General features: G+C 40.4%; 2 protein-coding genes and 1 long non-coding RNA gene across 3 annotated transcripts; all 3 read right to left on the bottom strand.

The window, feature by feature from the left end:
* Positions 1 to 14,481: 14,481 nt before the first annotated feature.
* On the bottom strand, positions 14,482 to 24,596 carry LOC105872484 (uncharacterized). Its single transcript, XR_001154612.2, has 2 exons — positions 23,329 to 24,596; positions 14,482 to 15,001 (listed from the first exon to the last, which is right to left on the bottom strand). It is a non-coding gene; the product is annotated as an uncharacterized LOC105872484 (long non-coding RNA).
* Positions 24,597 to 34,609: 10,013 nt separating this feature from the next.
* Positions 34,610 to 68,341, bottom strand: CYP2C76 (cytochrome P450 family 2 subfamily C member 76). Its single transcript, XM_012766501.3, has 9 exons — positions 68,141 to 68,341; positions 62,065 to 62,227; positions 60,562 to 60,711; positions 57,331 to 57,491; positions 55,933 to 56,106; positions 54,840 to 54,981; positions 52,331 to 52,518; positions 37,182 to 37,323; positions 34,610 to 35,019 (listed from the first exon to the last, which is right to left on the bottom strand). The coding sequence occupies exons 1-9, from the start codon at positions 68,306 to 68,308 to the stop codon at positions 34,838 to 34,840; spliced, it is 1,470 nt and encodes a 489-aa protein (XP_012621955.1). The 5' UTR covers positions 68,309 to 68,341; the 3' UTR covers positions 34,610 to 34,837.
* Positions 68,342 to 85,918: 17,577 nt separating this feature from the next.
* On the bottom strand, positions 85,919 to 128,433 carry PDLIM1 (PDZ and LIM domain 1). Its single transcript, XM_012766511.2, has 7 exons — positions 128,196 to 128,433; positions 110,606 to 110,757; positions 109,037 to 109,121; positions 103,645 to 103,844; positions 91,345 to 91,496; positions 86,886 to 87,003; positions 85,919 to 86,446 (listed from the first exon to the last, which is right to left on the bottom strand). Exons 1-7 carry the CDS (start codon positions 128,289 to 128,291, stop codon positions 86,260 to 86,262), a joined length of 990 nt encoding a protein of 329 aa, XP_012621965.1. The 5' UTR covers positions 128,292 to 128,433; the 3' UTR covers positions 85,919 to 86,259.
* Positions 128,434 to 130,409: the final 1,976 nt, after the last annotated feature.

Below are 130,409 nucleotides of genomic sequence, written 5' to 3'. Positions count from 1 at the left end.
GTCTCACTTTATTGCCCAGGCTAGAGTGAGTGCCGTAGCGTCAGTCTAGCTCACAGCAACCTCAAACTCCTGGGCTCAAGCAATCCTCCTGCCTCAGCCTCCCAAGTAGCTGGGACTACAGGCATGCGCCACTATGCCCGGCTAATTTTTTTTTTTTTTTGTATATATATATTAGTTGGCCAATTAATTTCTTTCTATTTATAGTAGAGACGGGGTCTCACTCTTGCTCAGGCTGGTTTCGAACTCCTGACCTCGAGCAATCCGCCCGCCTCGGCCTCCCAGAGAGCTAGGATTACAGGCGTGAGCCACCACGCCCGGCCGACCATATACCTTTTGATTCTCTCAGTTACCTTTGCCTGAAGTAAAATTATTCTTATCTTAGGGAAGGGAAAGCTGGGCCTTGGAGATTCAATACTCTGGCCAAGGACACACAGACTGCAGGCAGAAATGCTTAGTCTGGAATCAATAACCCAACATTTGCACCTTACGTGCAAGCAAAATTTACATGCTGTGTACTAAGATTCAATATTTCATTATTCAACCTAGTCAGTGACTTTCAACTTGAACATTAATTTAGTTAAATATTACAGCACCGATGTCCTAAACTGGGGGTCAAAAGACTTTTGTTCTATAACCTTTAAAACCTCAGTGAGTACATACTTGGCAAACACTTTATCCAGAGCAAAGATAAGAAAGAATTTTCTACCTGACTCACATTGGTCTAAAAGAACCACACCAGCTTCTTTGGATAAAAGAAGCTCAGTTGCTCTCTGAAGTGCAATCATTTCATTCCTTGAGACATAGGTGTCCCTGCTCTGTTCTTCCTCCCTTCTGCTAAGCTAAGGCTCCTGCAGGGACCTTTCTTTTTACAGAATGAAAAACTCATAGACAATTTAAAGGGATCTCTCAGATCAACAGTTCTAAGTTTGGCTTTGGTTTTTAGGAATGAGCAATTGGCAACTCAGTAAAATAAAGTGTCACCAAGGCATCAGCACAAGACATCATATTATTAATAGAATCTCCATGTATTAAGCCCACCACAGTCAAAGAGTAAAGCAAGCCTTTGCTTTGCTAGATTGTGGATTAGAGAGAGTTTTTTAAATTATAGAATTTATTTTTTAGAGGAGTTTCAGGTTTCCAGAAAAGTTAAGTAAGAGGTACACAGGTCCCACAAACTCTCTCCCCACATACAACCATATCCTCTCCCACAATTAACTATCCTAATCAGTGTGGTTTATTAGTTACAATCAATGATCCAACAGTTACACATAATCATCAACCAAACTTTACAGTTTCTAGAGGCTTCACTATTTGTGTTGTATGTTTTATGGGTTTTCACTAATGTATAAATAACACGTAACTATCATTCTAGTATCAAATGCGATAGTTTCGCTACCCTAAAAATTCTTTGCGCTCTCTCTATACAACCCTCCCTTCCCCCAAAGCCTTTGGCAATGAATGATCATGTAATGTTGCCTTATTCCTGCCTTTTCCAGAATGTCATATGTTAGTAGTTGGAAGCACACAGTATGTAATCTTTTCAGATTGATTCCTTTCATCTACTAATATGCATAAGTTTCCTCCATATCTTGACAGTTCATTTCTTTTTAACATTAAATAATATTCCATTGTATAGATATACAATGCATCAAAGCTGGTTTATCCATTCATCTATTGAAAATTTATAGTTTTGCATTTTACATTTAACTCTTTGAACTATTTTGAGTTAACTACTGTGAATAATGTAAAGTGTACATCTAGATTCATTGTTGTGCAAGAGAGTCCAATAGTTCCAGCAACATTTGTTAAGAAGACTATCATTTCTCCATTGAATTGTCTTTGCTTCTTAGTCCAAAATCAGTTAATTATATTATGTGGATCTTTATTTTGTTAACTATATTTTTAATATTGTGTAGTATATATTTCAGGCTTTACATTCTGTTCAATTATTCTATTTAACAATATTTTGCCAATACTACACTGTCTTGATTACTGTAGCTGTATAGTAAGTCTTTGAATTGGATAAGGCAGGGTGAGTCTCCCAACTTTGTTCTTCTTTCTTCTTTAACATTGGCTATTCTGGATTTTTGGCCTTACCATATAACCTTTATAATCAGATTGCTGTTAATTTAAAAAGAAAAAAAGAACTTGTTTGGATTTTAGCTGGCATTACATTTTATTCATAGATCATATTAAGAAGACTGATGACAATAGTGAGTCTTCATCTATGAACATAAAATATCTCTTCATATCTTTAGATATTCTTTGGTTTTTTTAGAGTTTTGTAGTTTTCTCCATATTACCTTGTACATATTTGCTCACATTTATAGCTAACCATTTCATAATTTTTGTACTAATATAAGTAAAATTATGTTTTTAATTTCAAATTTTCTATTGTTCATTACTAGTATGTAATTCACTAGGAAAGTAATTCACTGCTATATCTTAGGCTTGTATCCTGCAAGTTTAATTGCTTATAAATTCCAGGAGATTTTTTGTTGTTCCTGTTTTGTTTTATATTTCCTTTTTTGTGTTTCTGGGGGTTCTTTTATTCTTTGGGATTTTCTACATAGACAATTAAGTGATCTGAAAATGACAGTTTTATTTCTTCCTTCTCAATCAGTATAGCTTTTATTTCCTTTTTTTGTCATTGCATTAGTTAGGATTTCCAGCATATTGTCAAATAGGAGTGGTGACAGGAAGCATCTTGCCTTGTTCCTGTGATTAGCTGGAAAGTTTCAATTTCTTACCATTAATTATGATGTTAACTATAAGGTTGTTGTAGATGCTGTGTATCAAATTGAGAGAATTCTCCTTCAATTCTAGTTTGCTAAGAGTTATTATCATGAAGTTGTGTTGAATTTTGTGAAATACATTTCCACATCAATTAAAATCACCAAGTGACATTGTCTTCTTTAGCAAGTTGTAGTAATAAAATACATTAGTTGATATTCAAATATTGAACCAGTCCTGCATACCAAAAATAAATCCCACTTGGTACTGGAATATATTATAATTCCTTTTATATACTGTTGAATAGAATTTGATAATACTTTGTTGAGGAGTTTTGCATATATTTTCATTAGATATATTGGTCTCTAGTAGTTCTTTTTTTATATAATGATCTTCTCTGGTTTTGGTATTAGGATAATGCCGTTCTCATAGGATCACTTAGGAAGAATTCCTTCTGCTACTACCTTCTTAAAGAGATTGTAGAGAACTGGTATAATTTCTCCCTTAAATGTTTAGTGTAATTCACCAGTGAATCTATACAGGCCTGGTGGATTCTACTTTGGAGGTTATTGATTATTGATTGAATTAATTTAACAGATAAAGTCCTATTCAAATTATGTATTTCTTCATGTGAGAATTTTAGTAGGTTCTGTCTTTAAAAACTAATCAGCTTCATCTAAGTTATTATATTTGAGGGCATAGAGTTGTATATAATATTACTTTATTATGCTATTAATGTTCATGGTATCAGTAGTGAAGTTTCCTCATTTAATGCTGATATTAAAATGTGTCTTCTTTCTTTTTGCTCTTAAACTGAGTATAGGTTCATTGATTTAATTTTCAAAGAACCAGCTTTGATTTCATTGATTTTCTTTACTCATTTCTTATTTTCAATTTCGACCATTTCTACTCTGAATTTTATTGTTTCTTTCTTTAATTTCTTTGATATAATTTGTTCTTCTTTTGCTAGTTTCCTAAGGTGGATTTTTAGATTGTTGATTTTATGTCTTCCTTTTTTTCTAATATATGTAATCAGTGTTATAAAGTTCTCTGTAAGAGAACTGTATTCCACAAATTTTGAAGGTCCTGTTTTTTAATATAAAAAATATTAAGTGGGTACAGATGATTTTGTTACATGGATACCTTATATAATGCTTAAATCAGGACATTTAGTGTGCCCAACACCCATACTGTTCATTATAGCTGATAGGTAGCTTTTTACCCTTTCCCTCTTCCCTCCTCCTTCCTTCTTGATTTCCAAATAACCTTCACATCTCCCTGTGCCCATTGATTAGTTCCCAATTATTATGGAATATATGTGGTGTTTGGTTTTCCATTCCTGAGATACTTCATTTAGGATAATGGTCTCTAGTTTCATCCAAGTTGCTGCAAAAGACATTATTTCATTTCTTTTCATGTCTGAGTAATACTCCATGGTATATATAAAACACATATTGTAAATGCACTCAAATTGATAGGGACTTAGGTTGGTTCCACATCTTCGCTATTATGAATTGTATTGCAATAAACATTCCAGTGTCAGTCTTCTTTTGACAAAATGACTTCTTTTCCTATATGTAGATATCAAGTAGTGGGTTTCCTGGGTGGAATAATAAGTCTACATTTATTTCTTTGAGGAATCTCCATATGTTTTACATAAATGTTTTACTTATTTGCAGTCTCAACAACAGTGTATATGCATTCCTTTCTCTCTGTATTCATACCCGCATCAATTGTTTTTTTACTTTTCAGTAATGGCCATTCTGACAGGGGAAAGGTGATATCTCATTGTGGTTTTAATTTGTATTTCTTTGATGATTAGTGATGTTGAGCATTTCGTCATTTGTTTGTTGGCCATTTGTCTATCTCCTTTTGAAAAACTTCTGTTCATGTATTTTTTTCACTTTTTAATGGTATTGTTTGGTTTTTTCTTGCTAATTTTTTAGAGTTCCTTGTAGATTCTGGATATTAGCTCTTTGTCAGATATACAGTTTGAATATTTTCTACCATTCTATAAGTTGTCTATTTACCCTTTTGATTATTTCCTTTGTTATACAGAAGCTTTTTAATTTAATTATGTCCCATTTGTTCATTTTTATTATTGCTATGCTTGCTTTTGGGATCTTAGTCATAAATACTTTGCCCGTAACAATGTCTAAAAGAGTTTTTCTACATTTTATTCTAGAATTTTTATGGTTCCATGCCTTCGTTTAAAGCTTTTATCCATTTCTAATGAATATTTTGTATAAGCAATGATAGGGGTCCTGTTTCACTCTTCTGCATGTGGCTATCTAGTTTTTCCAGAAGCATTTATTGAACTGGGTTTCCCTTCTCCCATGTCTTTTGTTGCCTCCTTTCTCTAGGATCAGTTGGTTGTAGGTAGATGGTTTTGTATTTGGGTTCTCTATTCCTTTCCATTGTTTTATGTCTCTACCTTTATACCATCACCATGCTGTTTTGGTTAATATAGCCTTATAGTATAATTTAAAGTAAGGTAGGATGGCACAGGAGACCATCGTACTAAGTAAAGTATCTCAAGACTGGAAAACCAAACACATGTACTCATTATTAAACTGAAACCAAGTGATGAGCACAGATGTGCACAGAGGGAAGTAAAATTCAGTGGAAATCAAGCAGAGGGGAGAGGAAAGGAGGGAAGGGCAAAACCTACCTAATAAATAAAATTAACACTATTGGTACTATGACCACACCTATTGCCATGACTCAAGAATTACCAAAGCAATCCATGTAGCCAAAGACATATGAAGGCCCTTAATATTTTGAATTTTAAACATATAAGAAATAATGTTAGTAATGTGATGCTTCCAGATTTATTTTTTTGCTTAATATTTCCTTGTATATTTGAACTCTTTTTTGGATCCAAATGAAGCACCAAATTATTTTTCTAGACCCATGAAATATTATGTTGGTGTTTTGATGGGGATTGTGTTGAATATGTAAATCACTTTGTGTAGTAGGGATATGTTCATTCTACCCATCCATGAACATGATATTTTTTACCATTTGTTTGTGTAATCAATGACACAAGGTTAGGGTTAGGGTTTCATACTTCTCCTTGTTGAGATCTATCACCTACTGGGTTAAGTATATTATTAAGTATTTTATTTTATTTGTAGCTATTGTGAGTGGTATTGAATCTTTGATTTGACCCTCAGCTTACCTATTTTTAGTATATAAAAATGCTACTGATTTGTGTACATTGTATTTGTAACCTGTGACTTTGCTGAGTTTATTTATTTATGCTAGGAGTCTTTTGGTAGAGTCTTTGGGATTTTCAAATAAACATCATATCATTAGAGAAAAGCAATAATTTGACTTTCTCTTTCATGATTTTGATATTCTTCCATTCTTCCTCTTACCTGATTGCTCTCACTAGGACTTCTAGTACTATATTGAACAAGTCTTGTTCCAGTCTTGTTCCAGTTCATAGGGGAATGCTTTCAATTTTTCCCAATTTACTATATTGTTGGCTGTGGGTTTTTCATATATGGCTGCATCATTTTGAGATATGTTCCTTCTATACCTAGTTTGTGGAGGGATTTTGTCATGAAAGGGTACTGGATTTCATCATATGCTTTTCCTACATTTATTGAGATAATCATGTGGTCTTTGCTTTTTTTTTGGTTTGTTTGTTTATGTGATGAATCACATTTATTGATTTGCCTATGTTGAACCATCCCTGCATGTCTGGAATGCAGCCCACTTGATTGTGGTAAATTATCTTTTTCATGTGATGTTGAATTCTGTTTCATAGTATTTTATTGAGGATTTTTACATCTATGCTTATAAGGCATATTGGTCTGTAGTTTTATTTTTTCCTGTGTCTTGTCCTGCCTTTGGCATTAAGTTGATACTAGCTTCCTATTAATAGAATGAATTTGAGAGGATTCTCTCCTTCTCAATGTTATGGAATAATTTCTGTAGGATGGGTACCAGTTCTTTGTATGTCTGATAGAATTTGGCTGTGAGTGCATCTGGCCTGGGGCTTTTTGTTGTTGTTGTTGGAAGATTATTTTATTACTGTTTCAAACTCACTACTCTTTATTGATCTCTTTAGTATTTCTATTTCTTCCTGATTAAGTATTGGGAGGTTGTGTGTTTCTAGGAATGCATCCATTTCCTCTACATTTTGTAGTTTGTGGGCACAGAGATTTTCATAGTATTCACAGATGACACTTTGTATTTCTATTGTATCAGTTGTAATATCTCCTTTTTCAGTTCTGATTGAGTTTATTTGGGTCCTTTCTCTCTATTCCTATTTAATCTAGCCAGAGGTCTATCAATTTCATTTATCTTTTTAAAGACCAACTTTTTGTTTTGCATTATTTGTTTGGTTTCCATTTCATTTAGGTCTGCTCTGAGCTTTGTTATTTCTTTTCTTCTCCTGGCTTTGGATTTGCTTTGCTCTTCCTTTTCTAGTTCTTTGAGATGTGACTTTAGGTTGTTAATTTCTGAACTTCCTATCTTTTTTTTTTTTATTTTTTGCCTCCTTCACCTACCCCTTCCTATCTTTTTGATGCAGACATTTAAGACCATGAATTTTTCCCTTAGGACTGCTGTTGCTCCATACATTTTGATAGCTTGTGTCCTTTTTGTTGTTCAGTTTTAGGAATCTTTTGATTTCTATCTTAATTTTAGCATTGACCCAAAAATAATTCTGCAGGAGGTTTTATAATTTCCTTCACTTTGTGTACATTTCAACGTTTTGCTTGTAATTGATTTATACTTTTATTCCACTGTGGTCTGAGAAGATATATAGTATGATTTCAATGTTTTCTATTTTACTGACACATATGTTGTGGCCTACAATTTGATCAGTCTTGGAGAATGTCCAATGGGCTGATGAGAAGAATGTATTCAGTAGTTTGGGGGTAGAATGTTCTGCGAGGGTCTATTCTGTCCATTTGTTCTAGAGTCCCATTTAAGTCCAGTGTTTCTTTATTAATTTTCTGCTTTGATGACCTGTATATCTCTGTCATGGGTGTTGAAAAGTTCTATTTTCATTTAATTTACTTCAAAATGTTTTATAACTTCTCTTAAGATTCCTTCTTTGCAAGATCATGGAAACAACCCAAGTATCCGTCAATTCATGAGAGGATAATTAAAATTTGGTATATGCTCACAATGGAATACTACTCAATTCTAAGAAATGACAGTGAGGTGGCACCATTTATGCTATCCTAGATTAAGCTTAAGCCCGTTATCCAAAGTGAGGTGACACAAGATCAAGAAAATGGGCTCCACATCTACTCGTCTTTAATTGGTACTGACTGATTAAAACTATGGTGCTCAAATGGTGATAGTGCTCACCAGGGTTTGGGGGAGGGGAAGATACACATCTTAGGGTTGTGGCAAGCATTGTGGGTGGGGGAGGGAATACCTCTAACCCTTCATAGGGAAAGGCAAAGATATACAATGTAACCTGAAGGTCAAAAAAAGAAAAAAAAAATTTTTATCGTGTGGTGGGCAGATGGGAGGGGGGAGGAGGGGAAGGATATATACTTACAAAATAGGTGCAATGCGCACCACCTGGGAGTAGAACACACTTGATGTTTTGGGAAGGCAGGGGGTGGGGGGAGGAATGGCAGGGGCAATATATGTAACCCTAACAATATTTGTACCCCCATAATATGATAAAATAAAATAAAATAAAATAAAAAGATTCCTTCTTTGACCCATATGTTATTTAAAAATGTATTCCTAAAAAAAAAAAAAAAAAGTATGTATTCCTTACCTTATAAGTATTTTGGAATAGTCCAGCTATTTGCTATTGATTTCTATTTTAATCTCATTGTGTTCTAGCATTAGACATCATATGAATCATATGTTTTTTACATTTATTAAGGTGTGTTTTATGGCCCAGCACGTACTCTAACTCAATGAGTGTTCCACATGAGTTTCCAAAGAATGTATGTTCTCCTTTTGTTGATCAAGTACTCCATAAACATGAATCAGATACAGTCAATTGATGGTATTATTCATTTCAACTATGTCATTACATACTTTTTGCCTGCTGCACCTATCTACTTTTGATAGACAAGTATGGGATTTTGAAGCTGTAATAGTGGAGTCATCTATTTCTCCTTATAGTTCTCACTTTTTGCCTCATGTATCTGACATTCTACTATCAGGTGCATACACTTTAAGAATTGTTATGTCTTCTTGGAAAATTCAACTTTTCATTATTATGTAACATTCCTCAATTTCTAACCAATTTTCCTTGCTCTTAAGATAGCTTTGTCTTAAACTAACATAATTATTTCATTTTTATATTTGTTAGTGTTTTTAAAATCATGATATATCTTTATTCCTTTACTTTTAAATTATATGTCTTTATATTTCAAGTGGGTTTGTTGTAGACAGCATAGATATAGTTGAGTAATGTCTTTTGATTTACTCTGATAATTTCTATTAATTTTTGTATACAGTGATGTTTACAGTGATTTTGATATAGTTGGATTAATATCTACCAATATTTGTCACTGTTTTCTATTCATTGTCCTTGTCCTTTATTTTTACATTTGTCTTCACTCTTTTTTTTTTTTGTCTTTTAGGGTTTTAATTGAGCATTTTATATGATACCATTTTCTTTTCTTTTTTTCTTAATACATTAAGTTTCCTTATTGCTTTCTTTAGTAGTTTCCCTAATTTTTGCAATATATGTTTGCCATTAATCCAAGTTCACTTTCAAAACACTGTACTGCTTCATGTGTAATTACATCTACCTCTAATAATGTATTCCAAGTTTCTCCCTCCAATTCCTTATATCATTAACACACTAACTGCCATGTGAGTTGTATTTAACTCATGCTACTTTGAGCCTGAGGCTTTGTGAATCATATGTAACTCACACATCTCTTTAACTTGGCAGCAGTGAGAACTGTTTTTCAAGTTGCATATAATTCATGCACAGAAAACAATAAAAAATAACAAATGTTTTATTAAATTATAAAGGATCATTTTGTTTTCAAAGTTTGTATTCTATTTTCCTAATAAAATACTGTCCCCAAGTAAAAAGTTTTTTCCTGTGTGACAGTCAACATCATTCATTTCACTAATCCAAAGCTTTAGTCACCAAATATTTTGTTGCTGTTATTATTTTGAATAAGCTTTTATCTGTTAGATTGACTAAGAATAAGAAAAATAGAAGTTTTATTCTATCTTCAATTATTCCTCCTCTAACTCCCCTCTTTCCCTTATGTAGATCAGTGTTTCACTTACATCGTTTTCTTCTCTCTGAAATACTCTATTTAAATTATCTGCAAGAAGGAACTAAAGAAAATTGTCTCAATTTTATTTGTGTGTTTATGTCTCATTAGCTTAAAATGAATAATTTTTCTGGAAACAAAATCAATATGGGTGGCCTTGTTTTCAACATTTTAAATATTTTGCTTCATACTCTTCTTGTTTGCATGAATTCTGAAGAAAATTCTGATGTGATTCTTATTCTTTTTCTTTATAGCTGGAGTGTTTTCTTTCCTTAGTTTCTCTCAGTCTTTTTCTTTCTCTTTATTTTCTCATTTGAAAGTGATATGCTTTGGTGTTGACTTTTTGACACTTAATATGCTTGCAGTTCTTTGAAGTTTCTGGATATGAGGTTTGGTGTTTGACATTAATTTAGGGAAATTCTCAGTCATTATTGCTTCAAATATTGCTTTTGTAGACTGTTTTCAAATAAGCTTTTCTATTAAGCATAGTAAACATAGAGGAAAATACACATGTTCTAAATATGTAGTTTAGTGCATTAACATAAAATGAACACATACCTGTGTAACCTAGAAGCAAGTCATGAAAAAGAATTTTGCTAGGATACCAGGAGCCTACTTATGCCTCCTGCTTCCACTACTACCAACTCCTCCCCAACGGGATCCAGTGTCATGCCACAGGAGAGGTTGGTTGGTTTGTGAACTTCATATAAATGAAATCATCCATTAATATGTATACACTGTCTAATTTTTTTCATGGAATATTACCTTAATGACATTCATTCATGCTTTTGCAAATAGCAGCAGTTAAGTTATGCTTTATAGTGTTTTGCTTTATATTATTTTACAATTTATTTTTTCCTTTGTATTGCTATAAACATTGGTGTCGCTTCCAGTATGGTGCTATTTTGAATAGTGCTATTATGCACATACATATATATGATTTGGTGTCCAGATGTATTGCATTTCTGCTCAGTACCCACCTACAAGTGGAATTGCTAGATATACATATGATCACTTTAAGTAAATTCTAAAAGAATTGTCCAAATGGTTGAACCAATTTACAATTTTACTATGAGAGTAACAGTTGCTTCACTTTCTTATCAATACATAGTGTGATATGACTTTTTTAAGTTTTAACCATTCTGGTATATAATATAATAATATCTTACTGAAGTCTTAATTTGAATTTTATAAGGCTTAATGATACTGAGGACTTTAGATGTCCGGTGGCAATATTTATTCATCATGCATGAAAGGTTAGTTTATTTTTTATATATAAATCCACAGTGCCTTCATTTTTCTTTAGCTATCACAGATATATAGGAAAGTTGCTAGTATAAACAAACACTTGCTTTTCTTTGACTTATTTGAAAGTAAATTGGTGGCCTGAGTTCCCCCAAATAAGGTGATTCTCTTATATGGACAGAGTAAAACCATGAAAATCAAGAAATTAATGTTACTAAATTGGGACTTTCTAATTCTCATTTCCATTGGCGTTTCACCAATAAGTGCCAAAAATATGAGCTATGTAACATTCAGAATTGAGATCAGAATCCAGAATCTCATGATGCAACTAGTTGTCATGTCTCTTTAGTCAACTTAAATCTGGAACTGTTCTTCAGTTGACACTTCACCTGTATAACATTGATATGCTTTCAGAGTATAGGCTTAATATTCATAAAATGTTGCTTATTGAAGCTTGTCTGATGTTTCCTAATGATTAAATTCAGTGTATGCATCTTTGGCAGGGATATCATTGAATGACACTTTTTCTTTTCATTTTTGGATGATAATTTAATTGTGTTTCATTATGAATGATGTTCATTTGATTACCAGATTTGAATATTGTCTTCCTGTCTCCTCCACTGTAAAGTAATTCTTTTCATTACATAATTTAGAAGTTTCTTGTGGGGAAAGTCTTTGAAATACTGTAATTATTTATTCCTCATCAATTTTCCAGTTATTCATACATTTATTAATATCAGTAAGTAATCATGAATTCAATTGTTTGTTTTTGAAGGGTTATAATGCACTATTATCCTTTATTTTGAACTCAGGTGTCTCCTAAATGTCGGGATTCTGTGTCCTTTTCCATGACCAATTCAATCCTTAAGACTTTTAAAATTTTTGACAGCAATGTATTCTCAGTTTATCTTGTATTTTCCCTAACTCAGATCTCCAATCTGCCATTTCTCTGAGGACTCCACCATTTCTGTGAAGACCCCTGAAACTTTTTATCTGAAAATGTGGTTTAGAATCAAGATCTGTGTATTAGTCATGCTCATTGCTAGGAGAGTATCACAGGGCCCCATCTCAAAGAATAGAACTAAAGAACATATGCATTGTAGCTATAATATGCATCTTGATGAGAAAGAAAATGAAATGATTGGACTTTAACACCACAAAGAAATGGATTGTCTTTAGTTATTACCTATCAAGGCAAATCATGACTTGCAGCAAAAGGTAAGAATTTCCATAGCAAATGACATGATCAGCTATAAAATTGAAGAACTGGAGACCAGTAGAAAGGGAATCAAAGATCTAGAGGAAATGCTGGAAAAAAACATTTCTTCTTCTCAGAGGCAGATTTTGTTCCTGGAAATAAAAGCCCATGATCATTGGTTGAGAGCCTAAAAGAAACTTCATTGTCTACAGAGAAAAGCTTATTGACATGAGACTAAGAATCTCCCAGTTTACAATTAAAATTCCACTCCCAGATATAAATCCTCAGGCAGGTGATGGTCCCTATGGAGCATTTGGCAGGGAGCCTTTGCCCCCTGATCTCCATGCATGGTGTATTGCTTCCCTTGACACAGGAGAGTTCCCCCCCCCCTCTCCTCAGACAGCCCCCTTGGCAGCCAGGCTGGCCTCCACATTCACTTCCCAATCTCAAGTTTCCCCTAGATCCAAAACAGTTGTTCTTTTAGAAAAAAGGAGGCTCTTCCTTTCCCCACACCCTAAATTTGAGTCCTTGCTTTAACAATTCAGTCCACTCACTCTAAATACGATATTTTCCAAAAGCTGTGCAGCCACACTAATCATTTGAAATATCAGAATTCTTTCCTCTTTTAATGTTTTCTGAACCACTGTGCTAAGAGAAAGAAGATATTTCTGGGACTTGATAAATGTCAGCTAATTTAAAGAATACATTCATGCTGGGTGTTAAGTGGTAAAGAATTTTGTAGAATAAAGATAATGCTCACAGGGAAATTTATAGCATTGAATGCATTTAAAAATGATTCCTTCTCATGAAAAGGATAAAGATATAGAATCAAAAATCTAAGCATCTACATTAGGAATTAGAAAACGAAGAGCTAATTAATTCCAAAGTAGGCAGAAGAAAAAATAATCATAAAAATTAGAAGAAAAATCAATGGAATTAGAAACAGGACATTAGAAAAATATTCAAGACTGTCTGGTTCCTATACTTTTGCTAACACATTAAAAAATTTTTATTTGCTACTCAAGCATGTTTAAAGGAGTGAAATGTAGTTTTAATTTGTACTTTTTCTTTTTAACCCATTTATATGATTAATAGCCATTTCCATTTTCTCTTTTGGAATCTGTTCAGTCAAATCATTTGCCCATGTTTCTATTACCTTGGAAGTTTATCTGACATACAGTTTAATAAAAAACAGCAAGGACATGATAATATATGAAATATGAACCCAATATTTTAAAGAACCACTTTTAATCTCACATGTATATGTGTGTATACAACATATATTATGTGTGAACATATTCCTATGCACACGCATATGTATAGATATATATGCGAATCTATACATGTGTGTTATCTTACAAACGCATGCCAAGTAAAACGGCTTATTCTAGGAAATGAGCTTGGAATAGGTTAATGGGTGATATAACATCTCATTTCATACCTTCAAGACAAAAGGAAGGGAAAATGAAGTCTAGATTTTGTTATATAAGATGTTCAATTGTCTGTGCTTTAGAGATGGCATGAAGCTAATGATTTTGGAGGCATAGCATCAAATTACCATCACATTTATATTAAGTATGAAACAATGTAATGGAAAGCAGAAAAATAACAGAATCTGGTGAGGCTTTCCAGAGATTTTTGTTCTTGTTTGAGGAGAGAAGAATAGCACTCATATGGCATATGTTCAATAACAATATGAATAGCAATATGAAGGCATAGATTCATACTTGACTCTAAGTTGGAAATATGCAGTGAGAAAACTATTCCAGCTCTTTATTTTGTATTTACAGTAACACCCAAGCAGGGACATGAATTCTAACACTTAGTGTCTTTTCCTACCTGTTGCTTATCCTGTTAATATTTCCCTACAGGTTGCAGCTGCTCCTGGACAGTTTCTCTCTTTTGTTTTCAAAACTCCAGTAACTCGAGGTGACACTCAATCATGAGAGCTTCCCTACCTTCTCCCCTTTTGTCTTCCTCTGTGCTTATCATTCTGAGACCAGCATGGCCCCTTAGGACACTATTTTCTTTAATTTCTTACTTGCACTATGCACAAAAGATGAAATGTCTGCAATCTGACCCAGAAACTGATAATGCTTTTTATTTAGAACATGCAGAGGAGAAATGGGTCTGAATTATCATATACACTAATCATGTTGCTCTGTTTTATGGTGATCTCATATTAATGACTCAGCACTACTTAAGTATAAGCATATGTGGTGGTCAATACCAGTTTTACAGAGTGCAGAGAAGTGCTTTGACCTGGGAAACTCTCCTTAATGGAGTTGGAGTGTTCACTGGATCTTGGGGAAATGTGATGGAAGTCAGAGAGTGTCAAAGAAGGCATCCTTAATACTGGGAATGAAGTGATGATGCCCAGATAAGGGAGGGTTGCAGCAGCAGACAGTCTGCCCTTCCTCAGACAGGTATGTAGCCAAGTTGGTATGAGGGCAGAGTATGGCCAAAGCTATTGGCAACTGGGGTGATGTTGATACTTTGGGTCAGCCAGATATTTCAGGGTGAATTTTTGTAAATGGAGATCAGGAATAAAAACAGCTCCAGGTGGCCAGATCCTCTCCAACACAAATCCATTTTCCTGAAGAAAAAAAGAGAGAGAGAGTTTGTACCTGAGAGGAAAACTAATAGCAATTAACGCTCACATCCAAAAAACAGAAAGCTTAGATACTGACAACCTAATGAATAAGCTCAAGGAATTGGAAAAAGAAGAGCAAACAATTTCCAATCCTAATAGAAGAAAAGAAATAACAAATATCAAAGCAGAACTGAATGAAATGGAGAACAAGAGAACTATACTAAAAATCAACAAAACCAGAAGCTGTTTTTTTGAAAAGATAAACAAAATCGATGGCCCTCTCGCTAGATTGACAAGGACCCAAAGGGAAAGGACTGTAATAAACTCAATAAGAAATGAAAAAGGAGAGATCACAAGAGATACCAAAGAAATACAAAACATTATATTTGACTATTATAAAAAACTATATGCCCAAAAACTACAGAACAAAAATGAAATGGACAAATTCTTGGATTCATACAACCTCCCTAAGATCACGTAGGAGGCAACAGAATTCCTAAACAGACCAATCTCAAGCTCAAAAATTGAAGCAGTAATTAAAAACCTGCCCAAAGGGAAAAGTCCTGGGCCAGATGGCTATACTTCAGAGTTCTACCAAACATACAAAGATGAACTCATACCTATACTACAGAAACTATTCCACACCATTGAAAAAGATGGTATCCTTCCTAACTCATTCTATGAAGCCAATATCACCTTGATACCAAAGCCAGGAAAAGACACAACAAAAAAAGAAAATTACAGACCAATATCCCTCATGAATACAGATGCAAAAATCCTAATTAAAATTTTAGTGAATAGAATTCAGCAGCACATCAAAAAAATAATTCACCATGACCAGGTGGGCTTTATTCCAGAGATGCAAGGATGGTTCAACATACGCAAGTCTATAAATGCAATTCACTTCATAAATAAAATCAAGAACAAAGACCATATGATTCTGTCAATAGATGCAGAAAAAGCATTTGACAAGGTCCAACACACATTTATGATAAAAACTCTTAACAAAATAGGCATAGATGGCTCATATCTTAAACTTATCAAATCCATCTATGAGAAACCCACTGCTAATATCATTCTAAATGGAGAAAAATTGAAATCTTTCCCCCTTCGATCTGGAGCTAGACAAGGGTGCCCACTATCTCCTCTCCTATTCAACATATGCTTAAAGTCCTAGTGATAGCAATCAGGCAGGAGAGGTGTATTAAGGGCATTCAAGTGGGGGCAGATGAAATCAAACTCTCACTCTTTGCCAATGATATGATATTATACCTAGAAAACCCCATGGACTCTTCCAAGAGACTCCTAGACTTGATAACCGAATTTGGTAAAGTTTCAGGTTATAAAATCAATATACACAAATTAGAAACTTTCATATATGCCAAGAACCATCAAGCAGAAACTCAAATCAAAAATGCAATACCCTTTATTATAGCCCCAAAGAAAATTAAATATCTAGGAGTATACCTAATGAAAGATACAAAAGATTTATACAAGGAGAACTACAAAACACTAAAAAAATAAATTGCAGAAGATTTAAACAGATGGAAAAATCTACCTTGTTCATGGATTCGTAGAATCAATACAGTTAAAATGTCAATATTACCTAAAGTGATCTACAGAATCAATGCAATCCCCATCAAAATGCTATCAGCATTCTTTACAGATCTAGAAAAAATAATTCTTCACTTCATATGGAACCAGAAAAAAAACTCATATAGCCAAAGCAATCTTAAATAAAAAGAACAAACTGGAAGGCATCAGTCTTCCTGACCTCAAGCTGTACTATAAAGCAATAATAGTTAAATCAGCCTGGTACTGGCACAAGAACAGAAGCATAGATATCTGGAATAGATCTGAGATAGCAGAGATGAAACCATCAGTATACGGTAATCTAATCTTTGATAAAGCTGACAAAAATATACATTGGGGAAAAGAATTTCTCTTCAATAAATGGTGCTGGGAAAACTGGTTAGCTACATGCAGAAGAGCAAATCAGGATCCCTACCTCTCACAAAAATTCACTCAAGATGGATAACAGACTTAAACTTAAGGCATGAAACCTTAAGAATCCTAGAGAAAGATGTTGGTAAAACCCTATCAGACATTGGCCTAGTCAAAGAATTTTTGAGGAAGACCCCCAAGGCAATCACTGCAGCATCAAAAATAAACAAATGGGATCTGATCAAATTAAAAAGTTTCTGCACAGCCAAGGAAACCATCAGTAGAGCAAATAGAGAACCCACAGAGTGGGAGAAAATATTTGCTCTCTACACCTCTGATAAAGGCCTAATAACAAGAATCTATCTAGAACTTAAAAGAATAAACAAGAAAAAAATCAAACAATCCCATCAAGAAATGGGCGATGGAAATGAACAGAAATTTATCCAAAGAAGACAGAATAATGCCATGCAAACATATAAAGAAATGTTCAACTTCTCTAATTATTAGAGAAATGCAAATCAAAGCCACAATGAGATACCACCTAACCCCAGTAAGAATGGCCTATATCAAAAAATCCCAAAACAACAAATGCTGGCAAGGATGTGGAGAGACAGGAACACTCCTACACTGCTGGTGGGACTGCAAATTAGTGCAACCTTTGTGGAAAAGAATTTGGAGATACCTCAAACAGCTAGAAATAGAAATACCATTCGACCCTGCAATAGCATTTTTGGGCATCTACCCAAAAGAGCATAAGACATTCTATTATAAAGACATCTGAGGCCGGGCGCGGTGGCTCACGCCTGTAATCCTAGCACTTTGGGAGGCCGAGGTGGGCGGATTGCTCAAGGTCAGGAGTTCGAAACCAGCCTGAGCGAGACCCCGTCTCTACCAAAAATAGAAAGATATTAATTGACCAACTAAAAATATATATACAAAAAATTGGCCGAGCATGGTGGCACATGCCTGTAGTCCCAGCTACTCGGGAGGCTGAGGCAGGAGGATCGCTTGAGCCCAGGAGATTGAGGTTGCTGTGAGCGAGGCTGACGCCATGGCACTCACTCTAGCCTGGGCAACAAAAGTGAGACTCTGTCTCAAAAAAAAATAAAAATAAAAAAAAATAAAGACATATGCACCCGAATGTTTATAGCAGCACAATTCACTATTGCACGATCATGGAAACAACCCAAGTGCCCATCAATTCATGAGTGGATAATTAAAATGTGGTATATGCTCACAATGGAATATTACTCAATCCTAAGAAATGACTGTGAGCTAGCACTATTTATGCTATCCTGGATTAAGCTTAAGCCCGTTATCCAAAGTGAGGTGACACAAGACATGGAAAATGGGGGGCAGGGGCAATATTTGTAACCCTAACAATATTTGTACTTCCTATAATATGATGAAATAAAAGAAAAATATTTAAGCAAAAAAAAAGAGAGAGAGAGAGTTTGTTCCTAAAATATGAGGTTGTGAACTGTCACAGAAAGTATGCAATAACTATTTGATGAATGAAAGAAGAGATGGATGGATTGAAGATAGGATGACTGGAAGGATGGCAAGACACACCAAAGGACAACATTAACAAACATACTATTCACTTACTGTCTTTTTTACCAGGTGACCCTCATTCAATAAATTTTTATGGAGTAACAGCTCTATGCCCCACACTTCATTAAGTATTATCATTAAGTAGTATCACCATATAAGCAGAAGCAAAGACAAAGATCCTATGATCCTCTAAATAGACTCAGAGAAAGCATTTGACAAAATTCAACACCCTTTTATGATAAGAACGCTCAACACAATAGGCATAGACGGGGCTTACCTAAAAATGATACAAGCTATATATGACAAACCCACAGCCAATATCATACTGAATGGGGAAAAATTGAAAGCACTCCCACTTAGAACTGGAGCAAGACAAGGTTGCCCACTATCTCCACTTCTGTTCAACATAGTGCTGGAAGTCCTCGCTACAGCAATCAGACAAGAGAGCAGAATTAAGGGCGTCCAAATGGGAACAGAAGAGATAAAACTCTCACTCTTTGCTGATGACATGATATTATACCTAGAAAACCCCAAGGATTCAATGAAGAGACTCCTTGATCTGATAAATGAATTTGGTAAAGTCTCAGGATACAAAATCAATACACAGAAATCAGAGGCATTCATATACACTAACAACAGTAAAAGTGAGAACCAAATCAAAGACTCAATTCCCTTCAAAATAGCAACAAAGAAAATAAAGTACCTTGGAATATATTTAACTAAGGAGGTAAAAGACCTCTACAGGGAGAACTATGAAACACTGAAGAAGAAAATAGCAGAGGACGTAAACAGATGGAAGAATATACCATGCTCATGGTCGGCAGAATCAACATTGTTAAAATGTCTATACTACCCAAAGTGACCTACAGAGTCAATGCAATCCTTATCAAAATACCATCATCATTTTTCACAGATATAGAAACCATAATTTTATGCTTCGTATAGAACCAGAGAAGACCTTGTATAGCAAAATCAATCCTAGGCAATGAAAACAAAATAGGAGGTATCAATTTACCAGACTTCAAAGTATAATGCAAGGCTATAGTCATTAAAACAGATTTTCACTGGCACAAGAACAGGGACATTGACCAGTAGAACAGAACAGATATAATACCATCCTCATACAGCCAACTAATCTTTGACAAAGCAGACAAAAACATACACTGGGGAAAAGAATCCTTATTCAATAAATGGTGCTGGGAAAACTGGATAGCCACATGTAGAAGACTGAAACAAGACCCACACTTTTCACCTCTCACAAAAATCAACTCAGGCTGGGTAACAGACTTGAACCTTAGGTGTGAAACTATTAGAATTCTAGAGGAAAATGTTGGAAATACTCTTCTAGACATTGGTTTAGGCAAAGAATTTATGAAGAAGACCCCAAAGGCAATCACAACAGCAACAAAAATAAACAAATGGGACATGATCACAGCCAAAGAAACTGTCAAGATAGCAAACAGACAACCCAGAGAATGGGAGAAAATTTTCGCTAGCTACACATCTGATAAAGGGCTAATAACTAGAATCTATTTAGAACTCAGGAAAATCAGCAAGATAAAATCAAACAACCCTATCAAAAAAATGGGCAAAGAACATGAACAGAAACTTCTCAAAAGAAGACAGAATAATGGCCAACAAACATATGAAAAAATGTTCAACATCTCTAATCATCAGGGAAATGCAAATCAAAACCACAATGAGATATCACTTAACTCCAGTGAGAATGGCCTTTATCCAGAAGTCCCCAAACAACAAATGCTGGCATGGATGCAGAGAGAGAGGAACACTGCTACACTGCTGGTGGGACTGCAAACTAGTTCAACCTCTGTGGAAAGCAATATGGAGATACCTCAAAGCGATACAAGTAAATCTACCATTTGATCCAGCAATTCCACTACTGGGCATCTACCCAAAAGATCAAAAGTCACTTTTTGAAAAAGACACCTGCACTCAAATGTTTATAAGCAGCACAATTCACAATTGCAAAGCTGTGGAAACAACCCAAGTGCCCATCAATTCATGAGTGGATTAATAAAATGTGGTATATGTATACCATGGAATACTACTCAGCTTTAAGAAACAATGGTGATATAGCACCTCTTGTATATTCCTGGATACAGCTGGAACCCATCCTACTAAGTGAAGTATATCAAGAATGGAAAAATCAACACCACATGTACTCACCAGCAAATTGGTATTAACGGATCAACACCTAAGTGGACAAATAGGAGTAACATTTATCAGGTGTCGGGAGGGTGGGAGGGAGGAGGAAGGGATGGGTATATACAACCACAATGAGTAAGATGTGCAACGTTTGGGGGATGGACACGCTTGAAGCTCTTACTCAAAGGGGGAGGTGGGCATGGGCAATGTATGTAACCTTAACACTTGTACCCCCATAATATGCTAAAATAAAAAATAAATAAAAATAAATGTTAAAAAAGAGAAAATCTGTAGAAGGGGAAAAATATTTGCAAAATAGTCACTTGACAAGGTACTAATATTCAGAATATACAAGGAATTCAAACAACTCAACAATAAATAATAATAATAATCCCACCAAAAAAGTGGCCAAAGGGCATGAATAGACATTTTTTCAAAAGAAGACATATGCATAGCTGACAGGTATATAAAACAATACTCAACCTCACTACCTACCAAAGAAATATAAATTAAAACCACAATGATATATTATCTTACCCTAGATAGAATGACTGTTATTAAAAACACAAAAATAACAGATACTGGTCAGGATGCAGAGAAAAAGAACCTCTTATACATTGCTGGTGGGGATGTAAATTACTACAGTGATTATTAAAAACAGTATGGAGATTTCTCAAAAAAAAAAAAAAATAGAACTACCATACAATCCAGTAGTCCTACTGGTGGGTATTTATCCAAAGAAAAAGTAAACAGTATATCCCTAGAATGATATACATTACTAGATCACTAATGCCAATGCTTGTACAAAGGTGAGGCCTGTAAACATATCATCATATTTGTTTTATGTTGGTTAGTATAGTTATTTCTAAGCTGTTTTGTAAGGAAAAGTAAAGTTTTTGTCAAGATCCCCAGGTACATAATGTATAGCCCTCATTTTGGTAGGGATTATAACAATTCATGGAAAATTTTCACAGCCATAATATCTCTTGTGATTCTCTCAATTACCTTTACCTAAGGTAAAATTATCCCAGTTAAAGACAAGAGAGCAAGGCCTCACAGATTGGCCAAAGACATGCTCTCTGCGGGTAGTAAAGCTGACCCTGGAACCCATAACCTCTCCATCTCACATGCTTCTCTCCAAGCAAAACAATCACTTCAAGCAAATTCAGCATTTACTGAGTGTGTACTATGATGCAATAGTCAATGATTTACCCCAATCAATGACTTTCAAAATAAACATTGAGTTAATCATTGCAGCGCCAGTTAACTAAAATAGGGATTAGAAAAGTTTGATTTTGTAACATTTAGAACTCTCATGAGCCCGGGTCTCAGTGAACTCTTTATCTAGAACAAAGAGGAGCATTAATTTAATGTCTGGTTTGTGTAGCTTTAAACTCTAAAAGAACCACATTCCCTTATTTTGGATAAAATAACCTTGATGGCTCTCTTTAGATCATTCACTTTATTCCCTAAGTGATGAGTGTCTCCACTCTCCTCTTTCCTACCAAAAGGTTCCTGTCTGGCCCTTTCTCTTTTTATAGAATGAGAGAATTATAAATAATTGGAGACAGAAAGGATCTCAGAGATCTTATAGCCTAATCTCTTTATTTTTAGGAATAAGGAATTGGTGACTCAGTGAGGTGAAGTGTCACCAATGCATCACAACAAGACCTTGTTTTAGCATTCAGGTTTCCAATTCCCAGTTCAGTTATTCTCACATTGAAGAGTTCCCATCACTACCCAAGCATATGGACAAGAGGCATCATCAGGAAACCCTCCACAGACACAGAGTCATAAACATTGCTTGGCGATAGCTGTTTGTTTATAAATAACCATTTTCTTTGAAGAATAATGTATGTAGAGAAAGTTGCACATGTCTTAAATATGTAGCTCAATGAATTGTCAAAAAGTGAATATCTGTGTAACCAACACAAAAATCAAGAAAAAGAATTTTGGCCAGGTGCAGTGGTTCGTGCCTGGATTCCTAACACTCTGGGAGGCTGAGGTAGGAGGATTGCTTGAGCTCAGGAGTTCTAGACCAGCCTGAGCAAGAGCAAGACCTGTCTCCACTAACAATAGAAAAATCAGCCAGGCATTTGGTCCCCACTTGGTAGTCTCAGCTATTCTGGAGGCTGAGGCAGGGGGATCACTAGAGTCCAGGAGTTTGAGGTTGCAGTGAACTATGATGACGCCACTACACTCTACCCAGGGCCACAGAGTGAGACTGTCTCCAAGAAAAAAAAAGAAAAAAAAAGAATTTTTCCAGGACCCCAAAAGACCCATTATGCTTCCTCCTGCTCACAAACAGGTGATAGATAGATATAGATAGATAGATCTGACAATCACAAATGTACAGAAAAGTTGAATGTACATACAAAGAATTTGTTTTCTTTTAAGCTATTTTAAATTGCTGACCTGATGTTACTAAAACCTAAAATATGTTAGAATGCATTTCCTATAAACAAGGCAATTCTCCTCCATAACTATAACACAACTATCAAAATCAGAAAATGAATATTGATGTATTACAGCCATCTAACCCTCAGCCCCCATTCCTATTTCCCCAATAAATTACAATGATTGCTTTATGTCCAGTTCAGAATCCATTCTGTGACTCCCAAACAAGGCAGCCTCCCTTACCTTCCCCACATGAGTGGCTTCCTCACCTCTCTAAGGCTCTGACTCCCCATGCTAGACCACTCCTCCATGGGGATGCTGTTTGCACACTGCTTGGCTCTGAGTTCCCTCACCAGGCGGCCCCATCTTCTGCATCAATGTCTTCCTTACTTACTCAAGCTCTGATACTCCATCCCCGCCTACCACACTGGATGCCCATTTCTTTGTTTGATACAATCTGTGAAATCCCAAATTAAGTGCCCAACAGCATGGAGGTCCTCATCACCTGCTCAGGATTTGATGCACATGCCTTTCTGTGACACTGCCTGCCTTTCTGTGACACTGCCGTCTCCCTGATCAGCACCTCATACACCATCCCAGGCAGCCTCTCTGCAGGAGTGTCTCTTTTAACCTGATTGGGCTCTGACAGATAACTCAGAGAAAGCAGTTCTATCACGAGTGCCATAAATACCTAACTTATTTGGACCCATAGTGGATTTGGTACTGGATTGTTTTGAGAGGTAATGGGAAAGGAAGGTGAGAAGGAAGGGGAGGATTTGGTTATATATTTAACAAATATCTCCTCCTCAGTTGGATATGTTTTTAGTATTTTAATGAAGACTTTCATCAATTTATTAATCTTTTCTATTATGATTGGTGCTTTTGTGTCCTATTTAACATCTGTTTTCCTTCCTTTAGTGGGCAAATAGTAGTCCCCAAAAAGATGTCTACATCCTGATCACTGGAACATGTAAATATTTTACTTTACATGGGAAAATGGAATTTGCAGAAGTGATTAATTTAAGGATTTTGATAAGATTATCATGGATTATTGTATCTGCCTCCTTGTATGGGTAATGAGCGATTGTGAATTTAGTCCTAGAACCTGGGACCTGGCTTCAAGAGATAGGAGGGTTATTGAGAAGCCATGCTGCACTGCATGTCCTGTGGCTGGCAGGGGCTGGTAACAGTATCAGGTGAAGGTGAGGCATCACCAAAATTACTGGAGAGATCAAGAATTAGGGAAAGGATACAGGACTGGACTTGATACTTGACTCAGCCAAAGCTCAGGTTTGCTTTCCTTCTCTAACACTCAGATCCCTTATTTTGAGAAGACTCTCACTCTCTTATTATGGGAATTCAATAGCATGTTACTTTTTAAATGAGGACTTTCATCAACATGTTCATCTTTTCCATCATGATTGGTGCTTTTTGCATCCTGTTTAGGTGATTTTTTCTTTACTTGCAGTAGGCAGAAAAATAACCACCCCCTCAAAAAATGACCCCTACCTAACCCCCAGAATTTGCAAATATATTTCCTTGCATGACTAAACTAAATTATAAATGTAATTAAAGTAAATATAATTGACATGGACTGATTGTCTTGAATTATCCAGGTAGGCTCCATGTAATGGCATAGGTCCTTATAAGAGAAAAAGGGAGTTAAGAGGGTCAGAGTGAGAGAGAGATTTGAAGATGCTATGTTGTTGGTTTTGAAGATGGAGGAAGAGGCCAAATGCCAATGAATGTAGAAAGCCACTATACAGTGGAGAAGACAAGGAAACCTATTGTCATCTAGACCCTCACCCCCAGAAATGAACACAGCCCTGCAGCACCTTACTTTTAGCCCAGTGGCAATAATTTTGGGCTTTTAACCTCCAGGACTATCAGATAATAAATCTGTGTTATTTTAAGCCACCTAGTTTATAATTTATTATCATAGCAATATGAAAGTAATACACTACCCAAAGTCATGATTATATTCCATGTGATGGAAACACTTGATTGTTTAACTTTTCACATTCACATTTCACTTGAAATTGTTTTCTGTGTATGGTGCAATACAGAGGTCAAATACCATTTTTGTTTTCATGTGGATAGCAAATTCACATAGCACCATTTATTGAAAAGTCTGCCATTTCTTAATAACACTGCATGCCATCTTCATCATAAATAAAGCAATCACATGTACACAAGTCTATTTGTTGAATCTCTGTTAAATTTCATTGATTTATTTCTCCATCATTATAGATACAGCACACTATCTTAACTATAATACTTTTAAAATAGATCTTCATATCTATTAGATAATACCCAATTGTATTTTGATTGATTTTTGTATTTTGAACCATTCTTGCATTTCAGGAATAAATCCCATTTCATCATGGTGCATATTCTTTTTAATAAGCTATTTAATTTGGTTTGCTAGCATTGGGCTAAGGATTTCTAAATCAATATTCATAAGAGATATGTCTGGTTTTATGCCAGTAAAACATATGCTGCTTCAGTTACTATAGCTTTTTAATATATTTTGAAATTTGGTAATGTGATGCCTCCAGCTTTGTTCTTTTTGCTCAAGATAACTTTAGCTATTCAGGGTCTTTTGTCATTCCACACAAATTTTATTGTTGGTTTTTCTATTTTTATGAAGAATCACATAGGAATTTTTATATGGATTGCATTGAATCTATAGGTTGCTTTGGATAGTATGCACATTTTAATTATACTAATTCATGAACACAGGATATCTTTCCATTAATTGTGTCATCTTCAATTTCTTCCATCAATGTTTTATACTTTTCAGTATGCAGTGTTTACTTCTTTGGTTAAATTTGCACCTATGCAAATCAACAATCTAATGAATCCTCTTAAGGAAGTAGAAAAGGAACAGAAAACCAAACTCAAACCCAACATAAGAAAAAAAATAACTAAAGTCAGAGCAGAACTAAATGAAATCAAAAACAACAACAACAAAAATACAAAAGATTAATCAAACAAAAAATTGGCTTTTTGAAACAATAAACAAAATTGATAGACCTCTCCCAATATTAACTGGAATTGGAAAAGAAAGGACCCAAATAAGCTCAATCAGAAATGAAAAAGGAGATATTATAACTGATACCACAGAATTAAAAAACATCATCTTTGAATGCTATGAAAACTTCCATACACATACACTCAAAAACGTTGGGTTTTTGAGGAAATGGACAGATTCCTGGAACCACACAACCTCCCAAATCTCAAATCCCAATAAGGAAGAAATAGAATTCCTACACAGACCAAAACAAGCAACAAAATGGAGCAGTAATAAAAAAAATCTTCCATCAAAAAAAGTCCCAGATCAGATGGTTTCATAGATGAATTTTATCATACCTACAAAGAATTGGTACCCATACTGCAGAAATTGTTTTAGGATATTGAGAAGGAAGAAATCCTATTCAACTCACTCTATGTAGCCATTATCACCTTGATACCACTGCCAGGAAAAAAACATACACACACAAAAAAGGAGAATTATAGACCAATATCCTTTATGAATATAGATGCAAAAATTCTCAACAAAATTCTAGCCAACTGAATTCAGCATACCATCAAAAAATAATCCACTACAACCAAGTGGGCTTCATCCCAGGGATGAACGGATGGTTCAACATTTGCAAATCAACAAATGTTATACACCACATAAACAGACGCAAAAACAAAGATTGTATGATCATCTAAATAGTTGCAGAAAAAGCATTTGAAAAAATTCAACATCGTTTTATGATAAAAACTCTAAACAAAATAGGCATATATGGAACTTAGTCCAAAATTATAAAAGGCATGTATGACAAACCCACAGTGAACATCATGCTGAATGGAGAACAGTTAAAAGGATTCCCACGTAGAACTGGAACAATACAATAATGCTCACTGTCACCACTTCTATTCAACATAGTGCTGGAATTCCTAGTCAGAGCAATCAGGCAAAAGAAGAAAACTAACTGTACTCAAATGGAGAAAGCAGAGTTCAAAATATCACTCTTTGCTGATGATATGATCTTATACTAGAAAATCCCGAAGACTCTGCCAAGAGATTCCTAGAATTGATAAATAAATTCAGCAAGGTGTTAGGAGACAAAATTAATGTACACAGATCAGTAGTATTCCTATACACCAACAACAGTCAGGCTGAGAATCAAATGGAAGACACAATACCTTTCACAATAGCTGCAAAGAAAAGGAAATACCTAGTAATATAGTTAATCAAAGGAGTGAAAGATCTCTACATTGGGTAGTACAGATGTATAGATCTTTCACCTCGTTGTTTAAATATATCCAATAAAGAGATAATAACCAGAATCTACAAGAACTCAAGCAAATCAGAAAGAAAATATCAAAAAAAAACATTAAAAATGGGCAAAAGACATGAACAGAAGCTTTTCAAAAGAAGATAGACTAATGGCCAAAAAGTGTATGAAAAAATGCTCAACATCTCTAATCTTTAGGGAAATACAAATCAAAACCACAATGAGATATCAGCTAACTCCAATGAGATTGGCTTTTAGCAAAAAGTCCCAAAATAGTAGATGCTGCTATGGATGCAGAAAGAAAGGAACATTTATACACTGTTGGTGGGACAAGAAACTAGTACCACGTCTATGGAAAATAGTATGGAGATACCTCAAAAAACTGAAAGTAGGCTGACCATCTGATCCAGCAATTCCACTACTGGGTTTTTGCCCAATGGACAAAAAGATATTTTATAAAAAAGACACTTGCACTTGAATGTTTATAGTAGCACAATTCACAATTGCAAAGATGCAAAACCAATCTAAGAACCCATCCATACATGAGTGGATCAATAAAATGTGGTATATGTATACCACGGAGTGTTACCCCCCCAAAAATGGTGAACTAATACCTTTTGTAGAAACCTGATGGAACTGGAGACTAGCCTTTTAAGTGAAGTATCACAAGAAAGAAAGAACAAAAACCACACGTACTCACTACTAAATAGAAACATACAGATTAACATTCATGCACACATATGGTAGTAAATTTCAAAAGAAATCAAGCAGGGCAGTGGAAGGAGGAGGAGATGGGTAAATTCACACCTAACAGGTACAATACACACTTTATGGGTGATAGACACACTTACAGCATTGACTCAAACTGTACAAAAGCATCTCATGCAATCAAAATGTTTGTATCCTCATAATATTCTAAAATATCAATTAATTATTTAACTAATTAATTTAAAATAGCTCTACAAAGAGAACTATGAATCACTGAGGAAGAAAATTGCAGATGATGTAAACAAATGAAAAACATATCATGGTCATGGATCAGCAGAATCAACATTGTTAAAATGTCCATAGTACCCAAAATGATTTATAGATTCAATGCAATCCCCACAAAATACTAACATCATTTTTCACAGATCTAGAAAAAATAATTCTATACTTCATTTGGAACCTGAAAAGGGCCTGAATAGCCAAAGCAACCTCAAACAAAATAAACAAATCTGGAGGTATCACCTTACCAGACTTTAAGCTATACTAAAAGGCTATAGCAACCAAAGCAGCATGGCATTGGCACAAAAATAGAAACATAGACCTATGAAACAGAACAGAGAACCCAGATATAAAACCATCCACATATTGCCATCGGATATTTGACAGAGCAGACAAGAATATACACTGGGGAAAAGAAGCCCTATTCAATAAATGGTGCTGGGAAAACTAGAGAGCCACATGTAGAAGATCGAAACAGGATCCATACCTCTCACCACTCACTAAAATTAATTCAAGATATATTTTAGACTTAAACTTAAGACATGAAACCATTAGAATTCTAGAAGAAAATGTTGGAAAAACTCTTCTATATGTCAGCCTAAGCAAAGAATTTATGAAGAAGGCCCAATAACACAGCAATAACAAAAATAAAAAATGGGACTTGATTTAATTAAAAGATTTCTGCACAGACAAGGAAACAATTAACAGAGTAAATAGAAAACCTACAGAATAGGAGAAAATATTCACATGCTATACATCAGATAAAGGGCTAATAACCAGAATCTACAAAGAGCTCAAACAAATCAGTAAGAAAACATCAAACAACCCCATTAAAAAGTAGGCAAAAGAAATGAACAGAAGCTTTTCAAAAGAAGATATATTAATGGCCAATAAACATATGAAAAAAATGCTCAATGTCTCTAATCATCAGGGAAATGCAAATCAAAACCACATTGAGATATCACCTAACCACAGTGAGAATGGCCTTTATCAAAAAGTTCCAAAACAATAGATACTGGTGTGGTTGCTGAGATAAAGAAACACTTATACACTGTTGGTGGGACTGGAAACTAGTACAACCTCTATAAAAAATAGTATGGAGACCCCTCAAAGAACTAAAAGTAGATCTAAAATTTGATCCAGTAATCCCAACACTGGGTATTTACCCAAAGGAAAAAAGTCATTTTATCAAAAAGACACTTGCACTAGAATGTTTATTACAGCACAAATCACAATCACAAAGATGTGGAATCAACCCAAATGCCCATCAATTCATAAGTGGTTAACAAAATGTTGTATATGTATGCTCTGGAGTACTACTCAGCCATAAAAAAGAATGAATTAATTCCTTTTGTAACAATCTAAATGGAACTGGAGATTGTACTCCTTAGTGAAGTATCATAAGAATGGAAAAACAAACACCACATATACTCGCTATAAAACTGGAACTAACCAAACAGCACTCATGTGCACAGATGGAAGTAAAACTCAACATACATCAAGTATGTGGGAGAGGGTTGGGAATGGGGATGGTGAAATCATACCTAATGGGTACAGTGTGCACTATCTGGATGATGTACACACTTAGAACTTTTTCTCAAGCAGTACATAAGCAACCGTTATAACCAAAATATTTGTACCCTTGTAATATTCTTAATAATTTTTAAAAATTTACTCCTAAGTATTTTTGTCCCTTTTGTGATTTTCTGAATAAAGAGTAAGAAACTCATAGGTACTTTTATGCTATTATAATTGGTGTTGTTTACTTAATTTCTTTTTCAAATAGCACATTGTTAATATATAGAAACACTGCTGATTTTTCTAATTTTATTGGTTCTAACAGTTTTTTGATAAAGCCTTTATAGTTTTCTATTGACCAATGATATAGGATAAAATGTCAAGAAATAAACCCACATAGATACAGTCAATTGACTTTTGACAAAGGTAGCAAGAATGCACAATGGGGAAAAACTGTCTCTTCAATAAATGGTGTTGAGAAAACTGGGTATCCACATGTAGAAGAATAAAAATGAGCCCTTATCTCATCCCTTACATAAGAAGCAACTCAAAATGGATTAAAGAATTAAACACAGACTAGAAAATATAAAACTACTAGAAGAAAAGATAGGAGGAAATCTCCATAACATTGGTCTGGGCAGTGATTTTTTGGATATGACCACAAAGGCACAAGCAATTAAATAAAAAATAAACAAATGAGATTTTATCAAATAAAAAAGCTCTGAACAACAAATGAAACAATTAATAGAGTTAATGACACTCTACAAAAAAGACACCTGCACTCGAATGTTTATAGCAGCACAATTCATAATTGCAAGGCTATGGAAACAGCCCAAGTGCCCATCAATAGAAGAATGGATCAATAAAATGTGGTATATGTATACCATGGAGTACTATTCAGCTCTAAGAAACAACAGTGATATAGCACATGTTATATTTTCCTGGAACCCATACTACTAAGTGATGTTTACCAAGAATGGAAAAACAAGCACCACATATACTCACCAGCAAACTGGTATTAACTGAGTAGCACCTAAGTGGACACATAGGTACTACAGTAATAGGGTATTGGGCACGTGGGAGGGGGGAGGGGGGCGGGTATATACATACATAATGAGTGAGATGTGCACCATCTGGGGGATGGTCATGCTGGAGACTCAGACTTGTGGGGGGAGGGGGGAAATGGGCATTTATTGAAACCTTAAAATCTGTACCCCCATAATATGCTGAAATTAAAAAAAAAGTAAAAAGAAAAAAAAATAGAGTTAAGAGACAAACCACAGATTGGGAGAAAATATTTGCAAATCCTACTTTGGGTAAGGGGCTAATATCCAAACTATATGAGAAAATCAAACTACCCAATAACAAGAAAATAAATAACTTTATTTTTAAAAAACTGCAAATGACTTGAATAGGCATTTCTCAAAAGAAGACATACAGATTGCCAACAGACACATAAAAACATGCTCAACATCTCCAATCAGAGAAACACAAATTAAAACCACAATAAGCTATCACCTCACACCTGCTAGATTCTTATTATCAAAATGGTGAAAGAGGGCCGGGCGCGGTGGCTCACACCTGTAATCCTAGCTCTCTGGGAGGCCGAGGCGAGCGGATTGCTTGAGGTCGGGAGTTCGAAACCAGCCTGAGCAAGAGCGAGACCCCGTCTCTACTATAAATAGAAAGAAACTAATTGGCCAACTAATATATAGAGAAAAAATTAGCCGGGCATGGTGGCGCATGCCTGTAGTCCCAGCTACTTGGGAGGCTGAGGCAGGAGGATCACTTGAGCCCAGGAGATTGAGGTTGCTGTGAGCGAGGCTGACGCCATGGCACTCACTCTAGCCTAGGCAACAAAGCGAGACTCTGTCTCAAAAAAAAAAAATGGTGAAAGATAAGTATTGGTGAGGATGTGGAGAAGAGGAGAAACTTGTACACTGTTGATGGTATTATAGATTAGTAGACACATTTTGGAAAACAGTGTAACAACCCCTCAAAAAAACTAAAAACAGAATGACCATATGATCCAGCATTTCCACCTCTGAGTATGTACTAAAAGAATTGAAATCATTATGTTGAATAGATATCTGCACTCCCATGTTTACTGTAGTATTATTTACTATAGCCATGATATACAAACAACCTAAGTGTCCATCAAGGGAGGAAAGAACTTTTTAAATGTGGTATATATACTTAATTAAGGAGGTGAAAGATCTCAACAAGGAGAACTACAAGAAACGGAGGAAAGAAATTACAGATGACACAAACAAATGGAAAAAATTCTTGCTGCTGGATCAGTAGAATCAACATTGTTAAAATGTCCATACTACTCAAAGTGATTTACAGATTCAATGCAATCCCCATCAAAATGTCAATGTCATATTTCACAGATCTAGAAAAAAGAATTCTATGCTTCATTTGAAACCAGAAGAGTCTGAATAGCCAAAGCAATCTTAAGTAAAAAGAACAAAACTAGAGCCATCACATTACCAGACTTCAAACTGTACTACAAGGCTATAGTAACCAAAACAGCTTTGTACAGGTACAAAAACAGACATAGAGAACTGGAACAGAATAGAGACCCCAGATACAAAACCATCTACCTAAAGCCAACTGATCTTTGACAAAGCAGACAACAATGCACACTGGAGAAAAGAAGCTCTATTCAATAAATGGTGCTGGGAAAATTGGATAGCCACATGCAGAAGTATAAAACAGGACCACTATCTCTCACTACTCACAAAAATTAATTCAAGATAGATAAAAGACTTAAATGTAAGGCATGAAACCATAAGAATTCTAGAAGAAAATGTAGGAATAACTCTTCTAGACATCAGTCTAGGCAAAGAATTCATGAATTCATAAATATTTTTTTGAGACATGGTCTTACTCTGTTGCCCAGGATGGAATGCAGCAGCAGCATCATAGCTCACTGCAACCTCCAACTCCTGGACTCAAGCAATCCTCCTGTCTCAGCCTCCCAAGTAGCTGGGACAACGGTTGTGCACCGCCACACCTAGCTAGTTTTTTTTTTTTAATTTTTTGCAGAGATTAGGTCTTGCTATGTTGCCCAGATTGGTCTTGAACTCCTGGCCTCAAATGATCCTCCTGCCTTGGCCTCCAAACGTGCTGGGATTGCAGGCATGAGCCACCATGCCCAGCAGTGAAGTTTCCTTGTATATTTCTGTTTGCATGTGTTCAAATATAACCATATATACATATTTCCCTCTTCTTTGCCTTAGTGTGTGTGTGTGTGTGTGTGTGTGTGCGTGTGTGTGTGTGTGTGTGTCTGTCCGTTTATGTGCATTTAACCACTGAGATGGAAAAGAAGAACATCCTTAGAGGGACTGGTTAATTCAAATTTTATTTCATGTTATTCCCTCTGGCTGGAATGATCTTCCTTTGTCTTCCCCCTGCATGTATATGCATATACATACATACATAAATATATGCATCACACACATATACATATGCACACATAATTATATTTTAATATCCATTGAGAAAAGGCAGAAAATATACATGCCAAACTTTCAAGAGACCATTCCCCGCGAGAGTTAAATAGGAATGAGAGATGAGTAAATTTTACTTATTTTATTTAAAAAAAATTTTAATCTCATAGCACAATTTCTGATTTTCAATTTGTAGTAAAGCAAAATATGACACTTATGAAAGGTTGGTCTTGCTATCAGGAAAAAAAACAGAAAATGAGGTCTCCCCCTGCACATGCTGGCATATTCTCTCTCTCTCTCTCTCTCTCTCTCTCTCTCTCTCTCTCTCTCTCTCATTCTTCTTAGCTAATTAGCTCACAGGCACCCTGCAGGGTTCCATTTTCACAACATCTGAAAACAGCCTAACAAACAGAAAGGAAATGTTTTCTCTTTACATTCACCAGAAACTGCTTTTCTTAGAATTTGTTTTACAGCCTTGGAGTTCCTGAATGAATTGCAGGCTACAACCATCAGACTTCAGCCATATCTCAAGGGCAGAGTCACATCCCCATGCGATAATCCCATCTACAGAGAAAGGTGGTAGGCAACTCTCGGATTTTGACATCTTGCCATTTCTGTTATCAGCTCACCACCAGAAAGAAAGAAAGGAGCAGATACAGCAGTTTCTCGGCTGCACCCTGCTAATTTACAACCTCCCCCTAAATAAAAAGGCCAAATACCTGGTTCTCTCTGCCAACATTCTCTACTTCCTTCACTACTGTGTTGGCCATTTTCCAGCTGGGAAAGGTAAATAAATCTCTTATTTCTATCCTAATTTTTATCTGGAGAAATCTTTCTCAAAACCCACATGCAGGCTGGGTGCAGTGGCTCACGCCTGTAATCCTGGCACTCTGGGAGGCGAGGCGGTTGGATCATTTGAGCTCAGGAGTTGGAGACCAGCCTGAGCAAGAGCGAGACCCCATCTCTACTAAAATTAGAAAAAAATTACTTGGACAGCTAAAAATATATAAAAATATTAGCTGGGCATGGTGGCACATTCCTGTAGTCCCAGCTACTCAGGTGGCTGAGGCAGGAGGATTGCTGGAGCCCAGGAGTTGGAGGTTGCTGTGAGCTAGGCTGATGCTATCACTTTAGCCTGGGTAACAAAGTGAGACTCTGTCTCAAAAAAAAAAAAAAAAGACTGCATGCACTAGCTCACACCCTAACCTTATACCCTTACATTTATAGTCTGCTTTCCATTTGGTATACACTGCAAATAGATGTAGCTTATGATCTCCGGGTTGTATTACAAAAAAAGAGTCTTATTGGAGATGAAATGGTAATATTTATTTTATGCAGGAAAATTTGAGGAGTAGTGAATTTTAGGAAATTTGAAGGGTGGGGGAAATTAGAAGAGACAGGGCTCAGAGATGACATTCCTGCTATTAAGATAGAGATGGATAATAGCTGGCACACAGGCCAGACAGCCTCTGGTTTGTTCAGATGAGGCTGGAGGGTCTTGCTCTGAAGTTCGACAGGCTGCCCTTTCTTCAGACTGGAATGAAACAGAGCTCATAGAAGGGTGGTACAGAGCCTAACCCATTGTCAATTGGGGTGGTATCAATGTCTTTCGGATCAACCAGAGGTTTCAAGGTAAAATTCTGCAAAATGCCGGTCAGGATTAAAAACAGCTCCATGCGGGCCAGGCTCTCTCCAACACAAACTCTTTTTCCTAAAAATGACATATAAGTTAATTTTTCATTTAATTCTATTTCAGAGTTAGCACACAGGGAGGCTTAAATAAATATGGGATTAAGAAACATATTAATGAATGACTAATTAACCTATGGCTTCTTCAATTTATACCCAAGCTTGATTTCCTTCATTTCCTCAGCACATATTTCTATGTGCATACTATATGAAAAAATCTTTTTTGTATGTGCTAGAACTGCTATACTGAGGCTTGCCATTGACCTCTCTACACACATACGCGCACGCCTATCCCAACTGGAACAATACACAACACTGTATCTACTTTTCCATCTATGTCTCACCTAGTACTCAATAATAGATTTATTTCTCCTTGTCTGTATTCTAAACAATAATCTTAATCTTTTCACATACCTGCTTTAAAATTTTTCAAGAGCTTAACATTACCAGGTATGAAAAAGAAATGTCACAAACTGGCCACAAACAATTCTCAGAGCCTCATTTCTTTCCATTCCTTCCATCCAGTTCCCCACAACCCAGCCATCACTACCTATACCACTCCCCAAACAAATTGGGAATTTCAAGTTTTATCTCAGACTCCAAGTCTTCTTCTATCTGGAATAATCTTCCCCTCTGCTCTGCCTGCCAATAGCTTATATATCCTTCCAGATTTGGTTCAGACTTCATTTATTCTATGCAAACTTCTTTGAGGTGCTCAGGGCATACAATTCACACTCTTATCTGTTTTCCACACATTCAGTTATGCTTCTACTACAGTACATTTCACATGAAATGTAAATTATTCATCTATCTCACAGACTGGAATATAAAGTCTTAAGGTAAGCACTTAGATCTTGTAATACCCACAGTGTCAAGACAAAAGGCAGGCCTGCAAACCATGGGAAATGATTAGAAATTTTAGTCATGATCATTATGCAATAGGGGACTCCAAAATACAGGAAGGAAGACAAGGAGCAGTGGCTCCTGTTGAGATTATCCCTGGGCATGGTACAAAACCTTGGGATCACAATATCAAGGGTTGCTCAATATTTCTTTTCTTAAATAATCAGGAGCAAATCCCTTATTTCTGTCTCTGTTTCAGTTACTTCTGTGGAAAAGGTCCTTTCACCTCTAATCTTCGTTTTGCTTTTTCCTTGGAATGTGCTGAAAATTCTCCATTTCTTCCTCTTTCCAGATCCATTCTGTATTTGCTTGCGTTTGTGCTTAACTGTTTCCAGGAAACTGACTTCTATGGACTGCATTAACCCAGAAGTTAGTTCCCTTCTGGGTTCTGAGTAAATTCAGAAGATCAGACATTGAGAAAGTCAGAGTGTCTATTTCCTCAATCCCGCCTTGCCAGGCCATAGTTTGGCAGTGGCTGTGTTCCTACCTACATAGATAATTCTCCTTCATCCACTCCCTTCTGGCTAAAGGTTTGTTCAACTTCCAGTAACACCCTCCTCCCCTTGTCCCTTCTGGCCAAGCATGATAACATCTCCCTGCTGATGTTAGTCCTGAGTATTTTACAATGCTTTGTTTCTTCTCTTACCCTGCCCACACCTCTGAAAACAGTCTCTTCATTAAACTCACTTTAATTAAACTTTTTGAATGTGCCCACCTGTTTCTTTCCAGGATCCTTAACAAATCAAGGAAACATACTCAAATGTTACTTCCTGAAAGAAAATTTCCCCTACCCTCCAACTTCTCTGGCCATGCCCCCTGAATAAAGACCGGAGTCAGGAGCTCCTCTCTCTGGGCTCACACAGAAGCCCCGAGCACAGCATTTGTCACGCTGGAGTCTCATTGCCTGGAAACTTGTTTTCCTCTCTCTTAGAGGGGAGATCTGTTTCTTGTTCACACTTGGATCCCTGGATCTGAGCATGGGATCGCTACATGTAAGGTGCTCAGTGAAATTTATTGAGTGAACTGGCCTCTCGGTGTAAATGAGAAAAGCCTTTCTAGAACTGGACCTCTAGGAGGAACTCTTGAGGACCTCAGTGGGGGTCAGGAAGCAGAATCAGTGAGTACAGCTGCCAATCCAATGAGAAACACCCAGGACTTTGGGAGCGGTCCCTCTGGCCTCCTACAAATGACAATTTGTCCATCCCAAAATACAATCCACACAAAAGCCCTTCCTCATCTCACTTAACCCCTGATGAACAAATAAAAAGAAAGCTTGCTTGCCTGCTGAAAAAGGCATGAAGTAGTCACTCTTCTTAAAGTTGCCACTTGCATCCAGAAAGTGGCCAGGATCAAACTTCTCTGGGCTAGGAAACTCTTTGTCATCATACAGCACAGAAGACAGGTGTATTAATACGGTTGTGCCCTGATAGAAAGAGAAACGGATAAACCAGATTATAAAGAAGGTCATGGAGCTTGAAAAAAAATATTAGAAATCCCTTATCTAATCCTTTTGTTTTATAAAAGGAGACTGAGGCACAAAACAGGAGAATTTATTTGCTCCATATCACAGAACAAATTATTGACCAAGGTCAACAGGTATTACATCATATAATGCCCAGTCCAGGGCACTGTTCTTTGCAAGGCCATAGTCACCAGTGTGTAGTCTGACACCAGCCCGTACTTTGCAGAAAAACAAGGAAGCTCCCTGTAGCACATTGCTCTTAGTGAAGAAATTGCAGAATTGTTTTAACAGTGCTGATACCACTGAAAATTCATCTCATTCCCTTTAGAACCAAGGATTTTGCCTTCCTCAGAACTCAGTAGTTGAGTGGTCTTATTCCGAAAAACTTCAATTTCTCATCAAGACGAGAAACTGATAAGTATCTCCTCCTTCTGCTGTGTTCCTTCAACTGAATTTTCACACATTCTTGTGGAAAGTAGAGAGCATTTTCAATTTCTAGTAGGTTTTTCTGAAACTCAGAAATAATAGTGAGTTACAGTTTAGTTTTCAGAATCAGTCAAATCTTTCTCTCCACCAAATTAAGCTCTGTGACCATAGTTAGGTTGTTTAAAATTTCAATGCCTCATTTTCATCACTAGTAAAATGTAAGCAACATATTTGCATAAATTTTATAAATGTAAGATGAGACAATACATGAAAAAACTTTTTTATGCAAAGATTACCACATGTTAAAATGCTCAATAGAAAGAAGTTTCATTACTGTTATGATGATAATGATTGCATTCACAATAGTTTGGGATCTTAACAAAGCCCCTACTTTTACTAGGTAAGAGATAAATTTTAAATCCATATGTGTCTAAATGTGTTCTGGTATACTGCATGGCCTCTCCAAACAGGATGTAGTTTTTTTTTTTGTTTTTTTGTTTTTTTTTTTTTTGAGACAGAGTCTCGCTTTGTTGCCCAGGCTAGAGTGAGTGCCGTGGCGTCAGCCTAGCTCACAGCAACCTCAAACTCCTGGCTCAAGCAATCCTCCTGCCTCAGCCTCCCAAGGAGCTGGGACTACAGGCATTCGCCACTATGCCCGGCTAATTTTTTGTATATATTAGTTGGCCAATTAATTTCTTTCTATTTATAGTGGAGACGGGGTCTCGCTCTTGCTCAGGCTGGTTTCGAACTCCTGACCTCGAGCAATCCGCCTGCCTCGGCCTCCCAGAGAGCTAGGATTACAGGCATGAGCCACCGCGCCCGGCCAGGATGTAGTTTTCATTTCACAAAATCCATAGGTCAAATTAATAAACTCTCATATCCATGTGGACAAATAAAAGAGAAAAAGAAGTATCAGTCCCTCCTGACCTTCTTCCTAGTAACACAGCTATTCCCGTGATTCTTTTCCTGCCTGGGTGAACTTAGAACACACCCTTAGCATGAAGTGCAGGAAACTTGTATGTTCAGCCCCAAAATGGGCTTCCAGATAAAGTTAAGTTGTGGCAAAACCCTTCTTCTGGCTGGTGGGGCCACCTGCCTCTGGCTATGACATAGCAACTGCTTTGGAGTTGCCCTCACAATTAAGCAAATAGAAATCTGAAAAATATATGTAAGGTAGGAATTTTTTGTCATTGCACAAGAGGCAATCCAGGATTGTGACACTTTACTAAAGAGAAATTAGGCCCCATAATCACCCTGGATTTCTGACTGAGAACACTTCCCCCCCATTATGCAGGATAGTGAGGGACAAGCAAAGTGGTGTTATTTTCAAGCTGAGAAAACAGAGATCAAAATTTGGCACCTAGAATTTGTAAAGACAAAGCCAGAAGAATTTATTTTGTAAAGACAAATTCTAGGGTACAGGACAGTAGGAATCCACAAATACTGATGATCTCAAAAGTGTACAGGACTCTTCTCTGTAAGTCCATGGCTGTGGGTTGGGTGGCACATGTGCAGTAGGAAACTCCATGAAGCCTATTGGAGGAAGACAGCTGGAGGGTTGAGAACTGAAGATAAATACCAGATGTTGTAAGGAACAGGTAGAGCTGACGTTCCAACCCAGCCAGGACAGAGTGAACTTTCTTGTAACCTCAGATATTCTGTGCTTACCCCCAAAATTACAAACTGTTGGACTAAGGAACTCCCCAAAGACCACATTTAAAATTGAAATTAATCCACAATGACAAAGAATTATACTAAGTCTAACAAAATGAAAAACATCTGTCAGTAATATAACTACCTGCTAAACTAAAAGTCAATGCCTTCTAAAGGAAGACAGCATGATCCAGACTCCCCACAAGGCATCATTCAAAATGTTCAGCATACAATAAAAAATTATTAGACATGTAAAAGAAATAAATGTCACCCAAAATTAAGGGGAAAAGGTCAATCAATAGAAACATATCCATGAAATCCTAGATCATAGGATTATCGCGTAAGAACTTCAAAGTAGATATTATGAATATATCCAAGTATTTAAAGGAACAATTATAAGGGAATATATGGAAAATATCCATAGTAAAGAAGATACCATGACTATATCCCAAGTATGATAGAGGAATAATAATAAGGAAATAGATGGGAAATATCAGCAGAGAAATGAAAACTATAAACATAGAAATTCTAGAATTGAAAAGGGCAGAAATGAAAAGTTACTGGACGGGAATAATAGCATTGGAGACTATAAAAGAAAGGTTCATGAACTTAGAGACATATCGATAGGGCAATTGCTAAGAAGCTCCCATTGGAAGAATTCTCATATATAAATATATATACACTGGAGGATTACCAAAAACATGAAGGTACTGGATCATAGAAGACACTCAAAAAAAGAAATGGTACTGGGTGAATTTTCATTTTCATGGCTTTATCTTAAAGGCAGGCAAGATACTGGGTGACTAAAATTTGTCTACAAACCATCAGTCTCGCTGGCTTGAAGAATCAAAAAACATTCAGGTACCTCACCCACACAGAAGCTGAAGAGAAAGGGGATAAAGAGAGAGCCAGAGAAGGGAAGCCCTAAATTCTTTATAAGATCACTTTCAAATCTCTGGATAGCTCTTGAATTAGACAAGTGTGGACAAACTCCAAATAACTCACCTAAAGTCAAAATAACTAAACTGAGAATTCAGAGTATTGAATTTGACTCTTTCAGAAAATACAGAGAAGAAAAACACTTCTCAAAAGATATTATTAAAGCCAGCATAATTCTAACCCCAAAACCTGAAAAAGACATTACCAGAACAGAAAAATAATGTAATAGAAGGACATTTCTAGACAGACAGAAGCTAAAACTTTATCTTTAGCAAACCTATAATTCAATAAATGCTACCAAAGTTCTACAGGATAAAGAATATGGAGAATAAATACCCAGAGAGAGATGGAAAACTAGGAGATTATCACCACACTGATGCGGGAATTGAATGTACCCTAATAGAAGATATCCCTAAGAGTATCAAGTAAAATTAGGCCTGGAAAGCATTCATTGGATTTAATAATATGGAAGTCATCTATGGCCTTCAAAACAGTGTCACTAGAATGGAAGATATTTTTCAATGGGTTGAGAAATAAAAGATGCATTAGGAAATGTGTACATAGCTATAACCAAATTCTTCCAGGAGTTTGAATATGAGGGTATGGATAAGATAAGTTTTAGTAAGAGGGGTCAGAGTTTAGGGATAGGTATTTTTAAGATGAAGGAGAATTGAGGAGGGACAGAGCAAGATGGCCAGATAGGACCCTTCATTGATCATCTCCCCATAGAAACACCAATTTGAACAATTCTCCACACTTGAAAGTATTATACCTTCACAAGAGCCAAGGAAACCAGATGTGCGATCATAGTACTTGGCACAGTACCTGGTTTTAGCATAAAAATCAGAAGATACATTGAAAGCTCAGTGGAAGAACACAGTCACACTGCCCACTTCATCCCTTCCCCAACTCCAAGCAGCGCAGCACAGAGACAGACGATGCCCACTGGGCAAGAAAGAGGAAAGTGAGTGCAGGATTTTGATGTGGCCTGCCACAGTAAAACCCAATACCAGGCAGATATCCATGGCTCCTGACCCCAGGCCAGGACCTGCAGGTGGAGACTCTGGACTTGTCCCAGTGCTAGATTGAAACTTGTGGCCACAGCAGATGGTCTCATGCACTGGCCTGCACTACTGCTGGCCATTACAGTGGCCTCAGGCCATGAGTGAAGCTCAGCAGGCCAGCAGGCCACAGTAGCATGGGCTGTGGCATGTCCTTGGCTGCAGTGGTCCCAGAAGTTGTGGGCTTCAGGTATGACCCACCTGAACATCAGCCTTGGTGCCAAAAGACTGCCCTCACCTTACCTCCCCCAACACCAGGTGTGCAACACAGAGAGTGACTCCATGTATTGGGAGGAAGAAGAGGGAAGTAAGGGCAGAATTTTGCCTTGAAACGCAGTGCTGGGTCTCCCAGGGTGAAACCGAGCTCCAGGAAGAACCAAACAAGGTCTGACAGAGTCACTGGACCTGCATCAGCACCAGGTGGACACCTGTGGCTCTGGTGAGGCAGTCTTATGTTCTAGCCTCCATCACGGCCCGCTGTCTCCCACAGCCTTGAGCCTCAGTGACAGGCAAGCCAGGTTAGTGTGAGTGTTAGGTGTACTCCTGTGCTGTGCTGGTCACAGCAGCTTTGGACTTCTGGCCTGAGCCAGCATTATGGCAACTGTAGTGGCCACAGAACTGCCTTCTCCATCCCTTCCCCAAACCCCAGGCAGCACAGCACCGAGAGAGGCATTGTAAGCTTTGGGGAAGGAGAAGGAAGTAGACAGGAGACATTGTCTTGGAACAAGGCCTGCCACAATAAGGCCCCAATCCAGGCAGTGCCCCACAGCACATAACCCCTTGCTGGTGACCGTGGACAGAGTATCTGGAACTGTCCCAGCCCCAGGCAGGGCTTAGAATACCTTCTAGTTCTGAAAAAGCAGCAACACACCAACCACAAACTCATGGCAAACCTGGGCATAGGGCACCATCTAGTGCTGAAATAGAAGCCGTGACCACAGGCTCAGAGAATATAATAAGCAGCCCACTTAGAGGAAGGATGCACATAAGCAAAGCCAGACTGTGAAGACTGGAATAGACACGTAATCCTTCAATGCACAGATATCACTTCCTGCTCATAGCATCAAGAGCATTCAGGGGGCGGGATGCAGTAGCTCATGCTTGTAATCCTAGCACTTTGGGAGGCCGATGTGGAAGAATTGCTTGAGCTCAGGAGTTCAAGACTAGCCTGAGCAAGAGCAAGAACACATCTCTACTATAAATAGAAAGAAATTAGCCATTAGCCAAACAACTAAAAATAGAGCAAATTAGCTGGGCATGGTGGTACATGTCTGTAGTCCCAGCTACTCAGGAAGCTGAGGCAGGAGGATAGCTTGAGCCCAGGAGTTTGAGGTTGCTGTGAGTTAGGCTGGCGCCATGGCATTCTGGCTGAGGGCAAGAGAATGAGACTATGTGTCAAAAAAAAAAAAAAAGAGCATTCAGGGAACCATGACCTCACTGAATGGACAAATAAGGCACCAGAGACCAAGCCTAAAGTGATAGAGAGGTGTGATCTCTTAAGCAGTGGATTAAAAATAGCTGTTTTAAGAAAACCCAACAAAATTCAAGAAAATATAGAGAATTTCTAATTTATCACATAAACTTAAGAGATAGATTGAAACAATGTTTTTAAATCAAACAGAAATCCTGAGCTGAGAACCACAATTCACCAAATGAAATATGCAATAGAAGCCATCAATAGCAGAGTTGATAAAGTAGAAGAAAGAATTAGTGACCTTGAAGACAGGCTATTTGAAAATATACAGTGAGAGAAGAAAAATGGATAAGAATAAAGAAAGCCTATAGGAATTATGGGAAGGCATCAAAAGAGCAAATATTCAAATTATTGAAGTTCAAGAAAGATTTGAGAATGCCAAATGAATAGAAAGCTTATTCAGAGATAATAACAAAAAACTTTCCAAAGCTATAGAAAGATACAAATATCCAGATACAGGAAGGTCAAAGGTCACCAATCAGATTCACCCTAAATAAGTCCACCCCAAGATAGGTCATAATCAAGCATTCCAAGATCAAAGACAAAGAAAAGATTCTGAAAGAAGCCATAGAAATGAAGTAATAAACACATATGGGAGTTTCAATTCATCTGGCAATAGGCTTCTCAGCAGAAATCTAACAGGACAAGAAGGAGTGGGATACTATATTCAAAGTACCAAAGGAAAAAAATGGTTACCGAGAATACTATACTTAGCAATGCTATCCTTCAGAAATGAAGGCAAGATAAAGACTTTCCCAGATAAACAAAAGCTAAGAGAATTTACCACCATCAGATCTGTCTTATAAGAAATACTAAAAAGAGTTCTTCAAACTGAAAGAAAAAGATGCTAATGTGTAGCAAGAAAACACAGGAAGGTGTAAAACTCGCTGAGAAGAGTAGATATCTAGATAAACTCAGAATGTTCCAATAGTGTCAACATTGTGTACACCACATATATCTTTAGTATAAAAACTAAAATACAAAATTATTTAAAAAAAAATAACTAATCTGAGCACAGTGGTTGACACCTATAATTCCAGCAACTTGGGAGACGGAGGTGGGAGGGTCAGTTAAGCCCAGGAGTTTGAGGTCACAGTGAGCTTTGATCCTGCCATGGCACTCCAGCCTGGGCAACAGGGTTAGACTCCATCTCTAAAATAATAATAATAATAACTACAGTAACTTGTCAAGAGATAGGCAATATAAAAAATATAAAATGGGGTGGGACATCAAAAATTCTAAATGTGGGAGCAATGGGGTTATAGAGTCTTCTTAGTTTTTTTTTTATTTTTGTTTCTTGTTCTACCTTCAGCATCATAGTTAAATTATTATCAGCCTAAAATAATTTGTTATAACAAGTAAAAGTGTTTTTGTCAGCCTCATGATAACCGCAAAGCAATAACCTATTAGATACACCAAAAATAAAAATCAAGGAGTCAAAACACACTACTACAGAGGTTGAACTAGTTTGCAGTCCCACCAGAAGTGTAGGAGTGTTCCTCTCTCTCCGCATCCACGCCAGCATTTGTTGTTCGGGGTCTTTTTGATAAAGGCCATTCTCACTGGAGTTAAGTGATATCTCATTGTGGTTTTGAGTGCATTTCTCTGATGATTAGAGATGTTGAGCATTTTTTCATATGTTTGTTGACCATTCTTCTGTATTCTTTAGAAAAGTTTCTGTTCAAGTCCTTTGCCCATTTTTTAATAGGGTTATTTGATTTTTTCTTGCTGATTTTCGTGAGTTCTAAGTATATTCTAGTTATCAACCCCTTATCAGATACGTAGGATGCAAAAATTTTCTCCCACTCTGTAGGTTGTCTGTTTACTCTCATGACTGTTTCTTTGGCTGTGCAGAAGCTTTTTAGTTTGATCATGTCCCATTTATTTATTTTTGTTGCTGCTGTGATTGCCTTTGGGGACTTCTTCATAAATTCTTTGCCTAGGCCGATGTCTAGGAGAGTGTTTCCAACATTTTCCTCTAGAATTCTAATAGTTTCGTACCTTAGGTTTAAGTCTGTTATCCAGCGTGAGTTGATTTTTGTGAGAGGTGAAAGGTGTGGGTCCTGCTTTAGCCTTCTACAAGTGGCTGCAAACTAGTTCAACCTCTGTGGAAAGCAATTTGGAGATACCTTAAAGCGATACAAGTGAATCTACCATTTGATCCAGCAATCCCATTACTGGGCATCTACCCAAAAGATCCAATGACGCTCTACAAAAAAGACACCTGCACTCAAATGTTTATAGCAGCACAATTCATAATTGCAAGGCTGTGGAAGCAGCCCAAGTGCCTATCAATCCAAGAATGGATTAATAAAATGTGGTATATGTATACCATGGAGTACTATTCAGCTCTAAGAAACAACAGTGATATAGCACATCTTATATTTTCCTGGTTAGAGCTGAAACCCATACTACTAAGTGAAGTATCCCAAGAATGGGAAAACAAGCACCACATATACTCACCAGCAAACTGGTATTAAATGAGCAGCACCTAAGTGGACACATAGGTACTACAGTAATAGGGTATTGGGCAGGGGGGCGGGGGGTGGGTATATACATACATAATGAGTGAGATGTGCACTGTCTGGGGGATGGTCATGCTGGAGACTCAGACTTGTGGGGGGAGGGGAGAAAGGGCATTTATTGAAACCTTAAAATTTTTACCCCCATCATATGCTGAAATAAAAAAAAAACTACTAAAAAATATAACAGCTAAAAAAAATAATCATAAGAGCAAGTAGAAGAGGTACACTCAAAATAAAGAGTATTAGCATAATTTAAAAAAAAAAAGCACTACTGGAGAAAATCACCTAAGCACAAAGGAAGATAGCAAGAGAGGGAGTAAGGAAGAAAGAAACTATAGATAAAAAACCTTAGAAAACAAATAACAAAATGACAGCAGTAAGACCTTAATGTATCATTAAATACCTTAAACATAAATGGATTAAATTCTCCAATTAAAAGACATAGAATAACTGAATAAACTTAAAAGAACAAGATATAACTATATGTTGCTTACAACATATAGCAACTATATAACTATAAGCAGCTATATAACTATATGTTGCTTACAAAAAAATTCACTTCACCTATAAGGACATGCATAGACTGAAAGTGAAGGGAAATAAAAAGATAATCTATGAAAATTAAAACCAAAAGAGAGCAGGAGCAGCCATACAGTTGACTCTTGAACAACAAGGCTTTGAACTGCATGGGTCCACTTATATATGATTTTTTTTTCAGTAAATACAGTCATCCCTCTGTATATGCAGGTTCCACATCTGCAATCAACCACAAATTTAAATACAGTATTCACAGATGTGAAACCCACAAATATAAGGGGCCAACTTTTTGTACATGCAAGTTCCACAGGGCTCACTGCGGGACTTGAATATGCATGGACTTTGATATCCACAAAGAGTCCTGGAACCAATCCCACATGGATATCATGGGATGACTATAGTTATATCAGATAAAATAGACTTTAAATCAAAAGCTGTAAAAAGAGACAAAGAAGGTCACTATAGAAGGATGAAGGGGTCAATTTGTCAAGAGGATATAACAATTGTATGCACCCAACATCAGAGCACCTAAATATATAAAGCAAACATTAATAGATCTAAAGAGAGAGAGACTCCAACACAATAATAGTAGGGGACTTTGACACACCACTTTAAACAATGGACAGATCATCCAGACAAGAATTCAACAAATAAACAGTGGAGTTAAACTACACCCTTGAACAAATGGACTTAGCAGACATCCATATAACATTCCACCCAAAAACTGCAGAATACACACTCTTCATGATAGCACATGAGACATTCTCCTGGATAGATTATACAGCAGGCTACAAAACAAGTCCCAACACATTTTTAAAAACTGTAATCAAATCAAGTACTTTTTTCTGACCACCACACAATAAAACTAGAAATCAATAACAAAAAGATCTTAGAAAACTATATAAATACATGGAAATTCAACAATATGCTCCTAAACAACCAATGCGTCAATGAAAAAAATGAAAAAGGAAATTTAAAAATCTCTTGAGTTAAATGATAATAGAAACACAGCATACCAAAACCTAAAAGCAGTACTAAGAAGGAAGGTTATAACAATTAATGCCAAGGTTAAAAAATAGAAATATCTCACATAAACAACCTATTATTGCCACTCAGTGAACCAGAAAAAATAAGAAAAAAAAAATCCAAAAATAGAAGGAAAGAAATAGAAATATCAGAACCAAAATAAATGAAATAGGGACTAGGAAAAAAAAAGACCAATGAAACAGAGTTGGGATTTTGAACAATAAACAAAATTGACAAAGCTTTAACTAAAATAAGAAAAAAGAGAGAAGACTCAAATAAATAAACTCAGAGATGAGAAAGGAGTCATTACCACTGACACCACAGCAAAACAAAAAGTCATTAGAGACTATTATGAAGACCTACAACCCAACAAATTGTAAAATCTAGAAGAAATAAACAAATTCCTAGACACATACAACTTGCCAAAATTGAATCATGAAGAAGTGGAAAATTTGAACAGACTAATTAATAATAAGTAACAGAATCAAATTAGTAATTAAAAATCTCCCATCAGGCCTGGCGCAGCGGCTCACGCCTGTAATCCTAGCACTCTAGGAGGCCCAGGCGGGAGGATCGCTAGAGGTCAGGAGTTCAAAACCAGCCTGAGCGAGAGCGAGACCTCGTCTCTACTATAAATAGAAAGAAATTAATTGGCCAACTAATATATATAGAAAAAATTAGCCGGGCATGGTGGTGCATGCCTGTAGTCCCAGCTACTCGGGAGGCTGATGCAGCAGGATTACTTGAGCCCAGGAGTTTGAGGTTGCTGTGAGCTAGGCTGACACCAAGGCACTTACTCTAGCCTGGGCAACAAAGTGAGACTCTGTCTCTAAATAAATAAAAATCTCCCATCAAAGAAAAGCCAAGACCCAAGAGCTTCATTGCTGAATTCTTCCAAATGTTTCAAAAAGCAATAAATACTAACCCTTCTAAAATTATTCCAAAAAATTGAAAGGGAAGAAATTTTTCCAAACACATTCTATGAGAGCAGCATTACCCTGGCAGCAAAGCTAGAACACAAACAAAAAAAGAAAACTCCAGGACAGTATTCCCAATGAACATAGATGCAAAAATCCTCAACAAAGTCCTACCAAACTGAATCCAACAACACATCAAAAAGATAATTCAACATGATCAAGTGGGGATTCGTTCCAGGGATGCAAAGATGATTCAGCATACACAAATACGTAAATGGGATACATCACAGAATGAAGGACAAAAACTATGCGATCATCTCAATAGACATAGAAAAAGTATTTGATAAAATTCAACATCCATTCATGATAAAAAAAAAACTCTCAACAAATTAGGCATAGAAGAAATGTACCTCAAGATAATAAAGGCCATATATAACAAATCAACAGCCAACATCATACTGGATAAGGAAAAGCTGAAAGCTTTCTCTCTAAGATCTGGAACAAGACAAAGAGGCCCACTTGAACATTTTTATTCAGTATAGTACTAGGAGTCCTAGCCAGAGCAAGAGAAAAGAAATAAAGAGCATTCAGATTGGAAAAGAGGAAGTTAAATTGTCCCTGATTGCAGATAACATGATCTTATCCCAAACACTCTGTCCAAAACTGTTAAAACTAGTAAAAAAAATTCAGTAAAGTTGCAGGACACAAAATCAATATACAAAAATCAGTAGTGTTTCTATAACAATGAGTTATGTCAAAAAGAAATCAAGAAAGCAATCATATCTACAATAAGTCACCCCCCCAAAAAAAATACTTAGAAATAAATTTAACCAAGGAGGTGAAAGATATCTACAATGAAAATTATAAAACATTGAAAACATTGAAGAAGACACAAATAACTGGAAATACAGTCCATGTTTATGGATTAGAAGAATCAATATTGCTAAAATGTTATACTACCCAAAGTGGTCTAGGATTCAATGCAATCCATATCAAAATACCAATTACACTCTTCACAGAAATATAAAAACCAATGCTAAAATTCATATGGAACCACAAAAGACCCCAAGAAGCCAAAGCAATCTTAAACAAAAAGAACAATAGTGGCATCATGCTATCTGACTTTAAAATATACCACAAAGCTATGGTAACCAAAACATCATGGCACTAGCATAAAAATAGACACGAGAAAAATAGACTACCCAGAAACAAACCCATACATCCACAGCCAACTGATTTTTTACAAAAGTTCCAAGTACACACAATGGGGAAAGGACAGTCTCTTCAATAAATGGTGCTGAGAAAACTGAATATCGATATGCAGAAGAATGACACTAGATCCTTAACTCTCACCTTATACAAAAATTAATTCAAAATGGATTAAAACCTTAAATGTAATATTTTAAACTATCAAACAACAAAACGAAAACATAGGAGACACTTCTATGACATTGGTCTAGGCAAAGAGTTTTTGGATAAAACCTCAAAAGCACAGGCAACAAAAGCCAAATATAGACAAATGGAATTATGTCAAACTAAAAGGCTTCTGCACAGCAAAGAAAACAGCCAACAGAGTGAAAAGACAACCTACGGAATTGAAGAATATATTTGTATATGCCTCTGATAAGGGGTTATATATCCAAAATATATAAGAAACTCAAACATCTCAACAACAAAAAATCCAATTAAAAAATGGGCAACAGGCTGGGCGAAGTGGCTCATGCCTGTAATCCTAGCACTCTGGGAGGCCCAGGCGGGCAGATCGTTCCAGTTCAGGAGTTCAAAACCAACCTGAGCAAGAGCGAGACCCCATCTCTACTATAAATAGAAAGAAATTAATTGGCCAACTAATGTATATAGAAAAAATCAGCCATGCATGGTGGCATGTGCCTGTAGTCCCAGCTACTCAGGAGGCTGAGGCAGCAGGATTGCTTGAGCCCAGGAGTTTGAGGTTGCTGTGAGCTAGGCTGACACCACGGCACTCACTCTAGCCTGGGCAACAAAGTGAGACTCTGTCTCAAAAAAAAAAAAAATGGGCAACAACAATACATGAGTGGATTAATAAAATGTGGTATATGTATGCCGTGGAGTACTACTCAGCCCTGAAAAACAATAGTGAATTAGTACCTCTTGTATTATCCAGCTCCATAGCCGGAGCACATTTTTCTAAGTGAAGTATCACAAGAATGGAAAATAAGCACCACATGTGCTCACCGTTAAATTGGTACTAATTGATCAACATTTATGTGCACACATGGAAGTAACATTCATAGGGTGCCAGGCAGGTTGGAGGGGGGTGGAGGGGATGGGCAAGTTCATACCTAATAGGTGCGGTGCACACTGTCTGGGGGATGTCACGCTTGTAGCTCTGATTCGGGTGGTACAAAGGCAATTTATGTAACCTAAGTATTTGTACCCCCACAATATTCTGAAATAATAATAATAATGATAATTTAAAAATAAAACAAAATAATTTTTAAATGGTTAAAGACTTGAGTAAATATTTCTCAAAAGAAGACATAAAAATGGCCAACAGATATACAAAAATAAAGTTAGACATCACTAACCATCAGGGAAATGCAAATCAAATCCACAATGAGATATCACCTCACTCTAAGTCAGAATCAAAAGATTCAAAAAATCAAAAGATAAGTGTTGAACAGGATGTGGACAAATAGAACCTTTAGCAGTATGAAGGTTTCTCAAAAAACTAAAAACAGAACAACCATATCATCCAGCAATCCCACTACTGGGTGTATAGTCAAAGGAAATAAAATCAGTATGTCAAAAAGATATCTGCACTCCTATGCATATTGCAGAACTATTTAGAATATCCAAGATATGAAATCAACCTAAATGTTGATCAACCAATGAATGGAAAGACTATGTGGCACATATACATGATGGGATACTATTCAGGCATAAAAGGTAATGAAATTCTGTCATTTGCAGCAATGTGGATGAACTTGGAAGGCATTATGTTAAGTGAAATAAGCCAGGCATAGAAAGACGAATACCACATGGTCTCACTCCATGTGAAATCTAAAAAGTGTTCTCATAGAAGTAGAGGGTAAAACAGTGGTTACCAGAGGATGAGGACAGGAGAGGAGTGGAAGATGGTGAGAGATGGTCAATGGGTACAAAACACTTAGATACAAGGAATAAGTTCTGGTGTTCTATTGTATAGTAGGTGACTATAATTAATAATAGTGTGTCACGTATTTTAAAATAGCTTGAAGAAAGGCTTTTGAATATTCTCATCTCAAAGAAATAATAAATGCTTAAGGTGATAGCTATGCTAATTACCCTGATCTGATCATTACAGAATTGATACATGTGTTAAAACATCATGTTATGCCACATGAATATATACAACTATCATGTGTCGATAACAAATTTTTAAAAGGAGAGAATTGAGGATGTTCGAATGCTGAGAAAAAGGAGCCAAGAAGGAGGGAAAAGGTGAAGATTGAGAAGAAAGAAGGAACAATTAATTGAGGAGGATGCTTGAAAAAGTGAGAAGGAAGGGATTCTTGCCACAGGCAGAAAGATTTTTATTGGATAAGAGGAGAGCCCTTCCTTAACAAGGATAGACATGAAAGAGAATCCTAAGGCTATGAATATAGCTAAGCGTGTAAATCTAATGGAAGGGAATTGAGGGAGTTTCCTTCCAATGGCTCTGATTTTCTTTGTCAGACAGAAGGGCAGGTCACCTGAGAAAAAGAAGATAAAGGAGAGTTAGAAGTTGGAGGAGAGTTTAAGGCTGAAAGAGTCATTGTGGAGCATGGTAAGGCAAGTTGAGTTAGGTTATAAAGCAGGATTGTTGGGTACAACTGAAAGTATACTTGACATTAGTGAAAATTATACCCACACACTAGGGGTTGATGATATGAATATCAGCCTGCTGGGCTGCATGATCTTTTCCAACAGGGATCAGTAGCCTAAAGGCAGGCAGGAGGAAGGAGACTTTTGTATTAAACTTTTTACAAATAAGTGAAACAGTATGGAGAGAGGTGGGGGGGGTGTGATATTGATTAATTGGTAATAAAATAAAGTAATAAAACATAAAGCAATAAAAAACATAAGTAATAAAAAATAAAAAAACATAAAGTAATAAAATAGAGTAATAAAACATACATTGGAAAGCAGGGAAGTGGACAGCAGATTGGGCTAATGGACAGGCAGAATGTGGAGCTATCAATGTACTAAAAATTATGTGAAAGTCTAAGCACAGTTATATTTAGAAAATCGTATCAACAAACTAGAAGGGAAGATGAATGCAGTTAGAGGGTGAGGTGCCGGAGTTACGCTTGTGCCACACCTGTAGCAATTTAGGCAATCTGGAGTTTTATTACCATAATAATGATGGCTTTAGATTCCTAAGAAGGAGTATAGATAAAATACTCTCACCTTTGGAATAAAGTATTCTCTAAACTGAACGTCCTCAGTCACCGCATGGGGCAGGTTGGTGGGGACCAGGTCAATGTATCTCTGGATCTCGTGCACCACGGCATCCGTGTAGGGCATGCGGCTCCTGTCCTGCATGCAGGGCATCCGGTGTCTGCCAATCACACGATCAATCTCCTCCTGGACTTTAGCTGGCCAGGCAGGAATCAGAATTTATGTTAAATAGAATAGACTTGAAGTACGTTTTGTTTGACCCCTTAATCACTGTCACATTGTGGTTGGAAATGGGGAAATGGGAGAATTTTGTGACACTACCTCCATAAGGGAATAAAAGAAACAGAGTTTCAGTTCCCTGGGCAAATTGAAAACTCATTAGAGACTTAAATATATGCATCTATTATGTAAAACACAATTGAACTGTGAGACTCATTTCTCCACTCTGATTTTCTACTTTGTGTACTTTTGCTTGATAGACTCGGGGATCTAGGATCTTGAAGATTCACTAATGACTTTGTTGTTTAACCACTTTGTGTATGCCAATTTTTATTTTTAATGTGTAAGTTTCAAGAGGGTAAGAGTTACCCAGTGCATACACATAGTCATAAAGTGGTGCAAAGGACATTGGAAACTAAGAAGCAGGGATGATGGGAGGAAGGTAAAGGATAAAAACTTACCTATAGGGTAAAATGCACACTATTCTGATGACAGGCACACTAAATGCCCTGACTTTAGCATTGTATAATTTATCCACATAACAAGAACACTTGTACCCCTGATATTTTGAAGTAAAAATTATTTAAAAAAGAACTACCCAGTGAGTGAACACTTAATAAGTAGAACACTTAGTTGGTTCAGCAGAGAGAAACAAAAAGTCAGTTAACATTTATTTAGAATGTAATATATGACAGACATCCTGCAGTATTCATTATATTACTTTATAATTCCTCAAAATAGTTCTATGTGTTAGGCATTATTTTTTGTATTTTACAAAGAAATGGGTCCAGAGAAGTAAATATGTTTCCTAAGGATACCAAGGGACTTTATGGTCTTTCCCATATTATCCCCCTTAAATAGATAAGGGACCAGAGGTATGGAGAGGTTATCTTGAGTCTGAGGTCACACCTACCTACTAGCAGAGCCAGAATTTGAAGCCACCACTGTTAGGGTCTATAACCCATTTTTCAAAGTAGCAATGCCATGAGGCTAATTTGGTCAAATGGTATTTATCTATTTACCTAAAGCATGTGTCTTTGTAATAGACCGTGTGGAAATTCTGTGGTTTGATAGCTATAAAAAAGAAAAAGTTCGGAATTTCAGACAAGTTTTAAATTTCACCTTCTCAGGTTGAGAGGCTGGCGTTTCATCTAGAAGAGAGTGGTGAAAGAAAGTAGTCAGGAACTACTTCTAAAATTGGAATGCTCAAGTAGAACAGCACAATGAGGAATGAAAATGGAAAGAAAGAAAAAGGAAATGGATATAGGCATGACTTAAGGAAAAAAATCCAAATGGAAAACAAAAATGGAAGTGACAGGGAAATATAACACACAAAGGGCTTTTGCAATGTGCACAAGATTCAAAGGTTTGGGAAAAAATGTCATATACTACTTCTAGTCATGGTCAACATAGGTCTTATAAGAGTTAGAGAAGCTATTGGGCTGAGAGAGTCTGTGTCATGTGAAAGAAACACAGAAACACCCTATCTCACAATGGGCACTAGTAAAGGGATTTTTAGGCTATGCTTGTAAATTGGACTATTCAGAAAGTATCTGCTATTTATGGTGGGAGGGCAGAAGGACCTTAAACAAGTGGAAAAATTTGGTGCTAATGTCATGGAGATAAACTTCATGAGGTTTAATCATACTAAAAATGCACCAAATCAAAAAACATGAAGTAGTAGCGAAGGAAATATCCTCTTTGGTGAAGATACAATTAAGAAGAGGTAGAAAAAAATAGAGAAGTTGCATTTGAAAGAGAAGTTATGTTTGTGAGGAAAATTTGTTTATCCAAAAGGGTATATTAAAAAAATTTTTTTTCTTTGGGTATAACTCTTTTACTGGAGAGTGAGTCTTTTTGATGGAGAAAGATTATAACTTTGTTGAGTGAATCCCTACATTGCAAATGCATTTGGGTAGAAATATCTTTTAACAAAAATATATTTATCTGGACATGGAAAGCATATCGTGTGGGATCTCTTTGGAGAATGAGAGAAGCTAGTTCTACCCAGATGCTAAGACAACCCTATTACTGCATTTTCCCCAACCCAAATCAAAGATACTGCACAAGGGCAGACAGAATAATGACCTCTGCCCTTCAAACCTCTGTCGTTTAATTATTTCGTTCTCTTTTTATACTATGATCTAATTTGAATTGAATCCATCCAATGGTAGATAAATGTACAAATGATGAGAAATTTTCTTGTAATTGTCCAGGCAGGTAAAGGGTGGGATGGTTATCAGTATTGTCTGCCACTGTCTACCTGGAATTTTATCCTTCCCATCATCTGTGATCATACCTGAGACCTCAGGGTGCTTCAGCAGGAGCAAGAGTCCATATCTCAACGTGGTGCTCGTTGTCTCTGTGCCTGCACTAAACATGTCCCACACGGTAATGACCAAGTTGTCCATGGTGAATTCAGACTGCTTATTGTGTTTTTCCTAGCAATGACATGTTAGAATTGCTTGATAAATAAAAAGCTTTGCAGGTAACAGAAAATTACTAAATATAACATCAGTATCTGAAAAATTAAGCCAGATGTTAAGGTGTACTATAGCTGAAGGTAAAGTTGGAGGACTCATCAGGATTTCTTTGAACTGTTAAAACATAATCACAGTTAAAAACTTCCAAGTCCTTTCTGATTCCTCACTTTCTCACCCACTAGAGCCAATGAGTTCCTTTGTAATTTTTTTCAAACATAATTTTTATTAAGCCATCACTGCTAATCACCGTCAATTCTAGCATCTATTTTCTATTTTATCATGTCTAAATTTCTCATTCAAGCCTCCAGAACTGCCTACCCCCAAACTACATCACTATTCCCAATCCCATCAGTCATTACACCCATCACTGGTTCTCAATTGCAATTAAGATAACCTCTTAGAAAATTCCACATACTTGATTACTACACTTATCATTCCCTAGACCTATTTTGTCTTCCCTGTTAATCTAAGCCAGAGTTTCCCCAAAACCTATCTCATCTGGATTTTTTCTAAAGGTAAGCCTTTCTGGATTCCTATGCATTCCTGTGTTCTTTCGTTGCATCTTCCATTCACAGAACGCATTTTATGTACCATGATATGTTACCATCAATCTTGATTATATGTGTGTGAGTGCATGCATGTGTGTATGTTTGTTGATCTGTCCCCAAATAAACAACCAGCTTTAACATGGTAAATATAAAACATTCTAAATCTTTTTCAGTGAGAATTTAGAAATATTCTAAAACACTCAATATGGTTTGCACAAGCACCAGGTTGCACAAGCAATGACTACATCTGTAGGAAAGAACATTTCCTGATGAAATATCCCAATTTCACCAGGAAAAACAAAGCAAATCTATAATCACATCACCCACAAAGATGAAATAGCAAATCAGGGACACTTTATACCTTTTCCATTTTAATCAAGAAGTAATCAATAAAGTCCTGAGGGTTATTGATGTCCAGAGATTCTTGATGCTGTTTTATTTCCTCCAAAATAAACTCTTTTTGGCAAGCAACATTTTTAAACAACTCCTTGTGACTTCCCGGGAGATAATGTAAAAGTGGAAAAGCATTGTAGAGCTGAGAGAAGGAAGAACTCCCCGTTAATTCACTCAGCAAACATTTACAGACCTTTATTGTGTGTCAGACGCTTTGCTCTATACTGAGTAGGTAAAGATGAATGAGACTTATTTCCTGCAGTAGCTAGCACACACTTGGAATTTGAAGGAGAGAGCACTGATAAAGTACCTAGAGTTACAGTATGCACAGGTTACAAAGCAACTTCAAAGCCATTCACATTCATTTCCTAACCACAACTCTCTGAAGGAAGTCAGGAACTTACTACTGTTGTCACCTCTCTCCAAATGAGAACACTGAGGTTCAGAAAGGTTAGTCAATAATTCTAAGACAACAAACTAGTGACATCAGAGCTAGAACCCAGTGTTCCTAACAGTTTGCCCTACACATATTTCTCAAGGGAATCATCTAAAAACATACGGGGGCTCATACTCTTTTGTCGTAATGAAGAAAGAGTACATCAGAAAGATTAATGACCTGCCTGAATCACTTAGCATGTTTTTGGTAATTTATGCACATTCCACTTCAGAAATGTGCATACTTACCTTACTCATCTGGCCTTTGCTTCTCCTAGAGATCCCTGACTCTGCTTTAGACAGTACCTAACGACTTAATACCCTTGGTAGGCACAAAAGCGATTTATTCAGGCTAGTACCTTGACTCAAACTAGTTACAGAATCAGAGAATCTAGATTCTAGACCTAGCTCATGCATTGTCTTGGTTACGTTACTTTGCAAATTATGATTAATAACTCTGAGTCACAGTTTTCTGTTCCAAAAAATTAGAGGTCAGACTTTTTGTTCTCTGAGGTCCTTCTCAGGTGAGACACATCATGATCTTATGTTCTATACAGAATTTTAATTCTTAATTATGGTACACCATAGATTACTAACACTTTCTGACAGTGTGCCATAGTAAGAAACATATTTTATATTATTGTCCTCTATCCCTATAGATATAAAAATCAGAAAAAAAATTTTCTCAAAAAAATACTTGACTGTAAATGAAACACTCTAAGTTATATTTGTCTTTCTATTCAATGTTATGTCATGTTTTAAATTTAATTTCAACACATTAAATTGATTTGGTAACTCACTGATGGTTTACAAATGATAGTTTGATAAATACTACTTTGGCCACTTTTAAATAGGGCAGAGGAATGAGGCAGGTATTAGCAATAGATTAGCTAGAAAATTATTACCCATTTAAATAGAACGTTGACCTTACCTGCATCCAAGGGCTGCTTACAATCAAAAGGTTTTCGTGAAAATACTTCATCAAGGTTTGAAATTTCGGATCATTGTAGTCAAAACGAGTCTGGAAAATGACAGAGCAGATCACATTGCAAGGAACACAGGCCAGAAGGAAAGTGGGATCACAAGGAGATGCTAAAAACAATAGAAACGAGAAGTTAGTACATAATTTTCATATAAATCTTAAATTGACTGTTTCAAATAATTGGAAAAGGTTGACTTCAAAGATTTTTTTAAGAATAAGAACGATCTGGACATGTCACTACTATAAACTTCACATGCCTAAAATAAAATTTATTGTGTTTACCAAACAAAACTGTTTAATCCAGTCCAGTTTGTTAATTTTCCCCCAAATAGTCTATTTGCATCATTTTCCAAATTTTTTTTTAATTTACCAGAAATAAGACAAATAAAAAGAGGTCATTTAAAAATATCTGTACTACCAGGTATGGTGGTGTACACCTCTGGTCCCAGCTACCCAGGAAGCTGAGACAAGAGGGTCGCTTAAGCCCAGAAGTTCGAGACCAGCCCGGGCAACATAGTGAGGCCTTGTCTTTAAAAATACATAAATGTGTTTCTGTGTGCGTGTGTGTGTGTGTGTGTGTGTGTGTGTGTCTTTAAAGGTGTGGAATTTATTTAGTGTGGCTACTTCCTCATGATGCCCACAGAAAGCTGAGCAACCGAATAAGAAATTCAAGGGACTGAGGAAACTTGAAAATGTAATTTATGAAACATAGTTGAAAAACCTGGATGTGCTTATAAAAGAGAAGAATAATGAAAGACATTGGATTTATGTTCAGATAATTGAAAAAATATTTATAGCTTTGGAAAGAAGCTTCCTATATTAATATAAAAAAGAGTATGACTATTTTTTGATGTTTCCTGCAAGTGTTGAATCCCCTTCCCTTCTACCCACCTCTAGACAGGCTGATAATGAAGCTCAAGTGCGCCCTCCTCTGGCACAAACAGGAAGTTTGAGCCACACAAACCCTGGCCTGCATACAGGAATCCTCTCGTCCCAGCCCTGCCACTAACCACCATAAAAACCTCATGCCAGTTTCCTTTCCCTGCTCTCTCAGGCCATTTTTGGGCATGCTTGGGAGTCACTCTGCTCTTCATAGAAAGCAGCATCATAAAACTTTCCTATCCTATTGGAGAGGGGCTGTGGCATCATTAATCTCAACATCTGAAATCATCTGAGATCTGGGATGAAAGGTTTTAATAGATCATTCCTGTTTCTGTCTTGTGACAACCATAACACTATAACTCCAGAAGGAAAAAACCAGCTGGGATCAAAAAGGAGAAGTTACAGGGAAAAAAAAAACAGTCTGTTCAGCCTGTAAAAACAACTTCCAGCAGTTAGAGTTATCCAGTGATGAAATGGGCCTCCCCAAGAGTGTGAGGCTCCCATCACCAGGTGGAATCAAGCAGAGTCTGGGTGATCACAGATCATGAAGCTGAGAGCAACTCTGGGAAAAGTTGAACCAATAAGTTCTGCTTGAAATATAAATTGAGTGTATAAAATCATTTCCCAGATAATATGTATCAAGACCCAATATTCATTGATTTAGTAATTCTATTTCCAAAATTCTAAGAAAGTAGTCAGAGATTTGCAATAATTCATATGGATTGCACATTTTTATATTAATAACAGCAAAGACTGGAAAAAACCCTTCTGGCTGAAATAAAGGATTAGCTAAATAAACTACGATATGTCAAAAATAATGGACTACTGCCGTACTATTTGGTTAATAATGTTCTTGAAAAACATTTCAAAGTTAAGCATATGAAAATATTCATTCAATATATTATACTTAAAAATAGGTTTATAGAACAATATACACAGCATATACCTCATGTTCTTATCCTTTTTCTGTCAGATCTCCCCTCAATTCCTAGTTAATATGTATCAAAAGCCCAAACAATGTTCACTAACATTCTAACTCGATTTCCAGAAATTAGGAAGAAACCAGATCATGCAAATATTTGCAGTATTAATAGCAGCAAGATATTAATAAAATAGAAAACAGCCTATCTGGGCCAGGCACAGTGGCTCCCACCTATAATTCTAGCATTCTGGGAGGCCAAGGCAGGAAGATCGCTTAAGCTCAAGAGTTCAAGACCAGTATGAGCAAGAGTGGGATGGAAACCTGTCTCTACAAAAAATAGAAAAAAAGTTAGCCGGGCATGGTGGCTCGTGCCTGTAGTCCCAGCTACTCGGGAGGCTGAGGCAGGAGGATCGCTTGAGCCCAGGAGTTTGAGGTTGCAGTGAGCTCAAATAACGTCACTTCACTCTAGCCAGGACAACAGAGTGAGACTCTGTTTGAGAAGACGAAGAAAAAGAAGAAGAAGAAGAGGAGGAGGAGGAAGAAAACATCCTATCTGGACAATAATATAACATTGATTTAAAAAGACAATGTGAATTCACCATAGAGAATATAGTATTAAGTTAATAAGTTCTCTAAGAGTATTTAAATATTGAGGTTGTAAAGCCACATATATCTTATGATTCTGATCTTACCCCCTCCCTGCTTGGTCTGCCACCCACCCCTCCCTCCTTCATCCTCTCTGCCAGTCCCGCGTGACTGTACACACATCTACACACTGCAGAGATCCGTGCTGCTCTAGCTCCCTCCCTTCCCATGCACACTCCTCCACGGGAGCTGAATTACAGCCCCGCACATTGGGAGAATTTGGCAGTCCCTGTATTGTTTCTCAAGTAGTTACTAGAAAAGTTACTTAATTTTTCAAGTTAATGCTGCCACAGCCGATTACCAAAATCCATGTTCTCCTCTCCTTCCCATGCACAGAGTGAACCACATTTTCCAGTTCCTCTTGCAATTAGGTGTGACCCTGTTTCTAACTTATAGCCATGGCATACGAGGGAAGTTTTGGGTGCCACCTCTTTGCCTGGCCCAAACACTATTTGTTCTTTTCCTTGCTCTTTTCTCCTTCCACTACCACACAAAGAGATGAACCCCGGGTGATACTGGAAGCCAGATGTCGAAGATATCAATGTCCCTATCAACCTGGTGTCTGAAAAGGCTGTTATGCTGACCACCTCACCTCTTATTACTACTATTAATATATGAGCAAAAAGTAAATGTCTGTTGTGCTTGAGTTGTCATATCTTTTTTTTAGTCTATTTGTAATAGCATTTATTCTACTCAAACTGTTATTGTTACTTATATAAAGAAATACACACCATTGGTTTTTTTTAACGCTTCCACCAGATACAAGACTTCCTCTTGAATTCGGTCTTCAATGGTTTTTTTCCCCATCCCCATATTCCGCAAAACTGTGAGGGAGAAACGCCGGGTGTGCTTCCACGTGTTTCCATTGCTGAAAACAATTCCTACCAGGACAAAGAGAGAGAGAGAGAGAAGTCTATCCTCCATTGCTGTAATTCTAGCTGAGAGTACTCATCTCAGGAAATGATGCTGACACTTAAGCAGGAATGGGAATATAGTGGTGTCAGCCTAAGGAGTTCTCATGAGCCCAACCTCACTTGCCTCCCCCATTAACCGAACCTAATATTTTGCTGTCAGAACTCTTGATTTTACATATTACTAAACTCTTCTTGTCCCATCCGTTGCTCTAAACCTCAGAATAATTCTGTAAACTGAGTGTTTTGTCCCCATTTTACTGACAAAGATGTGGAAAATCCTGGAGGGAAAATGCTTGCTCTATGATCACACAGCAGTAAATCATGGTGAGTCCAATTCATAGGTTAAATTCTCAGGGCTGGCTTTTCCGATTGTAAGTGAATTTTTAAAGAAACAATAAGAGGAGGCAATTCTCAAGAGAAGGTGAGACAGCATCTGCATTGGAAGGAATCTCATAACAACCTATTTCTCAGATAAGGGATACAGTCATTGACAGATAACTCTTCTTATTTTAACATCCCTTTCTATTTGTTAGATATTTCCATGCAATATGGTCTTAACCCCAAGGAAGCCCAACATCAGACTTCCAGAGTCAAAACCAGATCGGAGAAAAATAAGCTCATAGGAAACTTGTCCAGGAAGCCTCTTAGAGAACAATGCAGAGGAGACAACCCCATTCAGGTCTTATCTCTTTTTGTCAGAACCCAGTGATCCACCAGAAGACTGGACAGTTTAAGGCCAGCTCCAAATACAAGTGGGAAATAGGTCAGTACTTAACAAAAAATGTTTTTTCTAATATCAATTCCAATCCATACTCATGTGTTTCTCCATGATCATCTTTTCAAAGCATATCTTTGCTTTATGCTTTGTATTCTATTGGATTCCAATATTCCTATGGTTTTTCACAGTAGAAGATTGAAGATGAGGCTGAAAATATTTTAAACTTATGTTGGTTCCATGCATACTATACAAGCTTCCTAAAATAGTCTCTGGGTATCCATGAATCAGACCAGGAAGCAAAATGTTTGGTGAATAGTATAATTTAGTCATTTTCCTCCTCTCTCTTTTCCCTTTGTTTCTTTCTCATTATCTTAACTGGCCATAATTTAAAATGAAGGTGTCTTAGTCACAAATTCATAGAACACTAGTGGTTAGATGGTTTGTTTTCCTTTATATAAAAATTATTCATAGTCTTATATTGGAATTATGAAAAGTATGACTTCTAAATTTCTCTAAGTGCTTATATAATTTCTCAATTTCTTAGCCTATTTGGAGTCTTTGCAACTTACAAACCCACACACATTCCCCAAAGAGAAACATACCTGAATTGTGGGCAATTTTTTCAAACACTGGGAGATTCCCTCTGCCAGAAAATTCTTCTCCCCGATCGATTAGGGCTTCTTTCACTGCTTTGTATCCATGCAACACCACAGTGCGCTTCATGCCAAAATACAGAGTGAACACAGGGCCATAATCTTTTGCTAGCTGGAAAAATAACAGAAGATGCAAGAAAAGTGAGAATTTTACAACGGAAGTGTAGATAAATGAGAGAAATATTTTTAATCTTACTGAAAAGACATTTTAATATTCATCTACCTGTTATAAAATATTTCAACTTTTTTTTTTTTTTTTTTTTTTTTTTTTTTTTTTTTTGGAGACAGAGTCTCACTTTGTTGTCCAGGCTAGAGTGAGTGCCGTGGCGTCAGCCTAGCTCACAGCAACCTCAAACTCCTGGGCTTGAGTGATCCTTCTGCCTCAGCCTCCCGAGTAGCTGGGACTACAGGCATGCGCCACCATGCCCGGCTATTTTTTATATATATATCAGTTGGCCAATTAATTTCTTTCTATTTATAGTAGAGACGGGGTCTCGCTCTTGCTCAGGCTGGTTTTGAACTCCTGACCTTGAGCAATCCGCCCGCCTCGGCCTCCCAAGAGCTAGGATTACAGGCGTGAGCCACAGCGCCCGGCCAAAATATTTCAACTTTTAAAACCAGTTATTTAATAAGAAAGTACATTATTTAAGTGGTGGTTATCATCACATTATCAGTAATATTGCTATTAATAATAATAATAATATCCTCAATAGTTATCCTTTATTCAGCTTCTACTGTATAACAGGGGCTATATTATGCATTTTACTCCTATTATTTTATTAACTTTTTTTCTACAAAACCAACTGCATCAAATTTTTCCTTCCTTCCTACAGTTACAATAAATGTGTTTCTCCTGCTGTTTAAGGAAAACCCTTCTAACTTGCCCCATGTGTAGACTAATAATCGTCCCTCATTATCCATTTTCCATACTTCTTTTTAACACCAGAGACCTCTAAGTTTTAATAATACCTGAGAGCATAACAGCCTGGTCATAGACATTTCTCATCCTTACTTGAAGCTAGATGAAGCCATGTGAGGAAGTTTCCATGAACTGATGTTAGCAGAAGTGAAGTGTGCAAATTCTACACCATAACAGGTAATTGCTTGCCCTTCATTTCTTCCCCTACCTATGGGTTGAAATGATAGCGTGGAGATGCTCCCACTGCGACTATGCAAATGAGAATAATAGCCTAGGGGCACAAGATAGTAGAACTGCAAGATTGAGAAAAACTAGTTATCTAAATGACCTCATAGAGCAGTATCATGCCATCAGCACCCACCTCTATATCATTATGTGAGATAAAAATGAATTATTAATTTCTTTTAGCCATTGTGAGGCAGTATAGGGACGCCACTCAACCCTCACTGCTGACCAAGGGAGGCAACATGGGACAGCATGACCCAGCCTAATTAACTGTAGAAGAAAAAACAGATGATCTCTTAGCTGCTGGAATTCAGCCCCTACCCATATTAAGGAGGGAGTCAAACTGTCTGTATCTTGAGTAATGTTTTCCAAGACCACTGAAGCAAGATGCTGACACCAGCTGATAAGGAACCTGGCTGCAAAGAAACCAGACCTACCCAGATCTAACCACCTCAAGCCAAAAAGGACCCCAATACTGACTTTAAACTGACTTTTCCTTCATTGTGATCTCATTTTAGTGCTAAAAACCATTTAATGCACATCTCTCACTTTATGTTTTTTGGCTGATGACTTATTACTTGCTGTTTATGTTTATTTTAGACTATGGAAATGATGTGATACAAAAAGCAAATTAGAGTGATTTTCTTATTCGAGTTCAAATGGCTCAGAAAGCAGCAGAGACAACTTGCGCCATCAACAACACATTTGGCCCAGGACCTGATAATGAACATACAGTGCAGTGGTGGTTCAAGAAGATTTACAAAGGAGATGAGAGCCTTGAAGATGAAGAGCGCAGTGGCCAGCCATCGGAAGTTGACAACAACCAGTTGAGAGCAATCATCGGAGCTTACAACTATAGGAGAAGTTGCTTTAAGAACTCAATGTCGACCCTTCAATGGTCATTTGGCATTTTAAGCAACTTGGAAAGGCGAAAAAGCTCCAGAAGTGGGTGCCTCATGAGCCGACCAAAAATCAAAAAATCGTAGTTTTTAAGTGTCATCTTCTATTATTGTGCGCAAAAACAATGAACCATTTCTAGATCAGATTGTGACATGTGAGGAAAGTGGATTTTATACAACAACTTGTGATGACTAGCTCAGTGGTTGGACCAAGAAGAAGCTCCAAAGCACTTCCCGAAGCCAAACTTGCACCAAAGAAGGTCATAGTCACTGTTTGGTGGTCTGCTGCCAGTCTGTTCCACTACAGCTTTCTGAATCCTGGGGAAACCATTACATCTGAGAAGTATGCTCAGCAAATCAATGAGATGCACTGAAAACTGCAATGCCTGCAGCTGGCATTGGTCAACAGAAAGGGCCCAATTCTTCTCCACAACAGCGCCCAGCCACACGTCACACAACCAACATTTCAAAAGTTGAACGACTTGGGCTACAAAGTTTTGCCTCATCTGCCATATTCATTTGACCTCTTGCCAACTTACTACCACTTCTTCAAGCATCTCAACAGCTTTTTTTTTTTTTTTTTTTTTTTTTTTTTAGACAGAGTCTCACTTTGTTGCCTAGGCTAGAGTGAGTGCCGTGGCGTCAGCCTAGCTCACAGCAACCTCAGACTCCTGGGCTCAAGCGATCCTTCTGTCTCAGCCTCCCAAGTAGCTGGGACTACAGGCATGCACCACCATGCCCGGCTAATTTTTTCTATATATATTAGTTGGCCAATTAGTTTCTTTCTATTTATAGTAGAGACGGGGTCTCGCTCTTGCTCAGGCTGGTTTTGAACTCCCGACCTCGAGCAATCCGCCCGCCTCGGCCTCCCAGAGAGCTAGGATTACAGGAGTGAGCCACCGCGCCCGGCCTCAACAGCTTTTTGCAGGGAAAACACTTCCACAACCAGCAGGATGCAGAAAATGCTTTCCAAGAGTTCGCTGAATCCTGAAGCACGGATTTTTATGCTACAGGAATAAACAGACTTAATTCTCATTGGCAAAAATGTGTTGATTGTAATGGTTCCTATTTTTATTAATAAAGATGTGTTTGAGCCTTTTTACAGGGATTTAAAATTCAAGGTCCCAAACTGCAATTCCTTTTGTATTCACCCAATAGCTCCATTTTGCTTCAGATCCCTGTGATAATGTCCTTTAGGTTAAAGCTTCTGCTTTGCTCTTCATGTAAGCTAGAGGGAAGTGATAACCATCCTTTTCACAAAACCAACTCCCAGGGAGAAAAGGAAAGCGTATACACAAGTAACGATGCTATGTTAAAAATTTATAGGAACATCATGACCTGACCTACACCCTCCAAAGTTAACTGACCAAGAGCAAAGAAACTTTACAACCTCTTCAGAACCTCACTGATACACAGATGTCTGCCAACCTTGGTTACCTTTTGCAACCTCCCTTTCTCCTTCACTTAAGACAAAAGGAACCTAAAGTTCACACTAACTTAAAATGGTTCTTTAGGATATTAGTCCTCCATCTTCACGACTTACTGGCTTTCTGAATAAAAATAACTTTCCTTGCGCCAACACCTTGTTTCTTGACTTATTGGCTGTCCTGCAGCAAGGATACAATCTTGGACTTGGTTACAAATGCAACCTTCTACTAATGATCAAAGAGAACAGAAGTTCACCCCACTTGTGAATTCTTTGAGTAAATGTGAATGGCTTAAACCCCCACTAAAGAGACATAGGCTGGCTGAATGGATAAAAAAAATACAAGCCAAGTATCTTCTGTCCCCAGGAAACACATCTAACTCACAAGGACTCATTCAGACTCAAGGTGAAGGGATAGAAAACAACATCCCATGCAAATTGAAACCAAAAGAAAGCTCTGGTAGCCATTCTCATATCAGATAACACACACTTCAAATAAACAAAATTGAAGAAAGCAAAGATGGTCATTATACAATGGTGAAGGGAAAAATTTAACAAGAAGACATAACAATCCTAAATATTTATGCACCAAACATAGTTGCACCCAGATTCATACGGCAAACCTGACCTAAATAAAATGATAATCAGCAGCATCGTAATAGCCAGGGACTTCATCAGCCCACCGACAGAACAGGACAGATATCCCAAGCAGAAAGGAAGCAAAGAAACAATGGACTTAAACGGAACTCTACAACAAATGGGCCTAACAGACATTTATAGAACATTTTACCTAAAGGTCATGGAACATTCTCTAAGATTGATCACATCTTACAACACGAAACATGTCTCAACAAATCTGCTGCTCTAGATTATCTGTCAGCAGAACAAGGAGGTGTTTGTGTGACAGCTAACATCTTATTTTGGTTGGGGGGAGTACTTTTTGTTTTTTGAGACAGAGTCTTACCCTGTTGCTCATGCTAGAATGCAGAGGCATCATCATAGCTCACTACAATCTCAAACTCCTGGGCTTAAGCATCCTTCCTGCCTCAACCTCCTGAGTAGCTGGGACTACAAGCACACATCACCATGCCTGGCTAATTGCTAATTTTTCTAATCTTTGTGTAGAGACAGAGTCTTGCTATGTTGCTCAGGCTGCTCTCAAATTCCTGACCTTAAGCAATCCTCCCACCTTGGCTCCCAAAGGGCTGGGATTATAGGTGTAGAGCCACCGCACCTGGCCAAACACCTCATTTTATACTTAAACACCTCAAGAATGGTCGAAACTGAGCTCAATAAAATCAGAATTCAGGCAAATTGGCTACAGCAAGTGCCATCCGTAAATAAGCTATCCTTTCCTTGATTTATTCAGTTGGTTACCAGAAAAGATAAGTTCCTGGATTATTTACTTGGTTACCAGAATAGATAAATTCTGTTACAAGTTGTGGTATCTACAAGAAATAGAAAAATTAACCAGGCTTGGTAGCATGCGCCTATAGTCCCAGCCATGGGAGTCTGAGGTTGCAGTGAACCATGATGACATCACTGCACTTTAGCCTGGGTGACAGAGCAAGACTCTGTCTCAAAAAAAAAAAAAAATTGTTTTTCATTATGAGTTGGTATCATTATAACATCATTGTTTCTGGTAATTTTGTCAATCTGTAAATGTTTGTCTCAATGTTTAAAAGGAGCACTAACAGTACCCACTTGCCTGGTGTTGGCCTAGATTTTTTTAACCTGTTCAGGACATCCAGAAGGAACCCGTGGCACCTGCAATGATAACCTTGACTGTGAGTCTGTGAAATAGCTCATAAATTCCCGACTCTGTGGGTCTTGAGGGACAAAAGGCAGATAGCCTTACTTCCCCTTGGCTTTGAAGGACAAGATGGAACTGATGCAGAACTCAGTTCACATCAGCACCAAGGGGCCTAAGGTGATCACAGATATTCTCTCCTGGGAGAAATATCTTGATCAAAAGGGGCAAATATGAGCTTAGCAATGTTCCAGCTTGACATCATGACTCAAACATGGGCTACTGACTCCACGTTAAACTGCTGAAGAACTTTGAGACCGATGAAGGAATTATGAAAAACATTTTCTTCACAAACGACCGGGCTCTAAACAATATACAATACAAGGAAACTGGTCCTAATCTTCACAAACAGGTTGTATATAGGTTTTTCCAGACTAACTGATGTAAATACAACCTTCTACTAATGACTGATGGTGGATTCTTTGTTTAATCCACCAACGAAATAAACTAACAATTTACATAATCTAAATAAATTTCCATAAATGTAAGCCCTCTCATTCTTCTTGGGTGGTACAGTCTCTGACTACTGCCCAGGTTGCAACCTCCATTCCTAAGTAAACACCTATTTTCCTCTGACCTGTTGATTCCTACTTTTGATAAGGGCTAATAGATCTCATCCTTTCTATCTGTACATATTTTAAAATCATATCTGTGTGTCTAGTGGTGTCTAGGATAATATTTTATTTAACCATAGAGCTATCTTATTTATTCATTGCAAGCAACTAAAAAATATTAATCATACTTACCATGCTTAGAGATTTGCTGATGTTCTTAGTATTTAACTGTAGAATATTTCCAACAATTGGGAGAGGAGTCGGGCCAGGGGGGAGCTTTCCTTTGGCATAGCTTCCTTTCCACAGAGAAAAAAGAATCAAACAAGAAAGACAAATCACTAGGACAATGAAGAGATCCATTGATATGCTTTGTGTAAATGCAATTGAAAGCTTAGAATCCGAAGGCTTTATAAACACAAAGGGCAAGCTTATCACTGAATACATACTGAGTTTTTGAAATTTGAGTAAACAATTTTTATCTTTGGTACACTTTGGCCTGCTGATAGAAATAAAAACAAAACCCGTCACTTTAGTATTGATTAATTCCTAAGTTTCTGTGAATATTCCAACTAAAAAAATAACTCTCACTTCTTGAGCAATAGTGGTCTTAGTGGCATATTAGTAACAGTGCAAGCTGTCAGATTTTCAAAGGGGTAGCTGGGGTTCATGATCTCAACAAATAATTAAAAAGAATATCTCACATGTCAAAATCTACCATCATATGAGCAAAACAAAGAAGTGCTCTCTTTCTTAGTGTTGTTCCCAAAAGATGCCAGGGAAAAGGCCAGAATTAGAGGTATTAGGGTATAGGAAGCCGGTCTTATCTTAGATAATAATAGAGATATCCCAACTCTCCTGCCAGAGCCCTATTCTCCAAAGCAGAAATAAAAATACTCCCAAAGGATATGGAAGGTAAATAAAACAGTAGACAGGAACCCACCAAGTCAAGAAAAGAAACTGCTCACACACGGCAGAGGAAAGTCCCTTGGCTGCATATCAGCTGTTTCCTTCCTGACACATCCATTCCCAATGAGGCGCTGGTAGCCAGAGCCTGCTTTGCCCATTCTCACTTAGGTGAGGAAACGTGTCAGCAATTAACACTATGAATATTTGAAAGTGTCTAGAAATTCACAGAAATGAACAAAACTTCAAGATTTGAAAGATATTTGAGGAAACCAACAGTAAAACAAACATAAAACTTAAAATCAGAAAACTTAACCCTGAAGAAGTTAACTTAGAGAAAAAACAATGTTAAAATAATTATAAAAGCATCGGGTTAAGTTAGCTATATAAAAAGAACAATTTATTAGAAAAAAAGAAATGTTCTTGGTAATTAAAACTAGGATTGCAAAAATATTTTTTAAAGAAAACAGGCATCCTGAGTAACAAATTATATTTAGCTACAGTTCAATTTATTTAGCAGGAAGATACAAACAAGAGTTTACCAAGAATAGATTTCAAATAATAATCATGACAACTATAAACTAAATTAAGTGGTATGAAAAATAGTTCTAGAAGTTTTAGTAAATTTCTGGTAAGAGTTTCAAGAAGAGAGAAAAGTAATCAAACAAATAAGCCAAATAACTGAATTAAGAAAACACTTGGATCCACAAAGTTCTAAGCAGGATTAAAATAAAAAGACCCAATCCATAGATTGACATCAGCAAGATGGATGACTAGAGTTACAGGGCCTTCATGCCTCCCACAGAAATGGACCAGAACAATGAATAAACAACTGTCTTAACTAGAGTGACTGAAGAAGTATGCTGGAGAGCACCAGGGGGCAGCAAAATCCCTGTGGAGCATGGAAGCCCAGGATAGCAACACAGAGAGAAGAGCAAGATATCCTGCTTCTGCTACACTGTCTTCTCCACCAGGATCAGTTCAAAGTCAGGGGATATTTCTTCTTACAGGCACTAAAATAGACTGAAAATGAAGGGATGGGGAAAGATATACCATGCAAACAGAAACCAAAAACAAGCAGGAGTAGCCATACTTATATCAAGTAAAATAAACTTTAAGACTGTAAAAAGAGACAAAGAAGGTAACTATACAATGTGATAAAGGTATCAATTCAACAAGAGGACATAAAAATTATAAATATATATGCATCCAACCAGATCACCCAGATATTTAAAGCAACTATTATTGGACCTAACAGGAGAGAAGGACTGAAATGCAATAATAGAAGGGGACTTTGACACCCACTTTCAATAATAGACAGATCATCTAGACAAAAAAAAAAAAAAAAAATTAACAAAGAAACACAAGATTTAAACTGCACTATAGACCAAATAGACCTAACAAATATTTACAGAACATTCTACAACAGCTGCAAAATACACATTCCTCTCAATGGCCCATGGAATATTCTCCAGGATAAATCATATCTTAGTCCACTGTCCTAGTCTGTTTGTTTTGCTATAAAGGAATACCTGAGGCTGGATAATTTATAAAGAAGAGAATTCTTTGGCTCATAGGTCTTCAGGCTGTACAAGAAACATGGTGCCAGCATGTGTTTCTGGTGAGTACCTCAGACTGCTTCCACTCATGTTGAAAGGGGAAGGGCAGCCAGTGTGTGCAAAGATCACATGGTGAGAGAGGAAGCAGAAGAGAGAGGGAGAAGGTACTAGGCTCTTTTTAACAACCAGCTCCGATAGGAATTAATAGAGCAAAAATTCACTCATTACCGCAAGAATGACACCAAGCCATTCATGAGGGACCCACCCTCATGACCCAAACACTTCCTATTAGTCCCAGCCTCCAACATTGGGGTTCAAATTTCAACATGAGATTTGGTGGACAAACATCTAAACTATAGTAGCCACAAAACAAGTTTTAGCACATTTAAGAAGATAGAGATCATATAAAGCACCATTTCTGACCACAATGGTATAAAACTAGAAATCAACAACAAAAAAAAACTTTGAAAACTTTACAAATCCATGGACATTAGACAATATGTTCCTGTACAACCAATGGGCCAATGAAGAAGTCAAAAAAGAATTAAAATTTTTCTTGAGAAAAACATGAATGGAAACACATCATACCAAAACTTATGGGGCACAGAAAAAGTAGTTCTAAGAAGAACATTGATATTAATAAATACCTACATCTAAATGGAAAAAGATTTCTAATGAATGACCTAACAATGAAACTAAAGTAACTATAAAAACAAGAACAAAATAAAACCAAAATTAGTGTAAGGAAGGAAATAATAGATTAGAGAAGCAATACATAAAATAGAACCCCCCAAAATTCAAAAGACCAACAAAACAAATGGTTTCTATAAAGATAAAGAAAATTGATAAAACTTTAGCTATTAATAGAATAAGTAGAAAAAAGTGAGAAGACTCAAATAAATAAAATTAGAAATGGAGACATTACAACTGACACCACAGAAATACAAAGGATCTATTATGAACAACTATATGTTAACAAATTTTATAACATAGAAAATATGAATAAATCCATGGACACATACAACTTACCAACATTAAATTATGAAAAATAGAAAATTTAAACAGACAAAAAAAAAAAAACTAGTGAGGAAATTGAATCAGTATAAAAACTCTTTCATTTAAGAAAAGCCCAGAACCTGATGACTTTACTGCTGAATTCCACCAAATATTTAAAGAAGAACTAATACCAATTCTTCTCAAACTATTCCAGAAAATTGAAGAGGAAAGAATATTTTGAAACTCATTTTACAAGGCCAGCATTATTCTGATTACAAAACCAGACAAGAACACAACAAAAAAAGAAAACTATAAGACAATATCCCTGATGAACTTATATGCAAAAATGCCCAATAAAATACTAGAAAACTAAATCCCATACCATACTGAAAAGATTATTCATTATGATCAAGTTGGATTCATCCCAGGGATGCAAGGATTTTTTAACATAGGCAAAACAATAAATGTGATATAACACATTAACAGAAAGACATACAAAAACCATATAATATTTTCAATAGACACAGAAAAAACATTTGACAACATTCAATATCCCCTCCCTGATAAAAACTCCCAAAAAAATAGTATACAAGGTCTATACCTCAACATAATAAAAGCCATAAATGACAAACTCACAGTTAACATCGCAGTAAATGGAGAAAATAAGAGCAGTAACAAGACAAGGATAGCACTTTTACCACTTCTATTCAACATAGTACTAGAAGTCCTAGACAGAGCAATCATGCAAGAGAAAGAAATAAAAGGTATCCAAACTGGAAAAGAGAAAGTCAAATTGTCCTGTTTGTATATGACATAATCTTATATATAGAAAACCCTAAAGACTTCACCAAAAAAAACCTTTCAGAACTAATAAACAAATTCCATAAAGTTGCAAGATACAAAATCAGTATGCAAAAATCAGATGTGTTTATTTACACTAATAGTGAACTGTCTGAAAAAGAAATCAAAATATCAATTTCATTTACAATAGCTATCCCAAAATAAGATGCCTAGGAACAAACTTACCCAAAGAGGTGAAAGATCTCTACACTGAAAACTATAAAAGATTGATGAAAAAAATTGAAGAGGACACAAATAAATGGAAAGATATCCCATGCTCATGAATTGGAAGAATTAATATTGTTAAAAAGTCCACACTACTCAAAGTTATCTACAGATTTAACACAATCTCTATCAAACAAAATACCAATGACATTCTTCACAGAAAGAAAAAAATCCTAAAATTCGTATGGAACCACAAAAAAACCCAAATAGCCAATGCAATCTTGAGCAAAAAGAACAAAGCTAGGGGCATCACTACCTGAATTCAAAATATACTACAAAGTTTTATAACCAAAATATCATGATACTGGCATAAATATAGATATATAGACCAATGGAACAGGATAGAAAGCCCAGAAATAAATTCATACACCTACTGCCAGGTGATTTTTGACAAAGGTGCCAGAACACACATTGGGGGAAAGACAATCTCTTCAATAAATGATACTGGGAAAATTGGATATATACATGCAAAAGAATGAGACTAGACCCTCACCATATACAAAAACCAACTCAAAAATGTGTTAAAGACTTAAATGTAAAACCTGGAACTATGAAACCATTAGAAGAAAACATAGGAGAAATGCTTTACAACATAGGGTTGGGCAAGGATTTTTTAAATAAGACCTCAAAAGTGCAGAGAACAAATGCACAATTAGACAAATGAGATTACATCAAACTAAAAAGATTTTGCACAGTAAAAGAAACTACTAACAGAGTGAAGTGTGAACTTGTAGAATGGGAGCAAATACTTGAAACTATACATCTGACAAGGGGTCAATATCCAGAATTATATAGATATAGATATATAGATTATATAGATAGATATAAACAATTACAACATAAAATTTTGTAACTAAACGTTTAAAGTATATCACCTAAAATTTAATACCTTTCCTTTTGGTAGAGGAAAAACAAAGTAAAATAAAGGAAACTTGATCAATCCGCCTAAGGACAATATAAGAACATGAGCTCTAAAAAATCAGACAAAAATCAGCAGATGAGGGACTATGATGTCTCATTTCCTGAAAAGATTGGATAGGCATTTAAAAAAGAGTACCTCCTGAATACACTACCCAATAACTAGTATGGACCAAATAATATGAAGGCAAAAGGTAAATTCTGAATGTCAAAAATTAAGTGCAAAATTAAGTGAAGATCGTTTAATCTTCAAAAACAACTTTGTATTAAGAATAGCAATATTTATGGATGAGTTACCCAAAGAAGATTCAGATACCTCCCTGCCCAGTTCATAAAATGTTAAGCTGGAATTTGAGCCTAGGAGGACAGCTGACACATCACATCCGCCAATTATAATTTAAGAAAAGAAACAATGTAGAAAAGAAGACAATGTAAGAAAAGAAACAATGTAGATGCCCATACAACAGCAGGCCAAAGGAGAAAAGGAGAAGGAGATCCCAGATTAGGGGCCATGCACATGTATAGCCCAACACGGACTCCCAGGGTTGCTTAGTCTTCTACACTGCTGTGATGAACTGGGCTCAGTCTTGCAGCAGAAAAGGGCAATCTCAGAGGAAGTAGCAGGAAGGTCCCGAGAGTCAAGAGCTTCCCTCCACAGCTTCTGTCACTACAGAAAAACAAGGCTAAAAACAGACAGCAGGTACGTCAGCTTAAAAAGGAGGGTGGGGATCTGACCAGTTCATAAACACCTCAGTCCTGAAAGACCACTAAGTCCAGATTCCACAAACAAAAACACATGATACATTTAGATCAGGATCTAGGGATATAGATATCTATATCTTTATATATATCTTTATATCTATCGTATCTTTATATCACTTCTCCAAAAGAACCTAATGTAAACATAGTCTTTTGTAAAGCCTAATAGATTTTTAAATAAAATACCTAGAATTTGAAAGCTCTTTTTAAAAAGAAAATAAATTGCTTTCCTTAATTCAAAAATATTCTTTTTATTTGTAGAGTTCAATGAAGCTTGAAACATACTTATGTGAATATTTTATTATTTGAATCTGAAAATCAACCCATGAGACAGGTAGGCATTTTTTATCCATTTTACAGATGAGAAAAATGAGAATCAGAACTGAAGTGACTCATCAAAATTTCCACTGCTAAGGCAGGGTAAAGATGCCAACTCTGGTTTTACAACTTACGAACTTTGCATTAGGAAGAATTTCAATTCAATAACACTCCACAAATATTTGTTGAGTCATTATTATAAAATCACGCAATCTTACTTTGACCTTAGAGGATTCGTTTAAAATTAAACAGTTACGGAGTCAACAGTTTTATCATGGATAAACAAAAATAAGAGTTCAGAAAAGTTTGTCTGTCCCTTTGTAATCTTTAGAATTTGTGGCAACCAGGGTTTAAAGAATTCATTTATTCCAAAGAAATGCAGTTCTTAGCTGTCCAGTTCCTTATGTTTTCTCAGGATATTTCTGGTCCTGGAAGAAGAGCAGATTTTAAAATAAGTGTGTGTGTGTGTGTGTGTGTGTGTGTGTGTGTGTGTGTGTATACACACACATAACAATTATAATATTATTTTCTCCCTCCTGCCACTTCCCCCCCCAACCCACCACCTCTTCTTCAGAGCAATTCTTTTGCCTAAAAAACTTGTGTCTTGGCTTGACTTATGTGACCTTTCTGGGGGTGCATCTGCCCAGCCCTTTTACTTTTCCTAGAAGGAAGAAAGCATAGAAATAAATGAGCTGGAATAGATCTTAGAAAACATCTAACGAGATTGCTTACTTCCTTGTTTTAGCAGCAATAATGTAAAACGGCTCAGAGGCATGAACCTTTGCATATAGTCACACAGTGATAGTTGAAGGGTCTTTTGTTTCCTCAAATATCAAATTTCTTTTTATCACCTAAGTCTGAAAAAAAATTTAAACATAGCATTTAAGGTAGGAAACACTTGCTTTTAAATTTTAACTCTCTTATGCAAAACATGGACTGTCTGAAGGTTATGGAACGTCTTGATCATCTGTTGTGGGGAAGAAATCTCTGTCCAGTGCCAGGGAAAGCAAAGGGTCAGGGAGCAGTGGTGTTTTCCCTGAAACCCTCAGTCTGGGCTCAAGAAGAAACTAGGCGATGAATTTAAGACACACTCTCTTGCCCTTTACTCTGGTTGACCATGAAAATCCTTAATGAAGAATATATGGGAATATTAGAGTGCAGGACCTTACTTTCAAAGTACCCTGGCCAGGATTTCTGAGTAGGTACATCTGTTTCTTCTCCAAAGAAACAGAACCAATGGGATGTATAGAAATATTATGAGAAGAGGTTTATTATGGGAATTGCCTCACACAATAATGGAGGCTGAGAAGTGTCACAATATACCACCTTCAAGCTAGAGAACTAGGAAAGCCAGTGACATAATTCAGTTTGAGTACAAAGGCCTTAGAACAAGGAGTTCCAAAACATGTGTACCCCTGTAAAATTCTGAAATTAAAAAAAAAGAAAAAGAAAAAGGAGTTCCAATGTCCAAAGTCAGGAAAAGATGGAAGCTCTGGCTCAGGCACTTGATGGATTGGATAAATATCCAATCCACATCAGTGAGTGCAGATCTTCTTTATTCCCTACTAATTCAAATGCTGATCTGTTTTGGAAATACCCTCAAAGAGACACCCAGTAATAATGGGGCTTTTTAGTTTGTTTGTTTGTTTGTTTATTTGTTTGTCTGTCTGCTTTTTGAGATGGGGGCAGTCTCACTATATTGCCCAGGCTGGTCTCAAATTCCTGGGCTCAAGCAACCCTCTTGCCTCAGCCTTTAGAGTAGCTGGGATCACAGGCAGGCACCACAGCATCCAGCTTGAAGTAATGTTTTGTTTTGTTTTGTTTTTTTGAGACAGAGTCTCACTCTGTTGCCCAGGCATCAGCCTAGCTTATAGCAACCTCAAACTCCCAGGCCCAGGCGATCCTCCTGCCTCAGCGTCCCGAGTAGCTGGGACTACAGGCATGTGCCACCATGCCTGGCTGATTTTTTCTATATATTTTTAGTTGTCCAGCCAATTTCTTTTTATTTTTTTTAGTAGAGACGGGGTCTCGCTCTTGCTCAGGCTGGTCTCTAACTCCTGAGCTCAAACAATCCACCTGCCTCGGCCTCCCAGAGTGCTAAGATTACAGGGGTGAGCCACCATACCCAGCCTGAAGTAATGTTTTACCAGCTATCTGGGCATCCCTTAGACGAGTCAAGTTGGCATAAAATTAACCATCACAATAGGTATAGGACAAGCATAAGCACATGTTAAAAGTAGACTGTAAGAGGTGGGCGCAGTGGCTCATGCCTGTAATCCTAGCACTCTGGGAGGCGGAGGCAGGTGGACCGCTCAAGATCAGGAGTTCGAAACCAGCCTGAGCAAGAGCAAGACCCCATCTCTACTAAAAATAGAAAGAAATTAATTGGCCAACTAAAATATATAGAAAAATTAGCCAGGCATGGTGGTGCATGCCTGTAGTCCCAGCTACTCAGGAGGCTGAGGCAGAAGGATTGCTTAAGCCCAGGAGTTTGAGGTTGCTGTGAGCTAGGCTGATGCCATGGCACTCAAGCCCAGGCAACAGAGTGAAATTCTGTCTCAAAAAAAAAAAAAAAGTAGACTGTAAGTAAATAACACATGCATCAGGAGGGAGAAACTTCTCAGGACCAGACCACAGACTGCATCTATCAGTCATTCTCACTTACCTGGGCATCTACCTGAGAACATGGCTGCTAATGCCTGTACAACAGTCCTCCCATCTACGTCCAAACCTTCAACCACTGGCCATGAGACTAAAATTCACATTCTGCCTACTCCTGTTATCTTAATTACCATAAAGATCTCTTCACTCCTGAGTGAAAGTGATTTCATAACTTCAAAGTAAATTGATGTAGAATTACAAAAGTGGGAATAAAAATGACAAATTAGCAGGCCGGGCACGGTGGCTCACGCCTGTAATCCTAGCTCTTGGGAGGCCGAGACGGGCGGATTGCTCAAGGTCAGGAGTTCAAAACCAGCCTGAGCAAGAGCGAGACCCCGTCTCTACTATAAATAGAAAGAAATTAATCGGCCAACTGATATATATATAAAAAATTAGCCGGGCATGGTGGCACATGCCTGTAGTCCCAGCTACTCAGGAGGCTGAGGCAGAAGGATCGCTCGAGCCCAGGAGTTTGAGGTTGCTGTAAGCTAGGCTGACGCCACGGCACTCACTCTAGCCTGGGCAACAAAGCGAGACTCTGTCTCAAAAAAAAAAAAATAAAATAAAAAATAAATGACAAATTAGCAGCCAATACTGTATTTGGCATGAATATATAATTCTGAGGGAATCTATATTAGTTAAGTAAAGGAGTGAAGACAAGGGACCTAATATTTCCTATAATCTTAAAATTCCCATTAAATTATTTGCAGTTTAGTTATGAAAAATCAATATTGTCTTACTTTTTAATTAAATGCTTTATTTTAAGATAATTGTATTATATTCATATGCAGCTATCGAAACAAATACAAAGAAATCTCTACCCACAAGCTACAGAATTGCAGAAAATATCTGCAAACCACATATCTAACAAAGGACTATTGTCTTGAAGTCTCTTCTAGATAGTAGTTAAAAAAAAAACTCTCAAAACCCAACAGTAAAATAACAATCTAATTAGGAAATGGGCAATAGACATGAGTAGGCATTTCGCTAAAGAGTACGTACAGATTTGGCAAATAAGCACATGAAAAAACATTCAACAATGTTAGCCATTACGGAAATGCAAATTAAAGCCATAATGAGAAATCTATTAGAATGGCTAAAATAAAAAGAGTACAATGCCTAATGCTGAAGATGATGAAACTGAATTACTCATATATTGCTGGTGGAAATGTAAAATGGTGCAATGACTGTATTACTGTTCCTACTGCTCTTAGACTGGGTAATTTATCAACAATAGAAATGTATTGCTTTCAGTTCTAGAGGTTGGAAGCAGTGACTGCATAGCAGTGACTCTGCAAAAACAGTTTGGCAGTATTCTAAAACACTAAACATGCAACTCTCATACAGCCTAGTAATTACACTCCTGGTCATTTATCTCACAAAAATGAAAAATTAAGTTTACACAGAAACCTGTATAGGAATGCTCATAACAGGTTTATTTGTAACAGCTAAAACCTGGAAACATCCTAGATGTTCTTCAGTGAGTGAATGGTAAACAAATTGTGGTACATCCATTCCATACTCAACAAAGAAAATAAACTACTGATATAGGCAACAACGTTAATGAATCACAAAAAATATGATGAATGAAAAAGAGTATCCAAGAAGTTAAGTACTGTATGATTCCATTTACATAATGTTTTTGAAATGACAAAATGATAGGACTGGAAAACAACTTAGTGGTTGCTTGGGGTTAAGAATCAGGGAGGGAGGGAAGTGGGTGTAGCTGTGTGGGGAATCCTAGCTGTGATGGAATTGCTCTGTATCTTCACTGTATCAATTCCAATATCCTGGCTGTGATATTGTACTATAATTTTGCAAGATGTTACTATTAGGAGGACCCGGGAAAAGGGTACATGAAAATAAACCAGGCACAGTGGTTCATACCTGTAATCCCAGCAATTTGAGAGGCTGAGGAGGGAAGACCACTTGAGCCCAGGAGTTCGAGGCTGCAGTGAGTTATGATTGCACCAGTGCACTCCAGCCTGGGCGACAGAGCAAGAATCTGTCTCTAAAAAAAATGAAAAAGGGAGGCCCAGAGTGTTAAATAACCTGCCCAGGGTCACACAGGCAGAAAATAGCCTAACTTCACTCTACACACAGTGATTTCCAGCCCAGAGTAAATGGGCCACTGGGGCTCAGAAAACAGTATCCCAAAATGAAGGCCTCAGAAACAAAAGCTTTTCTCTGACCTTCTCCTTTCCTCCTGTCCCTCAGTCCCATTCTTCTCCAAGGCTAGCCATAGGAACAAGAGTCACACTTCCCCAAGGCGAATCAGAAAAACTAGAACCACTTTTCTCAAAAGCCAGTCATAAAACCTATAAATATTCTGTATGAAAACTGGCCATAAATAAGTTATCTGACCTATCTTGTTTGACTGTGGGTCCTAAGACGCCCACTCCAGACAGGACCCTGCCCACATTCAGAAGGAAGGAAGCAGCTCAGAGAGGCCGAGAAGAACACAGACAGGCCCTGCTGGGCGCCTCACTCAGTCTCTTAGCATTAGGTCATACCCTTTTGTCTAGTCATATTTCTACATAGCTATCCATACTTTGTTAAACATAAAATAAACAATTTCCCCTGTATCATTGGGTCTTCATTCTAAAGGCTCCCACGTATGCCTTTTCTCCAATTAACTGGCCTTTTGCAAGTTAATTTTTCAGTGAACTTTCAGGGGGCCAAGGGCCTTGACCCCTACAGGGCCACCTCCTAAAGGGTGGGTCTTGTCGCAGCCCTGATGGGGACGTGGGGAGGGGACTAGTGAAATTTAGGAAGCTCTCTCTGCTTCTGTCTTTCCATTCCCAACCCCTTCCACACAGTGTTTGCTGATCACAGAGGTGCTGCCCCACCTGCTCAGCCTTAAAGTTACTTTTTCCCTTGGTTTCCAAAGCCTCCAACTCTGCTTTTTTGGGGTGTTCTAAACTCCAGGCTTCACCTCCCAAGGATGGGGCTACAGAGAGATCAAGGCTCAGGACCACTTGACTGCACATCCTCTCACCCTGTCCCCCAGCCCATGTTCCTCTCAATTCTTTTGGGAGGAGCAGGATAGGGACTGCCCCAGGAAGGAAGGCCCAGTGGCTCAAAGAAGGTAACAACTTCAAGCCTGGCTCATGGCGAACCCTGCAGCCTGCTGGGTAGCAGAATCATGCAGGGTTCCAGGTGGCCGGGCAGGGCAGACAGGGAGGGAGGTGCCCAAGCATTGTCAGCGTCCCTGGAGAAAACCAGCCATCTCAGGCCAGGCTGCTGCCCTGTGGAGGGGCCCCGACAGGTGAGGCTGGGTGCAAAACCCTGCTTACTGCCTCTGGGTCAGGAGCAGGAGGAAGCTGGGCGTGGGACGGCAGTTATCTTCGGAAGCTCATTTCTACAGAAGACACCACGAGGGAGAGTGGGAGAGCCTAAAGTTTGAGTGTGACCATATCAAGAGGCAAATGGCGTGTGGTTAAAGAGCACCGAGGATGCCTGGGTTTGAATCTTGGCTCTGTCACTTACTAGCTCAAGCAAACAAATTAGCTTCTATGTCACTCAGTTGCCCAGTCTCTACAAGAGACAGTAATCCTACCTGCCTCCGGGTCAAAGAAAAGAAGGAAATGCATCAGTGTGCTCAAAGCCACTGACGCCTGGTGCAGGTGGTCAGCACGGTGGCCTGCTGTGAGGGAGGACCGTCCAGACCAAGCCAACCTTTCCTGTAACGAGTCAGATAGTCAGTATTGGAGGCTTTGTGGACCATACTGTCTCAGTGGCATGTTCTGCTTCTTCTTTTTCAGTCCTTTAAATATTTAAAACAATTCTTAGCTAAGGTCCTTACAAAACAGGCCAGTGACCAGAGTTGGCCTGCAGGTTGTAGTTTGCTGTCCCCATCATCTAGAAGGTTGTCCCGGGAGATCCAGATGTGCCCGGAGCAGGGGTGTTGGCAGGGAGACTCCCTGTACCTCACGGGGCTGGCCTCGGCACTCCAGTGGGAAGAGCCCTGGGTACGGGGGTACAGTAGACTCAGGGATGAGGAGCCAGGTTGGGCAGTGGGAGTCTGGCGGGCCTGCTGTGAGCTCTTGCACTGAGCCTGGCGCCCACCTGCTGGCATCATTGGCATCATAGTTTAATAATCACGCAAGACTGGAGGCTCTAAGGGCAGCAGCCGGTCTGTCCTTCACGAGGGGTGGTGCATTCATTCTCCCAACAAACATTTATAAAGGGTTAACTATAAACCAGGCTACTGTTGCAAGTCACGAACAAGACAGAGGGGACCAGGCTTTATACCTAGAAATTCCTAAATGGCAGGTGGTACATTTGTCAGACTCCTGCCTAAGAGTCACTGGATGCACTTGCCTGTGGGAATTCCTCAGCTTTCAGTTGTTCCTGGGGAAGTTCCCTCATTAGGCATTAGGAATAGGGAATCCTGGTGCTTTGCCTTTCTGAATTCTCCAAATCACAAGGTATTCCTGCTATAGTTCAGGGGAGAACAGTTCTCAAGTCGCTCGGGAGTATTGAATGGACATTTATTTTTCTCATACTTAAAGCACATAAATTTAGGATTGTTTCGTAGGAAGCCCCCTAAAAGGAGTTGATAGAGACCTAACCAAACATTCCTATCTGGGGCAAGGACAATGATCTCAGCCTCTGTAGGCAGCTGTGGTCCTCTGTCCCTCACAGGCTTCCAGGCTGCAGGGATCTGTAGGGGCCAAGGGAAAGCTTCCACTCTGCCCTCTGAAAATTTGCTGAAAATTAACTGACAAAAGGCAGATTATCAGGACAAATAGGCATATGAAATTTATTCAATGTGCATAGTACAGGAAATTGCAGAAGACTGGTTACCCAATAACCCAGTGAGGTCCAAATCCTTTTATGCCCTTCTTCATAGGGGAAAGGCAGATGGGGGTGTAGGAGTAAATGATTTTTAGGAGGAATGAATGTACCTGGAAAGCAGGCATTATCTTGTGAATGATTGATTCTGGAAATTAAATGGGACCAGAGAACAAATAATGGTTGGGACAAAGTTCGAAGTTCACCTGGGCTCTAGATATGGTATTTAATTTTCAGTCTCTTTCTCTGTGATATAAGTTTTAATCCTTTCTGGTTACTGAAGCTTCAGGGAAGAAATCAAAAGTAATTCTGTTCCTCTTTGGGGGGTCCAGTTTCTATGTAGATAAAGGAACTTCAGAGAACAGCTTCCTCCTGTGCTTTGGGAGAGACAGGATTGCAAGGCAACAGGGAAGGGAAAGTCAGAGAGAACTTGAGGTTGCTTCCTCAATTCAGCATGTCAAAGCACCGTATTTGGGGGTTTTCTGTGCCTCAACCAAATACTCCAGGCACTCTCCAAGGGCATTCCTTAAAACCACTTTGTGTATCCAGGTATGTGCTGAGTACATCTAATTCCAGAGAATTAGGGCCACCAGCATTATTCCCCAGGCCACCAAATAGCACTGTAAATGCATCAGGCTCAGAAAATCCTTGAATCAAACACCTGGCAACTGATGGGCACAGCCATTGTGAAGGGCAACTTTTATTTCTACCACATCTGCAGTTGCCTTCCTTCCCTTGTCTTGAACTTCTCTCTAAGTCATTCATAAAGGTTGGAATCAACGTCTTCCAAACTTCTGTTAATGTTGATATTTTGACCTTCTCACCTGAATCACAAATGTTCTTAATGGCATCTAGAATGGTGAATCCTTTCCAGAAGGTTTTTAAGTTACTTTGCCCAGCTTCATCAGAGGAAGCAGTGTCTATGACAGCTATAGCCTTAGGAAATGTATTTCTTGAGTAATAAAATGTGAAAATTGAGATTACTCCTTGATCCATAAGCTTCTGAATGGATGTCGTGTTAGCAAACAGGAAAATAACATTAATTTCCTTGTACTGCTCCATCAGAGCTCTTGGATAACCAGTTACATTGTCAATAAACAATAATATTTTGAAGGGAATCTTTTTTTATGAGCAGTAAGTCTCAATGGTGGGCTTAAAATATTCACTATTCTATAAGCAAATGTGCTGTCATCCAGGCTTTGCTATTCCATTTATAGAGCAGAGGCAGAGTAGATTCAGCATAATTCTTAAGGACCCTTAAGGATTTGGGGAATGGTCAATGAGCACTGGTTTCAATTTAAAGTCACTAGCTGCATTAGGCCCTAACAAGAGTGTCAGCCTGTCCTTTGAGGCTTTGAAGCCAAGCATTGACTTCTCTCTAGTTATTAAAATCCTACATGGCATCTTCTTTCAAGAGAAGGCTATTTGGTCTGTATTGAAAATCTGTTGTTTACTATAGCCTCCTTCATCAATGATCTCAGCTAGATCTTCTGAATAACTTGCTGCAGCTTCTACACTGGCACTTGCCGCTTCACCTTGCACTTTTATGTTATAGAGACATCTTTCCTTAAACCCCATGAACCAGCCTCTGCTAGCTCCACCTTTTCTTCTGTAGCTTCCTCTCCTCTCTCAGCCTTCAGAGAGTTAAGGGCTTTTGTCTTGGTCCATCTTCTGTTGTTTATAAGAGAATATCTGGATAAAGAACAGAAATTTATTTCTTACAGTTTGGGAGTCTGGGAAGTCCAAGGTCAAGCGGCTACATCTGGTGAGGACCCTTTTGCTGGCAGAACTTGGCAGAGTCCTGAGGTGGCGCAGGGCATCACAAGGCAAGGGGGCTGAGCATGCTAACATGCTAGCTCAGGTCTCTCTTCCTCTTATTATAAGGCTACTAGTTCCACTCCCAGAAGGATACATTAACACATTAACCAATTAATATATTAATTTGTGAATGAATTCATCCATTTGTGAAGGCAGAGACAACCTGTTCCAATGGCCTCTTAAAGGTCCCACCTCTCATACTGCCACACTGAGGATTAAATTTCAACATGAGTTTTGGAGGGCACAAATATTCAAACCATTGCCACCTTGCTCTGGACTGGGCTTTGCCTGAAGGGAATGTCGTGGTTAGCTTGATCTTCTATCCAGACCAGTAAAACTTTCTCCATGTCAGCAATAAGGCTATCTTGCTTTTTTATCAATCAAGTGTTCACTGGAGTAGCGCTTTTAATTTCCTTCCAGAACTTTTCCTTTGTATTAACAATTTGGCTGTTTGGTGCAAGAGGCCAAGCTCTCAACCTGTCTCAGCTTTCATGATGCCTTCCTCACTAAGCTTAATTATTGCTAGCTTTTGATTTAAAGTGAGAGACATGAGACCATTCCTTTCATTTGAACATAGGCATGCGCAGTCACCTGAAGCTCTTAGTGTTTGGCATTCACTGGAAGTGAGACATCCCGTGTGCAAGACCCACTCCTAAGAAATAATAGTGCTACTGAACAAGATAAATGTCAGATATTTGATAGGCACATTATCTGAGGAGAGAGATTGGAGAAAGTTCTAAGAAACTATTATCTATCCTTTTCCAACCAAACCCAAATCCCCGTTCTTACTGCATCTGTAAATGAGTCAGATTTGCTATGGTTCAGAGTTTTCATTTTATATTGATTTCTTAGAATTGCAAAGTTTAAGCCACCTTGCCTTTTACAAGCTTAGAAATAGATGAGGTTTAAAGTAAGGACTAATTAACTGCAAAAAAAAATTGAAAACTTTAACATGAAGAAATTTTCCATCTGAAAGGTTTCAGCTCTGGGTTTTGCAGCACTAGAATGGCTCATGTATCAACTACCCACAGTGCATTCTGGTCTCAGAGTCTGTGGCATGAAATCCCAGCACCGCTTGTCTAACTAAAATCCTTTTTTTTTTTTTTTGAGACAGAGTCTCACTCTGTAGCCTGGACTAGAGTGCATGACGTCAGCCTAGCTCACAGCAACCTCAAACTCCTGGACTCAAGTGATCCTGCTGCCTCAGCCTCCCAAGTAGCTGGGACTACAGGCATGCGCCACCATGCCCGGCTAATTTTTTCTATACATATTTTTAGTTGGTCAATTAATTTCTTTCTATTTTTAGTAGAGACGGGGTCTCGCTCAGGCTGGTTTCAAACTCCTGACCTTGAGCGATCCTCCCGCCTCAGCCTCCCAGAGTGGTAAGATTACAGGCGTGAGCCACCACACCCGGCCTAAAATCCTTATTCTTAGAGTAAGCATGAAGTTAGTAACTTTATCAATAAAGGTCATATACTATTACCCATGGTCGCAAATACTGCTCAAAGATATCTGCTCTTTTGGAGGAAGGAGGGTTGGTCGCAGTGTCCTGTCCACCTCTCATAACAATTGCTTAGTCTCAGCCTCTGGAAGGGTGGGATGACCACTGTTTGAGCAAATGACTCCATTACCAAATAGTCACCAGGAGATAATTTATGGTGACCTCAGAACTCCTCAACAGCCAGGGTTCCCAGTCTCTTCTGTGAGGAGGACACGCTGGTCACGTCCCTGAGCTCTCTGCTGCTGATGGCCACGTTCCCGAGCTTGCTGCCCTTCACACAGGAGGGCAGTTGCGATGGCGGCAACCAGCCTGGAGAGAGATTTATTGGGGAATGTTCTGAGGCCAACTGGTAAAGCTCCCCGTCTATATTCTTTGGGAAGTATTCATTTCCTCAATAAGCCTCAGAACAGGCAGGTGTAAAGAAAATACTATTTTATTAAAACAGAGCGAAGTATCTTATATTAGCATCAGAGAAGGATAACTTGGAGCAAGCTTCAAACAATTATAAGAACATGGCTTGTTCAGATGCCAGTTTTCTCACACCTGGGGGAAAGGCCTACAGATTTCAGAGAAACAGGAAACCCAAAATAAGAAGAGAAGAGGCCTCAGAAATCTCAGCAGGCTCGAGATGGGAAATAAGACACACAGGCCAAATGATAAACGACACCACTCTGCTTAGGAGGCTGTAAATTTATTGAGTAAAAACAAAATCAATGTCAGGCATCAAATTTGATCTGGTTCAGATTTGGCTGACGTCCATCTCAGCAGAGAACTGAGGTGAGGAACATACGCAGTGACGCTGGTAAGGGGACACTGGACAGAAGAGCGTCCCGTTAACTGTAAAAGCAGCATCACGCAGGCGGAGTAGTCAGTTAACCAAGGCATGAGCCCCAAGTTTAATGCACAGGGGTCAAACCAGGCAAGCACAGAACTTTCGAGAGAGAGGGCAGGAACAATCAGAGAACAAGCTGCAGCAGAGGCTGGCTGGGGAGCAGCGGTCGCTGCACATCTGCCGATCACTTGGGGAACACGGTGATCACATCGTAGCCCTCGGGGGGTGTGACCCGCTCCCGGGCGTGCTTTTCACAGTAGATTTGATCCTCCACAAAGAAATGGCCCTTCTGTTTCAGGTTGGTGCCGCAGTCGGTGCACACGTAACACTCAGGGTGGCGGTGGCGGTCCCGCAGCTTCACAAACATGCCACTGTAGGAGCAAGGGGGGAGAGGAGCTCCGTCAGTGACAAACGCCTGCAGGTGGCACCAGGGTTCTGCACCATCCTCCCGGGGCTGGGGTCTGGGGCTGCTCTGCAGAAACCCATCAAGGGTGGCCCGGCGCCTCCCACCTGGCCTGCAGTCATAGGGGCTTCTCATCCCCACCGTCCAGAGACGTTATTCTAGAATCCCCTCCTACCGCAGCAGGGCGGCCCTGCTGTTACTGGTTTTACACACTCAAAACCTAAGGGTTCCGCGGCAAAGGAGAACCTGCCTCCGGGACACAGGACCTACTCGGCCTCTCTGCTCCATTTTCCCAGGCAGGATTTGTCTCCTTCACACCCAAAATGTGCCACACCCAGCAATTCCCACATTTTCATGGTTCACCCAACTTGCAGGGCCCGCAAGGACGGCGGGAAGCAGATACTCACACAATCCCAGTGCCACATTTGTCACACATGGGCAACTTCTGAGCATTTCCAATCGATGCAGCCACTTTGGTGACAGGAGCTTTAACACTTCTGAATCCTGAGGGCTTGCTGGGATCCCCTGAAATGAGGAAAACACTCGTGTTGGCTGGGAAGGGCAGACTTGCGTAAGTATCCCAGAGCCACTTAAATATATGTTCAAGCAAGGTCATGGGCACTGCAGTCAAACAGATGTGACTCTGCTGTGTGATCCTGGGCAAGTTACCTAACCTTTCTGGTCCCCAGTTTCTTTTTCTATAAAACAGGAGATTATTTTTCCCTTTACTATTATATAAAAAGATTAATATACATACATAAAGCCCTCCTGCAATACCTAGCAACACAAATTACTTAGATGTAGAAAGAAACCAGATCACAAAAGGAACAAAATCATCACAGTACAGCAAGCTAGAGCTGAAATTCATCTACTACAGAGCAGAGGGGGGAGCCTCTCTACAGTCAGTTGGGTGCATATAAAACGAGCCCCTGGCTGCTGGATGCCGACCTGTTACAGCCCCGCTCATCACACCCCAGGTAACAAAGCCCCCAGTTGTGGCAGCTACTAATAATGCTAACTGTCTGTGCTTCCACGCCACTTATCTCTGTACCATGACATAGTCTAGCAGTGTTGCTGTGCTCATCAGCTATTTATACATGTCTCTCTCCCCAGACTGCGAATTACTCAAGCACTAGAATCTTGTTTTACATATTTTTTTATATGCCCCACAGAGCCTAGCACAGGGCTCAGCAAATAACGGAGGCTCCAAGAATGTACAGAAATGAATGATAAGATGCCGTGACAGGTGCATGACAGTCCCTACCTTAGTCCAATGTGCTTTAGCCCAGGAAGCTACAGACATCTCTACACCACTGGAGGATTGAAACAGCCACCTGGGAGCATCCCAGGCTCCAGGAGAGAGTTCATAAAATTCACAGACCAGGGCCTCTCCCATAGATCTGCTGAATGGCCATCTCCAGGGGCAGGATATTCTATCTTACACCCCTGGCTAACCCACTTCTTTCTTAGATTAAAGCAGCTGTTCTCAAACTTTATTGTGCCTCAGAACTTCCTGGAGAGTTTGCTAAACCACAGATTGTTCGGCTCTTCCCCCAGAGTTTCTGATCCAGAAGGACCAAGAATTTGCATGTCCAACAAGCTCCTAAGTGGTGCTGGTGCCGCTGGTCCAGGAACTACTTATTGGACCAAGAACAAGAGCAAAGAAAGGGCTCCCTGTGCAAGGCAAGGGGCAGGGGAGAGGGCCACCCCATAACTGCAGTCCTGCTGGGCGATCCTGGGGCTGGCCGATGAGGGCCCTGGCTCTCTTATCCTTTTAGAAAATGAGTCCCTGGATCTGACCAGTGCTACTGAACCGAAAATTGAGATGAAGGGGTATTCAGGATGCCCCTGGCTGGCATGGCTGGCTATATAGTTTGCCCACAATCATCCCTCCCCACCTTGCCAGGCTTCTCTCTGGTCAGTGTTTCTCCACTGGGAGTGATTTTGTCCCCTAGAGAACAGTTTTGGTTGTCACAACTGGAGGGGAGTGCCACTAGCATCTAGCAGGCAGAGGCCAGGGGTGCTGCTGGCCATCCCAAAATGCACAGGGCAGCCCACCACAGGGGCTCCTACAGCCCCAAATGTCACCAAAATGTCAATAGCTTCAAGGCTGAGAAACCCTGCTCTCAGGGGAGGAGACGACCCCATCCACAGACTTTGGCCAGTGGAATCTGAGCAGATGTGAGCTTTGTTCAGGCAAGAGCACTAAGTGCACTTGTGTGGTTTGGCCCCGTCCCCATGGAGCTTGTGCCCTGTGCCATGAACAACAAGCCGCAGAGAGAGCCTCTCCCTTCACTGGGCTCCCGGAATGAGAAGGCTGCGGGCGCCAGGCCCTTCCCTGCCAAGGCCGGCTGAGCCACAGCTGCCCAGCCGCCCCGTGGACACCAGGCGCCCACTGCTGACTGACAGTGCGAGACCTAGTCTGGGGCACTTGCTGGAAGCACGTGACTGCAGCCTGGACTGCCCAGAGCCCTCTGGTGCTGCACGTGGCACAGCCAGCCTCCCCCTCAGAGCCGGGACCCTCCTGCACGGGGGACCTGAGGCACACAGATGTCCCTCTGGCGACACAGGAGATGGGGCAGCGATTAGGAGGCTCCAGCGCTTTCCGTCGTGAGCTCTACAGACAGGCCGGGAAGGCCCGGCCCTGCCCTGCCAGCAGGCCGGTGAGGGGGAAACACCTTCCTGCTTCCATTTTCCCTTCCTTTGGGATGAGGCCACAGCCCCAGTTTTGTTCATTCATATTTTTTTGTATTAACTTTGAGTTTTTAAAAATATTGCGTAAACTGACATTTTTGTCTTGATTTTTGAGTTTTCTATTGCCACCTTAAATTTTGCACCCAAGGCAATGCCTCACTCACCTCACCCTAATCCTGCCCCTGCCTAGAGGGGTCTCAGAAGGGCCTGAGTGGGCAACTCCTCCAAGTGTCTCAAATGGGCTCCCTCATTTTCTGACTGACGGTGCTGTAGCCACCTTGGCTGCCTACCCCCTATGACAAGGAAATGGCAGCACCTCTGCAGACCTCACAGCTCAGAAATGCAAAGCGACTGAGCCAAAAGAACCAGCCCAGTGAGGTTGGGGTCTCTCACGTGATGGGATTTTTCACCTAACTCACCCATCAACAGAAAAATCACCAGGAAAGGGAAGAGGTGCAAGAGGGTACAATGAAAGAAGGCCAGGAGGGACATGAAATCCCCACTTAGTAGGAGAAACCACATTCCTTCCTGGAACGAAGAGACTTAACTGGATAAAATTGGGCACCGCTAAATAACACAGTCCTCACTGCAGCCTGTTCAGCCCTGCAGCGCCACCTGCTGGCGTGAGGGTTTTTTGGTCTCTCACCAATCCAGCCAACACTGTGAATTCAAAGAAATTGCTCTTCTACCTTTCTTCTCAACTAGTTTACAGTAAAAATATTAGCTTCCTTTGGACTCCAGGAAACTAAAACAATGTCCAAATTTCCCTTCTTCCAGTGAACCCCACAGCCCTAATATTTCTGGGTGTGTTCAGTAGGGAACTTGCCACTCAGGAAGGACTCCCCGGCAAGAAGAATCTGTAGCTGGGAGCGTTGAGGAGGGAGGTTGCTCTCCCTCCTTCCAGAGGGCACCCAGTCTCAGCCAACACCGATCTCTGCAGCCTGGCTGAAGCAGGTCTCACGCTCATAATCACCAGGTGTCCCTGCTAGGAGAGTCAACTCTGTCTTCACAGGTGAGCACGTTGTGGGGAGGAAGAGAGAGCAGGGGAAGGTGGCTCCAGGGAGGTGCCTGAGCCCCTGAGAAAGGGACCAAGACAGAGTGTGGAGGGAGGGGTATCACAGGGACCAGGAAAGGGTGCAAACCCCAGTTCTCCAGAGACGGCTGGCAGTGAGAATCACAGGAGGTGCGGATGACAGCCAGCAGGCCACCCACCCGCAGGCTGTCTTTGGGAGAAGGGAAAAAAGCATCCCTTCTCCAACACAAGTACCTGCCACAAATATCTCATAATAGACTGTCCTTATTCTGTGACGATACCCGCTATCCACTTGAACATTATCATATTATAAAACAGACGGTATTTGATGTTTACAATATGAAGCGTTGTCTCCTGAGACCTGCAGAACCACACGGGTGGCCCTGGGTGCCTCACACATCAGAGCTCGCCCCGCGGACAAGGGAGCATCTTGATGAGGTTTCAAACATCACAATAACTATGAAGCACCTGCTCAGTTGCATGATGGGAGTTTTGCACAATTATGACATTTGATCCTCACAACAGTCTTGGTGGGAAGGATTTTTGTCCCCAGTGGACAGATGAGAAAAACAGGCCCAGAAAGGTTCAGAGACGTGCCTAAGGTCGCACGGTAAGGATGTGGCCACGCTGGGCTCTCAGGCCCTCGACAGGCCATCTACCCTAGAGCAAAAGCAAACACGTGGCCTCATAGGCAAGCCAGGCGCCTGGCCTCGCCGGGCACTGATGCGTCCTCGTTCTGTTTCTCATCGCCACAGCCTTCACCCACTCCTGCTCCTCGGCCACCACCAGACCGTGGTATGTGGGCTCCGACCAAGCAAATGGCAGAGGGACAGACCAACAGAATCCCACAAAGCTCACTCTGACCTCGGTGACCTGATGCACATGTGAAAGACAAAGCCAGCCAGGCATGGAGCTCCCTAAATAAAGACCCTGGGGAAGGAAAGTGTGGTCAGGAGGGCACACTCTCTTTCTCTCACTTTTTTAAAAAAGAAGCTTTAGCATTTTAGAAGTCTGTGCCTTCCCAAGCACACTGTGCTCTTTCCACCCACTCCGGGCTGCGTTCACCTGTGCTTCCGCGGTGACTGACCCCCCACACCAGACCTGGAACAGGGGCCTCTGCCCGAAGGTGGGCTGATTACCTTTTTCCTCAGACTCCAGGATTTCCTGCAGAACCAGAAATGACGTGGACTGTTTTGGGGGCTCGTTTAACTCCTGTTTCTCCTGAAGCATCTTGTAAACTTCAGATTCCTTGTCGATGACGAGGCTGCTTGGAGGCTGAGAATGGTCTAAGCTGTAAAGAATGTTAACTTCATTAGGACATGTCAGAAGTTGGAAATAACTTCAGGCACCTCCTCCAAGCAAAGACATCCCTGACTCAAAGGGCGGATAGAAACGATCCCAGTGGATGAAAGTCCTCTCTTAACTCAGCCACAGACCTTCTGCAAAAACAGCGAAGTGTCTATAGTCGGATCTGGCTGCTGCTTCGGTGCAATCAGAGGCTCTTTTTCCACACAGCTTCAGTAATTCAACTACTTTTTGGTCTAACCCCATGAAATGGGAATGCTTTGTTTCTTTTTAAACTACATAAACAACGTTATGTCAAGAGAACATTTGGAAGAGGGAGAATGTCCACCACAACCTGACCACTAAAAGCTCAGCTGGGTCCCCGCTGTACGGGCCACATGCATTCTTTGCAAGAGAAGAAATCACAGGGTTCTTCATTCCTGATGATCTCAAAGTGCTTTCCCTGGCTCTGCAAACTCCTCATAATTCCATGCAGGGCACTCGCGTCTCCTCGCCTGTGGCACAGAGGGGTTGGTACCTGCCCTGCCGAGTTCACAGGGTTGGAGGTGAGGATGGAGCACGCAGGTGCTCTGTACACAAAGTGTGCAGGCTCGGGGACAAGGCAACTACACCTTCCTCCTGTCACCCTACCCTGGGTGCCCCAAGACAGGGGGCACAGGCAGACCCCTGGGGCCACTTTCCCCTCAAGCTCCGTTTTCCAAGGGGAGGAGAGCAAAAGGCAGGTAGACTCTACCTGCAAATCTATTCTGAATCTGACCCCTTCTCACCTCCCTACCCACGAGTGCCCAAGCCGTGCCATCGCTGACCAGCATGACTTATCAGCTGCGTTAACTTGTCCCTCTGCTGACATTCTGAGCCCCTGAACGGTTTTGTTTTCAACCAGAGGCCAGAGTGACATTTTAAACACTTGAATCAGATAGTGTCATGCTGCGGCTCAAGGTACTCCCATCAGACTTCGAGCCAAATATTTACAGTTTTAATAACAAAATGCAAGTTTCATCAAATTCAACTCCTTTGGAGTAAATGTTTATTACAAAAAGAAAAAGGGCCTACGCTGTGGCCCAGCTTGCCCCTCCAGACGCAGCCCCTGCCACCCACTGTGGATCTCTCCTCTCTAGTCAGACCAGCCCTCCTGCTGGGCCTGGGACACACCAGCCCAACGGCCTTGCACCGACTGCTCCCCTGGCCTGGAATGCACTGCCCGGGCAGCTCCATGGCTCCCACGCTCCATCCAGGCCTCGGCTCAAGTGCACTCCTCGGAGAGGCCTTCCTGACCCCAACTCGCAACAGTTCACCCCATCCCCATCGCTCTCTACCCCCCACTCACTCTCTCACTTTGGACCACACTTGCATTTGTTCATTTCTGCATTGTCAGTCTCCCCCTAGAGAGCAAGTCCCATGAGGGCAGGGACATGGCCTGTCTTGTTCCCCATAGTCACCCCAGGCCTGGCTCAGTTTCTGCCAGGGTCAGAGCTCAGCTGGTATCGGGTAAGTGCATGAACACTGCCTCCTCCTCCTTGCTGCTGGCTCCCTGCTCCTGCAGGCTCACGGGGGCCTCCAGGACAGTCGGCCTCCGAGGGCTGTGCCAGGGACATGGGGAGCCCAGCCTCCTGGCCCCAGATCACCCCCTTGCTCTCAGGGAAGAGCTGCTAGGGAAGAGGGACAGCGTGCCCAGTGGAGCCACAGAGCAAGTATTCAGACGACAGCACAATTTATCGATGGAGACACACAGGTTTGCATGTAAACAAGTTGTACTTCCCGAGGATGACGCTATGTGCTATCCAGCCCGATCGGCTGCCTCCCAGCTTTAAGGATGCCCACAGCGGCCAGGAATGGTTTTCCTCAGCAAGTTTACCTAGTCTCTCTGTAGGGCCAGAGCCGCTTTTATAGGTGCAAATGAATTATACCAATTACCCTTACTCATTCATTTCCCACCCACCCATCATATAACTAGTTCACACTCCATTTTAAAAAGAAAACCAGGTAAGATGCTTTCCTGGGTGATTCTCTGCAAGTTACTGTTCCCTCTCCTTTCTTTCTCTCTCTTCTCTGAGACAACCTCTGGGACAGCCCAGTCAGCCTCCTGGGCCACTTTAAATACTCAGATCCGCAGCTGGAAGCAGAGTCGGTCACAGCAATGAAGCTGCAGGTGTTTCCCTTCGACTCCATCCATGTTCTCACGGTAGAGGACAAGGGCCTTGAAGAGTGACACAGGCTTTGCTGCTGCCAGCGAAGTCCAAATTTAAGTGGAAAGATTCATGGGCTGGTCGCTCCTGCTGGCTGCAGTTGGGGGAGGGGAAAGCAGCCACGCCTGCCCCTTGGTCCTCCCCTGACCAGCCGGCCTCTGCCTTCCTCTCTCTCCCTCCACCTGCAGGGAACTGGGGGCGCTTCGCATGGGGCCACTTGGCCCTGTTCTTTGAGTCACACGCCTGACTCTTTCTTTGAGTCTTGAGCTTGGAACTTGCCCTAAAATAAGCATATTACATTATTTTTGATGAATCTTTTTTCTATCACACTTAGAACTATTTTAAAATCAAAATCAGACTATGGCATGTTCTTGGGAAGGATTTTTCCTCCTCTTTGGTGTATGTTATGTCTGGAAGCCACCGAGGGAAGTCTATAAAAATGACAGGATCCAAACCACAAGGCCATCACATATTCTTCCAGCAAATAGCCTTGTAAAGTATTTCCATAATTAAAAAAAAAGTAAACACAATTTACTATTCATTCTTAAATGACAATATCCTTAAAACTGGACAATTTATAAAGCAGTACCCATTACCTCACTTGAAGCACTGATACAACTAATTCAAAAATAATCTCTTAAGACCCAAAGTCTAAGTCTTAGACATTACTATAAGATAATGACATAACACCACAACATCTTTAAAAAGTAATCAGGGGCCGGGCGCGGTGGCTCACGCCTGTAATCCTAGCACTCTGGGAGGCCGAGGCGGGCGGATTGCTCAAGGTCAGGAGTTCAAAACCAGCCTGAGCGAGACCCCGTCTCTACTATAAAAAAAAAAAGAAAGAAATTAATTGACCAACTAATATATATAGAAAAAATTAGCCGGGCATGGTGGCACATGCCTGTAGTCCAAGCTACTCGAGAGGCTGAGGCAGGAGGATTGCTTGAGCCCAGGAGTTTGAGGTTGCTGTGAGCTAGGCTGACGCCACGGCACTCACTCTAGCCTGGGCAACAAAGCGAGACTCTGTCTCAAAAAGAAAAAAAAAAAAAAGGTAATCAGGATAAAAATATGCATAAGAAATGTAGCAAAAAAATTCTCATTTGGATATATAATAGCAGCAATAAAAGAAAGAATACTACAGTGATAGGTTTTTGAAAAATATTATACACATGACTGAGTCTCCAGGAGAACAGTTTTGAGGGTGGGACACAGGAAGTAAATACTTTCTTCCAAATCCACTCTGGACAGTTGTAATAACAAAATACAAGTGTTTAATCAAACTCAACTCGTTTGGAATAACTATACATTACACAAAGTTTCCTAGCTCTTGTTTCTCCCTGACTCACTCTTGGATCTGATGTGCATCAGTTTCCTAATTGTTTAATATTTTGATTTTAGATGCTGACCTCAAAGACTGCCTCTCCAGGGATATTACAGCGAAGCCACACTCAGCCTGACGAGGTGGCTGACATAGCCAGGCGTACATGGTTCCCAGTGGTCTTCAGAATGTAAGGAGAAACTCCCCTTGAGCCCACCTCCCAGAGAAGGGTTTCGGAGGCCGAGTCTGCAGACCTTACGTGACTCACAGGCCTGCTCCAGCCAAAAGAGCAGTTGGGGTGAGGGTCAGAAAGTCATGGAGGACAGAAAACAGCACACCCATGGCTCTGGGACATGGGTCAGCATCCCAACCCTGGGATGCAAGCCAACCCCATCAGAGAAACAAAGTGACCAGAGGGGAATAGAAGGGGCTATTTTTTTTTTTTTAACTTGAGCCATCACCTGTGACAGCAACTTAATAATCTGTATATAAATCCCATCTAAAATAAGAAAGTTGTAAGAAAAAAATTCCCGTTGCTGATACAACCTTAATGGGGTTATTTTCTTACACAGCAAGTGAATTTTCGTTCTTTAATAAAACTACCTATATGTGAGACAAAGGTCGGAACAGAAAAGGGGATTACTTGAATTACAAGAAGCATCCAGGCCAGGCACAGTGGCTCATATCTGTAATCCCAGAGCTTTGGGAGGCCAAGGTGGGAGGATTGCTTGGGGCCAGAAGTTCAAGATCAGCCTGGGCAACAAAGCAAGATCCCATCTCTACAAATTAAAAAAATGTTTTAAATTAGCCAGGTGTGGTGGTGCACACCTGTAGTCCCAGCTACTGGGGAGGCTGAGGCAGGAGGAATGCTTAAGCCAGAAGTTCTAGGTTACATATGATTGTTCTAGTGACATATGATTGCACTGTTGCACTACAGCCTGAGCAACTAAGCAAAGAAAGAAAGAAAATAATTACAGCAGCATCCAGACAGGAGACAGTCTCTTCATAAAAATCTTTTTCCTTTCTTTGAAGATGGAGTAGACATATAGATTTTTCCCTGTTTCACCTACTCAACACAACTAAAAATTCTGGACATTACATATAAAACAAACATAAGATGACTCTGAAGGGAGGACAGAAGAAGGCAGACTGGCTAGGGACCCCGGGACCTGAGAAACATGGTGGTGAGCTCCCTGAGTTTTCTTTCTGCCTCAGACATGCCAGACTAAGCAGCAACCTGGAAAGGAGAGCAGTCACAGAGAGAAAAACTCCCAAGAGGCCTGCTCTTTTTGACTAAAGGACCAAGAAAGGGGCAGTCCAGCAAGACCCAAAACTTTGAAATAATCACTTTTCTCTAGCCAAATGCCAGAAAAGGCCAGTGGGCTATCTGGCCTTCCACCCTCACTAAGCTATGAAGAGCTGCCCCAAACACTCTGCAGGAGTGGCATCAGAGAAGGCCAAATAGGGGGCCCATATTGTACCCTGCTCAGTTGTGATGAAGAAAGCCTAATGCAGAGTCCAGACTCTCACCTGCACTCCACAGTGTGGAGGCCACCCCTTACCCCTATGGTGCCAGAACTCCCCTGCATCCAGCAGTATCCCCTGAGATTACTAAGTATCTCCCAGAAACCTCAGGTGTCAATGTAGGCAGAGTGGGGAAACTAGACTTCCATCCCCACCTGCCAGTAACAAGGCATCCTCACCCCCCTTTCTGAGCCAGAGTGTTCTCAGAGCCTGTGAAAACAGGAAGTTTCAATAAGATCCAGAGTCTCATAACAAAAAATGTCCAGGATTCAATTAAAAATTGCTTGTCTTAGAAGAACCAGGAAGATCTCAAACTGAAAAAAAAAGACACTCAAAAAATGCCAACACCAAGATAACAGAACTGTTGGAATTATCTAACAAGGATGTGAAAGCAGTCTCCTTACTAGTAATAGATCTGTTCAGATTTTTTATTTCTTCAGGATTCAGGTCTGGTAGGTTGTATGTTTCTGGGAATTTGTGCATTTCTTCTAGGTTATCCAATTTGTTAGCATGTAATTATTCATAGTAGTCTCTTATTATCCTTTTTATTTCTGTGACAGCCTAAGGAGATTGCATTAGTAATCAAAAACACCCCAACAAACAAAAGTGCAGGGCCATATGGCTTCTCTAGTGAATTCTATCAAAAATTTAAAAAGAATTAAAGCTAATACTTCTCAAACATTTCCAAAACCTGAAGAAGAGGAACACTTCCAAACTCATTCTATGAGGCCAGTATTACCCTGATACCAAAACCAGACAAAGATACACAAAAATAGAAAATTACAGACAAATATCCCTGATGAATGTTGATGTAAAAATCTTCAACAAAATACTAGAAGACCAAATTCAATAGTACATTAAAAGGATTATACAACATGACCATGTGGGATTTATTCCTACAATGCAAGGATGGTTCAACATACAAAAATCAATCAATGTAATACACCACATTAACAAAATGATGAACAAAATCCACATGGTCATCTCAATTATGCAGAAAAAATATTTGACAAAATTTAATATCATAGCATGAAAAAAAACACTCAAAAAGTAGGAATAGTAAGAAAATTACCTCAACATAATAAAGACCATGTATGAAAAGCCTACAGTTAACATCATACTCATTGGTGAACAACTGAAAGCTTTTCCTCTAAGATCAGGAGCAAGGGAAAGATGCCCACTTTCACCACTTCTTTTCAATGTAGTATTAGAAGTCCTAATCAGAGCAATTAAAAAAGAAAAAGAAATAAAAAGCATACAAATTGAAAAGGAAGAAGTAAAATTATTACTGTCTCTGTTCAAAGATGCTATAATCTTACATGTAGAAAACCCTAATGTTTACAAACACACACACACATACACACACACACTATTGAAACTAATAAATGAATTCAGCAAAGTTGCAGGATACAAAATCAACACATAAAGAACAGTTATGTTTCTACACACTAACAATAAATAATCTGAAAAGGAAATTAAGAAAGCAATTCCATTTACATCAAAAGAATAAAATACTTATATAAAAATTAATTCAAATAAATTACAGACCTAAACATAAGGCCTGAAACTATAAATACAAAGTTTCTAAAAGAAAACATAAGGTAAAAGCTTCATAGCATTGAGTCTAGCAATGATTTTTTGGATATGACACCAAAAATACAGGCAACAAAGGCAAACATAGAGAACAGAACTCACATCAGACTTAAAAACTTCCACACCACAAAGAAAGCAATTAACAGAGTGAAAACACAACTTACAAAATGGGAGCAAATATCTACAAATCATATATCTGTTAAAGGTTAATATGCAGAATATATAAAGAACTCTTACAACTCAGCAACAACAAATAACTCGATTAAAAAATGGCAAAGGACTTGAATAGACATTTCTCCAAAGAAGATATACAAATGTCCAACAAGCACATGAAAAGATAATCATCAACATCACTAATCATTAGAGAAATGCAAACCAAAACCAAAATGAGGTATCACCGCACACCCATTAAGATAGCCATTAAAACAACAACAACAACAAAAAACATAATGTAAGTGTTGGTAAGGATGTCCAGGTATTGGAACCCTTGTGCACTGCTAGTAGTAGGAATGTAATAAATTGTGCAGCTGCTATGGAAAATAGTATTACCATATGATTCAATAATCCTACTCCTGGTTATATGCAAAGAATTGAAGAAGGATCTCAAAGAGATATTTGCATACCTGTGTTCACTGCAGCATTACTCACAATAGCCACAAGGTAGGAGCAACCTAAATGTCCCTTAACAGATGAATAGAAAAAGAAAATGTGATAAAGAATGGAATGTTATTCAGCATTATGCTACATACGACCTGGGTGAAGTTTGAGGATATTATTCCAAATGAAATGAGCTAGTCACAATAGACAAATACTGCATGATTCCAATTATAGGAGGCAGCTAACCAAACTCTTAGAAAAATAAAGTAGAAAGGTGGTTGTCAGGGGCTGGTGGAGGGGAACAAGGGGAGTTGTTCGATGGGTATAGAGTTTCAGGTTTCCAAATGAGGAAGTTCTAGAGATGTGTTGCACAACAACGTGCATATGGTTAATACTACTGTACTGTCTACTGAAAAATGGTTAAGATGATAAATTATGTTACATGATAAGGAAAAAGACAAACTTGTAGTACAGAAAAAAAGGAACAAACTATTGATACATACAAAAAACCTAAATAAATCTTCAGAGAATTATTCTAAAAAAGGCAATCCCAGAAGGTTACATACTGTATGATTCCATTCATATAATGCTTCTGAAATAACAAAATTACAGAAATAAAGAGATCAGTGGATTGCCACAGGTTAAGGAAAGTGTGGGGTGAGAAGGGAAGTGGGTGTGGCTATAAAAGGGCAACATGGGAAATCCTAGAGATAGATAGGTTCTGTATCTTGACTGCATCTATGTCAATATTCTTGTTTTGTTACTATTCTGTGTCAGTTCTCAAGATGTTACCATTGAGGGAAACTGGGTAAGGGTTATAAGGGATCTCTGTATAATTTCCTACAACTGCATGTGAATCTACAACTATCTCAAAATAAAAAGTTTAATTAATTTTAAGGAGCCTTTTCCCCAAATGGTTGAAGTGAGAACTGAAAATGATGTAAGATTTTAGTTCTTGCTTTTTGTGTAGGTAAAGGTAAAGGAGGTAGGCTGACTTGGAAAAATCTTTCATGTCTCCTATCCCAGAACCCAGGTCTGAGATACCCCAGCCTGGCTATGCCAATGTTCACAACAAATTGCAATTCTGGGAAACCCTATGCCATCACTTTTGGAAGGGGAGCCTGAATGCTCCCTAAGTTTTCGTCTTCAAAGTCCTAGATATTCGTCCCGTGATAAGAACAGAGAGGAGTAATTACGGGCACTAGGAGAAGAGGGAGGAACGTCAGACACTCGAGCCAGTTCTCTGTGGGCTGTGGCAAGTTTAGCTAGAGAGGCAAGCAGCCACCTTTGTCACAGAGGTTTTCTTCTGACCCAGCTCCAAATGAGTCAATAATCCCTCTGCTATCATGTGAACAGAGAACAATGCATCCCTTTATTCCACGGTCCCTGCTTAGAAATCTGCCTCATGCACGTTTGTGGGGAACACCTGAGAACACAATTTAGAAGCACTAGCATCTTGGGACTATTGTGTCAGATATGGAAGTTCACGTAATTATTCTACGAAGAGGCCAACACTCCATCATGAAGCTGGTTAACTGTACCTGCTGGCTGAACCTAAGCTACGATGCTGGGAAAGAAAGTTCACCGTAAGGCATAGCAAAATCTGCTCCATAACATTTGTCTAAGTGCTTCCACCCTTCCAGAGCCCCCGTGCTCAGAAGAGATGGGGTGGAGTGCCTCACGGGCAATGAAATCAGTAATAACTAGCATTTGCTAAGCACCTGCCAGGGGCCAGGCAGTGTGCCGGGTGCTCTGCATACATTGCGCTGCATTCTCTCCACCACCTGGTGGTGAGGCGGTTGGTATTATCTCCACCTTAGAGATAAGGAGACTGAGTTTCAGAGAAGTTACAAGTTTTGCCCAAGGTCACACCGCTAAGAGGCAGCTAGGAGGCAGCGCTGGAATTCAAGGCCCAGGCCCCTCTATTTGTAAAGCCTTTAGGAAGTACCAGGCAGCATCACATAAATAATGAAATCCAGGCTCTGAGTTCTCAGATTTTGACCAAAGCCCATAAACTCAATTAAAAGAGGTGAGACGGAAGGTGCTAGGTTTCTGCTGAACTGAGCAACATTTCTGTTGGATCCATATTGTACACAGTAGGCACTAAATAAAAGATGACTGAGCTGAAGTGACCTAGAGGGACAAGGCTGCAGAGGAGCTGCCCTTGGCTGTGTGTGCTGGGAGGAGGGACGGCGCAGGAGCCTCCCCTGCCATCCCCGCTGGCAGCGCTCTCTCTGCCCCTGTCTGACCGGGACGCAGCTCTGTGAAGACCCACAAGGCGGACAGCCACAGACACACCACGAGGCTTTGACGTGCATGGGACTAAGAAACCCAGGGCCAGCCCCAGAGAATGGGTGATGACCTCAGACGCAAAGTATGCGGTGAGCCAAATTCTGGAACCTCAGCGAATTTCACAGACTAAACAGTGGGGGTGAGCGGGCGTTGGGACTTGTGCTGACTGAGCAAGCGAGGCGACCCCGTGGCGGCTGGGCTTGCGGGAGGATCTTTCTTTGCCGAGATCACATTAGGAATAGACCAGCACGCTGAGACCCCTCCACAGGCAGCCTGGCCAGTTCGGGCAGCTCCTTTGCCTTGGCCTGCAGATATTCCCACCATTTCTGGATTCATACTCAAAGACTTTGGGAGGGAGCAGAAACTGGGCCCTCTCTCCTAAGAAAATCTGCAAGGAGACTTCTGATAAAGACTCAGAGACAATGTAGTCAAAGCCTGTGTGACAGGAGGGGCCAGGGGTTGGAGGAAAGGCTTGCACAGTTTCAGACTTAATTATTTCAGAATGGGGGCAGGGAGCAAGCAGGGAGCATGAGAGAAGAAAGAAGACATTAATGAAGGAAAAATAGCCAAGGCCATACTAAAAATACTTCCCAGGCACATATTTCTCCCAATGCATAGCAGCTCTTTCAATTAAGGATGTGTCATTTCCTGGGTTATTAAATCCAGATCATGGAACATTCCACTCTGGGACAGTAAAAGAGGGTCACGTTCTCAGCCTCCCCGGCACCAAAGCAGTGAAAACCAGGGATCGCAGCCCTCAGAGTCTCCACCACCCCTTGCTAGGCTTCCTGAAAGCTTCCCTTCAGGGTGTGTCCGTGGGAGAAAGCTCTGGAGGCCCGGCATGGCACTCTTTCTCGGGCACCTCAGATACCTCCATGGTCACCTGCAAGAGCGTCATCATCTCAAGCCAGCAAGGGCTTGCAAGAACCAGAATTTGGGGGAAGAAGCAGCACCAGGGAGCACTTGGCCGTGGTTACTCTGATAAATGCCAGTGACCTTTAACATCTTCTAAAGCCAAAGTCACACAGCAAAATGTTTGCCCTACTAGACTCTAAGAGATTAAAAAAAAATTCACAATGTCCTCTCAGTGTTGGGCACAGAGACCTACATGCAGAGGTGCCCAATGATGTCTGTCTCTCTTTCGGGGGTGGAGGGACTATATGCATGGTATAGCCAATGCGCCCTTGAGAGGGGTCCCTATAATAGTTTTCTCCAAACATTAAAGTAATCTGGAACTTCTGCTATCCTAACCTCTCCTAACCTGCATTTGAAGCAATAAATTTGCAACTTAATTACCCTAAGAGTTGGCCAGATTCTTGTCAATGGTGAGTTGGGGAATAACTGAATGGCAAAGCGGACTCCAGAGCTCACATAAGAATTGAGGATTCCACGTGGGAAAGATCTTCAGAGTTCAGACAAGTTTGGACCACACAGTGTTTTCCAGCAAAATGTGAATGTCACCAGCATTTAAGAATCAGGAGATTTCAGATGAAAAGAGGCTTTCCACATTCTGTTTTAATGAAAATAATCAGCAGAAGTGGGAAATGCAGGCCACATGTGGCATCCGACTGGAGCCAAGGAGCAGCGCCCCCTGGAGGGGGCATGCGCCATCCAGCCGCCATGGCCGCTCTGCTCCTGGTCATGTGCACTAGGAGCCCTGCTCTGCCTTCCTCACCCCGCCTGCCACCTTTGGGCATTTGAGTTGGCAACTCCCAACCTAGTCCATCCCCTTTTCACCCTCAGAGAACTGGTCCCATCTCTTACTCTTCATCCTCAAACCCAGCTCTTTTGTCCCGGGCTGCTGGTATTCCCAGTGTTTCTGGATTTATCTTCAAAGAGTTTGAGATGGAACAGATACTGGTCCCCTCTGCTGGGAAAATCAAGGAGGCTTTTGATAAAGACACAAAGGCAGCCACAGCCGAATGATCTGTGACAGAAGGGGACCTGCCTCCCCTGGCCCCAGCAAGATGCTCCCTCAGACTCCTCTGCCCCTTCTGCCTGCAGCTCCACCTCTTCCCCTGCTAAACCGCCTCTGCCCCCAGGCATAACCTATTCCTAAGGACAAACATCCACATCCTCAGGGACCTCTCTTCTGTCCACAATTTCTGGTCCACTCTGGGGAAAAGGCAAACATTGCTTCCCCAACACCATGCCCCATGAAGGATTTCCCCCTGCTCACATCAGATGGTGAACACGAGCGCAGACCACACTGAGCTCTATGAAATACCCCCAACTAGAAATACTGAAGAATTTCTCAGGAAGTAGCAGCCCTGTCCAGGAAGGACTGTGGTCAATTAGAAGATGACAACAACCACAAAAATCAGGACAAAAATAACAAGTTCTCAAGGATTAAATGGTTTGTGCGTGCAAGACATGCTGCTGGGCATTTTACATGTTCTTATTTTTACAGCCACCCTACAGGTGAATAATTACTACGGGCAGTAGGTATTATTCCCCTTTTATAGATGAAGAAAATGAATACAAAAAGTACTCTGCTAATGTAGACATTTTTCTCCCTGGAGTAGTGGTCAACCTTCTTCCACCTGCCTGGACCGACCTGGTTCTGGCATGAAAAGCCTCTCCCAGAACCAGCCCGGGAGAGGAATCCTGGGTCTACTCACGGTCTGCCATTCGCCTCCTCCCCGCTGGCTGCGGTCTTTGTCTCCAAGGCGTTGTTGAATTTGGAGATGTTTTCGGAAGAGTAGAGGGCAGCTGGGTTGTTGTACTGGTTCGTGATAACCCTGGGGGCAGTGCTGGAGGCAGGTGAGGCGGTGAAGGGCATGGCACTCCGATTGTGGGCGCTTCCTATGTGCAGGACCTCCTGCGGGCAGGGGTCGGAGAAGAAATCAGGGGGGGCGTCCAATGCACACCCCATGATGGGCAGTGAAGGCTGAGTGTCAGGGAGAGGTGCCCCAGCTCAGCTACAGTGGCTCTGGTTCAACCCACACTTTGGCCGAGGACAACGCCTGGGAAAGTTTCACGAGATGGGCACCTGCGCCAGTTCACACCCTCTGAATCAGCTCTGCTTTCTGACTCTTCCCTGAGGCCCAGCAAAGCCTGATCTCCGGGGCACACCTGGGCAGGACCCCCCACACCCCCTTGATGCCTTGGGCTGTCAGGATCCACCTCAGCCGAAACACCCTTCAGGGCACATTCCAGAGGGATTAAGGCACTAAGAGGAAAGGAACATGCAGTCACTTGGTCAGTGCAGAGCAGAAGACAATAAAAGTGGAGATAAATTCTCCAGAAGTGAGCTTAGACCAGCAAGATAAGGGGGTTGTGGTGCCACGGAGGAAGCAGCTGCTGGCTAGGCCCAGGGGTCTAGAGAGGGTCTAGGCCCCCTGCAGAGGGGTATTAAGGGAATTCAGGATCTACCGTGGTAGAAAGACAAGACTAATCAGACAGGTCCAAGGGTGTCTGGTACAAAGGACTTTGAGTTCCTTGTGTTCTCATTCCTCTCTTTCTGTAATTTGAGAAAGTTCCCTCCACCACCACCCTGGACCTGCTAGGACTCAGGCGAATAATTACTACAGCTACAACATCTCAGCGCTCCTTTACAAACACACAAAAACACTTTTTAAACTAGCATTCCTTTTTTAAAAATCACAGCTTTGCTGCGGACTCATTAGCACAGTGTTTCTACATGGGTGTTCTGGATCAACCCAGGGCTTCCAGGAGATGCATGCTCCAGACAGGCTGCTAAACTCAGCATGTGCTGTATTTTCTGGGTTCCCAGGAAAATCTTCTGGAACCCCGGTCTCCTTCCTAAACACCCAGGCCCAGAACATCTGCCCCAAAAACAGTCCCTCTGTTGCTCTTCCTTCTTTTTTTTTACACTCTTTTTTGTTAAATCTTCAAGTCTTTTATGCTTTCTTTAAAAATATTATGCACACACTATGCTTAATGTATCGTGTACTAACATAAAAGACAACACGAAAATATTTTTATGATTAAGATTTCCTTTTCATTATTCAGCTTGATGTCCTCTTCAACAAATCAGAACCAGTGAGGTTTTTACTGTACAAATTGCATTTAGTTGACTTTGCATTAGACTAAAGCTAAGTCTGCACGAATAATTCACAAAAGGGGAAGTATAACTGTCTATGAAAAAAACGTCAGCAGTAATCAAAGAATGATTAAGTAAATGTTATGACGAAACTACCCAAAGGAATCATATGTAGTGTTTCATATGTAGTGTCATATGTAGTGTCTTCACATGGTCATGAAGACAGAGCAGATATGTACAGAGGGGCGGCCAGGGACTCTCAGTCACACATGCCGCAGCACTGCGCACAGTGTGGCCCAGCTGCAGCCCGGGTGGCCGTTCTTTCTTTCCTCTCTCCGTACCCACAGGAGCAGCAGCGGAGGCTGAGCACCAAGGAAGAGCCTTTATTTGTCTGTCTTGGCTCAATTTTATTCTGCCACTTCCTGTTTGGCCTTGAGCAAGTGATTATCTCTCTGAACTCATTTCTCATCTTTAAAGTGAAGAAAAAAGGCCAGAGTGTGGTGGCTTGCTCCTGTAATCACAGCACTCTGAGGGGCTGAGGCAGGAGGACTGCTTGAGCTAAGGAGTTCAAGACACCAGCCTGAGCAAGAGCAAGACCCTGACTACAAAAAATACAAAAATTAGCCAAGCATTGTACGTAGCACGCATGCCTGTAGTCCCAGCTACTTGGGAGGCTGAGGCAGGAGGATTGCTTGAGCCCACCACTTGGAGGTTGCAGTGAGCTATGATGACGCCACTGCACTCTACCCAGGGCGATGGAGCAAGACTTTGTCTCAGAAAAGAAAAGCCTTCTTCACAAGAACTAAATGACATTAAATGTGCCAAGCACAGTGCCTGGCACATGGCACATATCCAACCAGGGTCTGTTCCCTTCTCCCTTCATAGAAACATTTCCAATTAGAATGGAAGTCAGTGAAAATTCAGATCAAAAATTCCCATTTTCACTTTACAGAGACTATTTCAAGAATGCATCTGGTTTGTACATAAAAGGAATATCTCTACCCTCCTGTGAATACTGGTCTTCCCAGAAGGCAGGCAGATTCAGGGCTTGCCCTTTGGGATGATGTAATTGTTTGGGCTTTGTATTTATCAGTCTCCAAGGAAACCCAGTAATGAGGAAATACAAACTAGGTGTGTAACTACGCTGACCTCAGATAAGCTGGGGTGTTGGTTGGCATTACATGAACTAACAGATCTTTCATTATAGATCAACTCTGCTCCTACTCATTCGTCCTCTATTTTAGAATGGCTGGAAGTGGAAAAATTACAGTTGGGAAGTTTTTCACGTGAATAAAGAATGACTGGAATCAAAAGAAAAATATACTCGTGAAATTTTAAACTTTTTGAGTTTTCTTTTTAATCTGAAGATAACTATCTTCAAAAATTAATACAGGTACTAGATCATAGGTTTAGGGTGAAAATTCAAGTATAATACAAATAAAAAGTATAACAAAATTTTTTTTAATTACATGATTATCTTATTTATATGAAAGCTAGGATTTCAGAAAGGCCAAATTAAAACAAAATCATTCTTTATGGGTTATAAAATATATGAAAACCTAACACATTAAAATTTAACATTTATAGTAAATTTAATGAAGTAGCTGAGAACTCTAGGGAAATTGAAATTAACTGTGGCATTTCTTAAATTAATTTGCACAACTACCAGTTTACAGAGTACCATTTTATAAACCTTCCTAAGAAGAGTTGTATAGAATAATTTTTCATGTCAGTTTTGAAATGGCAGATGCGAAATTGTCCTTAACATGACTCTTGGGATTCTCAAGTGTGATTTTTATTATCTTAATGGAAATAATTTTGTATGACTACATTTCTGAAATTTTTTTTTTTTTTGGAGACAGAGTCTCACTTTGTTGCCCAGGCTAGAGTGAGTGCCGTGGCATCAGCCTACCTCACAGCAACCTCAAACTTCTGGGCTTAAGCAATCCTTCTGCTTCAGCCTCCCGAGTAGCTGGGACTACAGGCATGCACCACCATGCCCGGCTAATTTTTTCTCTATATATTAGATGGCCAATTAATTTCTTTCTATTTTATAGTAGAGACGGAGTCTTGCTCTTGCTCAGGTTGGTTTCAAACTCCTGAACTCAAACAATCTGCCCGCCTTGGCCTCCCAGAGTGCTAGGATTATAGGCGTGAGCCACTGCACCCAGCCCTGAAATTTTAATGAAAGCTATTTGAGAAAATATGACATATCTATACCACTCAATTTACATACATTAATGTACAGAATGAGGTCCATTTCATACAAGTTTTTGTTTTATATATAAAAGATAGCTAGCTATATGTTATCTTTTAATTATATCTTGATTCACTATAAAAAGTAAATAGTATCCCAAATTTAGAAAAAAAAATTAAATTTCAAATCTTCAACTGAGGTTAAATGTATAACAATCACAAGCTAGGGCCGGGCGCGGTGGCTCACGCCTGTAATCCCAGCACTCTGGGAGGCCGAGGCGGGAGGATTGCTCGAGGTCAGGAGTTCGAAACCAGCCTGAGCAAGAGCAAGACCCCGTCTCTACTATAAATAGAAAGAAATTAATTGGCCAACTAATATATATAGAAAAAATTAGCCAGGCATGGTGGCACATGCCTGTAGTCCCAGCTACTCGGGAGGCTGAGGAAGGAGGATCGCTTGAGCCCAAGAGTTTGAGGTTGCTGTGAGCTAGGATGACGCCACGGCACTCGCTCTAGCCTGGGCAACAAAGCGAGACTCTGTCTCAAAAAAATAAAAAAAAACAATCACAAGCTAGTCTAAAATTTTCAAAAGCCATTATCAAGGCCGGGCGCCGTGGCTCATGCCTGTAATCCTAACACTCTGGGAGGCTGAGGCGGGCGGATAACTCAAGGTCAGGAGTTTGCAACCAGCCTGAGCAAGAGCAAGACCCCGTCTCTACTATAAAATAGAAGGAAATTAATTGGCCAACTAAAATATAGAAAAAATTAGCGGGGCATGGTGGCGTATGTCTATAGTCCCAGCTACTTGAAAGGATGAGGCAGGAGGATCGCTTGAGCCCAGAAGTTTGGTTGCTGTGAGCTAGGCTGACGCCATGGCACTCTAGCCAGGGCAACACAGTGAGACTCTGTCTTAAAAAAAAAAAAAAAGCCATTATCAATTTACTTATTAAGTTGTCATTAATAATTCATTAATGTATCCAACAGATGTATACTTGTGACAAGTAGTACGTTAGGCATGAGGAATTTTACAAAGATATTCTAAACATTCTTCTCTAAGTTTATTTCCCTTATTTCAAAAAGAATACTCACTCATTGTAGATAATTTAGAAGATGCAAATAAGTCTTCTTATTTGGAGAAAGAAATAAAATCACCTATAATCTAACTACTGAAAGATTATTTACAAACATGGGATCTTAGGACAGTCTACCATCCCAGGAAATTCTGTCTGGCTGAGAAATTGTACACTGACTACCTACCACATTTTCCAATATTAATTGCCACTTTATTTTAGTAATTTTAAAGTCTTACTGTAAGTTTCACTGTAACAAAAATAGAGATTTTCATCCCAAGGCTCATGGAAACCAGATAGGCAGATGCAGCAGGGAGAAGCAGGGCTTACTATCAACTTCCCCCTCATTTCTTGAGGTTCCAGGCCTCGGGTCTAAACTTACTTTCATCCCCAGCATGATTCGTTTGTGTCTGAAATCCACAGTGAGCTGAGTTAGGTCCCTGACTGCACCGTGATCCTGCCAACCCTCCTCCACGAAGGAAGGCTTCCCTCATCGCCTCCCTACCCCCTGCTTCCAGCCCCTGCTGCCGAGTCACTGCCCTGGGGGTTTCCAGCCCTTTCCTCCACAGTTCCCTTACGGGAAGAACTGAATGAGAGCCAGATCCCAGCAGGGACAGTGGAGGGCTCTCCCTGCCTTATCTCCAGGCCTGCAGACAGGAAAAATGGGACCGTGCGGAACAGCATCTCAAGCAGGAAAGTGCAGGGTGGTGAGAGCAGCAGCAAAGAGGGACAGGTACCTACCTGGGGCTCAGAGGCCAAATTCATCTTGTATGGATGGCGTTTCCCTTCCTCCGTCACCAGAGGAGACCAGAACTTATGTTCAGATCTGCAACAGATTATCAAAGCTGTTGTTTTGTTCATGCTAAATACATAAAACACACTAAAAAAAGGTTGGGAAAACATCCCCTCTTGCCTGGACGACCAGCTTCTGAACTAGCATCCTGCCATCAGCCTCACCCTCCACCGGCCACCAGTGTGCTCTTTCAAAAGCCCCAGTGTGACATCATCCGTGTCCAACATGCAGGGCCTCCTCCGTGTTCCCGAGCACGCCTCACGCTGCCCCACCTCTTTTCGGGAGCGAATGGGCTTCTCCTCTATCTCAGCCCAGGGTGCTTGGTCCAGGCCAAGCCACCAACTTATTTGTGAAGTTTATTTGGCTCAAATGAGCTTGTAAAGGATTTTCTTTGTACCAATCACACAGCAATGACCTTAGTGTAGTCTCAGTTTTCATTTCATTGTCTCTTCTCTTGCAGAGAGTGTTAGCACTTATCTCTGTATCTATCGGAGTGCCTAGCACAGTGCCAGACATACGCACGAGGTACCTCTTCAATTTGTTGATTCGAAAATCAATTAATGAACTAATGAACAAATGAATGTCTTGAGCCAGGGCTTGACGGAGAGGATTTGGACTGAGGCGGGCATGGAGAAGGGCAACTGTGCTTTTGAGGGGCAGTAATGACACAGTACGTGCACCTCTCTTGCGGTAGGGCTCTGAAGTGCTCAAAATATTTTGCCATATTCTCCCACACTTGATCCTCCTGCTGCTCCCGTGGCACAAGGCAGAAGAAAGTGATAAACGGACTTCACAGGTGAGAATCTGCGCCACGGGCTCATGACAAAGGGTTGTCACAGGTAAGGTTAGTGAAACATTAAAGGCAGGTTAACAGATGATCAGAGTGAGAAATCTGAACTTGATCCAGTAGGAACCAGGGAGCCACTGAGGGTTGAGCAAAATAATTCCTGAAATCCTGCCCTAGCAGGACCCCTTCCAAGACGAAACGAAAGAAGTGGAAACTCCACCCTAATTACAACTCCCAGGCGCTCTCCTCACTCCATTCAGCCCCAGCCTGCAGTGCACTCAGGGTCACACTCTGCACCTGGGGCCACCGTGCTGCAGTCTCTCTGTCGCTGCAATCTCCTGGCGTGGTGCCCACTGCTCAGCACAGAGCGGTGGGAACAGCATCCTAAGTAGATTCTCAATGGTTCCTGAAGAAAACTTTTCATTTCATTTTACCTGACCATATTTAATTCATTTTACTTAGTCAAAATTTTGGTTAGTTGTATTAGATCAAGTGAAAATGCAGATATAGTATCTTAGAGAAAGAAGCCCACACTATAAGAAGCACTTTGAAAATTCAAGAGGAAAATAGGCAAACTGAAATTGCAGTTCCATAGAATTTTTTTGGCATGCCTACGTACACATGGCTCTGGGCTAGAGGGAAGAGGGGATTCCGAAATAGGAAAGGCAGCCCCTGCCCACTAGCTGCTTCCAGGGGATCAAAAATGAACAAACGTTTCCATAGGCCTCACCTGGCTACCGTGAGGGTCATATTGTCTGTGCAGCCTTTGATTTTGTTCTGAGCTTCCAAGTGTGTCATATTGCTGGTATTTTCCCCATCGATGGCTGTGATTACGTCTCCGATACATAGATTAGCTACAGCAGCCTTGCTTCCGGGAGTGACCTGGAAAAAAAGGGGAGAACAGGCTAGTTACTATTTGTCTCTATGAAAGATGCCACCAGGTTAAGTATTTGCTGATATGAATCAAAGCATTTAAAAAGGAAAAGAAGGCTGAAATCGTAAGTCTAAGTAATAAGCCTTTATATTTTTGTAATAAGTTATCGTTTCCAAAGAGCATTTTACATGATCTCATTGGATCCTCACCACCACCTTGTGAGAAAGAAGGACAAATATCAGTGCCCATTTCAGAGACAAGGAAACTGAGGCTTAGAAAGATCTGTGACTAGTATATCACTGAGCCATGCAAACCGTGAGGCAGACCCAGTGTTCTTCCCACTGAACCTTGTTGCTTCCTTAAAATAAGTTTGCGACTACATTAAAAAAAAATACACACACATTTAGAGAATATTATGTGCAATAACATCTCATTTCTGTAAAAATCTTAGTCAATATGTTATTATATGCATAGAAGAAAACTGGAACACTGCACACTAAATTGTTTGCAGTTATACACCTCTATAATGTGTTTGTTTTTTACAATAAGACTGCATTACTTTTTTTTTTTTTTTTGAGACAGAGTCTCACTTTGTTGTCCAGGCTAGAGTGAGTGCCGTGGCATCATCCTAGCTCACAGCAACCTCAAACTCCTGGGCTCAAGCGATCCTCCTCCCTCAGCCTCCCAAGTAGCTGGGACTACAGGCATGCGCCACCATGCCTGGCTAATTTTTTCTATATATATTAGTTGGCCAATTAATTTCTTTCTATTTATAGTAGAGACGGGGGTCTCACTCTTGCTTAGGTTGGTTTCGAACTCCTGAGCTCAAACGATCGGCCCGCCTCAGCCTCCCAGAGAGCTAGGATTATAGGCGTGAGCCACGGCGCCCGGCCTGCATTACTTTTTAATTTAAAAAATTTAAAAGCAATGAAGACTATTTTAACATATTTAAAAGTATGGGCTTATACTGGTTCATTCCCCCAAATGACTAGGGTCATCCCCGATAGGTGGCTGGTGTTCTACTGGCTGATGCTTCTAAAACCAGTGGTTCCTTATTTATAGACCGCTGATGCTTAGGGGCAGCCAGTCACTATTTGCATTAGGTCCTCAGATTGATCTGCCTACCGAGCATTACATGTGTACTGAATAAATATCATGTCTCCCACACAGATGTACAACTACTTTTCAAGTGAATACAGATGCTATTATGATGAACAAAGTCCAAACTCATTACAAAGTCGTACTAACCTCAGAGTAACTTTTTGCCATGGGTATTTTCTAAACCAAGATATAGTAAAGATATTTCAATCATCATCCCTGGGTAAATCCACAACTTAAAAAAAAAAAAAATTACTAGATCTTCCTGGATGGGAATTCCAAGTCGCCCAGCAGCAGGGTGGCAATAACAAACACCCCCAGACTGTCAGTTTCTACAGGGCACTGGCCTCCTCTGGAGAAGGCCTTGGACTCCTGGAATCTAACTGTAGAAGATTTTGCGAACACCTGGGTGTCTTCTTAAGGCTGAAACACAGGTAACAGGTCCTTCAAGGCACTGGACCAGGACACAGGACGTAGGCCCTCAGCCTCTGTATCGGATGCAGTTTTCAGCAGCTGTAGTTTTCAGCCGGCCTCCCCCATACTGAGAGGCTACCCCTTGTGGGGTGGCTGGTGTGGTACTGCTGCCATGGTCCAACCCCATCAGCACCCCAACCTCATAAAATGAGGAGTGGATGAGCTGATCCTTGAGGTCCCTTCCGGCTCGGACATGCTATGCCTTTATCAGGCAAAACTCTCCTGGAATGTGGCAGGATGTGGAAACCAGTACAGAGATCCTGACCTCCTAACCTTCCTTTCTGGCTTTCCCATCATCTGTTTACCAGAGATCTGGCTTTTAGAAAATGAAAGCCCCTGGATCCAAGGTTCTGAGCTTCTCCTCCTCCAGCCACCAAGCGCAGGCCACTCTCATTTCAGCCAACACTGGGGAGCCAGTTTCCGAGTCACCCAATGCCTGCAGTGAAACAAATTTCTCTCATTTTCTGACCTGTCTTCCTGAGCAGGCTGATCTAGTGTCTTCATATAATTCATGTATATTTCACTTTTTCTTTTTTCATATTTTTTTTAAAGAGATGAGGTTTCACTCTGTCACCCAGGCTACAGTACAGTGGCATAATCATAGCTCACTGCAGCCTCGAACTCCTGGGCTCAGGCGATCCTCCCACCTCAGCCTCCAGAATAGCTGGGACTACAGGCACGAGCCACAACGCCCAGACTATTTCACTTCTTCTAAAGGCCAATGCAGGTTCATTTTTTTAAAATGACCCCGAGCATCATGTTATTTGGGATTGGCAAACTCTACCTCCAAAGAGAGCAGCCTGAATCAAGGGGAATAATGCCTGATCAAACTCATTTATCACGACCAAATCTAGCCGTGTTAAAGAGCAGTTCCCTTAGGATCAAGTCCACACTCTTTAACAAGGTCCCTAAATCTGGTGCCTCCCTCCCTATCCTCACCAGGCCCCCTCCCTACTGGGCTGCAGCTACAGGGCCCTCCGCAGGTCTTTTCTGCCTCAGGACCTTTGCACTGCTTTTACCTCTACCTGATTAGCTTCTCATCATTCAGGTCTCAGTTTAAATGGCCTTTCCCAAAAAGGCCTTCCCTGACCTCCAATCTTTCTATATCCTCCTGTCATCCTTTTAAGACACTTGGCTCTTCTTCATAGCACTGGTCACATTACATTTGTAAACCTGTTTGGCGGGTTTATTCACTTCGTGTGGAAAGGCCCACCAGACCCCAAGGTGCGGGACAGCAGGACTGAGTCTGCCTTTCGCCGCGGCGGCCCCAGTGCCCGGCACTGTGAGCGAGCGGCACACGCAGGCGCTCAGTGAGCATCTGTGCCACAGACAGTTCAATCCAGCGCATCTAGTGTTGTTAAATGTGTAATCAGGCTGCTTCATTTTATCCTTTAAAACGAATAGTTCCCAAAATAATCAAAAATATTTCTTATTTAACAAATCATCATTTCCCTCAACATTGCTATCTTGGAACATGATCACTCACAAAACTCAAATAATGAGATGGCGGGTCGGCTGGGTGAGAAGATAAGAAAGAAGTTTCTTTTTACTTTCTTACGTTGAACTGCTAAGAAGTCTGGGATTTGCAGCATTTGGCTCAAACTGTTTTGTGGGAGAGGCATTTCTGCTGGGTACACCCAACAGGTCCTGGACAAGCTAGAACCAGTCTTCAGATCCCCAAGCCTGAGTAATCAAGACCTGGTCATCCTATCCTTCGGTCTGATTTCTTTCTTTCCTTTTTAAAGCCAAACTGATAGGAAGCCAAAGGAAATCTCGGAAAGTTACAAGACAACATCATCAAATGGGAGGGACTTGGACCGAATCACATATAAACAGATTAAGTTCACATTCTTTTATAAGCCAACTCTTTTGGGGGGAAAAAAAAGACTTATGGGATTTGCCTTTTACAAAGCCCTTTCATACACAATTTCCAATTCCAGATAATGATGACCTCACCACCAACATATTAAGTAACTCCACAGATGAGGAAACTGAGACTTAGAGAAGCTGTGACTGGGGACTGGTTCAAGTTCACACAGCTATAGGCTGAGCCTCAACTTGAAAGACTCTCCCATTCCAAATTCCATTCCTTTTTGCTTTAGCACAATGCCACAAGCAGAGGCTCCAAACCCAAGTGTCGGAGCCAAAGAGAAATCCAGACTGAAGGAGACGCATCTGCTGTAGCCTTCTACACAGGAACTGGAATGTCACAGGCTCCTGCTACTGCCTGGGCGCTTAGGACACAGGACAGTCACTCCACTGCTCTGTCCTGAGCCAGGGCCAGTAACCCCACCCTTTATAAGACACACAAATCTTAACACAGAACTGACAAGGGCCAAAGAAAAGAAAGCCTGTGTCTCTAACACTGGGTAGCTCCTGTCTAGAATGGTACAGGCCGGGCGCTGTGGCTCACGCCTGTAATCCTAGCTCTTGGGAGGCCGAGGCGGGCGGATTGCTCAAGGTCAGGAGTTCAAAACCAGCCTGAGCAAGAGCGAGACCCCGTCTCTACTATAAATAGAAAGAAATTAATTGGCCAACTAATATATATAGAAAAAATTAGCCGGGCATGGTGGCACATGCCTGTAGTCCCAGCTACCAGGGAGGCTGAGGCAGAAGGATCGCTCGAGCCCAGGAGTTTGAGGTTGCTGTGAGCTAGGCTGACGCCACGGCACTCACTCTAGCCTGGGCAACAAAGCGAGACTCTGTCTCAAAAAAAAAAAAAAAAAAAAAAAAAAAAAATAGAATGGTACACCCCAATCCTTGCTACACACTAACTATTCATCATAATCATTACAATAACCATCAGCTAATAACTAGGGTATATTATGTGCTAAGCAAGTCTAAGTGTTTAGCAAGCGTTAATTTACCAATCTTCACATGATGCCACCAGGCAGGCAATGTTATCTGCATCATTACAGATGAGGAAATGGAGGAACAGGGGTTAAGTAGTTTGCCCGAGGTTGCACAGCTGGTGAGCGGCAGGCCACGGCAGGTTCCAGAGTCCACCCATTTAACCCACTATACAACACTGTCCATTCTAATTTCCTCCTAGCTGTCAAATTCCATCAGAACCAACACATAATGGAGTTAGTTGCAATTTCTAAAAAAAAAAAAATCATACTCAGCTCCAAGGAAAGAGGCCCATGAGTTCAATGGACATTCCTCTGCCAGCTTTCTCCCCCGGAGACCATACAGCTAGATCACACAACTCTTGCTGCATAAAAACCAATGGGTTTAGGCACAACAATTTCTGCTAATGAACCATCTGCCATTTTCTGCAAAATTCACTCGTCTCCCTCGTCTTTTGTCCCACCCCATGCCCAGGCAGACACTGCTTACTTGGAGGCCAACCTATATACCCGCTCTAGACTGCAAGTTCACAGTGCATCTTTAAAACCTGTGCATCACAGCCAGTCCAGAGCACATAAGGCGGTTTCTGAAGTTTAAGCTCACTTCTAAAGGTGCAAAATAGGACTATGAAGTAGCTGTCCCACTTTCTTCAACTTATGTGTAAGCAACTACACATCTAAATGATATTGCTATTATACACAACTGGATGTTCCCATGGGCCACGACAAATAAAAAGATAACCCCCTTCTCTGTGACAATAGAGTATGTTCCTATTTCATCCCTCCCCTGTTCACTCTTTCTCTCTTGCATTCATTCACGCATCAGACATCCTTATTCACTCTGAAAGATAGTGAAGCTTGTTGGTAAAGTAACATGTGGCTTCTGGAGTCAGATGGCCAGAGTTCAAGTCCTGTCTGTGTGACTGGTGAGCTAAGTGTCCTTGGACAGGATATTTTACTTCTGCATGCCTCACTCTTCTCATCTGTGCAACAAGAATGAAAAAAACAGTCCTGACATCAGAAGGCTGTTATGAGAATTACATGAGACAACTGAGGCAGTGCCCACCGTCAGGGGGCACTGAATTTCTATATATTCTAGATATTCTATATCTAGAAATATAAGCCGTTGTTTGGCTTATATATCCAGGAACTACACCAGGCACTGATAGACAGCTGTGGAAAGGGTAGTGCCTACCATGAAGGAGCTCACGGTCTCCTGGGCAAGATAGGCATGTACAACATCTGATGTATGTTGTGCTAGAAGCAAGAGGTAAAAGGAGCCAAAAGGTGGAATCAGGGAAGTCTTCCTGGAGGAGGTGCTGCTTAAAAGCCACAAAAGGAGGTGGGAAAGAGCATGCCAAGTTACAGGATCAGCATGGGACTAGTATGGACAAAATACAGGGAGTGAAGGGGGGGAAGGAGTGAGGCTAGACACATAAGCATACACCAGGCTGCAAGCCTTGTTATTTTCCTGCTAAGATTGTACTTTATCTGAAAAACAATGGGGACCAAAAAAGGAATTTAAAGATAACATCTGACATGACTGCCCAGTTAACTGCCAAGAAATAACCACTGAGCCTTAGTTCTGCTGAGATTAAGGTGACTGCATTTGAGAGATATGCTCTCATGGTCAAAGAAGCAGATCCATTCAAGAGGCTGCCCATCCAGCCTCTGGGCAGGCCATTCTGAGGCTAGCTTCCCCCAGTGGACCTTTCAAAAAGCAGTCCTACTTACAAGCACATGTTCTATTGACAGCTACGTGGGTTCCTTTATCCTTTAATTCCCTGGCTCAAGGTGGAAAGCTGGAGGCCTATGAAATGAACCCAGCCCACAATTTTGGTGTTTTTTTTTTTAATTAAATTACTTGCCAATATTTATATATCAGTAAATTTTACCTGAACCCCTAGATTGTCAGCTCCTTGGGGAAAAAAAAATTTGGCAATTCTGGGCCTAGATTCCCAAATGACAACAATCAGCATCAAATAAGGAGCCTCTGCCCCTCTAGATGACAAATTCGCTGTTCATTTAGCCACAGACCCCACCATGCTCTACTGGCCTGACACAGAAACCTAGTACTTGCTGCCATTTATCATCATTCTGCAGTTATTAATTTTCTGACTACCTCACCCCCTGGTCAAAACTCATTTGTGATGGTATATAGCCTTCTAGCCATTTTTTTCATTCTAATATACACATATAAATTCTTATTATACTTTATACCACCCTATAACTGCCTTTTGACTCTTTTAATATAGCATGATTTTAAAGGGGAAAAAATAACCCAGCAGAGCTTGCTGGATGAGGCCATTCAAACCCCCAACTCTAGGTGTTTTTTTCTCTCTCCTGCCCTAAAAGGTACCAGTTTTCAGGGGAAATCATTTTGAAGTTTGTAAGAACACACCATTTGTTCATTCCACAAATACCCTGAGCTCTGCATGCTGGGTACGGGGCTAAGTTAGAAAGTTTACTGTGATTACTCGAGGGGAGGAAAAAGTTGTCCCTGCGCTAGAATGGTTTGGATTGGGGATTATAATTTGCCTTTCATAAAATTACTAAGCAGAAGTAAAGGTAGAAAGGAAATGTAATTCCCAAATATGCCAAGCAACATTCTTACGTAATTCTCGTAGGCAAAGAAATAGTTTTGGTGGCAAAGAAACAGGAGGTACCAGAGATCCCACTGGGGGCTCATGTGACTCAGAAGAGGGGAGATGCCCTCTACCCGGCAACTTCCTGCCGCAGACAGACCTGGTACTTCAATTCCAGCTAACATAAACCCAATGCCAGCTCCTCCCAAAGGCTGTATTTAAAAAAAAAAATTCGTATACATACATAACATATATTAATTTAATAAAAATGAATGTGTGAGTATATTAGTCCTTTTAAATAAATTTTCATCTCTCTTAAAAAAAAAACAAGCCTCGCCTCATTCATGTTGCCTCCAGCCTCTTTCACACAAATGAGTTTGTGACCACCAGCTTGGTTAAAAATTTATGAAAAGCACAACCAAATGTAGAAACATTTTATGACTAGTATTACCAGACACCCTGGTTTGCCCAAGATGGTAGCCTGTATTTTCCCAGCTTAACTATCAAAAGCACCCCATCTCATTCTCTAAACTATTCTAGCCTGAATGACAAACTGTACTGTAGTCCTGTTGACAAAGATGGGGGTTTTAACCGCTTGGGTACGGCGCTCACTGGCCGGGAAACCTTGCCCACAGCCGGCACTCACAGTCCGCACGATAATTCGTGCTGTGCATCGACGACGAGTCCGTTTTGCTCTTGTGTGATGAGGAAAGCTTTAAAGCACTGAAAGCTTGTTTTACTTTACAGGCAGCTTCGCTTGTAATGTAAATCAGAATAGGTAGCATATACATATATGTTTTCATGATGTTATTTTTAAATGTTCACAATTTTATTTTGATAAATGAAAAATTAGAAAAGTCCTACCACGGCTGTCGGCTAAAGTCACTGTGCGTGTTCATCTGTGGCTGTTGACTATAGTCGATGCTGGTACCGAAGTGGTTAACCCAATAGCTGTCAAGTGGTTTAAACAGTTCTGATGCAGAGGGTTTTGTTTTGTTTTGTTGTTTTGTTTTGTTTTCCTGAGGGGAAAACTGTCTCTAGTCAGAAGGTTCTGTGACTTTTATTTATGGACAGGACTACAGTTCAATTTCTTGAATCGCCATGGGACATGGTTTTTTTATTTTTTTTTTTTTCTTGAGACAGAGTCTCACTTTGTTGCCCAGGCTAGAGTGAGTGCCGTGGCATCAGCCTAGCTCACAGCAACCTCAAACTCCTGGGCTCAAGCGATCCTCCTGCCTCAGACTCCCAAGTAGCTGGGACTACAGGCATGCGCCACCATGCCCGGCTAATTTTTTGTATATATATTTTTAGTTGGCCAATTAATTTCTTTCTATTTTTAGTAGAGACGGGGTCTCACTCAGGCTGGTTTCAAACTCCTGACCTTGAGCAATCTGCCCTCCTCGGCCTCACAAAGTGCTAGGATTACAGGCGTGAGCCACCACGCCCGGCCGCCATGAGACATTGTTAACCTTGCCCCTTGGAGCTGGCATCTAAACCTCGGGCCAGAAATCGACCCTGCTCACCAACAACTCAGAGACCTGTGGTGTTTGCAAGGATGAGGCAATGGTTCCCAGATAAGTTCATCATTAGATCCCCTGTGGGGGAGGGGCTTAAAAATACAGATGAGAGTTCCAGATCTACCAAAAAGGGTCTACACAATGGGACCCAGGAAGCTATATTTTTTTAAAGCTTCTCAGAAAATTCTAATGCTCAATGGATTTGAAACATCAAGGCAGATGTTGACTATCCTTTCCCCCTAAGCTCTCTCACTGAAGTTAAGTCACCAGGTAGATGAAAAATCCTTAGAGCCTAAGATCTCAGCTCCTCCAGAAACAACTTCAAGGGCTTACATACTTGTTAAAGTATACAACAGGCCTTGAATATTCATTAGAATACTATTTCTCTATCTCTTATTAAAACAGAGTTTTTTAAAAAAACACAGCCCCTGATAATGTTAGTCAACATCCCTGAAGATGCTCTGAAAATGGAGCACTGTAGAAGTAACTTCCATCCAGATGTCTAAGTAACTCAGTGTGGTTCCTATTTTCCCTTGGCCCGAAAACTCACAGCTAAATGTAGTGTGCAATTACAGAAACCAACTGATTTAAAAAGCTCCCAGCACATCTCCCCCTTTCCTCTTCTATGTTCCAATTTTTTGTTAAATCTTACGTGGGTTTTAAACATCCTAAATACGCGTTTTGGTGTTGTAAGTCACCTTAGATCCATCCTACAAGTAAATGAGAGAGACAGCATGCATGGCAGCTGCACTTCAGCACTACTCAAAACACAGCTTGGACAAAGAAATGGGAAATTCGAGTTCAATCTCAACGCTATGTTCCTTTAAGAACAGCCTCTATTGATCTAATGGCTGTGTCAAGGTATTTCGGTGTGAATTTAACAGATTCTAAGGTGGGGGACAAAGCAGGACCCAGCCCTGCCATGTGCCATTCAGATGTGGAATTTGGACTCACTTCAGTCTCCTCTGAGTCACTCCGCAGGCCCAGGTCACAGCACAGGCTTTTGCAGCCACCTTACATCCACAGAAGCTGTACGAGCTTAGACGGTTTCAAAATGTTCCTAGTTAGTCTATAACCATGCTCTCAGGAAAATGAGGCAATAAAATAGGGTAGATGCTTATAGATAAACTGTGCCTTAATCCAGCTTCACATTAGGCCCAGTGCAAAAGGAAATTATTAGTGCTAAGGGCTGGCAGTTCAAAGGCACTTAATGGCTCTCTTAGTCTGAAAGACCAACCACTATTTCTCAGAAAGGAATAGGACAAAGTAGGCAGCAAAATAGACTACCCTGATTAATTTCTCAACGAGTTTCTCAAGTCTCCAAATGAGCTCCTATGAGCCCTACGTGCTTTCAAATAGCCCCAGTACCACCACCCATAACCCAAAGCCTACACACTCACTAAACCTTGAAAAAGTTACTCTCTCTGACTCATTGTCTCCATTTATTGAATGAAATTTATAATGGCATCAACCTCATTAGGTTGTTGGAAGAGTTAAATGAGTTTATGTTTGTAAAGAGTTTAGAACAATGTCTGGCACATAATAAGCATTCAATCAATACACAGTAGCTATCATTAATTTGTTTTAATAGTACTACTATTAATATACCCTGATGCCTTCTATATGTTAGCCATAGTGCTAGGCTCTCTCTATACATCATCTTAACCTCATCAGAACCTTTGAAAACAAGTACTATTATTTCCACTTTATAAATAAGGATACTGAGTTTTCATGGGCTAATCTGTCCAAGGACATACAAGCTAATAAATGGACAGACAGGGTTTGAGCCTAGATCCAGCTGATATTGAAAATGCATTTTCCCATGGCATCAAGATGCCTTTAATTCTTGACTTGTTGCAGTAAAAATAAGGCAGAAGTATGGGCAATATATGTAACCTTAACACTTGTACCCCCATAATATGCTAAAATAAAAATTAAATTAAATTAAAATGCTCAGAGGAAAAAAAAAGGCAGAAAGCACAAAGCAACAAAATCCAAACAGTTCACTGTGATATGATAATTTGGTTTTAAAAATGCCATGTGTATGGATAGAAGTTTGGAAAGTTTTGTAGCCATCTGTTAACAGTGTTTTACCTCTGGGAAGTAAGATTAGGGAAGCCTTCACCCTATGCACTCCATACTTTCATATTACCTGATCTTTTATAATAATTACAGGGGTTTCTATGTAAACTTTATTGAAAGATAACATGCATACAGAAAAGAGCACAAATCGTAAACTACACAGCTGAATGAATTCTCACAAAGAAAGCACACCCACGCAAACAGCAAGAGACAAAGAAACAGAACATTACCTAACTCCCAAAGGTAATGCACCCTGTCACTAACCTCCTGCCAAATGTTTGCCATGATCCTGACTTCTAACACTGTACATTAATTCTGCCTGATTAATTAAATATAACTGGAATCACACACTATTTACTCTTTATTCTTATGTCTGGCTTCTTTCTCTCAACATAGTATATGTGTGTGTGCCCATCCATCTCATTATGCACAGTTATAATTTCTTCATTTTCATCGCTGTGGTGTTTTAAATCATATAACTATACCACCACTTATCTATTCTATTACTGTTAGACATTTGAATTGCTTCAAATTTGGGGCTATCATGAATAGTGCTGCTTGGAAAAATCTCAAACATGTCCTTTGGTGCTCATGTGGACCTATTTCTATTGAGTATTTAGGAGAATTGTTGGGTTATAGGGTATGGTTATATTCAACTTTAGAAGCACATTTTTTATAATTTGTTTAAAAGACATGGATGCAAATCATTGCTGCAGCATCCAAATTTAATCTATCTGTGTGCATTTTCAACATCTGCATCTTAAATAGGTCCTTCTATGTTCTTATTGTCTTATCTGATATCAGCGGTCATATCTAAAAAATTATACCCTGAATCCTTGTTCAGGAACCTGGCCTCCTACAAGATTGCTGTGTTCTTCAGAAAATCATTTTGAATGTTTATGGCATTTACCAAGGAGGCAGTGTACTGAATGGGAAAGTACACCACAGATCTCAGTTACGGATGAGTACCCCGATTTTACCCACTATGAGGCTAACCACAGCATCAACAATCACACAGGATGCTAACAGACATGTAGGAATTACCTTTTCATCTTGGGTTTTCATAGGCATATTTCATTCTGGACTTGGCCTGGCTACCACAAAGTGGATCTAGTCACCATCTGTTCATCTTCATTTGCCACAAAAGCTGATCCCAAATCTCCTCCGAGCAGCTCTTTCTCTAGCCCAGCAGTCCCCAGTGTTTTTGGCACCAAGGACTATTTTCATGGGAGACGATCTTTCCATGGACCAGGGGATGGAGGTGGTGGGAGGGATGGTTTTGGGATGATTCAAGCACATTACATTTATTGTGCACTTTATTTCTATTATCATTATCTTGTAATATATATAATGAAATAATTATACAACTCACCATAGGTTGGGGACCCCTGCTCTAGCCAATCTTCCCACTCCTCTGTTCTGTTTTTCACTATCCACATGGGCATGGAATCGCATAATGGGACTGTAAATTCTCCCAGATGGGGCCGTGGCTTCTGGTTTTTCAGGAGGGACAGGGAAGGAAGGTGCTGCTCTCCTGGATGCTCTGAGGCCACATGACAACTGGAGGGCCACCTGGCCAACCTTCAGGGGAGTGATAGGATCTGAGAGGTGGAGCCCAGGGGGGTCCTACCCTCATGTCTTCGCCTGCACTACCCTTAGCATTTTCCTGACATATGTGCTGGGTAATATTGCTAGCAATGAAATATCGACAATTATGGCATATCAGGAAGCAGAATACAGCAGTTAAAGCTGGCCTGGGAGTCCGTCTGTCTGGCTTCACTTCCCAGCTCTGCAAAGGACTGAATTTGTGTCCCATGTCCCTCTGTCAAGGGTTGCAGGAGTACGGAAGATAATGCAAGTAAGTACCTGCTTAGCACAGAGCAGGTGTTCAAAAAATGTTAGCTGCTATGAAAACATTATTATGACATAGAGATTAAGACTACAGGCTTTGAAGCCAGACTGCTCAGCCAAATTCCAACTCTACCATTCACTGATACGTAACACGGGCAAACAGGCAAAGTACTTAATGTTTCCATGCCTCAGTTCCCTCATCTGTAAGATGGGGATCTCAATTGTGTCTACCTCATAAGACATTTGTGAGGACCACTGAGAGAATATATTAAGCACTTAGAATAGTGTCTGGCATGTAAATAGCTCTGTATATGTTTTAACTATGGTTATTTTCACAAGTAGATCAAATAAGTATTTCTCACACAAATCTTTCAAGTGTAAATGGATACTCTTGTAATTAACAGGACACAAATTCACCTGAAAACAATCCTGAATTCATAGTACATTTTCTAAATCAACTTATGGTTGAAGGCACACCCCACACCATGAGAAACTAGGATACTCTAACAATGAAAAAGTGGGCTCTCAAATTCAAAGGGTACAAAACCCCCTGGGTTTACTTGCTCATTTACTATCTTTACAGAGAATTGAACCCTAGAAAAGGCATTTGACTTACCCAGGGCCACCCATGAGGTGCTCAGGACTAGAGCTCTGCTTGAGTCCCGGCCCTAGACATTTTACCAGGTACCCTACACAAGTCCTGGCAGCTCCCCCTGCACCCCCCCCCGCCCCATCCCCACTCTTTCCCCAGAGACCTACTGGAAGTCAAATCATCCTTTGAAAATTAGTTTTTTAACATAATCACTTTTGCTCATTTTTAACCAGTCTCTACCCTCTCCTTTACAAGGAAGTTAAGAAGTAGGTCTATCAGTGAAAAATTATGTAAATTTAAACAAATTACCTAACCTGTGGGCACTTGAGCTTCCCTATCTGTAAAAGGCAAAGAATACCAGCTCTCTTCTCCTCTTTGGATCAAGAGTAAGGCATGGCTTAGGAATGGGCACAGCCTGGATGCAAGTCCTAGCCTTGTCCTAGCACAGAGCAATTTGTTGGTGCTTTTCCCAGTCCTGATCAACCTAGGAGAGTATGATGACCCCAGTGGTTAGATGACACTTTCCTCTCAGTCATACGCCAGTCGGCAATACCCTAAAGCCAGCCATCCTTCTTCCCTCTCACCTCCTCAAAAATAAACCAGCAAGGTTGGCATCCTGGAGACTAGGGAGGAGATGGGAGGGTATCTGGTCAGCAGGTGATAACATGGTCTCGTAAATGTCATGCCAGTGGGCTCAAGCATTGACTGACGTGTCATTCTCTCTGATTCATCCTCTTCCTCCTCTCTCCTTAGGTCAGCTGTGATTGGCTAGAGCTGCTAATATTTCCCAGGTGATCAATTTCACACAATGAGGGAGTGCAGCACAAGGGCCATAAATACATAATGAGCCTTTTTGGACATTTTTTGCTTTTCATATACTGACAGACAAGCCCTGTGCTTTCAACCTTTAGGACATGACATAAAATCTCCTTGAATCTGGAAATACCGTTCTTAAAAATCAGAAATGACCCCTCTGGGTAGAGTATCCATTATTAAGCACCCCTTGGGATACTTGAGCAAAGGTCACCAGCATTTGCCACAAAACCACTGGGCTCTTAGCAAAGAGTTCCTCAGGACCCAAGAAGCAAAGGAGCAGCTCCTCCAATTAAGAGCATCCCTTATCTCTGGCCCCACCCCTTCCTGTCTTTCATCAGTTGCTGGGAGAGAAAAACAGTCAACATAAACTGAGCAGCAGTTTTGGCCTGGGTATGGATCTCTGAAGGCTTCCCTTGAATGTAACTAGAGGAAATAAGAAATTGACATGGTGGGAAAAAAACAACCCCAAGGAGATAGACAACTGTAGGTTTGGAGCAAGAACTGACAAAAAAAAAAAAAAAATCTCAGGGAACAGTGGCAAATGTAGGGCTAGATCATCAGGGAGTCCAAGGCAGGGCCCTTAAGTGATAAACTGGGTAAAAGAAGAAAGCTAGAAAGCTATCCCCATTTAAAGCTAGAAATCTGGGTTGAAATTTTAAGTTGATTACAACAACAAATGAAAACATTAAGGCGCTAAAGAAGCTATTCACACACAAAAATAATATATGTTCTGTATGAACCTGTTCAGAAACAGGTAAAATTAAAGTATGGCGCTTGGGATGCCTATTTAGGTGAAAAAACTATGAAGAAAAGTAAGGAAGTGATTACCATAAGTCAGGATAGGGTTACATTTAATGAGCTTCTAGATGCTGGCAATGTTCTATTTCTTGGCCTAAGTGGTGATTATACAAGTGTTTACTTTAATCATTTGCTATGCATTTATCTTATGACTTTTTCATTTCATAATTAAAAATAAGTTAAAAAAAAGAAAACATTGAAAGTATATAAGATTACAATGTTATATTCAGAAGCTTTAACAGTTTAACAAAGGACTGGAGCCAATACCAGAATAATTCATGCAAGAGAAAGCAAACATAGTTATTTAAATAAAAGGCACTCCTCTCCCGGCCTAATTTTATGGTTTGCATTGGTGTGGAGACTCCAAGTCTACATATACAAAACCATACTAGCCAACTGTATATGCCCAGGATAATAAATGTAACACACCTACCAACCAGAGGTGTATATCTCTTTGTTGATTCTTACACCACCTCACTAATTATTCACTGTTTACAGAGCACTCTGACATACCCTAACTCCCAGCCATGGGCTGGTGTTACTCCCATTACAGAGACTTAAAAAAATTAAGAAAAAATAAAAAGGTAGCCACAGACAGTAAAAGGCTCACCCCAGGTACAGCTCAAATAAGCAGCAGACACCAGGCCAGCACCAGGCCTCAGAAGGCACTCCAGAGTCCCTTTATGACAATGCCTTTCCCATTCCCTAGAGATGAACAGGCTCACATTTTTTCCATGTGTTAATAATGAAATAAAGAGACAAGTAAACGACTATCAGCATGAGAATGTCACCTCCTCTGAGTCACTTTCACCTTTCAATTAAATCACCTGCTAAGGGCATTTTAAAGATTAGCTTCCCTCACTTGACCACAAACACCTTGAGAATGGAGATCTGTCCTCTGGGTTCTAAGGAGTTTGCACAGTCTCTGTCATCTGGTATGTGCTCATTAAACATGTGCACATACCAATAAATAAATAATAAATGAATGAATATATGAAAGTACAAACGAATGAATTCACAGTGTGGTGTTTTCCACCCCAAACCATCATTCCCGCACAGGGCCTCTTACAATCAGACTTTTAAAGCAGCTGAAATGGCAGACAGGCGGTAACTGCCCTTTTAACAGATTGCCAATACACCCTCCACTACTTAAAAAAAGGTTTCAAGTCATATATAAATCTCAGAAGTGGAGAGGGCTGACAGGTTAATTATAGACACAAAGAGCAGGGACAAATGGACTATGAGGTAAGCGAGTCTAAATGTGCAGAGGCAATGCCCTCCCCGGACAAGCGTTTATTAATAAGCCCGAAAGGATTTATCCAGCACAGCCAGGTGCAACTCTGTGCCAGGCTTGGGAACAGGGTTCCAGATATGGGGAAGGCACAGTTCCTGTGCTTGAAGAATTCAGCTGGTGGCTGGAAAGACAACGTGTACCTTTGAAAATGATCAGAGGTCTCTGTGGGACAAGGAAAGCAGGTGGAAGGCAGGGCCTAAGAACTGACCCACCTGCTCCTTTTGGGGGTGGGATGGTCAGAGAAGACCTCCTCCCTGGGCCACACCCACCTGGAAGGAAGCATGGGCTGACAGAGAGGCCAAGAGGGGGTCCCCAATTCTTCTGCACCTCCCACCAAACTCCTTCAGCTGCTGGAGGCAGGAGTTTAAGTCAAAAAGACCACCTGGATCTTCCCCTTCCCGCTCCATCCTCCCTCCCTGCCCCAAGAAAAAAGAGGGATGTTTAGAAGGTTGGGGAGACAAGTTTAAGGTCAGCCTCAGCAGGCAGATGGGCCCAAGAATGGAATGTGCCGCCTCTAGGCAAGGCGTGGCCACCAGGGTGTGCTTTTCCTGCTCCCTTTTGACATTCAAAAAAAAAAATTATTGACCCCTTTTAGGTGCCCAGGCACTGAAGGTGGCGACTGTCAGGGGGACATCAACCTTGTGTTTGGCTAGATTAGAGGGACAAAGCCTGGGCCTACAAACACGGAGTCTGGGTTTCCCTGGGTATTCCACTTTATTGGGGGGGCGGGCGGGGGGGATGGGTTTGGTGCTTCAGGGTGGAAAGTGGGCTCTTCCGAGGAGATGAGATCCTCCAAGAAGATTTCAAGGACCACCACCATACACACAGGGTAGGAACCCCACCCCGCATCCCCTCATCTCCCGAGGAGAGGGGGCTGGCCAGGGGATAATCTGGGAACGCCAGGCAGAATGATGGCGCGCGGCCACTTCCCACAGGAGAAGAATGACCAAAGAGGGTTTGTTTGTGTGTTTATTTCCAAAATCCTACCTTCTCTCCAAAAGATGAAAGGGGACGAGACTGACCAAGTCCAAAGAGTGGGAAACTAGTTGTTTCGGTTATTGTTTTTTAGGTTAACCCCACGTAGCCCCCAGTAAATTTCCCTCCCACTTTCCAGGTCTCTCCTGGTGCTTTCTGCCACTCCGCGTGAGGAACGGAGAAGTGCTAGCTCCCAGCGCGCGGGATCTGCGAGGACCCTCAGCCCTTCGCCGGTGGACAAAGCACTTCCAACGCCGAGCCGCGCTTCTGGGGCCAAGGAACCACAACTGTCCCCTCCTTTCTGGCAGACACTGTGAGCGCGCCCGCCAGCCAGCCCGGGAGCGCAGCGTCGGGGAAGGGGCGGCGGGGGCGGCGGGCCCCTGGCGCGCACCTGGACGCGCCCCGCCGCGGCCCGGGGTCTGTCCCCGCAGCACCGCGGGCCCCAGCACCCCAGGTCGGGCGCAGCCCCTCCTCCCGGGAGCGCCCGGCTCCCACGCGCGTCCAGCTGCTCTTACCCGGGAAATGGCGAGAGGCTGCTCGAAGTCCTTGCCGCCCACGAGGCGGAAGCCCCAAGGTCCCGGACCCTGGAGAACGATCTGCTGGGTGGTCATGGCGCGGCGGCAACAGACGGTGACCCGAAGGGACAGACGGACAGGACGCGGCGCGGCGCACTGGGCTCCCCGGGCAGCTGTCGGAGAAAGAGCGCGCGGCGCGGGCCCCGGGAGTCTGGGGCAGGCGGGGACCGGGCGGGGACCGGGCGGGGACGGGGCGGGAGCGAGGGAGAAGTCGCGGGCGGCTCCGCCCAGGCCGCGTCGCCGCCGCCCGCCCCGCGCGTCCTCCAGCCCGCCGCCCGCCGCCCGCAGCCCGCAGCCGCTCCCCGCCCGCCGCAGGCTCCGGGGCCCGCGCCCGGAGTGAGGTCGGGGGTCCGGGATCCTCAGCAGCTCCCCTCGGGACCCCCGCACCACTCTCCGCCGGCCCCCACGCGCCGCCGCTCCCAGCCCCGGGGCGGGCGCCAGGTGAGAGCGAAACAGGTCCAGACAGACCGCGGACCAGACAAACCCGAACTTGGCACTTTGTAAAATGAGAATAAAAGTCCTTTGCTAAGTATGCTCTGAGGTCAGCTCCATTTTTCTCTTTTGCTTTGTGTAAACAATAATGATGTTTAATAGGTGCTTTCCAATAATCTCATTTGCTGCATTTACAGCCAGGGCATTTAGTCCTATTTTACAGATGAAGTAACTGAGTCTGCCAGGTTAGATTTGCCCAAGGCTGCACAACTCGTCAGTGTCTGGACGGTTGCCCGGGCTCCCTGTGCTAGAGAACCCGATCCTAGAAATTTTCTAATGCTAATGAGACCATCACACGGGGTTATAATTAGACTTCAAGACCTTCCTAGAAATCTTTCCTGCAGACTGGAGTTCGCTGTAGGTTCCCAGCAGTTCAAACTTCAAGTCTCCGGCTGCCAAGGGCTATGTGCGTGGAAAGGGCTGAGTAGGAGGACGCAGGCTCCCAGCCTGCCACTAGCTTCCTAACCCGCCTCCCTTCGCCCTCCACCTGGACGCTGGGTGCCCACCTCACTCTAGGTAAAAACACAAATCCTTAAAATTCCTATGGGACCACCCGGAGAAAGGACCCAACCCCCTCTCTGACCTCACCACCGCCTGCCCTCCCCCACTCACCTGGTGGCCTGGCTCCTGCCTTAGGGCCTGGCCTGGGGCTCCCTCTGCAATGCTGTTCTCCCACACTTCCCCTGGCCCTTTCTGTTCAAATGTCATTTTCTGAAGCAATCTCCGAGTGCCCTTGAAAACATCCTCTCTAGAATGCCCTGTTACCTTCCCCCGCTCGCCATATTTTTTCTCCTTTGTATGTATCCCCATCTGACATACTGTATGTTTTATACATTTATTTGTTCCACCCCAACTCCTAAGCATTAGTTCCATGAGGGCAGGGGTTTTTATCTATTTGATCACTGCTGTCTCCCAGTGCCAAGAATGGTGCCTGGCACATAGTACTTACTGGATGTCACGCATTGGCCATCCTCAGGACCACTTACCCGCCCTGTGTGTGCCCTAGGTTCTTGGGACCCTTTCATCCTGGCACCCAGGCCCCAGCACAGTGCTTGGCGTAGAGCACAGCACTGTCCCTTGTGGTCCTGGCCTACTATGGAGGAGGCCTGTGCACATAAAAGGATCAGCTTGCTTGTACGATTTGTCACGACACAAATGCCTATGTCTGGGAATGGTTTGCTTGTTTTTAGAAATCAAAGTGGACTTATGTTATCCATACATCCCTCTCAACCCCTTGCATCCTGATGTTCTTTCTTGAATCTGAGAAAAAGGAATGGCATTAGGGCCAGTAACCAGCCACCTGTTTTATCGGCACCAAAAAAATCCTAGTTGATTAGAAAGCATACTAGTATTTTAAGTCCCTGCAGAATTTGGGGGACTCATCAGATTCGGAGTCTGTCCCTAGATGTGTAGCAGTCTTGAATATTTTGTATCCTAGTAAGAGAAGAAGGTTGAAAAGCCACAGCTTCTGTGCTTCCCAAGGGTAAGGACTGCCTTTCACTCATTCCAGGTGTCCTGCTAGCATGGACCTCATACAGAGTAGGTGTCAGTGAGTGTTCATGCCATACGATATTCTACATAGACACAGGGCACTAGTACATTAGCAAAAGATCTGTGAGGACTTGAGTCCTCAGTTGCTCCATTGTTAAATGTCGTCAGTTG

This window comes from Microcebus murinus, chromosome 14 (genome assembly GCF_040939455.1).
Source record: "Microcebus murinus isolate Inina chromosome 14, M.murinus_Inina_mat1.0, whole genome shotgun sequence".
NCBI classification, from domain to species: Eukaryota; Metazoa; Chordata; class Mammalia; order Primates; family Cheirogaleidae; genus Microcebus; species Microcebus murinus.
The sequence above is the reverse complement of the archived record's forward strand: the minus strand, read 5'-3'. Positions and strand labels throughout refer to the sequence as shown.

Excerpts from the sequence above, each read along its gene's own strand:
- CYP2C76 (XM_012766501.3), bottom strand. The coding sequence starts at position 68,308 with ATGGATCTCTTCATTGTCCTAGTGATTTGTCTTTCTTGTTTGATTCTT. Across the intron at positions 60,712-62,064 it reads AAAAATTGCCCACAATTCAG|GAATTGTTTTCAGCAATGGA; the intron begins GTATGTTTCTCT and ends TTGTCCTGGTAG. Across the intron at positions 57,492-60,561 it reads AGCGTTAAAAAAAACCAATG|CATCTCCTTGTGATCCCACT; the intron begins GTGTGTATTTCT and ends TATTGTTTTTAG.
- PDLIM1 (XM_012766511.2), bottom strand. The coding sequence starts at position 128,291 with ATGACCACCCAGCAGATCGTTCTCCAGGGTCCGGGACCTTGGGGCTTC. Across the intron at positions 103,845-109,036 it reads ATTTGGCCTCTGAGCCCCAG|GAGGTCCTGCACATAGGAAG; the intron begins GTAGGTACCTGT and ends CCCTGCCCGCAG. Across the intron at positions 87,004-91,344 it reads CCTGGAGTCTGAGGAAAAAG|GGGATCCCAGCAAGCCCTCA; the intron begins GTAATCAGCCCA and ends TCCTCATTTCAG.